Source organism: Arvicola amphibius, chromosome 10 (genome assembly GCF_903992535.2).
Source record: "Arvicola amphibius chromosome 10, mArvAmp1.2, whole genome shotgun sequence".
In the NCBI taxonomy this organism is placed as follows: domain Eukaryota; kingdom Metazoa; phylum Chordata; class Mammalia; order Rodentia; family Cricetidae; genus Arvicola; species Arvicola amphibius.
In genome coordinates, this window is record NC_052056.1 from 88187056 (window position 1) to 88331234 (window position 144179).

General features: G+C 42.0%; 1 protein-coding gene across 2 annotated transcripts; it reads left to right on the forward strand.

The window, feature by feature from the left end:
* The first annotated feature begins 1937 nt into the window (after positions 1–1937).
* Positions 1938–66960, forward strand: Tpst1 (tyrosylprotein sulfotransferase 1). Of its 2 annotated transcripts, XM_038345274.2 has the most exons (8): positions 1938–2143; positions 3003–3085; positions 4935–5007; positions 31251–32199; positions 45810–46008; positions 61064–61114; positions 65759–65802; positions 66444–66960. In XM_038345274.2, the coding sequence occupies exons 4-7, from the start codon at positions 31355–31357 to the stop codon at positions 65774–65776; spliced, it is 1113 nt and encodes a 370-aa protein (XP_038201202.1). In that variant the 5' UTR covers positions 1938–2143; positions 3003–3085; positions 4935–5007; positions 31251–31354; the 3' UTR covers positions 65777–65802; positions 66444–66960. The 2 variants fall into 2 exon arrangements, with proteins under 2 accessions (XP_038201202.1, XP_038201201.1); XM_038345273.2 differs by lacking the exons at positions 1938–2143; positions 3003–3085; positions 4935–5007 and adding an exon at positions 10558–10742.
* The last annotated feature ends 77219 nt before the right edge of the window (positions 66961–144179 follow it).

Below are 144179 nucleotides of genomic sequence, written 5' to 3' on the forward strand. Positions count from 1 at the left end.
TCCCGGTCTTTCTAGAAGCTCTAGTCTGTGAGATGATCTGTGTCTGACATACTGAAGATGTGATAAGCACAAAAATGGAAGTCAGGTGTGGTGGGGCAGGCTTGTAACCCAGCACTTGGAAAAGTGGAGCAGGATTGTCAAGCGTCCAAGGCCAGCCTAGGCCATAGGTCTGTGAGTTCCAGACCAGCCTCCACTATAGGCTGTATGAGACACACCTCCCCCGCCCCGTCTTTCTCTCTCTCTCTCTCTCTCTCTCTCTCTCTCTCTCTCTCTCTCTCTCACACACACACACACACACACACACCACACATTCCTAATGGTTTATGAATATATTATTTTATTTGGCAATGCTGTGGGCATCACTATCCTTATTAAGGTAATCCTGGACTGTATAAGAAGCTGGTCAAGCCTGAGACTTTGAGTAAACCAGCAAGCACTATTCCTCCATAGTCCCTGCCTCTGGGTCACTGCCTCCAAGTCCCTGCCTCCAGGTTCCTGTGCTGCCCACAGTGGGCTGGGCCCTCTTGCATCAGGTAACAGACAGTCCCCCAGCGACTTAGCCACTGGCTAATCTGACTTAGCCAATTTCTCAATTGAGGCTCTCCTATCAGATGACTGTAGGCTGTGTCTCATAGACCACAATACCTAAAAGAAACTATGTATTGAAGGAAAGGGCAAATTTGGAGCTTGCAATTCTAGGGTGCTTCATTCCATATCTATCTGTCCTCATGTGTTTGAGGAAGATGTCATGGTAGTGGAAGCATGTGAAGGAACTGTTCACGTTCCAGCAGACCAGGATGTTGGCAGAGGTTTCTGTCACGCCTGGTCCCACAGCCATTCAGTCACAACAAAACACACAGAGGTCTACAGTAATCATAAACTGGTTGGCCTATTAGCTCAGGCTTCTTATTAACTCTTATAACTTACATTAGCCCATAATTCTTGTCTGTGTTAGGCACGTGGCTTACTACCTTCTATTAGTGAGGCAGTCTCATCTTGCTCCCTCTGGGTCACGACTGCAGACTGAATCTTCTTCTTCCCAGAATTCTCCTGTTCTCATTGTCCCACCTCTACTTCCTGCCTGGTTACCCCGCCTATATTTCCTGCATGCTACTGGTCAATCAGCATTTTATTAAACAAGTACAAGAAACAAATCTTCACAGGGTAAAACCATTTGCCCCACAGCACCAGGAAGCAGAGAGAGAAGGGCAGAAGCCAAAGCTGAGTCCTGTCTTCAGAGGCACACCTCTGAGGGACTGGAGAGCAGTGCAGCCAAGAGGGACCTGAATTTGATCCCCAGAATCCCTGTGTTAAAAAGCCATCATAAAAAAAAGTCATGCATGGGCTGAAGAGATAGTTCCGTGGTTCAGAGTACCTGCTCCTATTCCAGAGGACCTGACAGTTTGGTTTCCAGCACCCATGTTAGGCGGCCACACAACCTTAATATTTAACTGACACCTCTGACATGAGGGTAGCCTGCACACACACACACACACACACACACACACACACACACAAATAAATAAATCTTTAGCTGGGTGTAGTGCACATACCTTTAGTGCCAGATAAACGTGAGTTCCAGGTCAAGCAGGGCTACAGAGTGAGATCTTCTCTCTCTCTCTCTCTCTCTCTCTCTCTCTCTCTCTCAAAAAGAAAAAGAAGAAAGGAAAGGAAAGGAAGGAAGGAAGGAAAGAGAGAAAGAGAAGAAATGTCACCTTTAGGTTGTGCTTGTCAAATGGCACCCTAGGAAATTAATAGACCTTCTGTCTAGCCTACAGTGACTTGACTCATGGCCAACTCGTCCAGGTTTGTTTGTGTCCTGTGGGCTTCATGCCCACTTCCCTCCCCCATTCCACACTGACCATCAACCCAAGGCCTGGAGCAACAACACAGCAAATATTTGCAGGAGCTGAGCAAACCGGCTGGGGGTGGGGGGGATGTGGAGGAGGCCACACCAGACCCAGAAGCCTACCACCCACCCTGGCCAATCAGCATTTTATTAAACAAGTACAAGAAACAAATCTTGTCGGGAAATGATGCTGCCCTTCTGTCTCTGGCATATTTACCCCGTGGGACCATCAGAGACCAGTAGAGGGCGAAGAGGGACTTGTTGGGCCCCGGTCCTAGCCATGAAGGCAGAAAGGTAAGCCTCACTGATGCCTGCTCCAGTGAGACCCTGCTCGGCATGCAGTCTGTCCGTGGTGCTAGGCATAGATTTCTGCTCTAGTTACTCTCCCTTTCCTGCCCAACCTGGCACTGGATCTTGGTCACCTCACCTCCTGAACACTGGCCAGCTCTGCTTTCCTTGAATGGCCGGGCAGAGAATCCACAGCAGTCGGACTAGAATATTTCCGTGGACTCGAAGTAGCTCTTAACTTGTTACAAAGGCCCATGGGGACATAATACTGGAGACGCTCAGCAGATTCTGCCTTCGCCAAAGATGCGTAAAGGCGGAGTCCCTCAGCTGGGACAAATAACGACCATGCCTTCTCACCGGAAGAGAGCGGACATGGTCCCAGAGTAAGAGAGACGAGATAATAATTCAGGAAAAATATTATGTGAGAATGTTGTTTGTTAGATAATAGAATCAAATTAATGCTAGATTCCTTACCTTTTTTTTTCAGATATGGTTTTACTGTGTAGCCCAGGCTAGTCCAGGACCCTTCAGCTTCAGCCTCTTTCCTGCTGGGTTTGCAAGCATGCACCAACATGACTATTTTAAATTTCTTTCATTTCGTCATTATATAAGAGAATGCGCAGCGGCTGGAGAGATGGCTCGGCTATTAAGAGCAAATACCGCTTCTCCAGAGGACCCGAGTTCAGTTCCCAGCATCCACAATGGGCAGCTACAACCATCTGTAACTCCAGCTCCATAGATTCAACTATGTTTTATGGCCTCTGTGGGCACTACGCTGGCATGGCAGACGCAGACACACACTTGAAAATTAAAAAAAATAAACATATAGACAAAATGTGTTTTAAAAGAGTGCTCTTATTGCTAGGTGATACTGATGATGTCTCTGGGGAAAAAGAACAGAAGACCGTCCGAAGTTTACCCTCAAATGGATCAGTAGTGGTAATGATGGTGAGGTCCATCTGTCCATCTACGTGCCTGTCATCTGTCAGTCATCTACCTATCATCTGTCTATCTAGACATCCATCCGTCATCTATCCATTTATCTACCATCAATGTACCTGTCCATCTATCATCAGTCATCCATCTATGTTGGGGGAAGGGTCGCTTGTTCCTCCTGGCCGCCTAGTCATGAAATAACCACTCAGAAAACCATATTATTTGCAATACTGTTTGGCCAATAGCTTATGCATATTTTTTTCCTTTATTTTATTTTATTTTTTATTTTTTGGTTTTTCGAGACAGGGTTTCTCTGCAGCTTTTTTAGAGCCTGTCTTGGAACTAGCTCTTGTAGACCAGGCTGGCCTCGAACTCACAGAGATCCGCCTGCCTCTGCCTCCCGAGTGCTGGGATTAAAGGCGTGCGCCACCACCGCCCGGCTTAGCTTACGCATATTTCTGGCTAAACTCATATCCTAAACTAACCCGTCTCTATTCTTCTGTATATCACCACGGGGCTGTGGCTTACCAGCTAAAGTTCCCAGCGTCTGTCTCAGACAGCGGATCCATGACTTCTCCTAACTCTGCCTTCCTCCTCCCATGCTGCAGGCCAATCCAGTTTTCTTTATTCATTAACCAAATAAAACCAACACATAGACAGAAGAACCTCCCACGCCACATCTATCATACATTGCCTAGCTGTCTGCCTGTCAGCCATCTCTCTTCTATATTCAGCAAATATGATAATTATTCACACCTACTGCTCCAACAGCTTGTTCCCTGCTAAAGAGTAAGCACCGTGGAGTTAATGTCACATTGGTTACTTCTCACCATTTATTTAATGCTTACTATGTTTTCTAAATAAAGGGCTTGGCTGTTTTCTTTTTCATTTTTGTTTTTTGAAGCAAGGGCACAGCATGTAGCTCAGGCTAGCCTTCCATTCCTGATCCACCTGTCTCTCACTGTGAATGTAAGCCCATTGCACCCAGTCTTTATTTTTTTTTAAGGATGTGTAAATGTATATAAAAATTTGAACACTCACGAAGCACGTGAACCGAGTAACTGCATCCCACTAGAGGGACAATCTCACTGCCATGGCAGCGGGGCTGACCTGTGTCCCTGTCTCACTGCATGGCAGCGGGGCTGACCTGTTGTCTCCATCTCTGAAGGCTAATGCAGGAGAATCAAGAGCTCAAAACTATCTTTAGTAATATAGTAAGTTTGAGGCTAGCCCGGGACACGTGAAACTCTGTCTGAAAACAAAAGAAAACAAATTAAACAAAAGCAAACGTAAAAGTAAAATGAGCAAAGCCAGGTGTCTTAGCTCATCCCTACAATCCTAGCAATCAGGAAGCCGAGGCAGGAGGTTTGCCACAAGTTACAGGACTATATAATGAAAACGAAACAAAAGAAAACAACCAACCAACCAAACAAACAAACAAAAAACTCCAAGTAAATCTAGAGGATGCTTGAAGTTTTCAGCCTGAGGCTTTGTTGTAATCTCATCCTGGTCTGCCTTCCCGTCCAGGCAGTAAGCATTTCCTGTCTGTGGGGTCTGTAGAGCATGTGATGGCGTCTCCTGGGGCGTAGGACGTCCCATTGGCTGGTTCTAGCCTGGGCATGTGGCCCTCGTTCCCTGGCATGAGTTACTCGAAGTGGTATTTTTGGAAGGTGCAGCGTTCGGCAGCCGTTTGGAAAATGCCTGCTCATAGGTTGGGCTGGCTTTTAAGATGCTGATGTGGCCGAAGGGCCTGACCTGGCCAGGGCTCTGGGATCTAGAGGTGGGAAAAAGCGAGGAGGTGCGCTCATTTTTCTCTTTTTCCTTGAAACTGTATCACTCGTTTCTTTTTGCCTCCACTCAGCCTATGCCACAAGCTTCCAATGGACGGTGAGGGGTCTCCTGCTGCCGTCCTGCCTCTTTGATGCTATCTGCAGGTAAGCAAGCGCTTTCTTGTCCCAAATTAGCCAAGGCTGTTGGATCCCTTTACGGGATGCAAGTTTACCCCTCAGTTGGTACATCACAGCCCTCGGCACTGATGCCCTCACCTAGAGTCTCCCTTCGTTTCCCTGGCAGGACCCTACCGCTCTCCCGTTTCTTCCCCGTGCTACAGAGCTGTCATTCATTCATTCCTTTCTCACCCGCGCATCCACACCCCCCCCCCCCATCCAAGTAGTGGCAGGTCAGAGTGGAAGGTTGGACAGACAACCATCTTTGCCACATCATTTCTGTGTCCTTCTCAGCCCTCTTTGTTGCCACAGTCCCCCTCATGGCCATGTCTATGTGCACCTCTGAGTCGTGTGTGTCCCCCCCCCCCCTCGTCTCCGAGGACCATTTCCACATGTAAGCCCTTTGCTGCAGCCTTCCCATCCCTAGGTTCTCGGCGACTCGGTTTTTCACTTCTGAGCTCCCCACCTCCACCTCTGCCCCACTATACATCCCTTTGCCAGGCCAGATCCTGGAACGACGATATAACAGGAGCCCTGTAGGTTTTTAGGTTTGTTTTGTTTTCAGTACTGGGAATGGAACCCAGGCATTGAGTGAGCTGGACAAGGCCTGTACTGCTGAAGTTCCTCACTGGAGATTCTAGGCAGGGGCTCTACCACTGAGCCACACCCCAACCTCTCACTGGGGGATTCTAGGAAGAGCTAGTGCCCCCAGCCCCTTATGGAGTGCAAGTAAAGCTCTCTTTGTGGCTTTTATATTTTGAGGCAAGGGCTCATCAAGTTACCCAGGCTACCTTTGAACTCACATTAGAACCCCAGGCTGGCCTTGAATCTTCACTCCTCATGCCTTAGCCTCTGGAGTAACTGGGATTACAGAACCGTGCCACCATGCTTCGACATTTTTGTCTCTTTCAAAAGCAATGCCATTAACCAACCATGAGTGCTTGGGGTCTACGGTGTCTTTTTATCCATACTAAAAACACTGCCGTAGCAAGATGTGATGTCCTTAGCCTCAGCTAGACCTTCTCTCCGACAAAGAAGGTACACAGCTACTTACCTGAATGGGACATGCTTCTTGCTCAGGTACCAGCAAACACCTCTTCTCACTTCTGAGACTGTAGGTACTGCTGGGGCTATTCCCCGAAACAGACAGGAGTGATGCCTTCTGAGCTCCTTGTTGTTCAAGGGCACCTGTAGCCTGTGGTCTCTGGGGATAGTTTAGGAGTCTGCTCTTGTCCCCTGGAAGAGATGAGGCTGGAGCAGGAAAATAGATACACAGGCAGGATGACAAACATATTCAGGGCATTAGCTTTTTTTTTTTATTCTTTAATTTAGTGTAGTATACACTCTTGACCACTGAGCCAGTTCTCCAGTCTAAGAATATTTATAGTCAAGATGAGTCTTGGTTGATTCAGCTACTTAGGAAGCTGAGGTAGAAGGATCACAAATTCAAGGCCAACTGGGCTAGCCACACATAGTGGTACACACTTAAACCCAGAACTGAGGAGGGTGACGTAGGAGGAGGTAAGAGCTGGGACATCTTTGGTCATACATCAAGTTCCTGGCCAGCCGGGGCTACATGGGACCGTGACTGGTTTGTTGTTGCTTATTTTGTATTTTGTGTTTTGTTTTTGTACTGGGGATGGAACCCAGGGCCTTGTACACACTAGGCAAGTTCTTTACCACTGAGCTATGTCCCTAGCCTGAGATCCTGTCTCAAAACAGAAATCAAACAACCAAAATGGCTAGCTTGCAGGGTGCTGAGATTGCACAGTAGGTGAGGGTGTTTGTTGCTAAGTTTGGCTTCCTGAAGTTTGATCCCTGGGACCTTCATGATAGATAGAAGGAAAGAATCAACTTTTGAAAGTTGTCTTCTGACCTTTATGTGTGAGCCATGGTATGTGTGAATCCCTTTGCCACACAAATAATGCAATAAAAATCTTCTAAGATTATTTAAAAAATTTAATTGTATGTGTGTATGTCTTGCATATGAAGGTAAGTATGCATGCATGAATGCGGTGCCCACAGAAGCCAGAGGCATTGGATTCCTTGGATCTGGCGTTATAGGTAGTTGTGAGCTTCCTGATGTGGATGCTAGGAGTTGAACTTGGAGTCTTCTGCAAGAGCAGCGTGTGCTCTTAATCCCTGAGGCATCTTTCCCGCCCAGCAATAACAAAAGGATTCATAGGTAAAGATGCTGACTGCCAGGCTGGACAACCTGAGTTCATTCCCTAGGAACCACGGGGTGGAAGGAGAGAGAACCAGCTTCCACAAGTTGTTGTCTGACCCCATAAGTATGGCATAGCACTTGTGTATACACACACACACACACACCACATGCACACACAAGCTCGCTTGCACACACACATACACACAAAGTAAAATGTAAAATTTTAACAAATTTAAAGGCCATCTTGGGCAAATTAGTGATACTTATCTCAAATTTTACAAGGAGGGATGAGGGGGCCCGGGATTATACCTCAGTGATAGAGCACTTACCCAGCAAGCAGAGATGCCAGATTCCAAGAGAAGTGTGTCATAGGGCTAGATGCTTCTATATGCTTCAACAGCGGGTTTTCTAGGTAAGGCTTGTTGTCTTTTAAAAAAAGAGCCAGAAATGGTGGCAAATGTCTTTAATCTCAGCGCTCAGGAGGCAGAAGTAGGCTGACTTCAAACTTGCTGTATAGCCAAGATTGTTCTAAATCCCTACAATTTTGACTCGACCTCCTCAGGGCTGCGTGTAGAGAAGACTCAGCTCAGGAACAGGAATAAGAAGATGTCAGTGTTGGGTGGGCAAGATGGCTCAGTGACCAATGAAGACTGACAAGCTGAGTTTGAATCCTAGGGCCCATGTGGTGAAAAGAGTTCCCCAGGAGCTCCACAGGTTCACTGGGGCATTCACATGCTCACACACACACCTGCACAGACCTCCCAATAGATACATTTAAATTTTTATTTATTATTGTGTATGGGGCATAAGTGGTGCGTGCGTGTGTGTGTGTGCGTGTGTGTGTATGTGTGTGTTTCTGTGTGTGTGTATGTGTGCACACACGTTTAGAGGTCAGAGGACTACTTTGTGAAGTTGGTCCTCTGCTTCCATCAGTGTTCTGGGGGTCGAACTAAGATTGCCCGGCTTATACAGCAAGCACCTTTACTCATCGACTCTTCAGTTATTTAAAAAATTTCAATTATGATTGTTACTGTTGTTGTTATTATTTGTGCATGTGTGTAGGCATGCTTGTGCCATCGTGTGTCTGGGTAGGTTGAGGACAACTCGTGAAAGCTGGTTCTTTCTCCTTCCCTGCGGGGTCTCGGGATGGAGCTCACGTTGTCAGGCCTGCACAGCAAGCACTTTTGCCCACTGAGCCGTCTTGCTGACCCTGTGTATCAATTCTTATTTTTTTTATGATTGACCATTATCTTGTTCATGTTTTGATTGCTATGAATCAGTTGATGAACATCGTGGTTGGTTTTAGCTTTTAAATCCACTTATCTCATTTATCTGTGTGTACATGTATGTTTCTCTCTGTGTATGTGAACACACATGCGGGCGCCTGTGGAGGCCAAACAGAGTGTCGGATCCTCTAGAGCTGGAGTTACAGGCGGTCATGAGTTGTTTGACATGAGTGCTGGAAACCAAACGCTGATCCTTAGGAAGACATAGCAATCAGAATCATTGACCCAACTTGTTTTTGAATCAGGGTCTCATGTAGCCTTAGGGTGCCTCAAACTGGCTTATGTAGCTAAGGCTAGCCTTAAATTTTTACTCTCCTTTCTCTACCTCCCAAGTGTAGGGAGTATATGAGTATAGCCATGAGCCACAGAGACCCACATTGTGCCCCCCTTTTCTTTTCTTTTTTTTTTTTGAAGCAGGGTCTCTCTATGTGCTTGGAACTCTATATAGTCCTGAACTCCTGATTCTTCTGCCTTAGCCTCCAAGCACACATCCATCTTGAATTTTACTTTTGTGTGCGGGGGGGGGTGCGGGGGGGGGGGGTAATATTATAACTGATGTTCCCACAAACATTCATGGCTCCCTCTTTTAGTCTTCTCAATAAATTTCTAAGATTGGACATCATTCTCTAAGTGACATTTGCTCCGAGGATGATGACAGGAATTTTGGATTTGGCATCTCGGTCCTTGAGCCCAAGCTCTCTCCTGTCCACATCAGTAGAGTTGAAATCGCGGCTTTGGTAAAACCTGGCCTCAGCGTGCATGGGGATTGTAAGCAGGAATGGCTGGTTTTCAGTTCTGAAATGCAGCCTTCTCTTCTCATTTCTCTTCCCTTTCCACAGCGTCCTTCTTTTGTGTAATGATTTGCTTATCACCTTTTATTTATTTACGTATTTATTTATAGCTCAGACTGGCCTCGGACACAGTACCGTAGACAAGGCTGACCCTGAACTCCCTGTCTTCCTGTCTCTGCCTCCCTAGTGCTGCGGTGACAGGCATGCGTCACCATTTCTAGCTTCTATGGAGCTCGAGAGGCAGCTCAGGGCTTTCTGCACACAGAGCAAGCATTCGAGCATCTGAGCTCCATCTCCAACCTTCCTGTTTGAAAAAAAATTTAACTCTGAGACAGATCTTGCTATGCAGCCCCTGCTGGTCTGGAATAACACCCTGCCTTGGCCTCTTAAGTCTTGGGGCAATAGGTGTGCACCACTTTGCCTGGCTTCTGGGCAGGGAGCAAAGGGAGGTTAGGATAAGATCTCGTTCTGTAATATACGCTTTTGGGCTGGAAATCGCTTTGTATCCCAGACTGGCTTCAAACTCCTCTGGCAATCCTGCCTCAGCCTTCTGAGATATTACAGATACGGGCCATCACAGCGCCTTTCATTTATAGGCTTTATCTGTCTCCAGACAGGATCTCACGCTGTCCAGGATGGCCTCAAACTCCCTGTGCAGCTGAGAATCGTCTCGCCTCCACCACCTCAGTATTGGGATTAGAGGCATGGCACCACCATTTCCAGGTTATGCAGTGCTGGGGATGGAACCCAGGGCTTCACTCTGGGCAAGCACTCTACCCACTGAGCTCCTATCCTCAGCCCTCATTTATACTTTTCTGTGGTGTGGAATATTGTGCAAATTGTGTGTGCTTAACTGCTGTGTCAAGCGATGGCCAGGCAGGGAGGGGGCCAGGCAGGGAGGAAGCCTTGCTAGGAACGCTCTTTTGTGTGTCTCTGCCTGGGTTTCAGGGATGTTGGTGTTCTTGGACATCCAGTGAGGGCTCTTGGCCCTGGCCTGGCTCCCCTCCAGTTAGGCCACCGGCTCCGTTGCTCTAGCAACGCTCTTCCCCTGCAGGTAGCGGCGGGGGAGCACCCCCCTCCCCTCGCCGTGCTCGCCAAACGCTGGGCCCGGATGTCAGACCCCACCCACCTCTCAGCGACTGCCCCACCGGCTCTCTCCCAAACCCCGCCTCCCCCCGGAACCGACAAATCAGAGCGGCAGACACATCGCGCGGCCGGAGTCGGGGTAGCCAATGGCGGCGGGCGTGAGATCCTGCGGCCACGCGGCGGCGGGCGGCAGGCGCTGGAGGCGGCGACAGCGGTCAGTCGCTGCTGAGGCGGCCGCGGGTGCGCTTCTCGGCGGGGCCGGGCAGGGCCGTCGCCTGGCGGTGAAGAAGCGCTCCCGGGGAGGGCGCCATGGCCACCAGCTAGGGCGGCGGGAGAAACGGCCGAAGCCCAAGATGCCGGAGCGGCGCCACGGCTGCGCCTCCGCCATCGTAGGTAAGCGCGGCGCCGCGCTCCGGGCGCCGAGCCCCGGACGCCTCCATCCTTCATCCCGCCTGCCCCTTCCCCCATCGCCCCGGCTGGCCGCCCGTCGCGTCCCGCAGCCTTTGCCCAGAAGTCCCAGGCGTTGCTGCCGCCGCCGCATCCGCCCGGCAGGCATCCTGACGCCTCACCTGCGTATGCTCCCTCGGCATCCCTAGCCTGACAGAGACCGTTATCCCGGTTTTTGAGACAACCCCCCTCCCTCTTTTATGAGACATCGCACTTTGTAGCCCAGGCTGGCGTTGAACTCAGTCATTACCCCTTGATGACTTCTAACTCAATTCATGGTGCAGCCCACATTGTCTTCGACCTCATTGCGTGTAGCTTAGGTTGGCTTCAAACTTAACTGTGTAGCTCAGGCTGACCTCGGAATCGCCGTTTAGCCCAGGCTGGCCACCGGCTCATCATGTGGATCAGGCTTGATGGCAGTCTTTCTGCCTCCATCTTCTAAGTCCTGGGATGGCAAGCACGAGCCACCGTGAGTCCTCCTTTCCATGGCAGTTGCTGGTTCCGCTTCCTGGGAAATCATACCTGGAGACCCTTCATTTCTCTCCTCTGCTCAAGTCTTCTGACTTTGTCAATCTCCAGATCTTGCCTTTTCTTCCGCTCGACGCTCAACCCTCGACCCTTCAGACACTTCCCACGATTCTAACGCCAGTTCCTTTCCCCCTTTCTTTTTTGATTTAAGATGTATGCATGTTTTGTCTGCATGTATGTATGTGCACCGCGTATGTGCCTGGTGCCTCAAGAGGCCAGAAGAGGGCGTCGAGTGCCCGGGAGTTGGAGTTATGGATGCTTGTGAGGCACCATGTGGGTACTGGGAACTGAACTGTCACCCTCTGCAAGAGCAACAAGTGCTGGAACCCCCTGAGCAATGGCTCTAGTTAGCCCTCTCCCCGCTTGAGTTAGGACCTCAAACTGGTTCTAGGTTGCCCAGAACAGACTGTGTAACCTTGAACTCAAAATAATCCTGCTTCTGCCTCCCACTTGTTGGAATGACAGGCGTGAACCACAGTGGGCAACTGAGATCTATGCTTTAAACACTGCTGGGGACAAGCAGATGGCTCAGGGGGTACAGGCTCTTGCTGCCAAACCTGACCACCCAAGTTAGAGCCTCAGAGCCCAAAACATGGCAGGAGAGACCTGGCTTCTGCAAGCTGTCCTCTGACCTCCACAGCAGCCCCCCATACCCTAATAAATAAACGATGTAAAAATAAGTATGATAATTTGTCCTTAGTTAAGTTGTACCCATTATGTGTAAAGTGCTCATGGATGGTGACTCACACGGTAGGCCTAGCACATGGAAGGTAGGCCCAGCTTTGCTGAGAGTACTTGAAGATCCTTTGACACCCCCCGCCCCCACTCTCTCTCAGAATAGAAGAAGTTGGTGGATATTAGGACTCTTAAGGGCTTGCCATTTTTGCCTGTTGTTTGTGCTTATTTGATTCTGATCTATCCTTTTATCTCAGGAAGGGGGTCTTCATCCCTATAGTGAATCAACCTGTCACTGCCTTCTGAGTGCTGGAATTAAAGGTGTGTGCCACCTTGCCCAGAGTATTTGTGGTTTTCTTTTCCTCCTTTCTTTTTTGTTTTTGTTTTTTGAGACAGGTTTTTCTGTAGCTTTGGTGCCTGTCCTGGAACTGGCTCTTGTAGACCAGGCTGGCCTTGAACTAACAAGAGATCTGCCTGCCTCTGCCTCCCGAGTCCTGGGATTAAAGGCGTGAGCCACCACTGCCCGACTATTCATGGTTTTCAAAGATGTTTATTCAGTCTCCATTTCTGGTGAACATCAGTTTTCATCTTTGCTGGATGACTCTTCCTCTCTCCCTCTTCTCTCTACCTGTGGTCTCTAAGCATATGCATGTGTGCGCGCGCGCGCGCGCGCACACACACACACACACACACACACACACACACACACACACACACACACACACACATATTTCTCCTTAGAAATCTTAGAACCAGGGAGTCGTAGCTAGTGATGGCTCGGGAGTGAAGTGTTTGTACTAGTCTTGATACGGACCTAAGTTCAGTTCCCAGAACCCATATTGGGCAGTTCACAATGGCTCACAGGATGTGGTGCCCTCTCCTGCATTCTGGGGCATCTGCACCCACATGCAAGTACCCACACGCATGCACACATATATGCACAAAATTAAAATTAAATCTTTAAAGATGCATTTATTTATATATGTACTGTGTGTATGAGTGTTTGCACATGTGTATGTGTTGGGGTTTCTTGTGCCAGTATATATACAGAGGCCAGAAGAGGGCATCTCTGGTCTTTATGGCTGTACAGCAAGCACCCTTTTTTTAAAAAAAATATTTTTTATAATTTATTTATTATTGTTTTGTGTGCATTGGTGTTTTGCCTGCAGGTATTGTCCATTCAAGGGGGTCAGATCCCCTAGAATGGAGTAACAGACAGTTGTGAGCTGCCATGTGGTTTCTGGAAACTGAGCCCAGGTCTTCTGGAAGAGCAGTCAGTGCTCTTAACCTCTAAACCATCTCTCCAGCCCCCAGCAAGCACTCTAAACAGTGGAACTGTTTCTTCAGCCTCCAAAAGGAGTCTTGACCCTTTACCTGAAGACTGATATGGGAGACAGCAGGATGGATCGGGGGATTCCAAGTGTAATCAAGGAAAAGAAAGGGGCTGGGTTATATCTTTTTGTGTATCTAGTTTATAGAAAAGCTTTCCTCCTCCTCCTCCTTTTTGTTTTTTGACACAGGGCTTCTCTGTTTAGCCGTGGCTGCCCTGGAACTCACTCTTTAGACCAGGCTGGCCCCAAACTCAGAGATCCTCCTGCCTCTACCTCCCAAGTGCAGAGATTGAAAGTGTGTGCCACCACCACCCCTGCTTATAGAAGACTTTTCAATTTGCCTCCCTTTCTGGATATTTGTGTGAGTGTGGATACACATGTGTTCGGTACTCACCTTCTACCTTGTTTTGTCTAAGGCTAGGTCTCATCCAATTCTCCACCATGTATGTCAGGCCGGCCGGCCGGCAAGCTTCCAGAGATCCTTTGTCTCCACCTTGCTGTAGGAACATTGACGTTATAGGCACACACTACTGTGTCTGGTTTTGTATGGGTTCTGGGGATCCGAGCTAAGGTCCTCATGGTTGTGTGCAAGCACTTTACCCCACTGAACCATTTCCCTAGCCGTCATGCCTCCCCTCTCTCTCTCTCTCTCTCTCTCTCTCTCTCTCTCTCTCTCTCTCTCTCTCTCTAAAATAGAATCTCATTCTCAACTCAAGCAGGTTCAGAGTTTGCTACAGTCTTCCTGCCTCAGGGTCCTGAGTGCTAAGATTACAAATATGAGCCACCACACTGGGTTATCTTATGCTTAATGTCTACTACGTTTATATATCTTTTTCCTCTTTCTCAGCCCTAAGGGTAGGGCTTTGAAATCAAGATGGACTTCCACTTCTATATCCTCTACGCTAGCAGGTCACATCAGTGGCCATTGAGAATAGATTTAAAATAAGATTTATTGTATTTTTAATAGTGTGTGAGTGTATAGGTTTGATGTGGGAGTCCCCTCTCTGTACTGTGATTACCATTAATGAATAAAGAAACTGCTTTGGACCTATAGCAAGGCAGAACTTAGGTAGGCAGGGAAAGCTAGGCTGGATGCTGGGAGAAAGAAAGGTGGAATCAGAGAGATGCCATGGAGCCACTGCCAGAGTCAGACATGCTGAAACTTTACTAGTAAGCCACTGTCATGAGGCAATACACAGATTAATGGAGATGGGTTAAATTAATATATAAGAGTTAGCTAATAAGAAGCTAGAGCTAGTGGGCCAAGAAGTGATTTAAATAATACAGTTTCTGTGTGATTATTTCGGGACTAAGTGGCCGGGAACCAACAAGTGGCCTCCTGCTACATAGGTTTGGGCACATGAGTGTTAAGGCCAGAAGAGGACGTCAGATCCCCCGAAGCTGGAGTTACAGGTGGTTATGAGCTTCCTTACGGCTGGTAATCAAGCTTGGGTCCTCTGCAAGATCAGCAACCTCTGAGCCTTCTCTCCACCTTGGAGGATCTGTTCTGAAAAGGGTTTCCTGATACTGGTAGTGCTGTGGAAGATGAGTTAGACAGAGACCAGGCTGTCTTCATGGAGGTCACCAAAGTGCCAGGTGCAGGGGCTGAGGCCAGTGAAGCTGAGGGATAGATTTGAGGATGGAGAGTTTGGGGGACTTGGCATTTCAGGGTCTTGTGCATGCTAAGCAAGCACGCTGCCACTGATCTGATTTACATACCAAGCCCTAAGACTACTTCTCCACTTGGGGCTTTGGTAACTGCCCTAATGGTGTTTCTGTTCATCCTGTTAGGAAATACCAGAAAAGGAACAGGTTTCGAAGGGAAAGCGAGCGACCCAGTGCCGTATCTGTTACAGAGCTCACTCTGTTTGCTGAGAGTCAGCCTTCTTTCTTCTGTAAGCAGTCCCTGGACACTTATTTGTAAGCCTTTGGTGAATTTTCAGGGTGCTGAGAAAGCTGGTGGTAACCAGTTTGTCAGGGTTCTTGTTACTTCCATGCAAAGCAGACTTTGGAAGGCCGTACTCCAGCATCCTAGAAGTGCTTGTGTGTGCGTGCGTGCGCGTGTGTGTGTGTGTGTGTGTGTGTGTGTGTGTGTGTGTTGACACTCCTTTTGACCACTGTGCCTTAGTCCACATCTCCTATTTGCACAGCACAGCAGGTCAGGCAGCTGAGAGACATTCGCATGCATTTGGGGGGCTTTTCTAAGCTCTTTGAATATCTCATTCCCCAAGTCTTTAGTCTTGATTGCTCCAGTTGTGGTTGCTGTTGCCTGAAGCCGTGGCACTAACTCGTTGTCTCTGATTATTTTTAGCAAATGGTTTGGGGATGTGACTGTCCATACGAAGGGAGCTCCGATTCCACTCAGCACTGTTTTGCTGGGAGCTCTAGCTCTGTTCTGCCCCAGCCGGTGGCTACTGGTGTTCCAAAGATGGCTATGAGGCTGGTGGTTTTCAAGGTTTCCTCAGAGCTGGGGGAAGGGGGTGAGGCCAGTTACAGTGCCATAGAGCTCACTGCTTGCTGAGCGTGGGGCTTCTCTCTTGTATAAACATTCCTTGAATTTTTGTAAGCCTTTGGTGAATTTTCAGAGTTCTAAGAAAGCTGATGTTGGGGATTTTGTTGGTGTGCCTGTACTCCCATTAACAGCAGACTTTGGAAGGTCCTAGGACTGCTTCCTACTTCCTGCCTCTCCTTCTGCTTATGAAGAGGAAGGGGTTTGAGCATTAGGTTTTAACACATTTGTTTAGGTCACTGGTAACTCTGAAATGCTACAGATCTGTTTTTCTGTTTCTGTTTTGTGCTGTTATTTCTGTTCACTGGGAGTCAGCTGACTGTTTAATAGTCCCTCAGTATGTGTTTCTGCTCTCATGCCCTTCCCCACCAAAGTGGGCTGTTATGGGTCCTCTGCTCTAGTGCCATTTCCTCTGTCCTGCCCTTCCTCAGCCTGTCGTCCTAGCTCTTCCCTAAACTTCTCAGACATCTGTTCGTACCTCCCATTTGACCATCATGGCACGCAGAAGATCTCTTGTCTTCTTCCCCACCAGCTCTTTGTAGGCAGATGGTGAGTCATGTTTGTTTATGTGCTCTGTGTGTTTGACTGAAATGTAGGAGTCAGATTTCATGGAAAAACAGTCCATGTTTAAGATATTGTTACTCTGGATTGCGTTTTAATTATTCAGTACCGGATTGAAGGATGTTTCCTACCCTAGAGATTTTATACAGGCCGCTGTCATGAAGTCCTCAGAAAGGTGCAAGAAGATAAAGTAATAATAAGGCTTTTGCATGTTGCTCATAAACATTGTAATTATAGTGGTTTCTGGTGAGCAATTCCATGTCTGTCTTCTCAAAAAGAAGACGGCAGAATTTCTTCTATGAGTAACTAGGTTGGTGGCAGTAATTTCCCACAACAGAAGTGGAGAACCGATGTATGTGGGATAGTGACTGGGATAAACTACATTGGGGCTGGAGAGATGACTCATGGTTATGTGCACATGCACCGTTCTGTTGCTGTAAAGAGACACCCTGACCAAGAGCATTTAGTTAGGGGCTGGCTTACAGTTTCAGAGGTTTGATCCATCTTCATCATGGCAGGGAGCAAGGCGGCATGCAAGCAGATGATGGAATCATAGCTGAGAGCCACATCATAATCTATAGGCAGAGAGAGACTCTCAGGGCTTGGCATGCACTTGAAGCCTCAGAGCCCATTCCCATTGACACACTTCCTCCAACAAGGCCACTCCTCCTTTCAAATAGTGCCACTCCCAGGTAACTGAAGCATTCAAATATGATCCTATGGGGGCCATTCTTATTCAAACCCTCACACTGCTTTGCAGAGGACCTGGGTTTGGTTTCTAGCACTCACATCAGGCAGCTCACAAACTTCCTGTAACCTCACATTCAGGGATTTGGTATTGTCTTCTGGTTTCTGAAAACACTTATGCGTATGAAGTACACATAAACTTAACGCAGGCACATAGCACATAAATGTGCATAACAAATCCTAGCTGGGTGCAGTAGATACTCCTTTACTCTCAAGACTCAGAAAGCTGAGGCAGGTGGATCTCTGTGAGTTCTAGGTCAGCCACGGTTACATCGTAAGACCTTGTCTTAAAAAACAAAACAAAATCACAAACAAGAGAGGGTTTCTCTAAGTAGCTCTGACTGTCCTGGAACTTGCTCTGTAAACCAGGCTGGCCTCGAATTTACAGAGATTCACCTGCCTCTGCCTCCCCAGTGCTGGAATTGAAGGTATGCGCCACCACCGCCTAGCAACAACAAAAAAATCCTACCCCCCCAAAAAAAAATGAAACAGGAAAGGCACTTGTATGTGCACTTCCTATTCTCCATATAGATCCGTTACCTCAAGGCCAGACCTAGTTCTCCAGCCTTAGACTTATGCAGGTGCAATCTGTGGAGAGGCAAAACCTGTGAGGAATGCATGCTTTCCACCTGTGAAAGTGAAGCGTGCGTGCATGGTTTAGATTTTTCTCTCATCATTCTAAGTGTATTTGAGATGGTTCTTCCAGAGAAAATACGAACTGTTTGCTTATGGAAGACAACTTTAGAAAATCTTAAATCTGCTTTGTTTCTCTAACAGTGCACACATAGCTTTTGCTCCTGTCATCCCTAGTGTCTGGGAAGCACCGTAATACAAAGTCAGACCTAGCTGGCTTCTGGCTTCACCAGCAGTTTGCCAAGTAGACTCATGAAGAAAATCATCCTTCTGAGCCTCAGTTTCTTCACATCTAAAATTATTCTTAGAAATGTTCCTATAATTTGGTGCTCCCTTCCAATTCCACAGTGCATGAACTTGGTTTTTTTTTTTTTTTTTTTTTGCATCAAGCATAAGTGATCAAAATAAAGGTAAGATTCTGTCTTATATATTAGTGGGAGTGTGAGTTGATACAAGCAGAAGTAATAGACAAATAGATAAAGAGCAGATTAGGGGCTCGAGAGATGACTCAGTGCATAAGTGAGTGTTCCTGTTGCTCTTCCAGATGACCCAGGTTCAATTCTCAGTACTCACATGGTGGCTCACAACCATCCCTGTCTCCCGTTCTTGCATACCTAATGCCCTCTTCTGGCCCTCACAGACATGGGGCATGCATGTCGTGCCTAGACATTCGTGCAGGCAAACGTCATGTACAATTAAAAAATTGGTTCCAAGGCCTGGGGCAATGACACAGTGCATAAAACACTTTCCACACAGTATGAGGTTTAGAGTTCAGACTCCCGGAACCTGTGTATAAACCAGGAAATATGGCAACCGTCTGTTTTTCCAGCACTTGGGAGCCAGAAACAAGATCCCAGGAGTGAGCTGGTTGGCTAGACAAGCCAAAGTCTATAAAAGATCCCACTTCAATTAACAAAGTGGAGGGTGATTAAGACTTTGAGTCCTAATCATGCTCAAGCACACACACGCATGCCTGCATTCCACAGACATGCACATGCAAAAGAAACCAAAGCAGTGGCGGCTCAAAGGAAAAGAAAGAGAAGGTAAACTTTGTGTTTCTAGCCTTTCTAAGGGTGGTGAAATTATAACGTTAAGCTTGGAAGAAAGGACCAGTAGTCTAACCTTAGGAAGCTGTTAGCTGCCTCGAGTGTTGGTGAGGACGTCTGATGTGACCACTCTGTGCTGTAATGAATAGCCAATATGCGTATACTACAGTATGCTGTAGTCTGTGGAGTAACCAGAGGGTGAAGTGTTGGCAGCATCTCCCAGGAAATCAGAACAGACTCTAGTTACAGCCATCACCAGCACCACTAACTTCTCAGCAGTCGAAACTAATGCATTCAGTATAAATTTGTTCCAGTTTTGGAGGCTTGAGAGATGGCTCAGTGGTTAAACGCATATAGGATCTAAGTTCAGTTCCAGCACTCACGTCAGGCGGTTCACAGTCGCCTGTCACCCCAGCTCTAGGGGATCTCCAGGTGCTCTTCTCACCTCTGTGGACACTGTACTTACGTGCACACACAATCTCATATTTAAAAATAACAAAATAAGAAGTCCTGCTTTCAAGGAGCTCAAAGTTGATTGGAAAAGCAGACAAATTAACCATCTAATGTAATGGAGAGACGTGGTAGATGTTAGTACCATGGCGCTGAGGAGGCCATTGAAGTTTAAAGGATGCGTAGGGGTTATGTATAGATGTGGTACCTTGTACAAGCACCTCACAGATGTTTCAGTTGGCATGGGCAGCACTGGGTGAGAGAAGGGGAGACCAGAGCTGCTGGTGAGAGGAGTTAGAGACCAAGGCAGATGAAGGCTGGGGCTGGATCCCAGAGAGGCCTTACGTTTTGGTTGTGGGTGACTTTCTGAGAGGAACTGCCCACCGAAGGTTTTAAGCAGGGGAAGGGAATGGTGAGTGTATTTTCACCCTGGGATAGTGAATGAACGGAGTAAAGAAAGTTGAGGCTCAGGCAACAGGCTGTGGATAAGTTGTTTATATTTTTATCTTGTGTGCACACATGCCACAGTGCAAATGTATAGAAGTCAGAGGACAACCTGAGGGAATTGCGTCTTTCCCTCCTTGGGATTGAGTTCAGGTTGACAGGCTTGGTGCCAAGTGTCTTTGCCCACTGAGCTGTCTTGCTGCTCCTTCTGTGAATCTATAGTTATTTTGTTGATTAGAAGAAATAAAGAAGGCCAGGCAGTGGTTGGGCACACTTTTCATTCCAGCACTCAGGAGGCAGGCGGATCTCTGAGAGTGAGCTCCAGGCCAGCCAGGGCTGCACAGAGAAGCCTGTCTCCAGAAGATAGTGAACTAACAACGAAAGAGGGCTGGAGAGATGGCGCAGCAGTTGAGAGCTGGCTGCTGCTCCAGAGGACCTGGTTTAATTCCTAGCGCCCACGTGGTGGCTCACAACCATTTGTAAGCCTGGTCCCAAGGGGTCCAACATTTTCTTCTGGCCTCCATGGGCATCAGGCCATGGGTGGTTCAGAGACACACCCATACACACAAAATACGTCACTTAAAGATGATTTTGTTTCTGTTTACTTGTAGTTCTTTGTTTTATTTTGGTTATTTTGTTAAATATTTCTTTGTTTCAGATGAATCTATAGTAGTTTAGAGAAGCCTTAGGGAACACTTTGCTTCATATTTACCCATGGGTTCCTGGTTTTATCCTCACCTACTGTTCATGTATCCACAGCATACTGGATGATGATGGGTTTTCACCAAGATTGCAGTCTGCTGGAGTAAACTAACCACTTACAGTGGTCTGTCTGAGTGAACATAAGATGTTTTTACCCAGTCGTTTGAGGTTGCAGAAAGGGGAAGTGGTTGATTTGGGGCTGGAGGATGGGAAAAAGAGTACCCAGACACAGCGGCCCTCCCTGAGGAGATGTGTGAAGGAAGGGGAACAGCTCAGGAGGCGAGCACAGGCAGTTGTCAACAAGCTGGCGCTGGTGTGAGTAGTCCTGAGGTGAAGGTGGGGGACAAGGGCCAGCGTGTGTGGGCGCCTTGGCAGCTAATCTTTAGAAGGGAGAGCCTTGCAGGTGTGCTGTTTCCTCTGCTCCCTGCACCTTCCTTCCATAATTCCACTCTGATTGCCGTGAAAGGGTTTGTCACTGCTCGTGTTCTGTGAATGAGTAAACTGTGACTCAGTGCTTTATCTCATGCTAGGGACTCAGACGGAGCTCAGCTCCCCTCTCCTGTGACCACCTGGCTGTGAGACCAACTCGGCGCCCTCTTCTCCTTTCCTTTGTCTGGATTAGTTCTACAAAGTTGCTGGGAAGGCATAAGCTTATTTGAGTGGCCAAATGGAAATAAACTGTTGGATCAGCTCTCCCTTGTGTGTGTGTGTTTGCGCACGCATATGTGTTGATTGCCATGGGTTATAGCTGACTGTTAGACTTGAGTTGAAGAATCCAAAAGAGGACTGTGTCAACAAAATAACCTGCGTGTGTGCGCACATGTGTGTGCACGCGCGCCATGGTGCACTTGTGGAGAACAGAGGACAACTTTCTGGAGTAGATTCTATCACCTTTACACTGGATCTGGAGACAGAGCTCAGGTATCAGGCTTGCATCACTGGGGGCAAAATGGATCGTTACATTGAGCCAGCAGTGATCCTTGCTGAGTTTCAGCAGGTCAGCTCACTAGTTTCTTCCTCCACTCACCTACCCTCCAGAGTTCTTTTGTTTGTTTGTCTTGTTTTTTCCAACACAGGGTTTCTCTTTGTAGACCTGGCTGTCCTGGAACTCACTTTGTAGACCAGGCTGGCCTCAAACTCAGATCCACCTGCCTCTGCCTCCCAAGTGCTGGGATTAAAGGTGTGCGCCATCACCACCTGATGCCTCCAGTGTTCCTTAACACAACTCCCAGACATTATTTTATTTAACTTGAACTTTCAAAACTGCTTGGGCTTTTAGCTTGTATTTTCCCCGCCGTGAAGTGTATCCTGGATGTTAGGGGCAGTTCTTAATGCCTGGCCAGCTCTCATTCCTCATGACCATAGCATGGCTTATTGAGGTGTGCTGCCTCCAGTCAGGTCCATCCTTGGAGTTCTTTGTCTGGGGTTGAGGCCTCCTGAGCTTTCCTTCTTCCATGTCAGCGTATCTGTAGGTGTCACCCTTGTTCACACCATGGTTGGGCATCCGTGTCGGTGCAGCCGCATGGTGTAGCTTCTCTCGCGTTCCTAGGAGGAAACCTCACAGCAGCTTCCTGCCCTCTGGTCTTACAGTGTTCCTGCTCCTCTTCCACACTTACTCCATGAGCCTTAGCTTTAGGAGTTGTGTTGAAGACGGGAGATGTATTCATTTTTATGTCATGCATATGGGTGTTTTGCCTGCATGTATGACATGTGTATCATATGAGTGCCTCATGCTCACTGGAGCCAGAAGAGGGGGTCAGTTCCCTTGGAACTGTAGTTATAGACAGTTATGAGCTGTCGTGTTCTGGGACTTGAACCCAGGTCCCATGGTATAATTTGATTTCTAATTGATCTTAATAATAAAAACCCAGAGTCAGATATTAGGGGCTGAAAGTTGAAAGATCACAGCAGAGCAGCCAGCTACTAGCTCTTACTTCTACGGATCCTCGGACCAAATGGGTATCCTGTCTCTACAAGTCCCCAGACTGAGTGCCATCTCTATGAAACCTCAGACTGAATCCTGAGCTCCTGACTTCTCCTGCCTTATATTCCTCTCTCCACCCAGCCATATCACTTCTTGTCCCCACCTCCCAAGTGTTGGGATTAAAGGTGTGAGCCACCACTGCTTGGTTCTGTTTCTCTTTTAGGCTGATTCAGTCTCGCGTAGCCCAGGGTGGCCTTGAACTCAGAGAGATCTGTCTGCCCAAGTGCTGGGATTAAAGGTATGTGCCACCACTGCCTGACCTCTATGGCTAGCTCTGTACTCTGATCTTCAGGCAAACTTCATCTGTTACAGCACAAACAAAATATCACTACACTCTAGAAGAGTAGTCAGTGTTCTTAACTGCTGAGCCATTCCTGCCCCCTACCCCCAATCAACAAAAAAACTACAGAATCCATAGCAGGGCCAGCAAGATGGGTCAGTGGAGACACTTGACACCAAGCCTGTCAACCTGAGTTTAAGCCCAAGAAAGGAAAGAAGCAACTCCCTCAAGCTGGCCTCTGATTTCTCCACATGCACAGTGTGACATTTTAATTTCACTAATTTATTATGTGTATATGTATATAGGAGAGGTAGTGGACTTGTGCCATGGCGTGTGTGTGGAGCATAGAGGATAGCTTGCAGGAGTTTGTTCTTCTATTTTAATGTGAGTGTGGAGAATTGAATGTAGATCATCAGATGTGGCAGCAAGCACCTTTACTCATGAACTCACCTTGCTGGCCAGTCATTACTGGTTTTATTTTATTTATTTAATTCATTTTGCTTGTCTGTTTGTTTGTTTATGTATTTATTTATTTGTTTGTTTATGTATGTATTTATTTATTTATCTATTTGAGATAGGGTCTCAAATATGGCCTTGACTGGCCTGGAGGTTGCCATAAGGCGCGAACCCAGAGAGACACAGTTGCCTTGGCCTCCTGAGTGCTGTGATTAACTGTGTCCCCCACCACATCTGGCAGTGCTGTTTTTAATATTTATCTATTCTATGAGTTTGGTGTCTTGCCTGTTTCTGTGCCTGTGCACCACATCCATGCAGTGCCCACGGAGGGCAGAAGAGGAGTCGGATTCCCTGTGCCTGGAGTTCCACACAGTTGTGAGCCACCATGTGGGGGCTGGAATCAGACCTGGTTCCTCTGGAAGAGCAGCCAGTGCTGTTCACCTCCGAGCCATCTATCTCTCCAGCTCAGTGCTAAGTACTTTGGAAATTTTGCGGAGATTTTGGGGAGTGAGGGTAGAATGCTTGCCTAGCATGGACAGCCTTTTCCTTCTCTCCAGGACTGATCATAAGCAGTGAAAGAGGAAGAAAGGCAAAGAGAAGCTCTCTGGCCTTCCGAAGGAGCCAGTGTCCTGTGGACCAGTTCTGGTCAGAGCGTTAAGTTATGTTTTACAGCGTGTCAGTTCTTTTGTCTTCCTCTTGAAGCTAAAAATGAAACTAAGCATTGTCAGGTCTGTTCTGGTTATATTTAGCCTTATCTCTGCAAAGGCCCCAGCTGAGAAAACACTGCTGCTACTTTTTTGAAAAGAAATGATGCAACATTTAAGGTGCTGGGAAGAGGCCTCTCTCTTATCACACGGATGTCCATCTGCACTTGCATGCATACACTGGTAGGATGTGTACGGAAATGGTCAGGCCAGCCTTTACTGTGCTTTTTTCTTTTCTCTTTTTTTGACTGACTTAGCCTTTCACAATTTCATATATATAATATATAGTATATATAAAATATACGAATATAACATATTCATATAATATATAGTATATATAAAATATACGAATATAACATTCATATATTATATAGTATATATAAAATATACGAATATAACATATTCAAATATAATATATGTAGTATATGTGAAATATTTGCAAATAATATATTCACATATATAAAATATTTCATTATACCCTCCCATTATACTCTCTTAGTTCCTTCTCCCACTGGACTCTTTCTTCCCAACAAGTCCTCCTACTTCAATGTCTTCTAAAAAGATTTATTTTTATTATTTTAATTATGTATATGGGGGCAATATGTGAATGTGTATGCAAGTGTCCACAGAGGTCAAAGCTATTAAGATTCCCCCTGGAGCTGGGCTTACAGCCAGTTGTAAGCTGTCCTCAGAAAGAACAGTATGTGCCCTTTGTTTGCTTGCTTGTTTGTTTGTTGAGACAGGGTTTCTCTGTGTATTCCTGACTGCTCTGGAACTTGCTCTGTAGACCAGGCTGGCCTCAAACTTACAGAGATCCTCCTGCCTCTGCTTCCTGAGTGCTAGAATTAAAGGTGTGCACCACCACTGCAGGCCAGTATGTGCTCTTAATCACTGAGCTGTCTCTCCAGTTCCTGCCATGTCATTTTTTTCTTTTTAGGGTGTGTGTGTGTGTGTGTGTGTATCTGTGTGTATCTGTGTGTGTGTATCTGTGTGTGTATATCTGTGTGTATCTGTGTGTGTGTGTATATCTGTGTGTGTGTGTGTATCTGTGTGTGTGTGTATACGTGTGTGTGTGTATATCTGTGTGTGTGTGTATCTGTGTGTGTGTATCTGTGTAGGCCTGGATTCAATGGTGTCTTCCTCAATCTCTCTCCACTTTATTGAGGCAAGGTCTCTCACTAATTTGGCGAGTCTTAACTGGCCAGCTTGCCTTGGGGAATCCCTGTGTCTGTTTCCCAAGTGCTAAGATCACAGGCAGCTACCATGCCCGCCCAACTTTTTATGTGGGCTCTAGGCTCCGGCTCTCACACTTGCCTGGTGAGGGCTTTAGCCACTGAACCATATCCCCGGCCCCATGCTTTCTTAAAGGGCTACTTGCCAAAGCTTTGAGAGGAATAACATCAGGGTGTGAGTAGGGCCCTCATGCTTGACACTGTCTCCTAGCTAGAGAACGTTGCTGCCAGATGGGTCCTTTTGGAAGCTCACTGGAGATGACTACATATGATGAGCGCTGTCTTTCTTTCCACTACGCCTGCTGTGGTGGAGGTGGAGCATAGACAAAGTCTTTGGGCTTTAGGGATTGAACATCTTTTGGAATAAATATAATATGTAAGATAAAATGCAAAAGGACATTCGAAGATTTGGTGAGACCTAGGGAAGTGCTGAGAAGAACATACTGCCTGAGCCTCAGCTTGGTCGGTTGTGAAGCGGGGTGAGCCCAAGGCCCCTTGTAGCAGAGCTGCACGCTGGACCTGTGGTCTTCCAGTTTGAGAAACATCCAAAGAGAAAGTCAAACTTCATAAGTTAGTAAAAATAAGGAGAATGTTTTGCAGGCACGAAAGACCCTATCTTGGATTGTTTTGGTATTTTTGTCTGGCTAACGTGCCCAAGTGTTCCTTCTGTCCTTAGCTGGAGCATCCATTTGGTGACCGTGAGGGCCTGTTAAGTGTGCAAAAGTCACATGTAGGGTCACAAAGATCTATGTTCTGAGACATATTCTGGTAGTATCAGTATACTCAGGCTTGGTAGTTGAGATGGTAGTTGAGATGTTTAGTGGGAAATTGGTAATGGTATAAGATACTGTAGGCATCAGCCATGTTAACCTTTTCTTTTTTTGAGCTAGAGTCTCTAGGTCAGGTTGGCCTCCAAATCCATATGTAGCTAAGGATGGCCTTGAAGTCCTCATCTTCCTGCCTTAGCTTTTAAGTACTGGGACGGCAGCCATGGCCATCTTGTTTATTTTATTTTTTCTTTTTGATTTTTTGAGACGGTTTAGCCCTGGCTCTCCTGGAACTCTGTCTGTAGACCAGGCTGGCCTTGAACTCAAGAGAGAGATTCACTCTGCCTCTGAGTGCTGGCATTAAAGGCATGCGACACCATGGCCAGCTCACCTTGTTAATTTTTGGTAAGCATCTACTTTTTATTTTTGATTTTAGAAGGGTAGCTAGTTGTTTGTTTTTGTTTTACAACTGAGTAGATTTCCCCCCCCCCCCCCCCCCCCCCCCCCCCGCCCGCTCATGGGGATAGAAGCCAAGGCATTATGCATGCCGGGCAAACACTACCACTGAGTCACACCCCTGCCTTCAGTTGACTTTCCTTGCTGCTAAGGTAACTTTGAGTCATCTGTCATCTATTGAGTCCCGACAGTTGTCAAAAGTTAGCAAGTTAAATATAATTTCAAATATGAATAGTGTACGTTTTTATCAGAAAGCCTTGCTCGATTAGAATAATTCTGTATAGTTTTACTTCTCTGCTTTCCTGTAACATGCTCAGAAAGCCCTGAAGCAAACGGAGCACGTTAGGAAGACACTCCTGTGACAACCCAAAGATAAAGCAACCATTGTTAAAGCCCTGAAAGTTAGCTCTGCTCTGTTTCACTGACTTGAGTGTGCTTTGTCCAGATCTCAATCCATTTGGCAAATTTCATTGAAGGATTTGTGAACTAGACTTGAGAACTTTCCTAGGATCATTTCTCCGTTGGCATCAGTAACACTTGTCGTTCACTTCGTCCACTGCCACTGGACCCCCACCGCTGAGTGCTGTTTGGTCAGTTCACTTCCTTGTTTTCCATGGAAATATCACAGTTCCCCTCAAATTTCCCTTCATTAAAAAGAAAAAACGGGAGCTTGGGAGACGGCTCAGTGGTTATGCTCCTGCATAACATGGATTCTGCTCCTGCACCCCTGTCAGGCAGATGTCACAATTTCCTGCAGCTCTAGTTCCAGAGCATCCAGCACCCTCATCTAGACTCCTCCAGCACCTGCGTACACACACACACACACACACACACACACACACACACACACACACACGTGTACCTTAGCATAGATTCTGAGGGTGGAAATGTGCTAGTGTTTTCAAGGCAAGCATTTTGCTCCTTGAAATATCTCTCCAGCCCTCTGTCTTTAAACAGTTCCCCTTGAATGCCCTGTCATGGCACATGAATCCTGGGTCACGGTCTCTTGCTATTTCCAAATAAACTCATTGCTCTGGACAGTCTCTGTTTCTGTTAGTCATTTTAGGTCGGCATCATTCCAGTAGCTTTGTAGTTCTGAAACTTCAAAGTGGGAGTCCTTCAGCTTTATTCTTTGTCAAGGTTGTTTTGGCTAGAATGAAATCTTATGAACCTAAGTCTGATCAAGTGCCTCTTGCTTACAATCAGTCACATTTAATGACTCTGCACAATCATCAACCTGACTCGCACTGTAAGGTTTGGAGTCCAGCCCCGCCTGCTTTTGTCTCTTCATCTGCCCCCTTGTTTCCTGCCTTGTAACTACACTGGCCTTTTCTCCTTGACAGTGTTCGAATGCCTTCTCAACATGGGTTCTTGAGCTCGGCGTGCCCTTCACTTCACGCTACCTCTCTCCTACTCATTCTTCAAATCGTAGCCTAAGTGCCACTTTGAAAGAAAGACTGGTGGCTGGAGAGATGGCTCAGTGGTTAAGAGCACTGCCTGCTCTTCCAGAGGTCCTGAGTTCAATTCCCAACCACCACATGGGGACTTACAACCATTGACTCACAACCATCTATAATGAGATTAGATGCCTTCTTTTGGCCTGCACACATGCACTGCAGATAGAATACTGTATATATAATAAGACACTGTATACTTAATAAGTAAGTTATTTTTTTAAAAGGAAAGACTGATTTGAGGGAAGGCTTTAGTAATGTACTTGACTAGCAAGCACAAGGATGTGAATTTGACCCCCAGAATCCATGTAAAAAAACGCCGAGTGTGGTGGTGCTTGCTAGTAATCCCAGTGCTGGGAAGGTAGAGACAGGTTGAGCCTTGGGGTTCACTTCACTGGCTTGCCAGTGTGACAAGTGGTAAGTTCCAGGCCAAGAGAAATCCCTGTCTCAGGAGGTGGCTGGTGCTTCTGAGGATAACACCAAGGTTGACCTCTGACTTCTATATACAGACACTCACATACATCACACACACACACACACACACACACACACACACATGCACACATGCACACATGCACGCACACACGAGGACGAACATTGAGTTGAGATGTCTGGCACCAGCTGGTTATTTGGCCCTTTGGTTCTTTGTTTGTTTAATGTGCAGTGGTGTTTGACATGCATGTCTGTGTGAGGGAGTCAAATCTACTTGAGTTACAGAGAGTTGTGAGCTGCCATGCAGGTGCTGGGAATTGAACTCACGACCTCTGGAAGAGCAGGCAGTGCTCTTAACCTCTGAGCCATCTCTCCAGCCCCCTTCTTATATTTTTTGATGTCCTGCTGAGTTATTTCCTGTATGCTTAAAATTGTCATGCTGTGTGTCATCCTTGGGCCTTTTGTCATTTGGGTGAAGCAGACCCTCAGCTCTATAGAATGCCCCCCTTCTAGTTTGGGACGGTCACCATTATCCTTATAATATAGTTCTAATTTCATCAATCAGAACGTTGTTGTTCCAGGGTTGACTCTTACTGTTTTCTGTTGGTCTTCTTGCCATTTTTTCCCCTTCCCATATACTCCCTTTTAAATTAAATCCTGGGATAACATCTTAATAGTGCCTTCCATATAATGGCTACTATTTTGTATTAAGACTTTTTAATGCTGTATTGCTACCAGTTGTCTTAATTAATGCTTTTTATTTGTAGTATTTTTTAAATTAAGTCAATCTTTCTTTTAATCTCAACGTATTTTTCAGGGTTCTTTTTTTTAAAATATTTGTTTATTTATTATGTATACAATATTCTGTCTGTGTGTATGCCTGAAGGCCAGAAGAGGGCACCAGACCTCATTACAGATGGTTGTGAGCCACCATGTGGTTGCTGGGAATTGAACTCAGGACCTTTGGAAGAGCAGGCAATGCTCTTAACCTCTGAGCCATCTCTCCAGCCCCCTTTTCAGGGTTCTTGACTGAAGTTGTGTGCAATGCCTGACAGAATACTAGGCACTCCACTACATCAAATGGATTAATAAATGAATAAACGAAAGCCAGATCTTGGTTGGTATAGCTCACTGAGACCATTAAACCATTTTTAGTTATGTATTCATTTTTAGAAAACAGCTGTGTTGAGGTGTGATTTGTGTGTCATAGTACTCCCCATTGTTAGCGTTCACGCCAGTGACTTTATTAGATTAAAGTTGGGCAACCGTGACAACAGAACAGTCAGGAATTTCATCTGCTGGACAAAGTCCACACTGCCTGTTGGCAGTTAAATTCTTGCTTCTGCGGACTGTTCTCTCTGTAAGCTTGTCCATGTAGATACACTGTATACTGTGTGCGGGTGTTTGATTAGTGTGGGCTTAGACCTCTGAGTTATTAAGCTCTTCCACCTGTACATCTGGCCTGGAGCCAGGGAGCTGTCAAGTTCAGGCTGCTTGTACATCTACGTCTTCCTCTTGCGTTCCCTTCCTTTCCTTTTTCTTTTTCTGTTTCCCTTTCCCCTTTCTTCTTTAGTCTTTTTCAGATGGTATCTACTAGTCCAGTCTGACCTAGAGCTCAGTATATAGCCCAGGCTAGCACCAAACTCCTGGCATTTTACCTGCCTCAAATTTCTAAGTCTTAGGATTATAAATCTGAGCCATACAGACTTCTCCATTCCTGACTTCTTTGTGCCTATGTTGCTCAGCCCGTGCCATAGCCTCAGCCGTCTAGAGTTGCTCACTTTGTTCAGCTTGACAGTGCACTTGAGAACGTGTCTTGTTCACCACCTCAGATTAGCAAGCTCCCCTCCACTTAAGAGCAAAAGCTACCAGTGCCAACTGTCTGCTGTCCTGCTGCCCATGTGACCTACTGAGCTGGGGGATGGCAGAGGTACAGACTCGCTGTTCTGACCCGCTTTTATAGTGTTCAGTTGTAAATGTTCTTAGGTTGTTTTAGTCCTTTGATTTCCAGAGCACTGAAAGGCCCAGTTGTTAATCAAGCTATAATTGGCGAGGGGAAGGGGGATTGGCTGCGTTGTCACTGGGCCAGAACTGGAAGTCCTGACTCTCAGAATATATTCTCCTCCTCCTTTTCTAAGATTTTTTAAATTTTTTATTTTATGTGTGTGGGTATTTTGTCTACGTGTGTGTGTGTCTGTCTGTATGTATATATCACATGTGCCTGGCACCTATGGAAGCCGGGAAAGGCCATCAGATCCCCTGAAACTGGAGTCATAGATGATTATTAGCCACCATGTGGGTGCTAGGAATTGGACCCATGTTCTCTGCAAGAGCAGCAAGATGGCTCAGCCGTCTCCCCAGCCTAGAATGTATTTTTTCTCTAGTATATTCAATCATTTCTCCACATAGATTTTTTTATTACTGTTTTACTTAGCATCCTGCTGAAAAACAGAGCCAGTAGGGTATGTTTAGAGAACACGGACACACACACACACACACACACACACACTGACACACATACACTCACACTCATACTCTCTGGGGGTAGGGAGGATGGAAGAACTAGAAAACTGATATATGTGTGTGTGTGTGTGTGTGCGTGTGTGCAAAGCAATTTGAATACAAGTGAAATGTATTAAATATTTGCTAAATTTGATGTTAAAAATGGTTTTGTTTTTCTGTTGTGAGCCAGGTGCATAGCTTCATGTTTGTTAAATAAAAAAAAACTGTTTCTAATTATAAGCATTTTTGTTTGTTTGAGGGGATGGGGCGCTCTTCTAGAGGGTCTTCTTGGTAGGCCAGCACTCTGCCGTCAAGCTGTATTCCCAGCAGCCTTTTATTTTGAGACAGACTTACGAAGTTGCCCACGCTGTCCTCAAATGTAGACTGGCCTTAATACAGTCCGCTGGTCTCAGCCTCCTGTACCATGTTGCTCACTGTTTGCTCACATCTGTGGGTCTTATGTTCTTAGGAGAGTCAAGCATCCAGATCGCTTCTGCTGCTTTCTGGCTAGAACCATTGCTGACTGGTACAATCATAATGTAATCTTTGTTTTTCTACCAGATGCTGACCATCTTTCTGAAGTAAAATCTCCATGGCCTGAACATTTCTTGACAAAAATAATTTTGAGTAAAATATATATTTAAAAAGAAGATAACCACATCAAGATGGTGGGAAAGCTGAAGCAGAACCTACTTTTGGCATGTCTGGTGATTAGCTCTGTGACAGTGTTTTACTTGGGCCGGCATGCCATGGAGTGCCATCACCGAATAGAGGAACGTAGCCAGCCAGCTAGACTGGAGAACCCCAAGACGACTGTGCGAACTGGCCAGGACACCAAAGCCAACAAAACATTCACCTATCACAAAGATATGCCTTTAATATTTATCGGAGGTGTGCCCCGGAGTGGAACGACGCTCATGAGGGCTATGCTGGATGCACATCCTGACATCCGCTGTGGAGAGGAAACCCGGGTCATCCCTCGAATCCTTGCCCTGAAGCAGATGTGGTCCCGGTCCAGTAAAGAGAAGATCCGCCTGGATGAGGCTGGCGTCACCGATGAAGTGCTGGATTCTGCCATGCAAGCCTTCCTTCTGGAGGTCATTGTGAAACACGGGGAGCCAGCGCCTTATTTATGTAACAAAGATCCTTTTGCTCTGAAATCCTTGACTTACCTTGCTAGGTTATTTCCCAATGCCAAATTTCTCCTGATGGTCCGAGATGGCCGGGCATCAGTGCATTCGATGATTTCTCGAAAAGTAACCATAGCAGGCTTTGACCTGAACAGCTACAGGGACTGCTTGACCAAGTGGAATCGGGCCATAGAAACCATGTACAACCAGTGTGTGGAGGTTGGCTATAAAAAGTGCATGTTGATCCACTATGAACAGCTTGTCTTACACCCTGAACGGTGGATGAGAACGCTCTTGAAGTTCCTCCATATTCCATGGAACCATTCAGTTTTGCACCATGAGGAAATGATCGGGAAAGCTGGGGGAGTGTCTCTGTCAAAGTGAGTACATGCAGTGTTTCTTCTTCTTTCTGACCCTGTATTCAAATGATAAAGATGTAGAAGTGTGCCATTCACTTAGGCCACCCCCAACCCCCCACCTCCCTACCCCCTACCCCCACGCCCCCACCCCCAGACACAGAGACAAGCTTCTGTGAGTTCAAGGCCAACCAGGTCTGTGAAGTGTTGCAGACCAACCAGTCAGGGCCACAGAGACCCTGTCTCAAGAAAAAAAGAGAAAAGATATACAGTGTATGTTTGTGTGTGTTTTCCATTGGTGAGGTTTCTTTTGTTTGTTCGCTACCAGTTTATTTTCTATCCTCCCGTTTTTATGCACACTGTTTATTCATACATATAGTGATTTGTTTGATTCGTCCAAACCCAAGTTACATGCAGTGAAAAGCTGTTGTCACCGACCTCAGGATGCAGTGACCACCATCCACATTCAGTGGCTTCTGATTCTTAGGCATTTTTGCAAGTAAGAATAATTGGCTATTTTGTAGCTTGTATCATCTACCAAGTGAGTTCAAAACATTTAGATTTTTTTATTCTTTCTCTTTTTTCTTTTTCTTCTTTCTTTTTTCTTTCCTTCCCTCCTCGTCCTCGTCCTCCTCCTCCTCCTCTTCCTCCTCCTCCTCTTCCTCTTCCTCTTCTTTCTTCTTTCTTCTTCTTGTTTCAGACTCACTTGTTAGCTGAGAATGACTTTGACCTCTGGTCCTCCAGCCCCTGCCATCTGGGATTTTAAGTGTACCCACCAGGCCCAGGTCATGCAGTGCTGGGGAAAGGGAGGTTAGGCAAACCCTGTGCTGAGTCACATCACCAAGCTGAATTTAGAAAATGTCACAGGGATGGATAAGGACATCATTATCTCCTTCAGGTAGGAGTTTGATCAACCACAGAAAGAACAAGGCTAGACTCCAGAGCTTGCCCCTGGTGGGCTCTTGTATTTTTCCAAGGGACTGAACCACATTCCTTGCTTCTTTGGGTATGTGTTTTTACAAAAGGCTAGACAATCTCCAAAATTTGGGCACCTAGTTCATATAAGAAGGTTGTTAGTTCAGTATGTGTAGAACAGGGATTGTAGCATTGGTGAGATGTCAGTGTCTGCTTTTTTCCTCCTGAACTAGCTGTCCTAGCACTCATTACCTGTTGGTGACGTTTATTCCTACAGTGAGGTCATGTGAATAGAAGTTGCTGTTACATTCAGGAGAGTAGGGGCTGGAGAGATGGCTCAGCGGTTAAGCGCACTGACTGCTCTTCCAGAGGACCCCAGTTCAAGTCCCAGTACCCACGTGGCAGCTCATGATTGCCTGAAACTCAAGTTCTGAGGAATCTGACACCCTTACACAGACAAACATGCAGGTGAAACACCAATGTACATAAAATACAAATAAATAAATTTTTGAAAAATTGAGGAGAGTAAATTGGTTATACTTAAATTTCACTTTTATTCCTATATATTCCCCTATAAAATTAAGATTAAAAAAAGCAGATCACATACTTCCAGTATACAGTGGTACAGAATATACATCCCGGCTCCACAGTGTAGGGAAGTGGGCACAGTGAGGAAATAATGGACCAAAGCAAGACCAAAAACCAGTTAGGCTAACCCCAAACTCTGTGTGCTCTCTTTTTTCTTTGTGTCTGTGTGTGTGTGTCTCTGTGTGTGTGTGTGTGTGTGTGTGTGTGCGCGCGCGCGCATGTATGCGTGTATGCACACACACGTATTTTCTGGTGATCTTAATATTTCATTCTGGAAGTTCATTTATCTTTAAAAAAAAGATTTGTTTTATTTGTGTGCTATGTGAGTGCAATACCAGTAGAAACCAGAAGAGGCTATCGGGTTGTCTGGAGTTGGAGTACCAGGGTTGTGAACTGCTCGACATAGGCGCTGTTGGCCAAGCTTGGGTCCTTCCCAAGAGCAGCAGGCACTCTGACTCTGACAACTCTCCAGCCACTTGTCCATCTTGTCTTCTGCAGCAAACTCCTTTACTAGTTAAAAACAATGCATGGTACTTACTTTTCAAATTTTGATTAGATGATGGGTGTGGTGGCATATATCTTGGATCTCAGAGCTCAGGAGACAGAGTTTGAGACCAGCATGACCTATATAGTGAGTTCCAGGCAAGCCATTTGACACCCTGCTTAGTTGAGATCCTTCCTCAAACAAAACAAAACCCCCCAAAAACCTATCAAAATTTTATTTGAGGTTTTTGTTGTTGTTGTTGTTGATGATGATGTCATAGCTTGGGTAACTATCTATGGAATAGCTTTTAAATGTGTTTCATAATCCTTGATTTATTTATGTTTTGTTTGATTATTTTTCTCATTACTCATTACGTATTTCTGCTTATTTGTGCGCCAGACATTGTGAATATTACTATTTTGGGTCTTGGATATTTTTGTACTTTCTATAAATACTCCAAAAGTATTGAGCTTTGTTCTGGAGTTCATTTAAATTACTTGGCCAGATTGGGTATTTAGAATTTTGTGTCTATGGTTTATTTGCTGAGTCAAAGAACTGCTTTATGCTTTCTATAAATAAGGCCTTCTTGAGTACTGTCTACTGGGGAGAGTTTCCCACCTGCTGGGTAGGAGCAGGCTCATAGAAGGGCTGGACAGAATTCCCTATGCATTGTTTTGCATGTTTTCCCCCTTATCACAGCCCCAGAATCACTCTGTCTCTGTTCTCAAAGCTCCAGCCACTTGCCTTTCGTTGTACTTTCTGTTCCATTTTTTAAAAAAGTGTCTGCTGACCCAGCCTTCATGGTGGGACATGTATCATGTAGCCCAGAGTGGCCTGAGCTCCCTATATAGTTTTATCAGTCAGGGCTCTCTAGAGTAACAAAACTTATAGAATGATTCTCTCTCTCTCTCTCTCTCTCTCTCTCTCTCTCTCTCTCTCTCTCTCTCTCTCTCTCTCTCTCTCTCTCTCTCTCTCTTCCTCCCTTCCTCCCTTCCTCCCTTCCTCCCTCCCTCCCTCCCCCCCTCTCTCTGTGTGTGTGTGTGTGTGTGTAAAGAGGATTTATTGGAATGGCTTACAGGCTGCAGTCAAGCTAACCCAACAATGGCTGGCCGTGAATGGAAAGTCCAAGACTCTAGTGGTTGCTCAGTCCACAAGACTGGATGTGTCGGCCTGTCTTTAGTATATGCTGGAGTTCCGAAGAAGGAGGTTCCAGTGCCAGTGAAGGAATGGGTGTGCTAGCTAGCAAGGCCAGGGCAAGCAGACAAAGAGCAAAAGCTTTCTTCTTCCATGTCCTTTGATAGGCTTCCAGCAGAAGGTATGACCCCAATTAAAGGCGGGTCTGTAACTGAGGTTTCTCTCCTGTCCACCAGTTCTCAAATAACCACTCTGAGACTTAATACTAGTTACTTAACTTAAAACTGTTTGGCCTGTTAGCTCAGCCTTATTATTAACCAACTCTTACAATTTAAATTAACCCATTTCTATTATTCTATATTTTACCATGAGACTTGTTGCTTTGTTACCTCACATCTTGCTTCCCCGACGGCTCTCTCACTTCTGCCTTCTTTCTTCCTTTCTCTCTGCTTGAATTTCCTGCCTGGCTCTATTCTGCCTGGCCATTGGCCAAATCAGCTCCTTTATTAACCAATGGTATTCATAGCATAAAGAAGGGCATCCCACACCATGAATCTTCCCACCTCAAGATCAAAGGTGTGTGTCTTCCTGCCTCAGAGGTTCAGACTAGAATTGGATTTACCCATTTCAAACCAAGCGAAAGGTCTCTCACAGGTGTGCCCTCCATTTCTGTATTGTAGTTCACTCCAAATGTAGTCAAGTTGACAACCAGAAGTAGCCGTCACAATAGTCAAGCATGGTCTTGAATTTCTGGCCCTCCTCTTATATTTCTGGACTGTGGGAACTTCAGGAGCATGCCAGCAGTCCCATCTCGTCTTCCTATTGTGCGTTAATATGTTCTGGTTTTTATAGTTGCAGCTCTCCTGTCCTGAGTGCACAATTTTCTGCTCTGTCTCTGTAACATGATTGTGTTACTTTTCAGTTTGTATTCCTAATGTGTAGAGGCTGAAGGAAACCTAAGGCTTTTGTTCTTTCAACAACTGTGTCTCAGCCATCTTGGCTGCTTGTGTGATAACAGCTTCTGGACTCCATGCAAGGGTCATGGTTACTGCCGTTTCATTGAAATCCAGTATCATTTATCACATTATTTGAGTGCAGACTTCTCTGTTACTGTTTTATCATAGGTTCACAACATTGTAAATTTGCATTAAGTTGATTTAATAGGAATTGAGGAAAAAGGCATCTTCAAATGGTTTTAAATGTTTTGCTGGGGACTGGAGTGATGGTTCAGTGGTTAGAGCACTTGCTGCTCTTTCAGAGAACCAAGTTCAGTTCCTGGACTCCGGGTGAATGATTCACAACTTCTCCAGTCGGGGGCTCTGATGCCCTCTTCCGCCTCCACTGACAGTTGCGCACATGAGGTGCACACATACAATCAAATAAATATCAGTACATCTTCAAAGTCAGACTGAAGTGAGGCTGGGAACTGGCTGTTCTTACTGACTCTCATGATGGCTTACAGCAGTATGTAATTCCAATTCCAGGGGGATCCTAAGCCCTTTTCTGGCCTCTGTACATATCAGGCACACACATGGTGCAATACATACATGCAGGCAAAACATTCATATACATACAATAAAAATAAATCAATCATAAAATGTTTTCTGGGGACCAGTGAGTTATCAGCAGATAAGGGTGCTTTCCATATCCACGGTGGAAGGAGAGAGCCAGTTCTCCCAAGTCCTCTGGCCTCCATGCTCTTCATTGTACGGTCACCTCTAAGAATGCATATGATAAAAATTGATCTTGAAAATGTTTCCTGGGCAAGTGAGATGAACCTGGCTAAAAGTCAGTCTTGTGTTCAAGGCTGATGACCCGAGTTTCAGTCTGATCCCGGGACCCAACTGGTAGAAGAAAACTGACTCCTTACATGTCCTCTGATCTTCATATGTGCAACACACACACATGTACACACATGTGTACACACACACGTGTACACACACACACGCTCACACGCAAAATAAACAAGTGATAATTAAAAAACAAAATATTTTGCTGTTTAGGGTGACATCAGAAAAAAGACGATGCAGGAAAGAACTGGGATTTTCCTCTTCCATGTGAGAAACACACACACACAGCCTACAGGAAAATAACCAAACCTGGGAGAACCAAGTTTTTTAGAAATCTAGAAATTACACAAAAGCTCAGAATATCTAGGGGGGGCGGAGAGATGGCTCAGCAGGTAAGAGCACTTGTTGCTCTTGCAGAGGAGCCCTGGGTTTGGTTCTCAGCTCTCTAAGCCTTTGATAACTGTCACTCTGGCTACAGAGAGTCCGACACTCGTCTGGCTGCAGCAACAGTGCATGACTGTAATGCACAGGCATACATGCAGGCAACACTCATACATGTAAAATAAACATCTATTAAAAACATCTCGGGGAGTACTTATTCATAAAATATCTGAATTTCATGGAAAGGGTGATACTTATGGGTTTTTTTTGTTTGTTTGTTTTAATTTTCCTTAGCCCTGACCATCATTCTGTCAGCTGGGCTGAATGGACAGCCTGAATTGGTACTTGTTTGCTTTTTTGGTAGTTCCTTGAAAAGCTTTCTCTATTCCTTTTGACCCAGAACTGGTTCGCCCCTGAAGCTGCTGAGAATATTGAGGGCCTGTTACCAGAAACATTTAGGGGTTTTGGCATGCTGCCTGAGGCAGTAGATAACAATGTGGACAAACTCCAGAAACCCTGAACATGCACAAGGACTCTGACGTGTTCCTGCCAGCGCAGACGGCCAAGGTCCTGGACTTGCGTGCATGCCTGGAGAGGACTTCTGGCTGGTCCCAAGGCTCCACAGAAACAGAAAACAAAAGCAAGGGCAGAGTTAGAAACTAGCTGCCTGAATGCTGTGCCCCAAACACACACAGAGCTCTTGTGGGGTTAGGCAGATAAAAAACTTTATCTAGTCAGGCAGTGGTGGAACAAGTCTTTAGTCTCAGCACTCAGGAGGCAGAGGCAGGCGATCTGAGTTCAAGGCCAACCTGGTCTACAGAGTGAGTTCCAGGACTGCCTGAGCTACACAGAGAAACCCTGTCTCAAAAAACAAACAGAAAGAAACTCTGGTTGTTGGCTAACCACCAGTTTGACACACACAGACTTCAGTGCCACACATCAAAAAAGAAACGCAGACTTTGTAGAGTCCATTCTGAAGAAAATTATACACTAAGCAACAACTAGGGCAAAGTGGAGTGTGTGCTCTTTGATGTGAGGTACGCCTATGTGCTGACGCCCATGCTCATGTGTATGTGTGTCTGTGGAGAAGTCACTGTGGGTGGTTTCTCAAGTGCAGTCACCGTGGTTCTGAGCCCCAGGGATCTGCCTGTCTCTCTTGCTCCAGCTCTAAGATTGTGAGCACGTGCAGTTTTACATAGGTTCTGAGGATCATACTCATCTCCACACTTGCAAGGCAAACGCTCCATGGATGCAGCCAGCTCCCAGGCCCTGAATAATTTATTTATTCATTTCTTTTTAAATTAACAACAAGCCAGGAGCAGGTAGATCTCTGTAATTTCAAGGTCAGCTTGGCCTGGTGATGGTGAGTTCCAGGACAGCCAGGTTTATAAAACCCTGTCTCAAACAACAACAAACAAAAAACCAAAAACATCAACCTAAATCCAATTATGAGCCTGTTGGTTTCCCTTGCTGCTTAGTTGGGTTTTTTGTTTTGTTTTGTTTTGTCTTGTTTTTGTCTGTTTAACCCAAGCCAGGGTCATTTTGGGAAGAGGGAGCTTTAGTTGAGAAAATGCCTCCCAGGGGCTCTGCAGAGATGGCTTACAGTTAAGAGCATTTACTGCTCTTGTAGAGCCTGATTCCATCCCCAGGCCCAACACAGTGCTTTACAACCATCTGCAGCTCCAGTTCCAGGGGATCTAACACCTTCTGATTTCCACAGCCCTCAACACATGTGGTGCACATACATGCACTCAGGCAAAACAGTGACACACACAGAATAAAATGAGTAAGTCTAAAAAATAAAGAGAAAACATTTGTGGGACTAATGATTGTTGTGGGCAGTACCGCCCTTGTGCAAGCCGTCCTTGGTTCTGTAAGAAAGCAGGCTGAGCAAGCCATGGAGAGAGCAGTTCAGTAATCAGTGGCCTCCCGTGGTCTCTGCTACAATTCATGCCTCCTCCAGGTCCCTGCCCTGTTTTAGTTCCTGCTCTGACTGCTCTCAGGGATGGACTGTGATTGGGATGTGTAAGCCAAATAAATCCTTTCCTCCCAAAGTTACTTTTGGTCACGGTGTCTTATCATAGCAACAGAAAGCAAATCAAGACAGTTCACATACGGGATTTTAGTTAGCATTTTAGCACTGGCCCCTTGTGTTACTCCTGAAGTCCAGAACAGGCTCTGCAGAATTGTAAGCAGTATTGAACCGCAGTGATTGTCCCTTCATGCTGGAGGGCCAAAGCCAAACATGCTAGTGAGGGAACATTTGAGAAATGGGATGCAGTGTTTTTACAACCACATTAGGTTGTTAAAAAAAAATGAAATCAGATTTGCTGTTTGCAAAGAATGCAGGGCTGGCTGGCCACACACCAAGATGTTGCTCCACAGAGAAAATAAGACGACCAGGGACGAACTGCAGTGCGGCTGCTTTGTCTCCACACAGAAGAATAAAGGCTGAGGCACGGCCCGCGTGTGGGGGAGCTGAAGAGTAGACCGCGGGAGGCTGTTTTCTCCTTATTCTTGCGTTGACTGTTCCTGTAAACTGAGACATGCCCTTTGTTTCTGAAGAATAGAAGCAGATTTCCCCAGTTTCTTCTGTTCAGTAGATGAGGAGAAATAATCAGATATAAAATATTTAAAGAAGTCATGAATATGCGTTTTTATTCATTTCATTCTAGAGACAATCACTGATTTTATAGGATGGATATTGAATTTAAACAGATTGATTAGCATCAAAGAAATTAAAGGTGAAGAGATGTCATATATAAGGTGATCATAACTAGATTATTTCCAGCCATTAGAGAACAGATAGTCCTAATGCTACATAAATCATGTTAGGTCATGAGAGAGGGAAGGATTGTGGCTGACACCTGTAATCCGAGCGCATGAGCTAGAGCTAGGAGGATCAGGAGTCAAGGCTGCCGGGGTCTGATATATGGAGAGTTGGAGGCTGGGTGACTGCTGGCTGTGATGAGTCAGCCTGACCAAAAGCAAGTTGGGGAGAAAGGGTGTATTTGGCTTACACTTCTACATTGCTGTTCAGCACCAAAGTCAGGATAGGAACTCAAACAAGGCAGGAACCTGGAGGCAGGAGCTGATGCAGAATCCATGGAGGAGTCTGCTTATGGTCTTGCTCCTCCTCATGGTTTGTATAGCCTGCTTTCTTATAGAGCCCAGGACCAACAGCCCAGGGATGGCACCACCCACAGTGGGCTGGGCCTTCCCCATCAATCACTAGTTTAGAAGGTGCCCTACGATCGATTTTATGGAGGCATTTTCTTAGTTAAGTTTCTCACCTCTCAAATGACTTCAGTTTGTATCAGATTAACATAAAACTACACAGGACAGACACCAATGGGGCTACTGAAGACCTTATCTCAAAAGCAAAGAAAAATCAGGGAAGGGGGTGGAAAAATGACTCAGTAATTATTAGGGAGTACTGCTTTTGCAGAGGACCCGAGTTTGACCCATGTCAAGGCAATTTGCAACCACCTGTAATTCCAATTCCAAGGACTGTATTATGTGTTGTTTTAATGTCAACTTTCCACAAGTTGGACTCACCTGAGTAGGGAACCTTACCCGAGGAACTCTCTTGTTGGCCCTGATTGATGTGGGAAGACCCACCCCACTGTAGGCGGCACCTTCTGGTGGGAGCCCAGATACAGGGACGGGGAGACTCTCGTTTGCTTGGCTTCCCTCCTGATGCTGGGTGGCTTTGCCCTTTGGTTGCTGCTGACTCCTTAGATGGTGGCAGAACCCAGCAGCTCTCCAGGAACCTTCTAGGCTTCTGGCACCTGATTGGGCAGTGAGGCAGCCTCCCAGGAGACTGAGTACTGGTTGTCATCCTCCCAGTGAGAGACAGCTATTGAGGCATTCATCCTCAAGGACCAAATAGGTCTGGAGAGATGACTCAGCAGTTAAGAACACTTGCGGCTTTTCCAGGGGACCTGGCTTTGACTGCTAGCACCTAAACTTCAGTTCCAGAGGATCCAGTGCCCTTCTCTAACTTGTGTACACGACCACACATGTGGGGCACAGACATGCATGCAGGAACGGACCCGTACAAATAATAACTAATTTTTTTCTTTATTTTTTTGAGACAGGATTTCTCTGATAAGCTCCGGCTGTCCTGGAATTCATTTTGTAGACCAGGCTGGCCTCAGATTCAGAGATCTGCCTTCCTCTGCCTCCCAGGTGCTGGGATTAAAGGCGTGTGCCACCACTGCCCAGCTGTAAGAAAAATTTTTAAATCTTTAAAAAATTGTCATTTCATGAAACCTTTATTTAGTCACAGTTCGCAGTGGAAATTGTGGGAAGGAGATATCAGATAAATTTTTTAAATGTCTGCCAGATGCTCAAACCAATGAAAGGAATTCAACTGTATATCAAGACTGTTAGGATATCATGACCAAATAACTTTTATTTTAGCAATGTCAACGTAATTTACTCAATCTGTGAATTAAAGAATAAAGACCCACCTGATTATATCGTTCAGTTCTGAGCTTTCTTGGTTAAAATTTATTTGTCTTGAGGAAGGAAGCGAGAAAACTTTAAATGTAACTATGACTTTTATTTCCTGCATTTTTATTGCACATCCTATTCCGTGCGAGGTAGTGTTCCCCACGATGGGCCTTAGCGCTAATGAGACGGACAAAGCAAAGCTTCCCCCCCCTCCTCGGACTCTTATTAGCACTGAGAAGCCATCCTATAAATACGTTGAAAGACAAGCGAAAGGTGTGTTTTGTGAGATGGTAATAAACACTGGATGACAAGCAATAAGGCAGGGAGATGGGTATTTGTGAGAAACGGCCGGAGGAATGTCAGAAAAAACCTGTGACATTTGAGTGGAGGTGTGCGGGATAAGTGGATGAAGCAGACAAACAAAGCAAGATAAAGGCTCTATATGAAGTAAGAAAACCGTGTGTTAGAGGCTTTAATGAAGAAGAGAAAGAAAGAAAGAGCAGAGATGAGAACAGGAGTTGTAATCTGCCTGGCTACATGTGATGCCCTGTCTCAAAAACCAAATGGTAATAACCTGACATGTCTTAATTACCTTTATCTGCAGGTTTTCCAAGTGCTCCATTCCTTTCTTTACCACACATTTACATTTTAAAACATTTTTATTTTATGGCTTTACATTATATGTCCATGTTTGTGTCTTGGTGAGTGTATGTCGCATGTGTGCTGGGACCCCTTGGAGGCCAGAAGAGGGCTTGGTGTGAGTGCTGGGCACTGAGCCCAGATACTCTGCAAGAGTAGGAAACACTCCTAACTGCTGAGCTGTCTACCACACATTGAAGGTTTTATTTTATTTGTTGAGAGAGGCGCACTGTGTAGCCTTGGCTGACCTGGAACTAGACCTAGCTAGCCTCAAACTTAACGGAGATTCACACTTCCTGAGTGCAGGGTATGTTTATTTTTATGTGTTTCTATGTCTCTGTGTGTGTGTACCATGTCTATTTGGGCCTGTGGAGAATAAGAAAGGTTGATGGAGCCCCTAGAGCAGAGTTTCGACCCCTTAGGGGTCAAATGACCCTTTCATGGGAGTTGCCTAAGATGACTGGAAAACACAGATATTTATGTTAAGATTCACAACAGGCTGGATCGATGGCTCAGCGTTTAAGAGCACTGGCTGCTCTTCCAGAGGTCCTGAGTTCAGTTCCCAGCATCATATTGTGGATCACAGCCATCTGTAGTGAGATCTGATGTCCTCTTCTGGCCTGCAGGGATACATGTAGACAGAGCACTCGTATACGTAAAAGTAAATAGATCTGCAAAAAGATTCATAACAGTAGCAAAATGAAGTAGTAATGAAAACAATGTATGTTGGGGGTCACCAGAACATGAGGACTGTATTAAAGGGTCGCAGCATCAGGAAGGCTAAGCACTGCCCTAGAGCCACGTGTTGCACTGGCTGGAGGAGTGCGGGTCTCCTGCAAGAGCAGCAGCAGGGTTACCTAGAGCCATCGCCAGCCATCTTTTTAACCATGTACTTTATTTTTGAAGGATACAGGCATAGTAGTCTGAAATGTTATTTGTGGCATGCTGATTCCCCCCACATTTTTCTCAGTTCTATACTCTATACCAGTTGGCAGCTGAACCTAGAGGCTTAGGCAGGCCCACAGTCTGAGTTGGCAATGTTATTCATCAGTGCGTGGTTCTCTTTCTTTTGTGATGTTAGCAGCTCTTGATCTTTGGTGCCTAGATTTATCAGTTTGCTCTATCTTGCATCTTTTCATAGTCTGATTTCTATTTCTCTTTCATATGTTAGTTATAAAATTTTATTATCCCACTGCTGGTTTGTTAGCCTTTGTTCATGATTCTTTGTGTGCACATGCCCACATGTGTAAACAATTATGTTATAAATATCATCTGTATGTAGCACATTTTTACTTTTAGGTTTATATATTTTGCTTTATGTGTATGAGTTCTGTCTGCGTGTATGTATGTTCACCATCTGTGCGTCTGGTGCCTGTGGAGGTCAGAATAGGGCGCCACCTGGAACTGGAGTCACAAATAGTTGTGAGTTGCCATGTGGGTGCTGGGAGGTGAATATTGCTCTTATGCAAGAATAAGTGCTCTTAACTACTAAGCCATCATTCCAGCCTCCAATATAACATGCTTTTAAAAAGATTTTATCTATGCATATGTGTGGGTCTTTGTGTACACTCATGTGCTCTGTGGTGCACACCCAGGCCAGAAGGGGATGTTAGATCATCTGGAGCTGGAGTGACAGGCAGTGGTGAGCCACCCAAAGTGGGTGCTAGGACCTGAACTTTGGTCCTCTTTAAGAGCAACAAGTGCTGTTAGCTTCTGAGCCGTGTCTCCAGTCCCATAGCACCTGAATTTTTGGTATAGGTACATTTAAAAATATTTTAGCTGGGCGGTGGTGGTGCATGCCTTTAATCCCAGCACTTGGGAAGCAGAGGCATGTGGATCTCTGTGAGTTTGAGGCCAGCCTAGTCTACAAGAGCTAGTTCCAGGACAGGCCCCAAAGCTTCACAGAGAAACCTTGTCTTGAAAAACAAAGCAAAAACAAACAACCCCCCCCAAAAGTATGTTTGTTAGAATTATTAAAATTACATGTATTTATTTATGTGTGTGTCTGTGTATATACACATGACACTGTGTATATATGGAACTCAGAGGACAACTTGTAGAAGTTAGTAGGTTCTGGGGATAGAGCGCAAGTCACCAGGTTTGGTGACAAGTGCCTTTTACTGACTTAGCTATCTTCCCGGTCCTGTGCATATTGAAACCATCTTTCACAAAGATAAAACCTGAAATTTTTCTAATATTACTCTTTAAAAATATGGCTACTGGTGGCATTTCATGGCTTTGGTTTCTTGACTTCTGTTCTTCCTCTTTGCATGTTCACTCCAACACGGATGCTTCGATATGGAGGACTCGAGATCTGGTAGTAGTTGCTGCACACTGATTCAGCTGCGGCTTGACAGACAGCCTGACTGTGGACAGCTTTATTATTGGGGGCTGAGCAGAGGCTGGACTCTCATGACCGATTGGGTGCTGGCTGGTTCATGTTGGCTAGGTTTTTTTGTTTTGGTTTGTTTTGGTTTGGTTTTTTGTTTGTTTGTCTGTTTTCGAGACAAGGTTTCTCTGTGGCTTTGGTGCCTGTCCTGGAACTAGCTGTTGTAGACCAGGCTGGCCTTGAACTCACAGAGATCCTCCTGCCACTGCCTCCCAAGTGCTGGGATTAAAGGCGTGCGCCACCACCTCCCGGCTGGGCTGTGGGTTTTGAATCACACCAGTGTGTCAAATACTGTGTTTTAAGGTTCCAGGGAGACGGAGAGTGCCAGAGTGGTAACTGAAATCCCTAGTACATGTCAAGACCACATGTTGCCTGCTTTCTAAGACTGGAGGAGACACTTGTCTGCTGCCCATTCTTTTACATTTTTATTATGTTTATTATCTGTGTGTGTGTTAAAGAGAGTGTGTATGTGAGTGAGTGGACATGGGCACATCGTTTGGCTCAGCGGGGAGAGAGAGAATAAATAGTGATACACTTTATGAGTCAGAAGACAAGTTTTGAGAGTTAGTTGTCTTCTGTTAAGTGCTTTTAAACCCACTGAGCCATCTCACCAGCTCTGACAAAGAATTTAAAGCTATCAAATAGAATTTACAATTGTTTAACTCTTTTCTCTTTGTGAGATGAGTGTCCCATGGAGTCAGGCTGACCTCTGACTTGCTTTTACACACTGGAATCCTCTGGGCCTCCTGACCCTCCTGCTCTGCTCTTGCAGAGCTGAGGTTATAGGCGGATGCCACCATGGTTTGTTTTGTTTAGATTTTTGGTAAGGAATTGTTCATGTTTTTTTTTTTTTCAGAGTGGAAAGATCAACAGACCAAGTCATCAAGCCTGTCAACATGGGGGCTCTATCAAAGTGGGTTGGGAAGATACCCCCAGATGTTCTACAAGACATGGCAGTAATTGCACCCATGCTTTCTAAACTTGGATATGATCCACATGCCAATCCTCCTAACTACGGAAAACCTGACCCCAAGATCCTTGAAAACACCAGAAGGGTAAGTGAGATTCTCAAAGTAACTAAGGAAACTAGACATGGAATTTGGCTTTGAGTAGATTTTTCTTGCTTCATTTCTTACTTTTTATGACCAGAAAATTATTCCAAATTACCATTGTTCTAACTTGCTGAATGCTTTATCATCAGAGGTCTGCAGTGTCAGCAAAACCCTTTTTTCAAAGAGCTATGGGGACAGTTCAGTCATGTGCTCTGCTCAGCTTGAAGGATGTTGTCCTGTGACTCCCATTTGCATGGTGACATTTGTTCCCATAGCTGATTACCCCAAATTTGCACAAACAACAGAATTATTGCTGGCTTTACTTCTGGTTCCTTTTTCTTTCCTTACATGTAAGGAACACTTTATTTCTAAGGCTTTGTTTAGATGAGGTGTGATTTCTTGACCCCTGAGGGCAGATGTCATACTATCCCTGTGTTGAAAGTTTCGGGAGGGCTGGGGAGATGGCTCAGTCCTTAAAGCTTGTTGCTCAGATGTCAGTCCCCAGAACCCACAGAAAAGCTGGCATGATGTCCACCTCCATACACATGTGGACATCCACTCTCCCCAATATATATAAGCACTACACATAATAAAACTAGATACAGTTTATCATGGAGAGATGTTCAGAGCACTGGCTGTTCTTGGAGAGGACCTGGGTTCAGTTCCCAGCACCCACATGACAGCTCACAACTGCCTATAACTTTATTTCCAGGGGATCAGATGCCCTTTTTTGGCCTCTAAGGGCACTGTATACATGTAGTGCACTACATACATGCAGGCTAAACATTTAAACACGTACAATAAAAATAAACAATAAACAGGGTTGCAGCTTTACTGAATGTTGTTTCAGACAGCTAAAAACTTAAAGAACTAACTAACATGAATAAATACATTAGTAGTAAAGTCTGGTTTCAAATCAGAATTTTGCATATCTGCTAAAAGTTTTTGTTGGGTAAGATAAACATAACATTTAAACTTTTTTTGACATCTGTGTTGGGGACAGGATTAGACAGAGTCTCCTGTGGCTCAGGCTGGCCTTTAACTCACTAGATAGAAGAGGAGCTGGGTACTGAACTCGGGTTCTATATTTTAGGGTTTTTATCAACGTTAGATTAATAAAGGTGAAATTAAACCAGTCAAAGTGTCTGAGATTTTTTTTTTAGTTGCTTGACATATGTTGCTGAACACACATGTATATTCTAGAAATTATTGAAAACCAATATAATGAGCCGGGTGGTGGTGGCGCATGCCTTTAATCCCAGCACTCGGGAGGCAGAGGCAGGCGGATCTCTGTGAGTTTGAGCCTGGTCTACAAGAGCTAGTTCCAGGACAGGCTCTATAAAAGCTACAGAGAAACCCTGTCTCGAAAAACCAAAAAAAAAAAAAAAAAGAAAGAAAGAAAGAAAGAAAGAAAGAAAGAAAGAAAGAAAACCAATATAATGGAAGCAATTTGTTTTAGATTTTTGCTAATTTTTTTTTCTCTCATGGTTTATTTTTTTATATTTAAAAATTTCCATCTCCTCCCCTCCTCCTCCCCCCTCCCTCCCCTCCTCCTCCCCCTTCCCTCCTCTCCTTCTCCCCCTTCCCTCCCCTCCCCTCCACCCATACCTCCCCTCCCTCCTTCTCAAGGCCAAGGAGCCATCAGGGTTCCCTACTCTATGCTAAGACCAAGGTCCTCCCAACTCCCCCCAGGTCCAGGAAGGTGATCGACCAAGCTGAGAAGGCTCCCACAGAGCCCGTCCATGCAGAAGAGTCAGAGCCCAGCGCCATTGTCCTTTGCTTCTCAGTCAGCCCCCGCTGTTGGCCACATTCAGAGAGACGGGTTTGGTCGCATGATCCATCAGTCCCATTCCAACTGGAGTTGGTGATCTCCCATTAGTTCTGTCCCACCGTCTCCATGAGTGAACGCACCCCTCTCGTTCCTGACTTTCTCCCTCATGTTCTCTCTCCTTCTGCTCCTCATCAGGACCTTGGGAGCTCAGTCCAGTGCTCCAATGTGGGGCTTAGTCATTTTCCCCATCTATCGCCAGATGGAGGTTCCCTCACGGTCCTGACTTTCTTTCTCATGTTCTCTCTCCTTCTGCTCCTCATCAGGACCTTGGGAGCTCAGTCCGGTGCTCCAATGTGGGGCTCTGTCATTTTCTTCATCTATCGCCAGGTGGAGGTTTTATGGTAATATGCAAGAAATTCATCAGTATGGCTATAGGAACTGGCCTTTTCAGGCTCCCTCTCCTCAGCTGCCCAAGGAATTAACTGGGGGCGTCTCCCTGGAAACCTGGGAACCCCTCTAGGGTCAAGTTCTTGACAACCCTCAGGTGGCTCCTTAAATTAAGATATATGCTTCCCTGCTCCCATATCCACCCTTCCTGTATCCCAAGCATCCCATTCCTCCGAGCTCCCCCCATTCTCCCCTTCACACTTTTCTCTCCCCATCTTCCCTTGGCCCAGTCTTGCCCAACCCTCAAGTTCCCAATTTTGCCTGGTGATCGTGTCTACTTCCAATATCCAGGTGGATTACTATATCTTTTTTTGGGAGTTCACCTTCTTATTATCTTCTCAAGGATCCCAAATTTATAGGCTCGATGTCCTTTAATTATGGCTAGAAACCGATTATGAGTGAGTACATCCCATGTTCATCTTTTTGGGTCTGGGTTACCTCACTCAGAATAGTGTTTTCTATTTCCATCCATTTGCCTGCAAAATTCAAGATGTCATTGTTTTTTTACCACTGAGTAGTATTCTAGCATGTATATATTCCACAGTTTCTTCATCCATTCTTCCACTGAAGGGCATCTAGGTTGTCTCCATGATCTAGCTATTACAAATAATGCTGCTATGAACATAGATGAGCATATGCTTTTGTAGTATGATTGGGCATCTCTTGGGTAGATTCCCAATAGTGGAATTGCTGGGTCCTGGGGTAGGTTGATCCCGAATTTCCTGAGAAATCGCCACACTGCTTTCCAAAGTGGTTGCACAAGTGTGCATTCCCACCAGCAATGGATGAGTGTACCCCTTACCCCACAACCTCTCCAGCAAAGGTTATTATTGGTGTTTTGGATTTTAGCCAATCTGACAGGTGTAAGATGATATCTCAAAGTTGTTTTGATTTGCATTTCCCTGATAGCTAGGGAGGTTGAGCATGACCTTAAGTGTCTTTTGGCCATTTGAACTTCTTCTGTTGAGAATTCTCTGTTCAGTTCAGCGCCCCATTTTTTAATTGGGTTAATTGGCATTTTACCGTCTAGTCTCTTGAGTTCCTTATATATTTTAGAGATCAGACCTTTGTCAGTTGCAGGGTTGGTGAAGATCTTTTCCCAGTCAGTAGGCTGCCTTTGTGTCTTAGTGACAATGTCCTTTGCTTTACAGAAGCTGCTCAACTTCAGGAGGTCCCATTTATTCAATGTTGCCCTTAATGTCTGTGCAGCTGGGGTTATGCTTAGGAAACGGTTCCCTGTGCCCATTTGTTGTAGAGTACTTCCCACTTTCTCCTCTATCAAGCTCAATGTGTTCAGATTAATATTGAGGTCTTTAATCCATTTGGACTTGAGTTTTGTGCATGGTGATAGATATGGATCTACTTTCATTCTTCTATAGGTTGACATCCAGTTATGCCAGCACCATTTGTTGAAGATGCCCTCTTTCTTCCATTGTGTACTTTTGGCTCCTTTATCAAAAATCAGGTGTTCGTAGGTTTGTGGTTTAAGATCCGGGTCTTCTATACGATTCCATTGGTCAACTTCTCTGTTTTTATGCCAATACCAAGCTGTTTTCAATACTGTAGCTCTGTAATAGAGTTTGAAGTCAGGGATGGTAATGCCTCCAGAAGTACCTTTATTGTATAAGATTTTTTTGGCTATCCTGGGTTTCTTGTTTTTCCATATAAAGTTGATTATTGTCCTCTCAATCTCTGTGAAGAATTTTAATGGGACCTTGATTGGGATTGCATTGAATCTATAGATTGCTTTTGGTAGAATTGCCATTTTTACTATGTTGATCCTCCCAATCCACGAGCAGGGGAGATCCTTCCATTTTCTGGTATCCTCTTCAATTTCTTTCTTCAAAGACTTAAAGTTCTTGTCAAATAAATCCTTCACTTCCTTGGTTAGAGATACTCCCAGATATCTTATGCTATTTGTGGCTATTGTGAAAGGTGATACTTCTCTGATTTCCCTCTCTGCTTCCTTATCCTTTGTGTATAGGAGGGCGACTGATTTTTTGGAGTTGATCTTGTAACCTGCCACGTTACTGAAGGAGTTTATCAGCTGTAGGAGTTCTTTGGTGGAGTTTTTGGGGTCGCTTATGTATACTATCATATCATCTGCAAATAATGAAAGTTTAACTTCTTCCTTTCCAAATTGAATTCCCTTGATTCCCTTATGTTGTCTTATTGCTATTGCTAGAACTTCAAGCACTATATTGAAGAGATAAGGAGAGAGTGGACAGCCTTGTCATGTTCCTGAATTTAGTGGGATAGCCTTGAGTTTCTCTCCGTTTAATTTGATGTTAGCTGTCGGCTTTCTGTAAATAGCTTTTATTATATTTAGGAATGACCCTTGTATCCCTAATCTCTCCAAGACCTTTATCATAAAAGGGTGCTGAATTTTGTCAAATGCTTTTTCAGCATCTAATGAGATGACCATATGGTTTTTTTCCTTCAGTTTATTTATATGATGGATTACATTGATAGATTTTCGTATGTTGAACCAGCCCTGCATCTCTGGGATGAAGCCTACTTGATCGTAATGGATAATTTTTCTAATGTGTTCTTGGATTCGGTTTGCCAGTATTTTATTGAGAATTTTTGCGTCAATGTTCATGAGTGAGATTGGCCTGTAATTCTCTTTCTTGGTTGAGTCTTTGTGTGGTTTAGGTATCAGGGTAACTGTAGCTTCATAGAAGGAATTTGGCAGTGACTCTTGTGTTTCTATATTATGAAATACCTTAAGGAGTATAGGTATTAGGTCTTCTTGGAAGTTCTGGTAGAATTCCGCATTGAAACCATCTGGTCCTGGGCTCTTTTTGGTAGGGAGGTTTCTGATAACAGTTTCTAATTCTTCGCGACTAACAGGACGATTTAGAGCATTTACCTGGTCCTGGTTTAACTTTGGTATATGGTATTTATCTAAAAAAACTGTCCATTTCTTTTACATTTTCCAATTTTGTGGCATACAGGCTTTTGTAGTAAGATCTAATGATTCTCTGAATTTCCTCTGTGTCTGTGGTTATGTCCCCCTTTTCATTTCTGATCTTATTAATTTGTGTGTTCTCCCTCTGCCGTTTGATTAGTTTTGCTAAGGGTTTGTCAATCTTGTTGATTTTCTCCAAGAACCAGCTTCTTGTTTCATTGATTCTTTGGATTGTTTTCTGTGTTTCTATTTTGTTGATTTCTGCCCTCAGTTTGATTATTTCCAGTCTTCTACTTCTCCTAGGTGAGTCTGCTTCTTTTTTTTCCAGAGCTTTCAGGTGTGCTGTTAAGTCACCAATGAGTGCTTTCTCCGTTTTCTTTAAATGGGCACTTAGTGTTATGAACTTTCCTCTTAGCACTGCTTTCATTGTGTCCCATAGGTTTGAGTATGTTGTGTCTTTGTTTTCATTAAATTCAAGAAAGACTTTAATTTCTTTCTTTATTTCTTCCTTGACCCAGGTGTGGATCAGTAGTTGACTGTTCAGTTTCCATGAGTTTGAGGGCTTTCTGGGGGTAGCATTGTTGTTGAATTCTAATTTTAATCCATGGTGATCCGATAAGACACAGGTGGTTACTAATATTTTTTTGTAACTGTGGAAGTTTGCTTTGTTACCAAGTATATGGTCAATTTTCGAAAAGGTTCCATGAGCCGCAGAGAAGAAGGTATATTCTTTCCTATTTGGGTGGAATGTTCAATAGATGTCTGTTAAGTCCATTTGGTTCATTACCTCCATTAAGTCTTTCAATTCTCTGTTAGGTTTCTGTCTGATTGACCTGTCCATTGGTGAGAGAGGAGTGTTGAAGTCTCCAACTATTAGTGTGTGTGGTTTGATGGCTGCCTTGAGTTCTAGAAGTGTTTCTTTTACATAAGTGGGAGCTTTTATATTAGGGGCATAGATATTCAGGATTGAGACTTCATTCTGATGGATTTTTCCTGTTATGAGTATAAAGTGTCCCTTTCCATCTCTTCTGATTGATTTTAGTTTGAAGTCAACTTTGTTGGAAATTAGTATGGCCACACCCGCTTGTTTCTTAGGGCCATTTGCTTGATAAACCTTTTCCCAACCCTTTACTCTGAGTAGGTGTCTGTCTTTGTGGTTGAGGTGTGTTTCTTGTAAACAGCAAAATGTTGGATCCTGTTTTCGTATCCAGTCTCTTAGCCTGTGCCTTTTTATAGGTGAATTGAGTCCATTGATATTAAGTGATATTAATGACCAGTGGTTGTTAACTTCGGTTATTTTTTTTTTGTAGTAGAGTTTGTGTGTTTCCCTTCTTCTAGTTGTGCTGGTGAAGGGTCGCTAGATGCCTGAGTTATTGTGGGCGTTGTTGGACTCCTTGGTTTGTGATTTTCCTTCTATTACTTTCTGCAAGGCTGGATTTGTGGCTGCGTATTGTTTAAATCTGTTTTTGTCCTGGAATATCTTGTTTTCTCCATCAATGGTGAATGCAAGCTTTGCTGGGTATAGTAGTCTAGGCTTGCATCCATGTTCCCTTAGTGTCTGTAGCACATCTATCCAAGCTCTTCTGGCTTTCATGGTTTCCATTGAGAAATCAGGTGTAATTCTGATAGGTTTCCCTTTATATGTTACTTGACCTTTTTCCTTTGCAGCTCTTAATATCTGTTCTTTATTCTGTATGTTTTGTGTTTTGATTATTATATGGCGTGGGGATGCTTTCTTTTGATCCAGTCTATTTGGTGTTCTGTAGGCTTCTTGTACCTTCATAGGAACATCCTTCTTTAGGTTGGGGAAGTTTTCTTCTATAATTTTGTTGAATATGTTTTCTGGACCTTTGAGTTGTAATTCTTCTCCTTCTTCTACCCCAATTATTCTTAGGTTTGGTCTTTTCATGGTGTCCCAGATTTCCTGAATGTTTTGTGTTAAGAATTTGTTAGATTTGTTTAGTTATTTAATCTGTGAATTTATTTCCTCTATAGTATCTTCAGAGTCCGAGATTCTTTCTTCCATCTCTTGTATTCGGTTGGAAATACTTGTCTCTGAAGTTTCTGTTCGTTTACTCAGAGTTTCCATTTCCAGTCGTCCCTCAGATTGTGTTTTCTTCAATACCTCCATTTCATTTATCAGGTCTTGTACTGTTTCCCTTACGTGTTTGATTGCTTTTTCTTGTTTTTCTTGTTTTTCTTGGGTATCTTTGAGAGATTTATTTATTTCGTCTACCTTTTTGTTTGTCATCTCCATTTCTTTATGGCAGTTTTTTACCTCCTGTTTAAGGTCCTCTATTATTTTCATAAAGTACTGTTTAAGGTCGGTTTCTTCTGTATCTTCTGGGGTAGGGTGTTCAATTCTTGTTGTTTCGGGATGTCTGGATTGTGGTGATGTCATGTTGCCTTTCATGGTGTTGGAGGAGCTCCTGCATTGGCGCCTGCCTATCTCTTCGTTCAAAAGGAGCCCGGAGGCGCTTGGTGTCCAGTTCAGATGGAATGTCAGTGCACAGGATCAGGGATTCCAGGCAGCCCAGGGTTGCCGCCCAGACAAAAGGGCCAAGGTGGGGGCAGGGCGGGATGGAATATCACACAGCGAACCTGGCAGCACAATCTGAAGGAGCCCGCACCCCTCCGCAGGAATCCTCAGACCTGCCTGGAGGCCAGAGTCTGACCCCTTTGGGTGGATGGCCTTAGAACAGGAGCAGGACACCTGAGAACACTAGGGAAAGCTTGGGAGAGACAGGGCCGGGAGAAACAGAGACAAGCCTGCAGAGGGAGCTGGGGGATGGGGGTCTGTGCTCTCTTCCAGGGCAGGTTGCCCCAGGGTCCGCTTTCACTCACCAGTTCAGATGGGATGTCAGTGCACAGGATCAGGGATTCCAGGCAGCCCCGATTTTTGCTAATTTTAATAGGTTTTACTGATTAATGTAATTGAACATTTTCAGTTTAATAGCTGTCTATATGTCTATATGTGGGTTTTTGTCTGTTTTGTTTTTTCTATTTCTTTTTTATTTCTTTTTTGTTTGTTTATTTATTACGTAGACAGTGTTCTGTCTGCATGTATCCGTGCAGGCCTGAAGTGGACACCAGACCTCATTACAGATGGTTGTGAGCCACCATGTGGTTGCTGGGAATTGAACTCAGGACCTTTGGAAGAGGAGGCAGTGCTCTTAACCTCTGAGCCATCTCTCCATCACCATGTTTTTGTTTTTTCAAGACAGGGTTTCTCTGTCTTGGAACTTGCTCTGTAGACCAGGCTGGCCTTGAGCTCAGAGATCCGCCTGCCTCTGCCTTCTGAGTGTTGGGATTAAAGATGTGTGCACCATCTGACTGTTGTGTTTTATGAGCTGCCTCTCATAAAGTTTCTGAAAGTTTTATTGTTTCATATATTGAAGTTTTGAACTGCAGTTTGCTAAACAGCAAGCCAGCATTGGTCTAGCCTCTCACTTCGCAGTCCCTGACAGTCTTTTTGTAATGGGCTGGTAACCGGTAGCTTTCTCCTGTGCACAAGACTGGAAGGGATTTCCATAAATTAAGACAGGTGTGTCAGTAATATTTCAAGGTTCCCAGAACAGTGTTCCATACAGTTTCACATGTGCAAGTTGTCTTGGCTAGATTATTTTTGGCTTTCTTGAGTGGTAGTTGGGAAGAATGCTGTGGTTTGAACCCATGTGATTCGAGAATGTGTTTTATGCCCACTGTGGCTTTTGAAGGGTTTCATAATGCATCCTGGGGGGTCGAGAATTGAGAAAGAAAAGATGAATTCCATTTCTGATCCCTTTGTAATAATGTATGCAATACTAACATGCTTAGATTTTTGTTTCTCATTTTTCTTTTACTGTGTGTATGGCATGCACGTGGAAGTCAGAGGACAACTCTGGAGAGGGTTCTCTCCGTCCACTTTTATGCAGGTCCCAAGAGTCACACTCAGCTTGCCAGACTGCCAGCCATTGGAACCTAGTGAGCCATCTTGCTAACCCCATCCTTGTCTTTTAATTTGAATTTCATTGTCTGTCTTACCAGTTAGCTGCATTGCAAACCGAATCCTGTGTATCTTCAAAACTTTTTTCTGTTTTGCTTTGTTTCTTGCCTTTGATGACTCAGATGCTGACAATGTGCAGCAGTTGTGAGCTGTATCACGATCATAGTGATACAAAGACATCTCTAGTGCAGAGTCTGGTGGCTGCCTGCCGCAGTCGTGCCTTTACTTGTGCTGGGGAGAGGGGAGGACGGGGTAGGAGAACAGTCACATTTTGACTGGGAATGTAGAAATCCCCATCTGCAGACCTAAAAATGCTGGTTTTCACAGAGTGTACGAAGCCCAGGAGTCATGATGTCTGAGTCAGCACATCTTAGGGATACATTGCCCAATTCTAAATCAAAATCGTGTGTGTTGAGGTTGCCCTGACTCACACAGTAAACTGGAAACGAGACACTAACGTATCCCATGCCCTCTCCCCACCACTCTCTAATCCCCAGATTGTGGCACACTCTTATAAATAATGCTCCCTGGGTCACATTTCAGCTTCTCCCTCTTCCATACTTTTTTAAAAACCTTTTTAGACCTAGGAATTTGTTTGAGAATATGACCAAATATACTCCCTTCCTCAGAAATATAGGCTTATGCATACATTGAATTTCAGTGAACACAGATTCAAGTATCCTGTTTGATAGTGTTCTTGTCAAGCTCATCCACACTCAAGGCTTTAATTATTGTTATTATAACCCATTTGCTGATGGCTGTCACTCTGGGGGTTTTCTGAGGAGACTTTGGCTGAGCTGATGGTTCATTGTTCCTAACTGCTACTTGGGTGCATGAAAGAACCTCGTATCCAGTGTGTAGAAAAACTTACTGTCTACACTTCTTGCTGGCTAGAGAGTTAGCTGCAACTGTTCCCGCCTGGAAGAAATGCAGACTAGGTAACAGGAGTGCAGCTGTGACAGCCTGCATGCTGCATACGTAGTCTGCCAGACAGAGAGCAGGTAGGAGTTGGTGCACACAGGAAGCCTGATGTTGTTTAAAGCCCTGGTTGCTAAACTTAAGAGTCAGGATGTTGTTTGTAGCATGTTTTACATGCAGATAAAGCATTTTGTTCACATAAATAATTTAAAAAGAAAAGCTATATAACAGCAATAATTGAAGAGGTCATGAATTTGGGAGGAGTAGGGGAGACATGGAAGGAGCTGGAGTGGGGAGAAGATGGGGTAAAGGTGTTGTAAATGTAGTGCTCGTGTAGGAAATCACCCAAAACAAAGATAAGTGTTTCTCCTTTTTTTTCTTTTTCTTTTTTTTTTTTTTTTTTTTTTTTTTTTTTGGTTTTTCGAGACAGGGTTTCTCTGTGTAACAGTTTTGGCCATCCTGGAACTCCCTTTGTAAACCAGATTGGCCTCGAACTCACTGTGATCCTCCTACCTCTGCTTCCCAAGTGCTGGGATTAAAGGCGTGCGCCACCACGGAAAGCAAAGAGCAGCTCCAAGTATGGATGGTGTAGCCAAGAGGAAGTCCTAGTTGGTGGGAAAGCAGGGGTCAGGGTGCAGAGGGCACAGTACAAGACGAGAGGGAACTTGCATTGAGTGAGTAGAGCAGGGATAAGGGCCTGAACCGTGCATCAGAAGCCACAGTTGACCCGTGGTGGGTGGAGAAAACCTACTACTGAACGTTGTTCTCTGACCCCCATACATACGGCATGGCACACCTGCACACACACACATGTGAACACAGCAACACACACAATTCATGAGATTATTTAAGAAAGAGAAACTGCAGCAGGTGAGACAAATAGTTGCCAGAGCCTGGAAGGTGCTGCTGCATGTTGAGGTGTAGCCAGCCAAAGCTACTTCTGCTTGTGTCTGTCTTCGTGCATAGCATGTTAGTTTGTCCAGCTCCTCACCTTAGGACCACCTAGCATTGTAGATCCCGTGGGAAAATTTTTGAGTGGGGGTCGGAGAGATGCCTCAGTAGTCAAGAGTGGCTGCTCCTCCTGCAGAGACCCTGCACACACACACACCCCAGCTCCGGTCCCGGAGACCTGTACCCTCCTTTGTCCTCTTAGGCTAGACTTCTTAGAACAAAATTTACTTTTAAATATTTGGGGATTTTGCTTTTGGTTTTTGATCCTGGTTTTAATTGTTCTGTGCTCAGAGAACATACATAGTATGGTTTCAATTCTTTAAATATGCTTAGAATTGCTCTGTGGCCAGTGTGTGGCCTCACGTTAATGCGAAAAAACTGTTCTGCAGTTGTGATATTCTGTAAATGCCATCATATTGTTTGGTCTGATAATTCTTAGTTGATTTATAAATTCGAGAAGCGTGCTGTGGTTGTGGCCTTTCTTCTTTCATTGTTCCCCGTGCTTCATGCATTTGGATCTGTGTCGCTAAGAGAATAACTAGAGAGAGCTTGAGGAATTAGCTCTTGCCGTGAGGTAGCCCAGAACTGATGTCTTTCCTAGGAGCTGGCCTTGTCTGATAAGAGCAGAGCCGCAGTGCGGTCTGTTTTCCTCGTCCTTCAGTTTTTAATCTGTGTCTTAATATTGAAAAGGACTTAAGTGGTGTGGTGGTAATGTAGTCTGACAGCTCCTTCGTGTTAGTGAGGTGTTGATTTCCTTATATGTATGGTAACTACTCATCTGGTTGGGCTGAATGAAGTCTGCCATCAACTGTTTGTTTCTAATTTTTGAACTGTATCTCTGTTCCTTTGTTTTCCTGGCTTCTTTGGATTAACCAAGTATTTTTTAGTATTTTGTTTTATCTGCTGTGGCAATTATCTCCTCATTTTAGCTGTGTTTGTGTTTGTCTTTTATGTTTGCTGTAGAACAAGGGCTGCAACTTTTCTGTAAGCAGACAGTTATTATATATTTTATGCATTGTGGACCACATGTTTTTCTTGATACAGATTTCTTCCCAGCATCTTTTCTCTTCAGCCAGATGCCTGCCTTGTTAGGGTTTACTAGCTGCTAATTCTCTTAGCTAAATGTTTTGCTTTGGGACTTTTAAAATTACATTTATTTATGTAATTTCAGTTTGGAGGAGGTCTGATACTCTCTTCTAGGCTTCATAGGTACTACATGAATGTCGTACACAGACATACATGCAAGCAAAGCACCCATAAACATACATTGAAAACAAACAAACTATACAGACCAGGTTTGCATTGAACTCACATATTCTCTTCTCTTTCTACCTCCTAAATTCTGGAATTAAAGACACTTGTCACCATCCTGGGCCTGAAAATCCAAGTCTTTCATATATTGGTACTGCTTACTGTGATAAGAAAGTTTCTATTTTATATGGACCATGTAGTCCCTATTAATCACTTTCTGACTCATCTGCATCCAACAGTTAGGGCACTGTAACCTTTCTTTTTGTATTAAAGATATGTTTAGAGTGGATTTTTGTGCTTCTGAGCTGATTAATGCATTTTCTTCACAATGGTGGGAAGCATTAACATCGTTCCCACTGCTCCCAGACAGGACAAGACTGTTGAACTTTCTAAGAACCCAGTCTGTGATGTGCACAGCTGCCAGAACACTTAGATGAGAACATGTAAACACGCATGTCACCAGCTGTTAGACAGCATTTCTGTTTTGGCGATAAGGAGTCTCTCTGAGTCACACAAGCCCAGAGGGACTGGAAATGTAAACTTCAAAACTAGCTCCTTCCTGTGTTGTCATTCCTGGCTAGAGTTGTGTTTTCTCTATGTGTGAAACTACTAAGTCATGATTCCCCAAGGGAAAGTAATAGAAACAATGAATTGTATTAATGATGAATAGCAGGCAAAGCATGTCCTGTTGGTGAGGGTCTATCAGGAACTGAGATTTAAAAGTAATCCAGTTCTGCACAAAATTATGCTTAAACTAATTCTGGCCGGAGACCTGTCTCTTCACTCGTCCCCGGACCCAAAGGAAGCACCAAATTCAAGTCCCTGTCCTTTCCTTCCTGTGTGTTTTCCCTATCCAAATGACTGGCTTCTTTGTGTCTGATTCCTTCAGCTAGTTGTGGGTTCAACCCCCTGATTCAAGGTAAACTTTACTTAACAGTCTCGGATATCATAGTGTGATCAAATATCCCGAAACAGAATCTAGTATCAAATTCCTGCTGTGTTTGTTTGTTATTCGCCATTTAGAGCATTTCTTTGTATGCTCAGAAGCTATCTGGTGACTAGTCAGTATCCATAGGTTCTTGTCACAGTAATTCTGAACTTGGCAGCTGTCAGACTGTGTGTGTGTGTGTGTGTGTGTGTGTGTGTGTATGTGTGTGTGAATTTTTGAGACAGGGTTTCTCTGTGTTGTCCTGGCAGAGGCAGACAGATCTCTGTGAGTTCGAGGCCAGCCTAGTCTACGCTGTCATGATTATGTGTTGAGATTCATCTATATCGTTAGTGGTATAACAATTTATATTATTTTCACTGTAGAGTATACAATATATGCATTGATTATGTTTAATAATTTATTATTATTATTATTTAGTGACCCTCAGGATTAAAACTGGGATATCATACACACTAGGATATTACAATACCAATGAGCCACACCCATTTTTAGACAGGGTGTCACTGTGTATCCCTGGCCAGCATATTTCTTGCTATATAGACTAAGCTGACCTCAAACTGAGGGAGCCACCTGCCTCTGCTTCCCAGATGCTGGGATTAATAGCATATGCCATCACATTCTGCCTATTTGGAATTTTTTTGAGACTGGGTGTCAAGTAGCCTGTGCTGGCCTTGAACTCACTGTGTAGCTGAGGCTGGCCTTAAACTTGAGATGCTCCTGCCTCCACCTCCCAACTGCTTGGATTGTCGATGCGCATCCCTGTGCCTGGTTTACTTACCCATTCTGAGTGTGTTGTTCCTCAGGACTGCTTTTTGTCGTACTGTATCTGGGAGTTAGGGTTTGCTATAGTGGATGCCCTTATGTCAAACTTTATTGTCCTAATTATAACTGCTTAATTAGTTTAGCACAAATTTGTGTGTGTGGGGGGGTGTTCGTGTATGCATACACACTGGATTAGTTACTTTTCAGTTGCTGTAACAAAACACCAGTACATAAGAGAAAGCAATTAATTGGGCTTAAGGTTTCAGAGGGCTAGAGTCCATCATGAAAGTCGGCATGATAGCAGCAGCAGGCGTGTTGGCACCGGAGTGCAGCTGAGAGAGCTCATTTCCCAGTCCATAAATAAGAAGCAGAGACAGCACTCTGGAAATGGTGTGAATTTTTTGAAATCTTAAAACCTGTCCTGGTGACGCGTCCTCCAACAAGGCCCCTTCCAAAACAGTTTCACCAACTGGGATGGGGGCGGAAAACCAAATATTCAAACTTAAGTGCATGGAACTGGGATGTAGCTGAGTTTGTAGAGTGCTCACCTCGTACACCTGGTGATTCCGTCCCAGGACTGTATAAACCAGGTACAGTGATGAAGGCCTGTAACCCCAGCACTGCCACAGTGGAGACAGGCAGGAGGGGGGGGGGGCTCAAGGTGATCCTCGGCTAAATAATGCATTTAAGGCCACTCTGGGATGGCCTTGTCTCAAAAGGAGAGATCTGTGAGCTTTAGGTAGATGTCACTGTAAGGATCAGCTAATATTTCTTAAATAGGCTTTTGGGGCAAAGTGAGGAAACTGCCATTGGCTCAAATCCAGGATTGTAGCTGGAGAACTGACGGACAACCAGGAAGAGCACACTCCTAACCAAGCTCTGGCACTTGATTGTGGTTCCTCCCCGACATGGCCTGCCCCTTCCCAGTCAGCCAGCCCAGGAGCACTGGGGCAGCTGCTGCCACGGAGTCTGAGTGAATTAGGTCTCACTGAGTTCTGTTTCCCTCACTGGCCCTGAACTGGCACTCTCATGAGTGAAGCGACAGCCCAGTGGCTGCGATGTGCACCGGGAGGCTCCTGTTTGCTTAACTCACTCCTGCTCTGTTCTTTCCAGGTCTATAAAGGAGAATTTCAGCTACCTGACTTTCTGAAAGAAAAACCCCAGGTACCGTACGTACACCACTTCCCCTTCCTCCTCTTTTCTGTAAGAGCTGGCTCTTCCACAAAGTAAGCTTTGGAAAAGACAATGAAGTTTAAAAAATGAAAACAAGAAAATAAAATCCAGGTATGCTGCTTTGTACCCGTAATGCCAGCCATCAGCTGAGAAGAGAGGATCAGCACAAATCCAAGGCAGCCTGGGCTACATAGTGCAGTTCCAGGCCAGCTCCCTTCTCAACGTGCCAACAAACAGATAAGTAAGGGAAGTAGAAAAAGACAGAGACCTGTGCTGGCGGTAGCGAGCAGCTGTGATTTGAGAGAGTTTAGGGTCTTCCGCAGCTAGGGAAATGCACACTCAGCCACATAAGATTTCACATGGGAATGGGGAGAATTTCTGAGCATCTATTTTGCATTAAGATGCAAAGTAATAATATAATAAATAATAATAATATATGCGGCCACCTTTGTTATTTTTATTATATTCATGTTTGGGGTGTTTTAGCTGTTCTCACATTGGAAACTAAAAGACTTATAATACATAATGCACACAGCAATTGGCTGTCAGCAAATGTGAGAGTTCAAAGCCTGTAATCCTTATGTTTTTAAAAATAAATGAATTATTTATTCATTAAAGGCGTGGTGGTGCACGCCTTTAATCCCAGCACTCAGAAGGCAGAGGCAGGCAGATCTCTGTGAGTTCAAGGCCAGCCTGGTCTACACAGTAAGTTCCAGATCATTCAGGCTACATAGTAGGACCCTGTCTCAAAAACAACAAAAAGAAATGAATCTATAATTACAACTGTAATGTTTCAACTCACATTCCATTTTTGTGTCCAGAGTTAGAGGAAAACTGAGAATATGATGGTGGTTGTGCCTGGAGTGTCACAGCGTGTCCTGTAGTCCCCGGTCACTTGTCTTAACAGCTGGGAGAAGAGACATCACTGTCTATCATTAGCCTTGATGTTCTGCACGGGCTGAGGCATCCTATCTCTAGGGTGCTGCTGTCCATACTGAACTCAGTTTCTGAAAGTGTTTCAGTTAGGATTGCCGGGGAAACACTGCCTTACGTGTCGCATGCAGCAAGCCTGGAGTAAATAGGCCTCCTCTGGAGCTCAATGACGCTGTCTCTCACCGGGAGTAAGGGCTGTGCCCGACCTGACCACTCTCAGTTCCCAGCCATCGTAATGATGTGTGGTACCAGAGGGTCTCAGAGTGCATTCAAGGCATATTCTTAGCAGTGTCTGGTTAACTCTTTCCTATTCCTTTCATGTATTCAACAGTTGTTGCTAGGGGTCTGCTAGGAGTGAGAAATTAGGATATGTCTGCAGGAGTTGGGAGAAACGGAGTCTTCTCAAGGAACTCAAGGACCTGATGCATGCATAGAGGGAGAGCAGGGCCAGGCCCAAAGTACGCATGACATCCCAGAGCCCTGGGTGGATTCCCGAAGAGACCATTACTCACAGTCTTGGAAATTGCCAGAAAGCAATCTAAGAGTCAGGATAAACTTGAAGAAACCAAGAAAGGGGATTTGAGAGCGAAACTGGCGACTTCCCTGTGCTTCAGCACACACCCAGTCAGCTCCAGAGGGAGAGCGGGTGGGTAGAAGCATGCAAGACAAAGTCCCCGAACTTAGAGGGGAAGCCGTCTCAGTCATAGAGACATGGCCATGAGTTTAAAGATTAATAGAGTGCAGGACAGTGGCACATACCTTTAATCTCGGCACTCAGGAGCCAGAGACTGGTGGATCTCTGAGTTTGAGTCCAGCCTGGTCTACAGAGTGCGTTCCAGGACAGCCAGGGATACTCGAGAAACTCTGTCTCCAGTGGGGAGGGGGAAATGATAAATTACACTCCAGAGTTGAGAATATTTGCTTATTAAAACTTACCGTAGCTGGATATAGTGGCACACGTCTGTTCCCCAGCACTGGGAAGATGGAAGCAGGAGGATAATATGTTCAAGGCCAGCCTGGGCTATAGAGCCAAACCCTGTGCTAAACAAGCAGAAACAACAAATAACACTAGAGTTGGTGCGGTGGCTCAGTGGGTATTGCCCCCACTGGTACTGCCCCCCAGCCTGTCAGCCCGAGTTTGATCCCCATAACCCACATAAAGGTGGAAGGATGAACTGACTCCTGACGTCCACATACATGCTGTGGTACGCACTTCCCCACAGAGCATTCACGCAAACACCCGTCTACACAAAGCTAAATAAGCAAACGAGGAATTTTTAAAAATGAATGCCAGAGTTGGGTATGGTGATACACCCCTGAACCCAGCATTTGGGGGACAGAGGCAGGTGGGTTTCTATGAGTTCAAGGCTGGCCTGGTCTATATACAGAGTTCTGGGCCAGCCAGTGGTACATAGTAAAACCTGTCTCAATATAGTAATCTAATATTAAACTTATAATTCTTATTCTTAAGTGTATGTTTGTTTTTCTTGTATGCATATCTGTGTACCTCATGCATGCCCAGTGCCCACAGAGGTCAGAAGAGGGTGTCAAAGCCCCTGGAACTGGAGTTAACAGTTTTTTGTGAGCCAGCCTGTGTGTGTTATGAGTCAAACCTGAGTTCTCTGGAAGAGCAACAAATGCCCTTAACCACTGAGACGTCTCTCCAACCCAATAATAAAATTGGTTTTTGTCTTTTGAGACAAGGTCTTTTTATTATGTAATGCTCGCTGTCCTGAACTCACTGTGTAGACCAGACTGACTTGGAACTCACAGAGATATGACTGCCTCTGCCTCCCAAGTGCTGGGATTAAAGCCATGCTCCACAATGCCCAACTCCAAAAATAAAATATCTAAGAACTATAAATAAATGGTAGAAAACAAGCCTTCAGGAGGATAGTATTTTTGAAAAACAACAGTAATTTGTAGAATATAGAGAAGTCTTGTAAGACAATAAGAAAAGCTTTTAAATGCCTTAAGAAGCACTCACTGAGGTGACTTTATTTCATCTTTCCTACAGACACATTTAGAACATGGAAGATTGTGGTTTCAGGGGTAGGTGCCTTATGTGTTTAAGATTACTGGCTGCTCTTGCAGAGGAGCTTTGTTCCCTTGCCAGCACTCATGCCGGGGGATCTGACACTCTCTTCTGGCCCCTTGGGGTATCACACTCACATGTATGTACTCTTACACAGGCAGAAAGACACACACACACACATACACATATGTTAAAAAATAGAAATCTTGAAAAAGTGTGCTATAGCAATGGATCAGCAGTTAAAGAACAGCTGCCCTCCCAGAGGACCCAGGTTCCGTTCCCAGCCTCCATGTGGCTGTAACTTTAGGTCCAGGGGATCTGATGCCTTCTTCTGGTTTCTTCGGGAACCAGGCATACACATGATGCGTAGACATACATGTAGGCAAAATACCCATACACATTAAATAAATAAGTAAAAATTGAAAAGAAAGATTATGGTTTAATTAAGAAATGGGTCCAAGTGTGGGCACATGCTTGTAGTATCAGTACTTGTGAATGAGGCAGAAGCATCAAATTCCAGATCATCTTCAGCTACACAGAGTGTTCAAGGCCCTGTGGGTCACACGAAACCCTGTCACAAAAAAGAAACAGAAACCTGATAAGCTCGGCCGCACATGCTGGTAATCCCAGAGTGAGGAGGCAGAGGCAGGGGGACCACTGCAAGTTCAGCCAGCCTGCTTCACATAGTGGAGTTCAAGGTCAGTCAGAAGTGAGGAGGGGTACAGGGGCTAGGTCTTGGAGGGCCCTGGAGACACTGCGTGTCCTGTCCCTGTAGACACTGCGTGTCCTGTCCCTGTAGAGTCAGAGCCCACACTCTCTCTGCTCGTTCATGTGCGAATAACCAAAAGCTCCAGCATTTGATTTGAGGCCAGGCTGACTGGAAGTTCTGAAAGTGAGCCCACCCTGTCATCTCGTGTCCCAGCACAGACTCATATGGGACTTGTGAGGAACAAAAGCATCCTTGTTACTCTGGAGATGCCAAGGATTTAGTCTGTCCCTGGAGTGTGGAAAAGGCCAGTCTAGTTTCTTTCCTTAGAACAGTTACAGGCGGAGTTTATCTAAAACTCTGAGCAGACTCTGTTAATGGGTCTGGGGTCGCTCAGAGGGACATTCACCATGACCATGAATATATTTTAGTAAGGAGAGGCTTTTTATTTAGGTAATGGCCCCCAATGTGAGAGCTCTCCCAAGGTGCAGTCCCCAGTCATATCAGCCCAAGATGTATAAAGGCAAACCTGTAAAGTTATATGTATTCTGTCTGTGTGAGGGCAGGGTCTTAATGTAACATATATGTCTTGCAGTTGTCCTAGTGATCTTTTTGAGCAGAGTAAGCAAGCTTAATTACAAAAGCAGAAACAGCAGTCAGTTTAATGACCTACTATTTTGCTAGAACAGCAGATTTAACAAGACCAGTCAATTTTAAGAATAGTCTTCAGTGTCTTGGGAAGGGGGAGTGGGCCGCTGGAGCACAGCCTTCACAGGCCACGGCCTGCGTGCTAGAGGCTTTTTTTTTCTCCCGTCTCTCAAGCATGGTAAGTTTAAACCTTAAATGTAATGTTAGCCGTCAGTCCTCTGAGGCATGGCTGCTGTGTTGGTGAGAGCAGTCGTACCTCTTCCGCTAACCAGCTGACTGCGGGACTTTAACATATCTATGGTTCCTTCCACAGACCAAGCAATTGGAGTAGCTGAGCCTGGAACTTCCCACAGTGAGGTGAGGCCCGCCGGGTGCTGTTGGGTGGGAGTCTCCACTTGAGCCGACAGAGACAGCTGTGTGTCCGGATAGCGAGCACAGCTCTGGCTTTAGGCAGCCTGGGTTGGCATTGGCTCTGGTACCTCCTGGCACCAAGCAGCTTAACTCCATGTCTGTTCCCTTATCTGTGAAAATGAAGGCGTGGAGTAAGTGTGGAGACGGTGTTTGGAAGGGGTCTTTAACGTTAGGAGGGACCGAGAGGCTGAGAGCCCAGTCACCTAGGGCTGACAGGGAGAGTGATCCCAGAGAGCCCATTCATTTCCTAAGGTCATGGCACATAATGAAAAGTCGGCACGGTGGCTTTGGATGTTGGACATTAGTGGTAGCTGCGGATGCAGGTGGCTGTTGCCACCATTAGAAAGCGTCTGTAGCAGCCCTGTGTCCTCTTGCTTTGTACTTTGAAGTTCTTTGCAGGCACCAGAAACAGCACAGATGGCCAAGTGTGGCCTCCATGTCCCTCAGAGGCGTGGTTGTCCGTCCTCCTGCCCCTGAACTGCAGGAGCCCACCCAGCCACTGGTGCAAACAGGGAAGCAGGCGGGGATGGTACTGGAAGGGCAGCTTTGATCTGTGCCCGTGACCACATGCTGTGTGTTTGCCCTAGGGATGACTGCTGCCTTTTCTACAGAAGGGAAATCTCTGGAACTGCTGTCTCCTGCGGGAAAAGTGCTTTGACCCAACCCATCGCTCCTGCTTACCTGCCAGCCTCCTGTCCCTAGGGAGGTGCCACAGCCGGCCTCCCTGAGTGATGGCTCTGGAGCCCAGTGACTCACACAGCCCTCGAGATGAGGAGCCCAGCAGGGACACGGTCCTGTCACAGCTCTTCTTGTCCTTCTCGTTCTTACCAGATTCCAGTCTTTAATTTCAAGAGAAGGAGAGTTTAAGGAAGGCATTTTGTTAACAAAATTGGCAGTCTCGTTCAGAATCAGTTGTCTGTACACGTTCCAGTGTTTTGTAGAACACTTGTGCCTGTTTAAATATATTGATGTGGATAATAGTAAATACCTTAATTATTTAAATAATTCATTGTATTGTTTCAGAGACGTTGGGAAATTACTGTATACATTTACAACCTAATGACTTTTGTATTTTATTTTTCAAAATAAAAACTTAAATGTGAAGCATTCGAGTGGTTTTGTTTGCAGTACTGTCATTCGGAGCACAAACCTTCTCAGGTGGTGCTACACCGGCTTCCTGCGGGCTGTGCTGTAGGTTCCCTCCCTCGCTTCCCTCCCCTGTGTGTGTGCATATGTGTAAGTATTTGGGGTGTGTGTGGATGTGCGTGTGTTTAAGATCAAAGAACTTACCGTTTCCAGGAAGCCGTTATTGTGGAACACAGAATAACAGCGGTAATAATAATCACACTTATTGATTATTATTATTGATTATATTCATGGTGCAGGCACGGAATGAGATGTTTTACGTATTATTCCATCTTCACTCTATCCCTGGTTTAGTCACGTACATTTACGTCACCAACCACAGCACTTTCAGCCAGAAACTTAAAGGTCATCTCTGCTTTGGTCCTCTTCTCTTTCTATCCATGCATGTACAAGGGGACAAGACCTTTGATCCTACCTTCATGTATTTATTGAAATTATCCGCTTGCCTACAGCTCCTCCGTCCCAGCCCTAATCAAAGAATTCACCCTGTCATCCTGACACCATTACAGTAGAGGATCGGAACCGTATCTCCAGACCCTCTCTGGCCCCATCCTCTCCACGTACAGCTTCACCGCCCCCTTGGGAATAGAGCACACACGCTGCTGTGATCCAGCCCTAGCCGGCTCTCTGCTCAATCCCACCATAGGCCTCTCTCCCTGGAATGTCGTCTTTCCCTCTGCTCCTGGCCTGGTAGCTACCTCCTTATCCTGAGGTCCCCGCAAGTCCTGTGTCCTCAGGAAGATTCTCCTAGCTCTTGTACTAAAACTAGTCACCTGCGGTGGTTACTTTTGCATTGCTGTGACCAAGATACTCGACAGAAACAGCTTCACGGGAGGAAAGGGTTCTTTTGGCTTATGGTCCATCCTGGAGAGAAGCTTGGAGAGTGGATGCTGAGATGTTGAGTCTGGTTGGCCAGGAAGCACGGTGGCAGGAGCCAGGCATGGGCATAGCCTTTAAAAGTGCACCCTGGAAGAAGGTAACGGCCAGACCACAGGACTACAGCAAGCTCCTCCTCACATTCCAGGCTCCTTACTGAGACACTGTCAGGGAGTCCCTGGCTAACAGGCTTCCATGTGACCAGATTTCTGACTAGGGGAAGTTAGCTAACACTAACGGGGTCTTGGTGACCACCCTACTTTCTACTTTCTGCCTCCTGCCTGTAATGGGAAAGCGTGGAGGATTATGTTGCTATCCTCAGAAAGTTAGAAGGGACCCCTGCTTCTGCCATGTAGGCCCTGACTTCTGCCTCCGGCTAGCTCAGCATGTTGTCTGTCTGTGGCAGCTGGGGCCTGAATTCTTTAGAGCTTTAGTGTTTTGTCTGTCTGTAGCTTTAATAATTCTTATCCTCAACAGTCCTTCTTACTGCTCATTTTAAACCCTTGTCGGAGCCAGGCTGTGGTGGTGCACGCCTTTAATCCCAGCCCTGGGGAGACAGGGAAAGGCGGATCTCTGTGAGTTCAAGACCAGCCCGGTCTATAAAGGTAGTTCAAGGACAGCCAGGACTGTTAACACAGAGAAACCCTCTCTTGAAAAATCAAACAAATAAAGAAACAAACAAACAAAAAACCCAAAAAACCAGAGAAAAAGCCCATGCCCAAGCCCTTCCATAGCCCTGCTGACGCGTTAAACCTCCATGGGGCTCCTGCAGAATGGAACCGCTTACATCTGGCCAAAAGTCCATGATGTGGCCTCTGTACCTCACTGACACCCCCACTGCACCCCTTCTTCAGAATGTCTTTTTTTCTGGCCTAAGTATATATTTCCTTTTCCATTTTCCTTTTTCGACCCACCCTCACCCAGGCAAGGTTTCTTAGTGTAGCCCTGGCTGTCCTGGAACTCGCTCTGTAGACCAGGCTGGCCTTGAACTCATAAAGATCTGTCTACCTCTGTTTGCTTAGTATTGGGATTAAACGTATGGGCCACAATCTCGTGGCTTCTTTTTTCTTATTTTGAGACAGGGTCTCATTCTGTAGGCCAGGCCAGTCTAACTATGTAGTCCCAGCTGGCCTGACGATTGTAGCAACCCTTCTGCCAGGATTATAGGCGTGAGCCACTACGCCTGGCTGTGGTCTAAGCATGTATTTCCTGAGCTCCACTAAGAAAGGCTTTTCTCTTCCCTATGACATCACAGATTCCTTCCAGCATCTCATTCAGACAGGATCTTTTGTTCTGCTTAGCCCAGGCTGACCTGGAATTCACTGAATATCCTAGGTAGTCTTCACCCTTGTGGCCATCTTTCTGCCTTATCCTACCAAGTGTCCTCAGTCATTTAATAAACATGTCTATGTTTGTGGAAGGTCAGTCTTTCATAAAAATCAAATGAAGCCCTACAGAGTGACTGGAAAGAGACTAGATGGAACCGAATAGAAGACCCGGATATCAATCCACACATCTTCCAACACCTGATCTTTGATAAAGAAGCAAAAAATATCAAATGGAAAAAAGAAAGCATATTTAACAAGTGGTGCTGGCATAACTGGATATCAACATGTAGAGGAATGAAAATAGACGCATATCTATCACCATGCACAAAACTGAAGTCCAAATGGATCAAAGTCCTCAACATAAAGCCAGCCACACTGAACCTCATAGAAGAGAAAGTGGGAAGTATACTTGAACGCATTGGCACAGGAGACCACTTCCTAAATATAACCCCAGCAGCACAGACACTGAGAGAAACAATTAATAATTAGGACCTCCTAAAACTTAAAAGCTTCTGTAAAGCAAAGGACACGGTCAACAAGACAAAACGGCAGCCTACAGAATGGGAAAAGATCTTCACTAACCCCACATCAGACAGAGGTCTGATCTCCAAAATATACAAAGAACTCAAGAAATTGGTCACCAAAAGATCACATCATCCAATAAAAAAAAAAAAAAAAAAGGAATACAGACCTAAACAGAGAACTCTCAACAGAGGAATCTAAAATGGCTGAAAGACACTTAAGGAAATGTTCAGCATCCTTATTCATCAGAGAAATGCAAATAAAAACAACTCTGAGATTCCATCTTACACCTGTAAGAATGGCCAATATCAAAAACATTGATAATAACTTATGCAGGAGAGGTTGTGGGGAAAAGGGAACACTTTTGCATTGCTGGTGGGAATGCAAGCTTCTACAACCCCTTTGGATGTCAGTGTGGCGATTTCTCAGAAAATTAGGAAACAACTTTCCTCAAGATCCAGTAATACCACTTTTCGGTATATATCCAAAGGATGCTCAATCATGCCACAAGGACATGTGTTCAACCATGTTCATAGCAGCTTTGTTTGTCATAGCCAGAACCTGGAAACAACCTAAATGCCCCTCGATTGAAGAATGGATAAGGAAAATGTGGTACATTTACACAATGCAGTACTCCACAGCAAAAATAAATAAATAAATAAATTAATTAATAAATAAATAACGACAGCTTGAATTTTGCAGGAAAATGGAAGGAACTAGAAAACATTATTTTGAGTGAGGTAACCCAAACACAGAAAGACAATTATCACATGTACTCACTAATAGGTGGTTTTTAAACATAAAGCAAAGAAAGCCAGCCTACAAACCACAATTCCAGAGAACTTAGACAACAGTACAGGCACTAAGAGAGACTCACATAGATCTAATCTACATGGGAAGTAGAAAGTAGAAAAAGACAAGATCTCCTGAGTAAACTGGGAGCATGGGGACCTTGGGGAGGATTAAAGGGGGGTGGGGACAGGGAGGGGAGCAGAGAAAAATGTAGAGTTCAATAAATATCAGTAAAATAAAAATAAAAAAAGAAAAGTGACCAGAGTAAAGCTGAAGAACACAGCGGATAGAGCCAAAATGTAGCAACTGGGAAGCTGAGGCAGGAGGATTATGATTACTGAGACCAACCAGGGATACATACTGAAGTAAGGCAATGAAGGGAAATATGTATGCTATAAAGTGAAAACTAGTAAGTAGGCTTGGTAATATATGACTAAAATTCAACCATGTGGGTGATAATACATGCCTGTAGTTCCATCTCAATAATACATGCCTGTAATTTCATCTCTTGATAATATATGTCTGCAATTCCTCCTTGGTAATACTAGCCTGAAATTCCACCTCTTGGTAATAGTGCATGCCTGTAATTCCATGTGGTGGGTGGTAATACATACCTGTAATTCAAGCTTCTGGGTGGAAAAACATACCTGTAATTCCATCTCTTATTAATACATGCGTGTAATTCCAACTCACGGGTTATAATACATGCCTGTAATTCCATCCTGTGGGTGGTAATACATGCCTACAATTCCATATCTTGGTAATCACACATGCCTGTAATTCCATCTCAGAAATACATAACTGTCATTTAATCTCTTAATAATACAAGCCTAAACTTCCATTTCTTGTTAATAATACATGCCTGAAATTCCATCTTGTGCATGGTAATATATGCCTGTAATTTCATCTGGTGGGAGGTAATACATAACTCTAATTCCATCTTGAAGGTTTGTAATACATGCCTGTAATTCCATATTTGGGTAATAATACATGATTCAAATTCCATCTTGTGGGTGGTAACACATGCCTGTGATTCCATATCTTGGTAATATCACATGCCTGTAATTAGGCTACATGGGTGGTAAAACAGGCCTATACCGCCATCTTGTGGTAATAACACAAATCTGTAATTGCATCTCTTAGGTGGTAATACATGCCTGTAATTCCATCAATTGGGTGGTAATACATGCAGGAAATTCCATTTTATGGGTGGTAATATTACTGTAATTCCATATTGGTAATAATGCCTATAATTCCATCCTTTGTAAGAATACATGCCTGTAATTCCAGCTCCTGATTTGTAATATATGTTTGTAATTCCATTTGTGGGTAGTAACACATGACTATAATTCCATCTCGTAGGTGGTAATACATAACCTATGATTCTATTTCATTGTTGGTAATACATGCCAGTAATTCCATATGGTGTGCAGTAATAAATGCCAGTAATTGCATCAATTGAGTGGTAATACATGCCTGTAATTCCGTCTGGTGGGTGGTATTAGGGACCGAAAATTCAATCTCGTTGATGGTAATACATGCCTGTAATTCATATGCTGTGCGTTAATATATGCCTATAATTTGATCTTGTTGGTGGCAATACATGCCTGTATTCCATATTGTGTGTGGTAACAGATGCCTATAATTCCATCAATTTGGTGATAATCAAACCTGGAATTCCATCGGGCGGGTGTTGACACATGCCTGTATTTCCATCTGGTAGGTAGTAAAACATGTTCATAACTCCATATAGTTGGGGGTAATGCATGCCTGTAATTCCATCTGTTGGGTGGTTATTCATACATGTAATTCCATATGGTGTGTGGTAATATTTGCCTGTAATTCCATCTGGTTGTTGGTAATACATGCCTGTAATTTAATCTTGTGGAAGGTAATACTTGCCTGTAATTCCATCTTGTTGGGGGTAATGTGGCCTGTACATCCATCTGGTGGTTAGTAAGACATGCCTGTAATTCCATGTGGTGGTAGTAATAAATGCCTGTAATTCTATTGTGTGGGTAGTAATACATACCTGTATTCCATATGGTGTGTGGTAATATAGTCCTGTACTTCCATAATTGAGTGATAATAAACCCTGTAATTGCATCAAATGGGTGATAATAAAGCCAGTAATTCCATCTCATTGGAGGTAATGCATGCCTGAGATTTCATATGGTATGTGGTAAAACATGCATGTAATTCTATCAATTGGGTAGTAATACATGACTGTAATTCCATCTAGTAGTTGGTGAAATGTGCCTGTAAATTCGATGTGGGGGTAGTAATACATGTCTGTAATTCCATCATGTTGGTAGTAATACATGCCTGTATTCCATATCGTGTGTGGTAAAAGATTCCTGTAATTCCATAATTGGGTGGTAATACATGCCTGTAATTCCATCATTTTGTGATAATACAGCCAGTAATTCCATCTGGCGGGTGGTAATGCATGCGTGTAATTCCATCTCGTTGTGGGTAACACAAGTGTGTAATTCCATCTGGTGGGTGGTAATACATGCCTGTAATTCCATCTCATTGGTTGAAATGCATTGCCTGTAATTCCATCTCATTAGTGGTAATACCTGCGTGTAATTCCATCAACTGGGTGATAATAAAGACTGTAATTCATCTGATGGGTGGTAATACATGCCTTAATTCCATCTGGTTGGTGGGGATACATGCCTGTAATTCCAAGTGATTGGTGGTAATACCTGCCTGTAATTCCATATAATGGGTGTAGTACATGCATGTAATTATATTTCATTGGTGGTAATACATACCAGTAATTCCAACTAGTGGGTGGTAATACATGCCTGTAATTCCATCTTGTGGCTAGTATACATGCCTGTAATTCCCCAATTACGTGATAATAAAACCTGTAATTCCATCTGGTGAGTAATAATGCATGCGTGTAATTCCATCGCATTGGGGGTATTGCATGCCTGTAATTCCATCTGGTGGTTGGTGAGACATGCCTGTAATTCCATGTGGTAGTAGTAATACATACCTGTAATTCTATCATGGGGGTAGAATATATGCCTGTATTCCATATGGTGTGTTGTAATAGATGCCTGTAATTCCAAAATTGGGTGGTAATACGTGTCTGTAATTCCATCAATTTGGGAATAATACAGCCTGTAATTCCATCTGCCAGGTGGTAATGCATGCCTGTAATTCCATCTCTTTGTGGGTAACACATGCGTGTAATTCCATCTGGTGGGTGGTAATACTTACCTGTAATTCCTTCTCATTGGTGGTAATACATGCCTGTAATTCCATCTAGTGAGTGGTAATACATACCTATAATTATATTTTCTTTCTGGTCATACATACCAGTATTTCCAACTGGTGAGTGGTAATACATGCCTGTAATTCCATCGAGTGGGTGTTAATACATGCCTGTAATTCCATCTGGTGCTTGATAGTACATGCCTGTAATTCCATCTCATTGGTGGCAATAACTGTAATTCCATCAATTGGGTTATAATAAAGACCTGTAATTCCATCCTTTGGGTGGTAATACATGCCTGTAATTACATCCAGTGGGTGTTGATACATGTCTGCAATTCCATCTTGTGGGTGGTGATACATACCTGTAATTTATCTCATTGGTAATACATGCCTGTAACTCCATCTGTTAGGTAGTAATACATGCTTGTAATTCCATCTCGTTAGGGGTATTGCATGCCTGTAATTTTTATCTGTTGGTTGGTTATTGGTGCCTGTAATTCTAGCATGTGGGAGGTTATACTTGCCTGTAATTCCATCTGGTGGGTAGTAATACATGCCTGAAATCCCATCTGATTAGTGGTAATACATGCCAGTAATTCCAAGTGGTCACTGATAATACATGCCTGTAATTCCATCTGTGGGTAGTATACATGCCTGTAATTCCCTCAGTTGCGTGATAATAAAGTGTTTAATTCCATCTGGTGGGTAATAATGCATGCCTATAATTCCATCTCGTTGGGGGTATTGCATGCCTGTAATTCCATCTGGTGGTTAGTGAGACATGCCTGTAATTCCATGTGTTTCTAGTAATACATGCCTGTATTCCATAATTGGGTGCTAATACATGCTTGTAATTCCATCCTTTGAGTTTCTCTACATTCCTGTAATTCCTTCATTTGGGTGATAATAAAGCCTGTAATTCAATCTAGTGGGTGGTAATGGATACCTGTAATTTCATCTGGTGCTTGGTAATACATGCCTGTAATTCCATCCCATTAGTGGTAATACATGGCTGTAATCCATCAATTGGGTGATAATAAAGCCTGTAACTCCATCTAGTGGGTGGTAATGCATACCTGTAATTCAATCTGGTGCTCGGTAATACATGCCTATAATTCCGTCTCATTAGTGGTAATACATGCCTGTAATACATTAATTGGGTGATAATAAAGACTGTAATTCCATCTGATGGGTGGTAATACATGCCAGTTATTCCAAGTTCTCGGTTGTATTACGTGCTTTTAATTCTTTCTTGTGGGAGGTAATACTTGCCTGTAATTCCGTCTGGTAGGTGGAAATACATGCCTGTAATTCCATGTGATTGGTGGTAATACATGCCTGTAAATCCAAGTGGTCGCTGGTAATACATGCCTGTAATTCCATCTTGTGGCTAGTATATATGCCTGTTATTCCCTCAGTTGCGTGATAATAAAGCCTGTAATTCCATCTGGTGGGTAATAATGCATGCCTGTAATTCCATCTCATTGAGGGTATTGCATGCCTGTAATTCCATCTGGTGGTTGGTGAGACATGCCTGTAATTCCATGTTGTGGTACTAATACATACCTGTAATCCATCGTGTGGGTAAAATATATGCCTGTATTCCATATGGTGTATTGTAATAGATGCCTGTAATTCCACAATTGGGTGGTAATACATGCCTGTAATTCCATCAATTTGGTGATAATACAGCCTGTAATTCCATCTGTTAGGGAGTAAAACATGTTTGTAATTCCATCTCGTTGGGGTTATTGCATGCCTGTAATTTTATCTGTTGGGTGGTTATTCATGCCTGCAATTCTATATGGTGTGTGGTAATACTTGGCTGTAATTCCATCTGGTTTGTGGTAATACATGCCTGTAATTCCATCTAGTGGGCTGTAATACATGTGTGTAATTCTATTTCATTGGTGGTAATATATTCCTGTAATTCCAAGTTGTCGGTGGTAATTCATGCCTGTAATTCCATCTTGTGGGTAGTATAGATGCCTGTAATTCCCTCAATTGCGTGATAATAAAGCCTATAATTCCATCTGGTGGGTAATAATGCATGCCTGTAATTCCATCTCGTTGTGGGTACTGCATGCCTATCATTACATCTGGTGGTTGGTGAGATATGCCTGTAATTCCATCTCATTGGTGGTAACACCTGCGTGTAATTCCATCAACAGGGTGATATTATTAAAAACTGTAATTCCATCTGATGGGTGGTAATACATGCCCGTAATTCCATCTGATGGGTGGTATTACATGCCTGTAATTCTATCTTGTGGAGGGAAATACTTGCCTGTAATTCCATCTGGAGGGTTGTAATACATCCATGTAATTATATTTCATTGGTGGTAATACATGTTAGTAAATCCAGGTTGTCAGTGGTAATACATGCCTGTAATTCCATCTAGTGTGTAGTAATGCATACACATAATTTTATTTTTTTGTGGTCATACATGCCAGTATTTCAAACTGGTGAGTGGTAATATATGCCTGTAATTCCATCTGATTGGTGGTAATACATGCCTTTAATTCCATATAATTGGTCATAATACATACCTTAATTCCATAATGGGTTGTAATACATGAGTATAATTATATTTCATTGGTGGTAATACATGCCTGTAATTCCAAGTCGGTCGGTGGTAATACATGCCTGTAATTCAATTTTGTGGTGAGTATAGATGCCTGAAATCCCCAATTGCGTGATAATAAAGCCTGTAATTCCATGTGGTGGGTAATAATGCATGCCTGTTATTCCATCTCATTGGGGGTACTGCATGCCTATAATTCTATCTGGTTGTTCGTGAGACATGCCTGTAATTCCAAGTGGTGGTAGTAATCCATGTCTGTAATTCCATCGTGTGGGTAGAATATATGCCTGTATTCCATATGGTGTGTTGTAATATGCCTGTAATTCCATAATTGGGTGGTAGTACATGCCAGTAATTCCATCAATTTGGTAATAATACAAACTGTAATTCCATCTGGTGGGTGGTAATACATGCCTGTAATTCCATCTCATTGGGGGTACTGCATGCCTATAATTCTATCTGGTTGTTCGTGAGACATGCCTGTAATTCCAAGTGGTGGTAGTAATACATACCAGTAATTCCATCGTGTGGATAGAATATATGCCTGTATTCCATATGGTTTGTTGTATTAGATGCCTGTAATTCCATAATTGGGTGGTAATACGTGCCTGTAATCCCATGAATTTTGTGATCATACGGCCTGAAATTCCATTTGGTGGGTGGTAATGCATGCCTTTAATTCCATCTCGTTGTGGGTAACACATACATGTAATTTCATCTGGTCGGGGGTAATACAACACCTGTAATTCCTTCTCATTGGTGGTAATACCTTCCCTTAATTCCATAAATTGGGTGACAATAAAGACTATAATTCCACCTGGTGGGTGGAAATACATGCCTGTAATTCCATCGAGTGGGTTTTGATACATGCCTGTAATTCCATCTCGTTGGTGGTAATACTTGCCTGATATTCCATGTTAGGTAGTCAAACATTCTTGTAATTCCACCTCATTGTGGATATTGCATGCCTGTAATTATTCGTGCCTGTAATTCTAGCTTGAGAGAGGTAATACTTGCCTGTAATTCCATCTGGTAGGTGGTAATACATGCCTGTAATTCCATGTGATTGATGGTGATACATGCCTGTAAATCCATTTGATTGGTGGCAATACATGCCTGTAATTCCATCTGATTGGTGGTCATACATGCCGGTAATTCCATACAATGGGTGTAGTACATGCATGTAATTATATTTCATTGGCGGTAATACATACCAGTAATTCCTTCTGGTGGGTGGTAATACATGCCTGTAATTCCATCTTGTGGGTAGTATAGATGCCTGTAATTCCCCAATTGCGTGATAATAAAGCCTGTAATTCTATCCGGTGGGTAATAATTCATGCGTGTAATTCCATCTCGTTGGGGGTATTGCATGCCTGTAATTCCATCTGGTGGTTGGTGAGACATGCCTATAATTCCATGTGGTGGTACTAATACATACCTGTAATTCCATCGTGTGGGTAGAATATATACCTGTATTCCATATGGTGTGTTGTAATAGATGCCTGTAATTCCACAATTGGATGGTAATACGTGCTTGTAATTCCATCAATTTGACGATAATACAGCCTGTAATTCCATCTGGTGGGTGGTAATGCATGCCTGTAATTCCATCTCTTTGTGGGTAACACATGCGTGTAATTTCATCTGGTCGGTGGTAATACAACCACTGTAATTCCTTCTCATTGGTGGTAATACATGCCTGTAATTCCATCTAGTGAGTGGTAATACATACCTATAATTATATTTTCTTTCTGGTCATACATGCCAGTATTTCCAACTGGTGAGTAGTAATACATGCCTGTAATTCCATCGAGTGGGTGTTGATACATGTCTGTAATTCCATCCCATTGGTGTTGATACATGCCTGTAATTCATATCTGTTAGGTAGTAAAACATGCTTGTATTTCCATCTCGTTGGGGGTATTGCATGCCTGTAATTTGATCTGTTGGGTGGTCATTCGTACTTGTAATTCTATATGGTATGGTGCAATACTTGACTGTAATTCCGTCTTGTTTGTGGTAATACATGCCTGTAATGCCATCCGATTGGTGGTATTACATGCCAAAAATTCCAAGGGGTTGGTGGTAATACATGCCTGTAATTCCATCTTGTAAGTAGTATACATGCCTGAAATTCCGTCAATTGCGTGATAATAAAGCGTGTAATTCCATCTGGTGGGTAATATTCATGCCTGTAATTTCATCTTGTTGGGGGTATTGCATGCCTGTAATTCCATCTGGTGGTGAGTGAGTCATGCCTGTAAGTCCATGTGTTTCTTGTAATACATGCCTGTATTCCATATTGGGTGGTAATACATGCTTGTAATTCCATCCTTTGAGTTTCTCTACATTCCTGTAATTCCATCATTTGGGTGATAATAAAGCCTGTAATTCCATCTAATGCGTGGTAATGCATACCTGTAATTCCATCTGGCGATTGGTAATACATGCCTGTAATTCCATCTCATTAGTGGTAATACATGTCTGTAATCCATCAATTGGGTGATAATAAAGACTGTAATTCCATCTGGTGGGTGGTAAAAGATGCCTGTAATTCCATCCTTTTGAGTTGTATTACATGTCTGTAATTCCTTCTCATTGGTGATAATACATGCCTATAATTCCATCTGGTGCTTGGGAATACATGCCTGTAATTCCATCCCATTGGTGGTAATACCTGCGTGTAATTCCGTCAATTGCGTGATAATAAAGACTGTAATTCCATCTGATGGGTGGTAATAGATGCCTGAAATTCCATCGAGTCGGTGGTATTCCATGCCTGTAATTCTATCTTGTGGGAATTAATACTTGCCTGTAATTCCATCTGGTGGGTGGTAATACATGCCTGTAACTCCATCTGATTGGTGGTAATACATGCCTTTAATTCCATCTAATTGGTCATAATACATGCAGTAATTCCAAAATAGGTTGTAATAAATGCGTGGAATTATATTTTTTTGGTGGTAATACATGCCCGTAATTGAAAGAGCTCGGTGGTAATACATGCCTGTAATTCCATCTTGTGGGTAGTATACGTGCCTGTAATTCCCCTCAATTGCGTGATAATAAAGCATGTAATTCATGTGGTGGGTAATAATGCATGCCTGTAATTCCATAATTGGGGAGTAATACATGCCTGGAATCCCATCAATTTGGTGATAATACAGCCTCAAATTCCATCTCGTTGGGGGTATTGCATGCTTATAATTCCATCTGGTGGTTAGTGAGACATGCCTGTAATTCCATCTTTTGGTATTAAAACATGACAGGACTCCATAACTGGGTGGTAATACATGCTTGTAATTCCATCCTTTGAGTTTCTCTGCATTCCTGTAATTCCATCATTTGGGTGATAATAACGCCTATAATTCCATCTAGTGGGTGGTAATGCATACCTGTAATTCCATCTGGCGTTTGGTAATACATGCCTGTAATTCTATCTCATTAGTGGTAATACATGCCTGTAATCCATCAATTGGATGATAATAAAGACTGTAATTCCATCTGGTGGGTGGTAAAACATGCCTGTAATTCCATCGTTTTGAGTTGTAATACATGTCTGTAACTCCATCTCATTGGTGATAATACATGCCTATAATTCCATCTGGTGCTTGGTAATACATGCCTGTAATCCCATCAATTTGGTGATAATACAGCCTGTAATTCCATTTGCTGGGTGGTAATGCATGCCTTTAATTCCATCTCGTTGTGGGTAACACATGCATGTAATTTCATCTGGTTGGGGGTAATACCACACCTGTAATTCCTTCTCATTGGTGGTAATACCTTCCCTTAATTCCATAAATTGGGTGACAATAAAGACTATAATTCCACCTGGTGGGTGGAAATACATGCCTGTAATTCCATCGAGTGGGTTTTGATACATGCCTGTAATTCCATCTCGTTGGTGGTAATACTTGCCTGATATTCCATGTGAGGTAGTCAAACATTCTTGTAATTCCGTCTCATTGTGGGGATTGCATGCCTGTAATTATTCGTGCCTGTAATTCTAGCTTGAGAGAGGTAATACTTGCCTGTAATTCCATCTGGTAGTTGGTAATACATGCCTGTAATTCCATGTGATTGATGGTGATACATGCCTGTAAATCCATTTGATTGGTGGCAATACATGCCTGTAATTCCATCTGATTGTTGGTCATACATGCCTGTAATTCCATATAATGGGTGTAGTACATGCATGTAATTACATTTCATTGGCGGTAATACATACCAGTAATTCCTTCTTGTGGGTAGTATAGATGCCTGTAATTCCTCAATTGCGTGATAATAAAGCCTGTAATTCCATCCGGTGGGTAATAATTCATGCGTGTAATTCCATCTCGTTGGGGGTATTGCATGCCTGTAATTCCATCTGGTGGTTGGTGAGACATGCCTGTAATTCCATGTGGTGGTACTAATACATACCTGTAATTCCATCGTGTGGGTAGAATATATACCTGTATTCCATATGGTGTGTTGTAATAGATGCCTGTAATTCCACAATTGGGTGGTAATACGTGCTTGTAATTCCATCAATTTGACGATAATACAGCCTGTAATTCCATCTGGTGGGTGGTAATGCATGCCTGTAATTCCATCTCTTTGTGGGTAACACATGCGTGTAATTTCATTTGGTCGGTGGTAATACAATGCCTGTAATTCCTTCTCATTGGTGGTAATATATGCCTGTAATTCGATCTAGTGAGTAATACATACCTATAATTATATTTTCTTTCTGGTCATACATACCAGTATTTCCAACTGGTGAGTAGTAATACATGCCTGTAATTCCATCGAGTGGGTGTTGATACATGTCTGTAATTATATCCCATTGGTGTTGATACATGCCTGTAATTCCATCTGTTAGGTAGTAAAACATGCTTGTATTTCCATCTCTTTGGGGGTGTTGCATGCCTGTAATTTAATCTGTTGGGTGGTTATTCGTACTTATAATTCTATATGGTGTGGTGTAATGCTTGGCTGTAATTCCATCTTGTTTGTGGTAATACATGCCTGTAATTCCATCTTGTGGTTAGTATACATGCCTGAAATTCCCTCAATTGCGTGATTATAAAGCGTGTAATTCCATCTGGTGGGTAATATGCATGCCTGTAATTCCATCTCGTTGGGGGTATTGCGTGCCTGTAATTCCATCTGGTGGTTAGTGAGTCATGGCTGTAAGTCCACGTGTGTCTAGTAATACATGCCTGTATTCCATAATTGGGTGGTAATACATGCTTGTAATTCCATCCTTTTGAGTTTCTCTACATTCCTGTAATTCCATCATTTGGGTGATAATAAAGCCTGTAATTCCATCTAATGGGTGGTAATGCATATATGTAATTCCATCTGGTGATTGGTAATACATGCCTGTAATTCCATCTCATTAGTGGTAATACATGGCTGCAATCCATCAATTGGGTGATAATAAAGACTGTAATTCCATCTGGTGGGTGGTAAAACATGCCTGTAATTCCATCCTTTTGAGTTGTATTACATGTCTGTAATTCCTTCTCATTGGTGATAATACATGCCTATAATTCCATCTGGTGCTTGGGAATACATGCCTGTAATTCCATCCCATTGGTGGTAATACCTGCGTGTAATTCCATCAATTCCGTGATAATAAAGACTGTAATTCCATCTGATGGGTGGTAATAGATGCCTGAAATTCCATCGAGTGGGTGGTATTCCATGCCTGTAATTCTATCTTGTGGGAATTAATATTTGCCTGTAATTTCATCTGGTGGGTGGTAATACATGCCTGTAACTCCATCTGATTGTTGGTAATACATGCCTTTAATTCCATCTAATTGGTCATAATACATGCAGTAATTCCAAAGTAGGTTGTAATAAATGCGTGGAATTTTATTTTTTTGGTGGTAATACATGCCCGTAATTGAAAGAGCTCGGTGGTAATACATGCCTGTAATTCCATATAATGGGTGTAGTACATGCATGTAATTATATTTCATTGGCGGTAATACATACCAGTAATTCCTTCTGGTGGGTGGTAATATATGCCTGTAATTCCTTCTTGTGGGTAGTATAGATGCCTGTAATTCCCCAATTGCGTGAAAATAAAGCCTGTAATTCCATCCGGTGGGTAATAATTCATGCGTGTAATTCCATCTCGTTGGGGGTATTGCATGCCTGTAATTCCATCTGGTGGTTGGTGAGACATGCCTGTAATTCCATGTGGTGGTACTAATACATACCTGTAATTCCATCGTGTGGGTAGAATATATACCTGTATTCCATATGGTGTGTTGTAATAGATGCCTGTAATTCCACAATTGGGTGGTAATACGTGCTTGTAATTCCATCAATTTGACGATAATACAGCCTGTAATTCCATCTGGTGGGTGGTAATGCATGCCTGTAATTCCATCTCTTTGTGGGTAACACATGCGTGTAATTTCATCTGGTCGGTGGTAATACAACCCCTGTAATTCCTTCTCATTGGTGGTAATACATGCCTGTAATTCCATCTAGTGAGTGGTAATACATACCTATAATTATATTTTCTTTCTGGTCATACATGCCAGTATTTCCAACTGGTGAGTAGTAATACATGCCTGTAATTCCATCGAGTGGGTGTTGATACATGTCTGTAATTCCATCCCATTGGTGTTGATACATGCCTGTAATTCCATCTGTTAAGTACTAAAACATGCTTGTATTTCCATCTCTTTGGGGGTATTGTTTGCCTGTAATTTAATCTGTTGGGTGGTTATTCGTACTTGTAATTCTATATGGTGTGGTGTAATACTTGGCTGTAATTCCATCTTGTTTGTGGTAATCCATGCCTGTAATTCCATCTTGTGGGTAGTATACATGCCTGAAATTCCCTCAATTGCGTGATAATAAAGCGTGTAATTCCATCTGGTGGGAAATATGCATGCCTGTAATTCCATCTCGTTGGGGGTATTGCGTGCCTGTAATTCGATCTGGTGGTTAGTGAGTCATGCCTGTAAGTCCATGTGTTTCGAGTAATACATGCCTGTATTTCATAATTGGGTGGTAATACAGGCTTGTAATTCCATCCTTTGAGTTTCTCTGCATTCCTGTAATTCCATCATTAGGTTGATAATAAAGCCCGTAATTCCATCTAATGGGTGGTAATGCATACCTGTAATTCCATCTGGTTATTGGTAATACATGCCTGTAATTCCATCTCATTAGTGGTAATACATGGCTGCAATCCATCAATTGGTTGATAATAAAGACTGTAATTCCATCTGGTGGGTGGTAAAACATGCCTGTAATTCCATCCTTTTGAGTTGTATTACATGTCTGTAATTCCTTCTCATTGGTGATAATACATGCCTATAATTCCATCTGGTGCTTGGGAATACATGCCTGTAATTCCATCCCATTGGTGGTAATACCTGCGTGTAATTCCATCAATTCCGTGATAATAAAGACTGTAATTCCATCTGATGGGTGGTAATAGATGCCTGAAATTCCATCGAGTCGGTGGTATTCCATGCCTGTAATTCTATCTTGTGGGAATTAATACTTGCCTGTAATTCCATCTGGTAGTTGGTAATACATGCCTGTAACTCCATCTGATTGGTGGTAATACATGCCTTTAATTCCATCTAAGTGGTCATAATACATGCAGTAATTCCAAAGTAGGTTGTAATAAATGTGTGGAATTATATTTTATTGGTGGTAATACATGCCCGTAATTGAAAGAGCTCGGTTGTAATACATGCCTGTAATTCCATCCTGTGGGTAGTATACGTGCCTGTAATTCCCTCAATTGCGTGATAATAAAGCATGTAATTCCATGTGGTGGGTAATAATGCATGCCTGTAATTCCATAATTGGGGAGTAATACATGCCTGTAATCCCATCAATTTGGTGATAATACAGCCTCGAATTCCATCTCGTTGGGGGTATTGCATGCTTATAATTCCATCTGGTGGTTAGTGAGACATGCCTGTAATTCCATCTTTTGGTAGTAATACATGACTGGACTCCATAACTGGGTGGTAATACATGCTTGTAATTCCATCCTTTGAGTTTCTCTACATTCCTGTAATTCCATCATTTGGGTGATAATAAAGCCTATAATTCCATCTAGTGGGTGGTAATGCATACCTGTAATTCCATGTGGCGTTTGGTAATACATGCCTGTAATTCCATCTCATTAGTGGTAATACATGCCTGTAATCCATCAATTGGATGATAATAAAGACTGTAATTCCATCTGGTGGGTGGTAAAACCTGCCTGTAATTCCATCCTTTTGAGTTGTAATACATGTCTGTAACTCCATCTCATTGGTGATAATACATGCCTATAATTCCATCTGGTGCTTGGTAATACATGCCTGTAATCCCATCAATTTGGTGATAATACAGCCTGTAATTCCATTTGCTGGGTGCTAATGCATGCCTTTAATTCCATCTCGTTGTGGGTAACACATGCATGTAATTTCATCTGGTCGGGGGTAATACAACACCTGTAATTCCTTCTCATTGGTGGTAATACCTTCCCTTATTCGATAAATTGGGTGACAATAAAGACTATAATTCCACCAGGTGGGTGGAAATACATGCCTGTAATTCCATCGAGTGGGTTTTGATACATGCCTGTAATTCCATCTGCTTGGTGGTAATACTTGCCTGATATTCCATGTTAGGTAGTCAAACATTCTTGTAATTCCATCTCATTGTGGGTATTGGATGCCTGTAATTATTCGTGCCTGTAATTCTAGCTTGAGAGAGGTAATACTTGCCTGTAATTCCATCTGGTAGGTGGTAATACATGCCTGTAATTCCATGTGATTGATGGTGATACATGCCTGTAAATCCATTTGATTGGTGGCAATACATACCTGTAATTCCATCTGATTGTTGGTCATACATGCCTGTAATTCCATATAATGCGTGTAGTACATGCATGTAATTATATTTCATTGGCGGTAATACATACCAGTAATTCCTTCTGGTGGGTGGTAATACTTGCCTGTAATTCCTTCTTGTGGGTAGTATAGATGCCTGTAATTCCCCAATTGCGTGATAAGAAAGCCTGTAATTCCTTCCGGTGGGTAATAATTCATGCGTGTAATTCCATCTCGTTGGGAGTATTGTATGCCTGTAATTCCATCTGGTGGTTGGTGAGACATGCCAGTAATTCCATGTGGTGGTACTAATACATACCTGTAATTCCATCGTGTTTGTAGAATATATCCCTGCATTCCATATGGTGTGTTGTAATAGATGCCTGTAATTCCACAATTGGGTGGTAATACGTGCTTGTAATTCCATCAATTTGACGATAATACAGCCTGTAATTCCATCTGGTGGGTGGTAATGCATGCCTGTAATTCCATCTCTTTGTGGGTAACACATGCGTGTAATTTCATCTGGTCGGTGGTAATACAACCCCTGTAATTCCTTCTCATTGGTGGTAATACATGCCTGTAATTCCATCTAGTGAGTGGTAATACATACCTATAATTATATTTTCTTTCTGGTCATACATGCCAGTATTTCCAACTGGTGAGTAGTAATACATGCCTGTAATTCCATCGAGTGGTTGTTGATACATGTCTGTAATTCCATCCCATTGGTGTTAATACATGCCTGTAATTCCATCTGCTAGGTAGTAAAACATGCTTGTATTTCCATTTCTTTGGGGGTATTGCATGCCCGTAATTTAATCTGTTGGGTGGTTATTCGTACTTGTAATTCTATATGGTGTGGTGTAATACTTGGCTGTAATTCCATCTTGTTTGTGGTAATCCATGCCTGTAATGCCATCTGATTGGTGGTAATACATGCCAGTAATTCCAAGTTTTTGGTGGTAATACATGCCTGTAATTCCATCTTGTGGGTAGTATACATGCCTGAAATTCCCTCACTTGCGTGATAATAAAGCGTGTAATTCCATCTGGTGGGTAATATGCATGCCTGTAATTCCATCTCGTTGGGGGTATTGCGAACCTGTAATTACATCTGGTGGTTAGTGAGTCATGCCTGTAAGTCCATGTTTTTCTAGTAATACATGCCTGTATTCCATAATTGGGTGGTAATACATGCCTGTAATTCCATCCTTAGAGTTTCTCTACATTCCTGTAATTCCATCATTTGGGTGATAATAAAGCCTATAATTCCATCTAGTGGGTGGTAATGCATACCTGTAATTCCATGTGGTGTTTGGTAATACATGCCTGTAATTCCATCTCATTAGTGGTAATACATGGCTGCAATCCATCAATTGGGTGATAATAAAGACTGTAATTCCATCTGGTGGGTGGTAAAACATGCCTGTAATTCCATCCTTTTGAGTTGTATTACATGTCTGTAATTCCTTCTCATTGGTGATAATACATGCCTATAATTCCATCTGGTGCTTGGGAATACATGCCTGTAATTCCATCCCATTGCTGGTAATACCTGCGTGTAATTCCATCAATTGCGTGATAAGAAAGACTGTAATTCCATCTGATGGGTGGTAATAGATGCCTGAAATTCCATCGAGTCGGTGGTATTCCATGCCTGTAATTCTATCTTGTGGGAATTAATACTTGCCTGTAATTCCATCTGGTGGGTGGTAATACATGCCTGTAACTCCATCTGATTGGTGGTAATACATGCCTTTAATTCCATCTAAGTGGTCATAATACATGCAGTAATTCCATCTTTTGGTAGTAATACATGACTGGACTCCATAACTGGGTGGTAATACATGCTTGTAATTCCATCCTTTGAGTTTCTCTACATTCCTGTAATTCCATCATTTGGGTGATAATAAAGCCTATAATTCCATCTAGTGGGTGGTAATGCATACCTGTAATTCCATCTGGTGTTTGGTAATACATGCCTGTAATTCCATCTCATTAGTGGTAATACATGCCTGTAATCCATCAATTGGATGATAATAAAGACTGTAATTAAATCTGGTGGGTGTTAAAACATGCCTGTAATTCCATCCTTTTGAGTTGCAATACATGTCTGTAATTCCATCTCATTGGTGATAATACATGCCTATAATTCCATCTTGTGCTTGGTAATACATGCCTGTAATCCCATCAATTTGGTGATAATACAGCCTGTAATTCCATTTGCTGGGTGGTAATGCATGCCTTTAATTCCATCTCGTTGTGGGTAACACATGCATGTAATTTCATCTGGTCGGGGGTAATACAACACCTGTAATTCCTTCTCATTGGTGGTAATACCTTCCCTTATTCGATAAATTGGGTGACAATAAAGACTATAATTCCACCTGGTGGGTGGAAATACATGCCTGTAATTCCATCGAGTGGGTTTTGATGCATGCCTGTAATTCCATCTGCTTGGTGGTAATACTTGACTGATATTCCATGTTAGGTAGTCAAACATTCTTGTAATTCCATCTCATTGTGGGTATTGGATGCCTGTAATTATTCGTGCCTGTAATTCTAGCTTGAGAGAGGTAATACTTGCCTGTAATTCTATCTGGTAGGTGGTAATACATGCCTGTAATTCCATGTGATTGATGGTGATACATGCCTGTAAATCCATTTTATTGGAGGCAATACATACCTGTAATTCCATCTGATTGTTGGTCATACATGCCTGTAATTCCATATAATGGGTGTAGTACATGCATGTAATTATATTTCATTGGTGGTAATACATACCAGTAATTCCTTCTGGTGGGTGGTAACACTTGCCTGTAATTCCTTCTTGTGGGTAGTATAGATGCCTGTAATTCCCCAATTGCGTGATAAGAAAGCCTGTAATTCCATCCGGTGGGTAATATTTCATGCGTGTAATTCCATCTCGTTGGGGGTATTGCATGCCTGTAATTCCATCTGGTGGTTGGTGAGACATGCCTGTAATTCCATGTGGTGATACTAATACATACCTGTAATTCCATCGTGTGGGTAGAATATATGGTGTATTGTAATAGATGCCTGTAATTCCACAATTTGTTGGTAATACGTGCTTGTAATTCCATCAATTTGACGATAATACAGCCTGTAATTCCATCTGGTGGGTGGTAATGCATGCCTGTAATTCCATCTCTTTGTGGGTAACACATGCGTGTAATTTCATCTGGTCGGTGGTAATACCACCCCTGTAATTCCTTCTCATTGGTGGTAATACATGCCTGTAATTCCATCTAGTGAGTGGTAATACATACCTATAATTATATTTTCTTTCTGGTCATACATGCCAGTATTTCCAACTGGTGAGTAGTAATACATGCCTGTAATTCCATCGAGTGGGTGTTGATACATGTCTGTAATTCCATCCCATTGGTGTTGATACATGCCTGTAATTCCATTTGTTAGGTACTAAAACATGCTTGTAATTCCATCTCGTTGCGGGTATTGCATGCCTGTAATTTAATCTGTTGGGTGGTTATTCGTTCTTGTAATTCTATATGGTGTGGTGTAATACTTGGCTGTAATTCCATCTTGTTTGTGGTAATCCATGCCTGTAATGCCATCTGATTGGTGGTAATACATGCCAGTAATTCCAAGTGGTTGGTGGTAATACATGCCTGTAATTCCATCTTGTGGGTAGTATACATGCCTGAAATTCCCTCAATTGCGTGATAATAAAGCGGGTAATTCCATCTGGTGGGTAATATGCATGCCTGTAATTCCATCTCGTTGGGGGTATTGCGTGCCTGTAATTCCATCTGGTGGTTAGTGAGTCATGGCTGTAAGTCCACGTGTTTCTAGTAATACATGCCTGTATTCCATAATTGGGTGGTAATACATGCTTGTAATTCCATCCTTTGAGTTTCTCTACATTCCTGTAATTCCATCATTTGGGTGATAATAAAGCCTGTAATTCCATCTAATGGGTGGTAATGCATATATGTAATTCCATCTGGCGATTGGTAATACATGCCTGTAATTCCATCTCATTAGTGGTAATACATGGCTGCAATCCATCAATTGGGTGATAATAAAGACTGTAATTCCATCTGGTGGTTGGTAAAACATGCCTGTAATTCCATCCTTTTGAGTTGTAATACATGTCTGTAATTCCTTCTCATTGGTGATAATACATGCCTATAATTCCATCTGGTGCTTGGGAATACATGCCTGTAATTCCATCCCATTGGTGGTAATACCTGCGTGTAATTCCATCAATTCCGTGATAATAAAGACTGTAATTCCATCTGATGGGTGTTAATAGATGCCTGAAATTCCATCGAGTGGGTGGTATTCCATGCCTGTAATTCTATCTTGTGGGAATTAATATTTGCCTGTAATTCCATCTGGTGGGTGGTAATGCATGCCTGTAATTCCATCTCTTTGTGGGTAACACATGCATGTAATTTCATCTGGTCGTTGGTAATTCAACCCCTGTAATTCCTTCTCATTGGTGGTAATACATGCCTGTAATTCCATCTAGTGAGTGGTAATACATACCTATAATTATATTTTCTTTCTGGTCATACATGCCAGTATTTCCAACTGGTGAGTAGTAATACATGCCTGTAATTCCATCGAGTGGGTGTTGATACATGTCTGTAATTCCATCCCATTGGTGTTAATACATGCCTGTAATTCCATCTGTTAGGTAGTAAAACATGCTTGTATTTCCATCTCTTTGGGGGTATTGCATGCCTGTAATTTAATCTGTTGGGTGGTTATTCGTCCTTGTAATTCTATATGGTGTGGTGTAATACTTGGCTGTAATTCCACCTTGTTTGTGGTAATACATGCCTGTAATTCCAGCTTGTGGGTACTATACTGCCTGAAATTCCCTCAATTGCGTGATAATAAAGCGTGTAATTCCATCTGGTGGGTAATATGCATGCCTGTAATTCCATCTCGTTGGGGAATTGCGTGCCTGTAATTCCATCTGGTGGTTAGTGAGTCATGCCTGTAAGTCCATGTGTTTCTAGTAATACAAGCCTGTATTCCATAATTGGGTGGTAATACAGGCTTGTAATCCCATCCTTTGAGTTTCTCTACCTTCCTGTAATTCCAACATTTGTTTGATAATAAAGCCTGTAATTCCATCTAATGGGTGGTAATGCATACCTGTAATTCCATCTGGCGATTGGTAATACATGCCTGTAATTCCATCTCATTAGTGGTAATACATGGCTGCAATCCATCAATTGGGTGATAATAAAGACTGTAATTCCATCTGGTGGGTGGTAAAACATGCCTGTAATTCCATCCTTTTGAGTTGTATTACATGTCTGTAATTCCTTCTCATTGGTGATAATACATGCCTATAATTCCATCTGGTGCTTGGGAATACATGCCTGTAATTCCATCCCATTGGTGGTAATACCTGCGTGTAATTCCATCAATTGCGTGATAATAAAGACTGTAATTCCATCTGATAGGTGGTAATAGATGCCTGAAATTTCATCGAGTGTGTGGTATTCCATGCCTGTAATTCTATCTTGTGGGAATTAATACTTGCCTGTAATTCCATCTGGTGGTTGGTAATACATGCCTGTAACTCCATCTGATTGGTGGTAATACATGCCTTTAATTCCATCTAATTGGTCATAATACATGCAGTAATTCCAAAGTAGGTTGTAATAAATGCGTGGAATTATATTTTTTTGGTGGTAATACATGCCCGTAATTGAAAGAGCTCGGTGGTAATACATGCCTGTAATTCCATCTTGTGGGTAGTATACGTGCCTGTAATTCCCTCAATTGCGTGATAATAAAGCATGTAATTCCATGTGGTGGGTAATAATGCATGCCTGTAATTCCATAATTGGGTAGTAATACATGCCTGGAATCCCATCAATTTGGTGATAATACAGCCTCAAATTCCATCTCGTTGGGGGTATTGCATGCTTATAATTCCATCTGGTGGTTAGTGAGACATGCCTGTAATTCCATCTTTTGGTATTAAAACATGACAGGACTCCATAACTGGGTGGTAATACATGCTTGTAATTCCATCCTTTGAGTTTCTCTGCATTCCTGTAATTCCATCATTTGGGTGATAATAAAGCCTATAATTCCATCTAGTGGGTGGTAATGCATACCTGTAATTCCATCTGGCGTTTGGTAATACATGCCTGTAATTCCATCTCATTAGTGGTAATACATGCCTGTAATCCATCAATTGGATGATAATAAAGACTGTAATTCCATCTGGTGGGTGGTAAAACATGCCTGTAATTCCATCCTTTTGAGTTGTAATACATGTCTGTAACTCCATCTCATTGGTGATAATATATGCCTATAATTCCATCTGGTGCTTGGTAATACATGCCTATAATCCCATCAATTTGGTGATAATACAGCCTGTAATTCCATTTGCTGGGTGGTAATGCATGCCTTTAATTCCATCTCGTTGTGGGTAACACATGCATGTAATTTCATCTGGTCGGGGGTAATACCACACCTGTAATTCCTTTTCATTGGTGGTAATACCTTCCCTTAATTCCATCAATTGGATGACAATAAAGACTATAATTCCACCTGGTGGGTGGAAATACATGCCTGTAATTCCATCGAGTGGGTTTTGATACATGCCGGTAATTCCATCTGGTTGGTGGTAATACTTGCCTGATATTCCATATTAGGTAGTCAAACATACTTGTAATTATATCTCATTGTGGGTATTGCATGCCTGTAATTATCCGTGCCTGTAATTCTAGCTTGAGAGACGTAATACTTGCCTGTAATTCCATCTGGTAGGTGGTAATACATGCCTATAATTCCATGTGATTGATGGTGATACATGCCTGTAAATCCATTTGATTGGTGGCAATACATGCCTGCAATTCCATCTGATTGGTGGCAATACATGCCTGTAATTCAATATAATGCGTGTAGTACATGCATGTAATTATATTTCATTGGCGGTAATACATACCAGTAATTCCTTCTGGTGGGTGGTAATACTTGCCTGTAATTCCTTCTTGTGGGTAGTATAGATGCCTGTAATTCCCCAATTGCGTGATAAGAAAGCCTGTAATTCCTTCCGGTGGGTAATAATTCATGCGTGTAATTCCATCTTGTTGGGGGTATTGCATGCCTGTAATTCCATGAGGTGGTTGGTGAGACATGCCTATAATTCCAGGTGGTGATACTAATACATACCTGTAATTCCATCGTGTGGGTAGAATATATACCTGTATTCCATATGGTGTGTTGTAATAGATGCCTGTAATTCCACAATTGGTTGGTAATACGTGCTTGTAATTCCATCAATTTGACGATAATACAGCCTGTAATTCCATCTGGTAGATGGTAATGCATGCCTGTAATTCCATCTCTTTGTGGGTAACACATGCGTGTAATTTCATCTGGTCGGTGGTAATACAACGCCTGTAATTCCTTCTCATTGGTGGTAATACATGCCTGTAATTCCATCTAGTGAGTGGTAATACATACCTATAATTAATTTTCTTTCTGGTCATACATGCCAGTATTTCCAACTGGTGAGTAGTAATACATGCCTGTAATTCCATCGAGTGGTTGTTGATACATGTCTGTAATTCCATCCCATTGGTGTTAATACATGCCTGTAATTCCATCTGTTAGGTAGTAAAACATGCTTGTATTTCCATCTCTTTGGGGGTATTGCATGCCTGTAATTTAATCTGTTGGGTGGTTATTCGTACTTGTAATTCTATATGGTGTGGTGTAATACTTGGCTGTAATTCCATCTTGTTTGTGGTAATACATGCCTGTAATACCATCTGATTGGTGGCAATACATGCCAGTAATTCCAAGTGGTTGGTGGTAATACATGCCTCTAATTCCATCTTGTGGTTAGTATTCATGCCTGAAATTCCCTCAATTGCGTGATAATAAAGTGTGTAATTCCATCTGGTGGGTAATATGCATGCCTGTATTTCCATCTTGTGGTTAGTGAGTCATGCCTGTAATTCCATGTGTTTCTAGTAATAAATGCCTGTATTCCATAATTGGGTGGTAATAAATGCCTGTAATTCCATCCTTTTGAGTTGTATTACATGTCTGTAATTCCTTCTCATTGGTGATAATACATGCCTATAATTCCATCTGGTGCTTGGGAATACATGCCTGTAATTCCATCCCATTGGTGGTAATACCTGCGTGTAATTCCATCAATTGCGTGATAATAAAGACTGTAATTCCATCTGATAGGTGGTAATAGATGCCTGAAATTTCATCGAGTGTGTGGTATTCCATGCCTGTAATTCTATCTTGTGGGAATTAATACTTGCCTGTAATTCCATCTGGTGGTTGGTAATACATGCCTGTAACTCCATCTGATTGGTGGTAATACATGCCTTTAATTCCATATAATTGGTCATAATACATGCAGTAATTCCAAAGTAGGTTGTAATAAATGCGTGGAATTATATTTTTTTGGTGGTAATACATGCCCGTAATTGAAAGAGCTCAGTGGTAATACATGCCTGTAATTCCATCTTGTGGGTAGTATACGTGCCTGTAATTCCCTCAATTGCGTGATAATAAAGCATGTAATTCCATGTGGTGGGTAATAATGCATGCCTGTAATTCCATAATTGGGTAGTAATACATGCCTGTAATCCCATCAATTTGGTGATAATACAGCCTCAAATTCCATCTCGTTGGGGGTATTGCATGCTTATAATTCCATCTGGTGGTTAGTGAGACATGCCTGTAATTCCATCTTTTGGTAGTAATACATGACTGGACTCCATAACTGGGTGGTAATACATGCTTGTAATTCCATCCTTTGAGTTTCTCTACATTCCTGTAATTCCATCATTTGGGTGATAATAAAGCCTATAATTCCATCTAGTGGGTGGTAATGCATACCTGTAATTCCATCTGGCGTTTGGTAATACATGCCTGTAATTCCATCTCATTAGTGGTAATACATGCCTGTAATCCATCAATTGGATGATAATAAAGACTGTAATTCCATCTGGTGGGTGGTAAAACATGCCTGTAATTCCATCCTTTTGAGTTGTAATACATGTCTGTAACTCCATCTCATTGGTGATAATATATGCCTATAATTCCATCTGGTGCTTGGTAATACATGCTTATAATCCCATCAATTTGGTGATAATACAGCCTGTAATTCCATTTGCTGGGTGGTAATGCATGCCTTTAATTCCATCTCGTTGTGGGTAACACATGCATGTAATTTCATCTGGTCGGGGGTAATACCACACCTGTAATTCCTTTTCATTGGTGGTAATACCTTCCCTTAATTCCATCAATTGGATGACAATAAAGACTATAATTCCACCTGGTGGGTGGAAATACATGCCTGTAATTCCATCGAGTGGGTTTTGATACATGCCGGTAATTCCATCTGGTTGGTGGTAATACTTGCCTGATATTCCATATTAGGTAGTCAAACATACTTGTAATTATATCTCATTGTGGGTATTGCATGCCTGTAATTATCCGTGCCTGTAATTCTAGCTTGAGAGACGTAATACTTGCCTGTAATTCCATCTGGTAGGTGGTAATACATGCCTATAATTCCATGTGATTGATGGTGATACATGCCTGTAAATCCATTTGATTGGTGGCAATACATGCCTGCAATTCCATCTGATTGGTGGCAATACATGCCTGTAATTCAATATAATGCGTGTAGTACATGCATGTAATTATATTTCATTGGCGGTAATACATACCAGTAATTCCTTCTGGTGGGTGGTAATACTTGCCTGTAATTCCTTCTTGTGGGTAGTATAGATGCCTGTAATTCCCCAATTGCGTGATAAGAAAGCCTGTAATTCCTTCCGGTGGGTAATAATTCATGCGTGTAATTCCATCTTGTTGGGGGTATTGCATGCCTGTAATTCCATGAGGTGGTTGGTGAGACATGCCTATAATTCCAGGTGGTGATACTAATACATACCTGTAATTCCATCGTGTGGGTAGAATATATACCTGTATTCCATATGGTGTGTTGTAATAGATGCCTGTAATTCCACAATTGGTTGGTAATACGTGCTTGTAATTCCATCAATTTGACGATAATACAGCCTGTAATTCCATCTGGTAGATGGTAATGCATGCCTGTAATTCCATCTCTTTGTGGGTAACACATGCGTGTAATTTCATCTGGTCGGTGGTAATACAACGCCTGTAATTCCTTCTCATTGGTGGTAATACATGCCTGTAATTCCATCTAGTGAGTGGTAATACATACCTATAATTAATTTTCTTTCTGGTCATACATGCCAGTATTTCCAACTGGTGAGTAGTAATACATGCCTGTAATTCCATCGAGTGGTTGTTGATACATGTCTGTAATTCCATCCCATTGGTGTTAATACATGCCTGTAATTCCATCTGTTAGGTAGTAAAACATGCTTGTATTTCCATCTCTTTGGGGGTATTGCATGCCTGTAATTTAATCTGTTGGGTGGTTATTCGTACTTGTAATTCTATATGGTGTGGTGTAATACTTGGCTGTAATTCCATCTTGTTTGTGGTAATACATGCCTGTAATACCATCTGATTGGTGGCAATACATGCCAGTAATTCCAAGTGGTTGGTGGTAATACATGCCTCTAATTCCATCTTGTGGTTAGTATTCATGCCTGAAATTCCCTCAATTGCGTGATAATAAAGTGTGTAATTCCATCTGGTGGGTAATATGCATGCCTGTATTTCCATCTTGTGGTTAGTGAGTCATGCCTGTAATTCCATGTGTTTCTAGTAATAAATGCCTGTATTCCATAATTGGGTGGTAATAAATGCCTGTAATTCCATCCTTTTGAGTTGTATTACATGTCTGTAATTCCTTCTCATTGGTGATAATACATGCCTATAATTCCATCTGGTGCTTGGGAATACATGCCTGTAATTCCATCCCATTGGTGGTAATACCTGCGTGTAATTCCATCAATTGCGTGATAATAAAGACTGTAATTCCATCTGATAGGTGGTAATAGATGCCTGAAATTTCATCGAGTGTGTGGTATTCCATGCCTGTAATTCTATCTTGTGGGAATTAATACTTGCCTGTAATTCCATCTGGTGGTTGGTAATACATGCCTGTAACTCCATCTGATTGGTGGTAATACATGCCTTTAATTCCATATAATTGGTCATAATACATGCAGTAATTCCAAAGTAGGTTGTAATAAATGCGTGGAATTATATTTTTTTGGTGGTAATACATGCCCGTAATTGAAAGAGCTCGGTGGTAATACATGCCTGTAATTCCATCTTGTGGGTAGTATACGTGCCTGTAATTCCCTCAATTGCGTGATAATAAAGCATGTAATTCCATGTGGTGGGTAATAATGCATGCCTGTAATTCCATAATTGGGTAGTAATACATGCCTGTAATCCCATCAATTTGGTGATAATACAGCCTCAAATTCCATCTCGTTGGGGGTATTGCATGCTTATAATTCCATCTGGTGGTTAGTGAGACATGCCTGTAATTCCATCTTTTGGTAGTAATACATGACTGGACTCCATAACTGGGTGGTAATACATGCTTGTAATTCCATCCTTTGAGTTTCTCTACATTCCTGTAATTCCATCATTTGGGTGATAATAAAGCCTATAATTCCATCTAGTGGGTGGTAATGCATACCTGTAATTCCATCTGGCGTTTGGTAATACATGCCTGTAATTCCATCTCATTAGTGGTAATACATGCCTGTAATCCATCAATTGGATGATAATAAAGACTGTAATTCCATCTGGTGGGTGGTAAAACATGCCTGTAATTCCATCCTTTTGAGTTGTAATACATGTCTGTAACTCCATCTCATTGGTGATAATATATGCCTATAATTCCATCTGGTGCTTGGTAATACATGCCTATAATCCCATCAATTTGGTGATAATACAGCCTGTAATTCCATTTGCTGGGTGGTAATGCATGCCTTTAATTCCATCTCGTTGTGGGTAACACATGCATGTAATTTCATCTGGTCGGGGGTAATACCACACCTGTAATTCCTTTTCATTGGTGGTAATACCTTCCCTTAATTCCATCAATTGGATGACAATAAAGACTATAATTCCACCTGGTGGGTGGAAATACATGCCTGTAATTCCATCGAGTGGGTTTTGATACATGCCGGTAATTCCATCTGGTTGGTGGTAATACTTGCCTGATATTCCATATTAGGTAGTCAAACATACTTGTAATTATATCTCATTGTGGGTATTGCATGCCTGTAATTATCCGTGCCTGTAATTCTAGCTTGAGAGACGTAATACTTGCCTGTAATTCCATCTGGTAGGTGGTAATACATGCCTATAATTCCATGTGATTGATGGTGATACATGCCTGTAAATCCATTTGATTGGTGGCAATACATGCCTGCAATTCCATCTGATTGGTGGCAATACATGCCTGTAATTCAATATAATGCGTGTAGTACATGCATGTAATTATATTTCATTGGCGGTAATACATACCAGTAATTCCTTCTGGTGGGTGGTAATACTTGCCTGTAATTCCTTCTTGTGGGTAGTATAGATGCCTGTAATTCCCCAATTGCGTGATAAGAAAGCCTGTAATTCCTTCCGGTGGGTAATAATTCATGCGTGTAATTCCATCTTGTTGGGGGTATTGCATGCCTGTAATTCCATGAGGTGGTTGGTGAGACATGCCTATAATTCCAGGTGGTGATACTAATACATATCTGTAATTCCATCGTGTGGGTAGAATATATACCTGTATTCCATATGGTGTGTTGTAATAGATGCCTGTAATTCCACAATTGGGTGGTAATACGTGCTTGTAATTCCATCAATTTGACGATAATACAGCCTGTAATTCCATCTGGTAGATGGTAATGCATGCCTGTAATTCCATCTCTTTGTGGGTAACACATGCGTGTAATTTCATCTGGTCGGTGGTAATACAACGCCTGTAATTCCTTCTCATTGGTGGTAATACATGCCTGTAATTCCATCTAGTGAGTGGTAATACATACCTATAATTAATTTTCTTTCTGGTCATACATGCCAGTATTTCCAACTGGTGAGTAGTAATACATGCCTGTAATTCCATCGAGTGGTTGTTGATACATGTCTGTAATTCCATCCCATTGGTGTTAATACATGCCTGTAATTCCATCTGTTAGGTAGTAAAACATGCTTGTATTTCCATCTCTTTGGGGGTATTGCATGCCTGTAATTTAATCTGTTGGGTGGTTATTCGTACTTGTAATTCTATATGGTGTGGTGTAATACTTGGCTGTAATTCCATCTTGTTTGTGGTAATACATGCCTGTAATACCATCTGATTGGTGGCAATACATGCCAGTAATTCCAAGTGGTTGGTGGTAATACATGCCTCTAATTCCATCTTGTGGTTAGTATTCATGCCTGAAATTCCCTCAATTGCGTGATAATAAAGTGTGTAATTCCATCTGGTGGGTAATATGCATGCCTGTATTTCCATCTTGTGGTTAGTGAGTCATGCCTGTAATTCCATGTGTTTCTAGTAATAAATGCCTGTATTCCATAATTGGGTGGTAATAAATGCCTGTAATTCCATCCTTTTGAGTTGTATTACATGTCTGTAATTCCTTCTCATTGGTGATAATACATGCCTATAATTCCATCTGGTGCTTGGGAATACATGCCTGTAATTCCATCCCATTGGTGGTAATACCTGCGTGTAATTCCATCAATTGCGTGATAATAAAGACTGTAATTCCATCTGATAGGTGGTAATAGATGCCTGAAATTTCATCGAGTGTGTGGTATTCCATGCCTGTAATTCTATCTTGTGGGAATTAATACTTGCCTGTAATTCCATCTGGTGGTTGGTAATACATGCCTGTAACTCCATCTGATTGGTGGTAATACATGCCTTTAATTCCATATAATTGGTCATAATACATGCAGTAATTCCAAAGTAGGTTGTAATAAATGCGTGGAATTATATTTTTTTGGTGGTAATACATGCCCGTAATTGAAAGAGCTCAGTGGTAATACATGCCTGTAATTCCATCTTGTGGGTAGTATACGTGCCTGTAATTCCCTCAATTGCGTGATAATAAAGCATGTAATTCCATGTGGTGGGTAATAATGCATGCCTGTAATTCCATAATTGGGTAGTAATACATGCCTGTAATCCCATCAATTTGGTGATAATACAGCCTCAAATTCCATCTCGTTGGGGGTATTGCATGCTTATAATTCCATCTGGTGGTTAGTGAGACATGCCTGTAATTCCATCTTTTGGTAGTAATACATGACTGGACTCCATAACTGGGTGGTAATACATGCTTGTAATTCCATCCTTTGAGTTTCTCTACATTCCTGTAATTCCATCATTTGGGTGATAATAAAGCCTATAATTCCATCTAGTGGGTGGTAATGCATACCTGTAATTCCATCTGGCGTTTGGTAATACATGCCTGTAATTCCATCTCATTAGTGGTAATACATGCCTGTAATCCATCAATTGGATGATAATAAAGACTGTAATTCCATCTGGTGGGTGGTAAAACATGCCTGTAATTCCATCCTTTTGAGTTGTAATACATGTCTGTAACTCCATCTCATTGGTGATAATATATGCCTATAATTCCATCTGGTGCTTGGTAATACATGCTTATAATCCCATCAATTTGGTGATAATACAGCCTGTAATTCCATTTGCTGGGTGGTAATGCATGCCTTTAATTCCATCTCGTTGTGGGTAACACATGCATGTAATTTCATCTGGTCGGGGGTAATACCACACCTGTAATTCCTTTTCATTGGTGGTAATACCTTCCCTTAATTCCATCAATTGGATGACAATAAAGACTATAATTCCACCTGGTGGGTGGAAATACATGCCTGTAATTCCATCGAGTGGGTTTTGATACATGCCGGTAATTCCATCTGGTTGGTGGTAATACTTGCCTGATATTCCATATTAGGTAGTCAAACATACTTGTAATTATATCTCATTGTGGGTATTGCATGCCTGTAATTATCCGTGCCTGTAATTCTAGCTTGAGAGACGTAATACTTGCCTGTAATTCCATCTGGTAGGTGGTAATACATGCCTATAATTCCATGTGATTGATGGTGATACATGCCTGTAAATCCATTTGATTGGTGGCAATACATGCCTGCAATTCCATCTGATTGGTGGCAATACATGCCTGTAATTCAATATAATGCGTGTAGTACATGCATGTAATTATATTTCATTGGCGGTAATACATACCAGTAATTCCTTCTGGTGGGTGGTAATACTTGCCTGTAATTCCTTCTTGTGGGTAGTATAGATGCCTGTAATTCCCCAATTGCGTGATAAGAAAGCCTGTAATTCCTTCCGGTGGGTAATAATTCATGCGTGTAATTCCATCTTGTTGGGGGTATTGCATGCCTGTAATTCCATGAGGTGGTTGGTGAGACATGCCTATAATTCCAGGTGGTGATACTAATACATACCTGTAATTCCATCGTGTGGGTAGAATATATACCTGTATTCCATATGGTGTGTTGTAATAGATGCCTGTAATTCCACAATTGGTTGGTAATACGTGCTTGTAATTCCATCAATTTGACGATAATACAGCCTGTAATTCCATCTGGTAGATGGTAATGCATGCCTGTAATTCCATCTCTTTGTGGGTAACACATGCGTGTAATTTCATCTGGTCGGTGGTAATACAACGCCTGTAATTCCTTCTCATTGGTGGTAATACATGCCTGTAATTCCATCTAGTGAGTGGTAATACATACCTATAATTAATTTTCTTTCTGGTCATACATGCCAGTATTTCCAACTGGTGAGTAGTAATACATGCCTGTAATTCCATCGAGTGGTTGTTGATACATGTCTGTAATTCCATCCCATTGGTGTTAATACATGCCTGTAATTCCATCTGTTAGGTAGTAAAACATGCTTGTATTTCCATCTCTTTGGGGGTATTGCATGCCTGTAATTTAATCTGTTGGGTGGTTATTCGTACTTGTAATTCTATATGGTGTGGTGTAATACTTGGCTGTAATTCCATCTTGTTTGTGGTAATACATGCCTGTAATACCATCTGATTGGTGGCAATACATGCCAGTAATTCCAAGTGGTTGGTGGTAATACATGCCTCTAATTCCATCTTGTGGTTAGTATTCATGCCTGAAATTCCCTCAATTGCGTGATAATAAAGTGTGTAATTCCATCTGGTGGGTAATATGCATGCCTGTATTTCCATCTTGTGGTTAGTGAGTCATGCCTGTAATTCCATGTGTTTCTAGTAATAAATGCCTGTATTCCATAATTGGGTGGTAATAAATGCCTGTAATTCCATCCTTTTGAGTTGTATTACATGTCTGTAATTCCTTCTCATTGGTGATAATACATGCCTATAATTCCATCTGGTGCTTGGGAATACATGCCTGTAATTCCATCCCATTGGTGGTAATACCTGCGTGTAATTCCATCAATTGCGTGATAATAAAGACTGTAATTCCATCTGATAGGTGGTAATAGATGCCTGAAATTTCATCGAGTGTGTGGTATTCCATGCCTGTAATTCTATCTTGTGGGAATTAATACTTGCCTGTAATTCCATCTGGTGGTTGGTAATACATGCCTGTAACTCCATCTGATTGGTGGTAATACATGCCTTTAATTCCATATAATTGGTCATAATACATGCAGTAATTCCAAAGTAGGTTGTAATAAATGCGTGGAATTATATTTTTTTGGTGGTAATACATGCCCGTAATTGAAAGAGCTCGGTGGTAATACATGCCTGTAATTCCATCTTGTGGGTAGTATACGTGCCTGTAATTCCCTCAATTGCGTGATAATAAAGCATGTAATTCCATGTGGTGGGTAATAATGCATGCCTGTAATTCCATAATTGGGTAGTAATACATGCCTGTAATCCCATCAATTTGGTGATAATACAGCCTCAAATTCCATCTCGTTGGGGGTATTGCATGCTTATAATTCCATCTGGTGGTTAGTGAGACATGCCTGTAATTCCATCTTTTGGTAGTAATACATGACTGGACTCCATAACTGGGTGGTAATACATGCTTGTAATTCCATCCTTTGAGTTTCTCTACATTCCTGTAATTCCATCATTTGGGTGATAATAAAGCCTATAATTCCATCTAGTGGGTGGTAATGCATACCTGTAATTCCATCTGGCGTTTGGTAATACATGCCTGTAATTCCATCTCATTAGTGGTAATACATGCCTGTAATCCATCAATTGGATGATAATAAAGACTGTAATTCCATCTGGTGGGTGGTAAAACATGCCTGTAATTCCATCCTTTTGAGTTGTAATACATGTCTGTAACTCCATCTCATTGGTGATAATATATGCCTATAATTCCATCTGGTGCTTGGTAATACATGCCTATAATCCCATCAATTTGGTGATAATACAGCCTGTAATTCCATTTGCTGGGTGGTAATGCATGCCTTTAATTCCATCTCGTTGTGGGTAACACATGCATGTAATTTCATCTGGTCGGGGGTAATACCACACCTGTAATTCCTTTTCATTGGTGGTAATACCTTCCCTTAATTCCATCAATTGGATGACAATAAAGACTATAATTCCACCTGGTGGGTGGAAATACATGCCTGTAATTCCATCGAGTGGGTTTTGATACATGCCGGTAATTCCATCTGGTTGGTGGTAATACTTGCCTGATATTCCATATTAGGTAGTCAAACATACTTGTAATTATATCTCATTGTGGGTATTGCATGCCTGTAATTATCCGTGCCTGTAATTCTAGCTTGAGAGACGTAATACTTGCCTGTAATTCCATCTGGTAGGTGGTAATACATGCCTATAATTCCATGTGATTGATGGTGATACATGCCTGTAAATCCATTTGATTGGTGGCAATACATGCCTGCAATTCCATCTGATTGGTGGCAATACATGCCTGTAATTCAATATAATGCGTGTAGTACATGCATGTAATTATATTTCATTGGCGGTAATACATACCAGTAATTCCTTCTGGTGGGTGGTAATACTTGCCTGTAATTCCTTCTTGTGGGTAGTATAGATGCCTGTAATTCCCCAATTGCGTGATAAGAAAGCCTGTAATTCCTTCCGGTGGGTAATAATTCATGCGTGTAATTCCATCTTGTTGGGGGTATTGCATGCCTGTAATTCCATGAGGTGGTTGGTGAGACATGCCTATAATTCCAGGTGGTGATACTAATACATATCTGTAATTCCATCGTGTGGGTAGAATATATACCTGTATTCCATATGGTGTGTTGTAATAGATGCCTGTAATTCCACAATTGGGTGGTAATACGTGCTTGTAATTCCATCAATTTGACGATAATACAGCCTGTAATTCCATCTGGTAGATGGTAATGCATGCCTGTAATTCCATCTCTTTGTGGGTAACACATGCGTGTAATTTCATCTGGTCGGTGGTAATACAACGCCTGTAATTCCTTCTCATTGGTGGTAATACATGCCTGTAATTCCATCTAGTGAGTGGTAATACATACCTATAATTAATTTTCTTTCTGGTCATACATGCCAGTATTTCCAACTGGTGAGTAGTAATACATGCCTGTAATTCCATCGAGTGGTTGTTGATACATGTCTGTAATTCCATCCCATTGGTGTTAATACATGCCTGTAATTCCATCTGTTAGGTAGTAAAACATGCTTGTATTTCCATCTCTTTGGGGGTATTGCATGCCTGTAATTTAATCTGTTGGGTGGTTATTCGTACTTGTAATTCTATATGGTGTGGTGTAATACTTGGCTGTAATTCCATCTTGTTTGTGGTAATACATGCCTGTAATACCATCTGATTGGTGGCAATACATGCCAGTAATTCCAAGTGGTTGGTGGTAATACATGCCTCTAATTCCATCTTGTGGTTAGTATTCATGCCTGAAATTCCCTCAATTGCGTGATAATAAAGTGTGTAATTCCATCTGGTGGGTAATATGCATGCCTGTATTTCCATCTTGTGGTTAGTGAGTCATGCCTGTAATTCCATGTGTTTCTAGTAATAAATGCCTGTATTCCATAATTGGGTGGTAATAAATGCTTGTAATTCCATCCTTTGAATTTCTCCACATTCCTGTAATTCCATCATTTGGGTGATAATAAAGTCTGTAATTCCATCTGATGGGTGGTAATGCATACCTGTAATTCCATCTGGCGATTGGTAATACATGCCTGTAATTCCAACTTATTAGTGGTAATACATGGCTGCAATCCATCAATTGGGTGATAATAAAGACTGTAATTCCATCTGGTGGGTGGTAAAACATGCCTGTAATTTCATCCTTTTGAGTTGTATTACATGTCTGTAGTTCCTTCTCATTGGTGATAATACATGCCTATAATTCCATCTGGTGCTTGGGAATATATGCCTATAATTCCATCCCATTGGTGGTAATACCTGCGTGTAATTCCATCAATTGCATGATAATAAAGACTGTAATTCCATCTGATGGGTGGTAATAGATGCCTGAAATTCCATCGAGTGGGTGGTATTCCATGCCTGTAATTCTATCTTGGGGGAATTAATACTTGCCTGTAATTCCATCTGGTGGGTGGTAATACATGCCTGTAACTCCATCTGATTGGTTGTAATACATGCCTTTAATTCCATCTAATTGGTCATAATACATGCAGTAATTCCAAAGTAGGTTGTAATAAATGCGTGGAATTATATTTTTTTGGTGGTAATACATGCCCGTAATTGAAAGAGCTCGGTGGTAATACATGCCTGTAATTCCATCTTGTGGGTAGTATACGTGCCTGTAATTCCCTCAATTGCGTGATAATAAAGCATGTAATTCCATGTGGTGGGTAATAATGCATGCCTGTAATTCCATAATTGGGGAGTAATACATGCCTGGAATCCCATCAATTTGGTGATAATACAGCCTCAAATTCCATCTCGTTGGGGGTATTGCATGCTTATAATTCCATCTGGTGGTTAGTGAGACATGCCTGTAATTCCATCTTTTGGTAGTAATACATGACTGGACTCCATTACTGGGTGGTAATACATGCTTGTAATTCCATCCTTTGAGTTTCTCTACATTCCTGTAATTCCATCATTTGGGTGATAATAAAGCCTGTAATTCCATCTAATGGGTGGTAATGCATACCTGTAATTCCATCTGGCGTTTGGTAATACGTGCCTGTAATTCCATCTCATTAGTGGTAATACATGCCTGTAATCCATCAATTGGATGATAATAAAGACTGTAATTCCATCTGGTGGGTGGTAAAACATGCCTATAATTCCATCTGGTGCTTGGTAATACATGCCTGTAATCCCATCAATTTGGTGATAATACAGCCTGTAATTCCATTTGGTGGTTGGTAATGCATGCCTGTAATTCCATCCCATTGGAGGTAATACCTGCGTGTAATTCCATCAATTGCGTGATAATAAAGACTGTAATTCCATTTGATGGGTGGTAATACATGCCTGTAATTCCATCTCATTGGTGGTCATACCTGCGTGTAATTCCATCAATTGTGTGATAATAAAGACTGTAATTCCATCTGGTGGGTGGTAATACATGCCTGTAATTCCATCGAGTGGGTGTTGATACATTACTGTATTTCCATCTGGTTGGTGGTGATGCATGCCTGTAATTTATCTCATTGGTGGTAATACTTCCATATGTTAGGTAGTAAAACATGCTTGTAATTCCATCTCGTTGTGGGTATTGCATGCCTGTACTTATTCGTGCCTATACTTGTAGCTTTTGGGAAGAAATACTTGCCCGTAATTCCATCTGGAGGTGGTAATACATGCCTGTAATTCCATGTGATTGGTGATAACACATGCCTGTAAAGCCATCTAGTAAGTGGTAATACATACCTATATTTATATTTTCTTTCTAGTCATACATGCCAGTATTTCCAACTGGTGAATGGTAATACATGCCTGTAATTCCATCGAGTGGGTGTTGATAAATGTCTTGTGGCTAGTATACATGCCTGTAATTTCATGATTGCATGATAATAAAGCCTGTAATTCCATGTGGTGGGTAATAATGCATGCCTGTTATTCCATCTCATTGGGGTACTGCATGCCTATATTCTATCTGGTTGTTCGTGAGACATGCCTGTAATTCCAAGTGGTGGTAGTAATCCATGCCTGTCATTTCATCGTGTGGGTAGAATATATGCCTGTATTCCACATGGGGTGTTGTAACAGATGCCTGTAATTCCATAATTGGGTGGTAGTACATGCCAGTTATTCCATCAATTTGGTAATAATACAAACTGTAATTCCATCTGGTGGGTGGTAATACAAGCCTGTAATTCCATCTCACTGTGGGTACTGCATGCCTATCTTTCCATCTGGTGGTTGGTGAGTCATGCCTGTAATTGCAAGTTGTGGTAGTAATACATACCAGTAATTCCATCGTGTGGGTAGAATATATGCCTGTATTCCATATGGTTTGTTGTATTAGATGCCTGTAATTCCATAATTGGGTGGTAATACGTGCCTGTAATCCCATCAATTTTGTGATCATACGGCCTGAAATTCCATTTGGTGGGTGGTAATACATGCCTTTAATTCCATCTCGTTGTGGGTAACAAATGCATGTAATTTCATCTGGTGGGGGGTAATACAACACCTGTAATACCTTCTAATTGATGGTAATACCTTCCCTTAATTCCATAAATTGGGTGATAATAAAGACTATAATTCCACCTGGTGGGTGGAAATACATGCCTGTAATTCCATCGAGTGGGTTTTGATACATGCCTGTAATTCCATCTGATGGGTGGTAATACTTGCCTGATATTCCATGTTAGGTAGTCAAACATTCTTGTAATTCCATCTCATTGTGGGTATTGCATGCCTGTAATTATTCGTGCCTGTAATTCTAGCTTGAGAGAGGTAATACATGCCTGTAATTCCATGTGATTGATGGTGATACATGCCTGTAAATCCATTTGATTGGTGGAAATACATGCCTGTAATTCCATCTGATTGGTGGTCATACATGCCTGTAATTCCATATAATGGGTGTAGTACATGCATGTAATTATATTTCATTGGCGGTAATACATACCATTAATTCCTTCTGGTGGGTGGTAATACATGCCTGTAATTCCAGCTTGTGGGTAGTATAGATGCCTGTAATTCCCCAATTGCGTGATAAGAAAGCCTGTAATTCCATCCGGTGGGTAATAATTCATGCGTGTAATTCCATCTCGTTGGGGGTATTACATGCCTGTAATTCCATCTGGTTGTTGGTGAGACATGCCTGTAATTCCAGGTGGTGGTACTAATACATACCTGTAATTCCATCGTGTGGGTAGAATATATACCTGTATTCCATATGGTGTGTTGTAATAGATGCCTGTAATTCCACAATTGGTTGGTAATACGTGCTTGTAATTCCATCAATTTGACGATAATACAGCCTGTAATTCCATCTGGTGGGTGGTAATGCATGCCTGTAATTCCATCTCTTTGTGGGTAACACATGCGTGTAATTTCATTTGGTCGGTGGTAATACAACGCCTGTAATTCCTTCTCATTGGTGGTAATACATGCCTGTAATTCCATCTAGTGAGTGGTAATACATACCTATAATTATATTTTCTTTCTGGTCATACATGCCAGTATTTCCAACTGGTGAGTAGTAATACATGCCTGTAATTCCATCGAGTGGGTGTTGATACATGTCTGTAATTCCATCCCATTGGTGTTGATACATGCCTGTAATTCCATCTGTTAGGTAGTAAAACATGCTTGTAATTCCATCTCGTTGGGGGTATTGCATGCCTGTAATTTGATCTGTTGGGTGGTTATTCGTACTCGTAATTCTATACGGTGTGGTATAGTTCTTGGCTGTAATTCCATCTTGTTTGTGGTAATACATGCCTGTAATGTCATCTGATTGGTGGTAATACACGCCAATAATTCGAAGTGGTTGGAGGAAATACATGCCTGTAATTCCATCTTGTGGTTAGTATACATGCCTGAAATTCCCTCAATTGCGTGATAATAAAGCGTGTAATTCCATCTGCTGGGTAATATGCATGCCTGTATTTCCATCTTGTGGTTAGTGAGTCATGCCTGTAATTCCATGTGTTTCTAGTAATAAATGCCTGTATTCCATAATTGGGTGTGTAATTCCATCTGTTGGGTAAAATGCATGCCTGTAATTCCATCTCGTTGAGGGTATTGGGTGCCTGTAATTCCATCTGGTGGTTAGTGAGTCATGCCTGTACGTCCATGTGTTTCTAGTAATAAATGACTGTATTCCATAATTGGGTGGTAATACATGCTTGTAATTCCTTCCTTTGAGTTTCTCTACATTCCTGTAATTCCATCATTTGGGTGATAATAAAGCCTGTAATTCCATCTAATGGGTGGTAATGCATACCTGTAATTCCATCTGGCGATTGGTAATACATGCCTGTAATTCCATCTCATTAGTGGTAATACATGCCTGTAATCCATCAATTGGATGATAATAAAGACTGTAATTCCATCTGGTGGGTGGTAAAACATGCCTGCAATTCCATCCTTTTGAGTTGTAATACGTGACTGTAATTCCATCTCATTGGTTATAATACATGCCTATAATTCCATCTTGTGCTTGGTAATACATGCCTGTAATCCTACCAATTTGGTGATAATACAGCCTGAAATTCCATTTGGTGGGTGGTAATGCATGCCTTTAATTCCATCTCGTTGTGGGTAACACATGCATGTAATTTCATCTGGTCGGGGGTAATACAACACCTGTAATTCCTTCTCATTGGTGGTAATACCTTCCCTTAATTCCATCAATTGGGTGACAATAAAGAATATAATTCCACCTGGTGTGTGGTAATACATGCCTGTAATTCCATCGAGTGGGTGTTGATAAGTTCCTGTATTTCCATCTGGTTGGTTTTGATACATGCCTGTAATTTATCTCATTGGTGGTAATACTTGCCTGATGTTCCATCTGTTAGGTAGTAAAACATGCTTGTAATTCCATCTCGTTGTGGGTATTGCATGCCTGTACTTATTTGTGCCTGTCCTTCTAGCTTGTGGGAAGTAATACATGCCTTTAATTCCATCTGGTAGGTGGTAATACATGCCTGTAATTCCATGTGATTGGTGGTAACACATGCCTGTAAAGCCATCTAGTAAGTGGTAATACATACCTATAATTATATTTTCTTTCTGGTCATACATGCCAGTATTTCCAACTTGTGAGTGGTAATACATGCCTGTAATTCCATCGAGTTGGTAGAATATATGCCTGTATTCCACATGGTGTGTTGTAACAGATGCCTGTAATTCCATAATTGGGTGGTAATACGTGCCTCTGATCCCATCAAATTTGTGATCATACGGCCTGAAATTCCATTTGGTGGGTGGTAATGCATGCGTTTAATTCCATCTCGTTGTGGGTAACACATGCATGTAATTTCATCTGGTCGGGGGTAATACAACACCTGTAATTCCTTCTCATTGGTGGTAATACCTTCCCTTAATTCCATAAATTGGGTGGCAATAAAGACTATAATTCCACCTGGTGGGTGTAAATACATGCCTGTAATTCCATCGAGTGGGTTTTGATACATGCCTGTAATTCCATCTTGTTGGTGGTAATACTTGCCTGATATTCCATGTTAGGTAGTCAAACATTCTTGTAATTCCATCTCATTGTGGGTATTGCATGCCTTTAATTATTCGTGCCTGTAATTCTAGCTTGAGAGTGGTAATACTTGCCTGTAATTCCATCTGGTAGGTGGTAATACATGCCTGTAATTCCATGTGATTGATGGTGATACATGCCTGTAAATCCATTTGATTGGTGGCAATACATGCCTGTAATTCCATCTGATTGGTGGTCATACATGGGTGTAATTCCATATAATGGGTGTGGTACATGCATGTAATCATATTTCATTGGCGATAATACATACCAGTAATTCCTTCTGGTGGGTGGTAATACATGCCTGTAATTCCATCCTGTGTTTGGTATAGATGCCTGTAATTCCCCAATTGCGTGATAATAAAGCCTGTAATTCCATCCGGTGGGTAATAATTCATGCGTGTAATTCCATCTCGTTGGGGGTATTGAATGCCTGTAATTCCATCTGGTGGTTGGTGAGACATGCCTGTAATTCCATGTGGTGGTACTAATACATACCTGTAATTCCATCGTGTGGGTAGAATATATACCTGTATTCCATATGGTGTGTTGTAATAGATGCCTGTAATTCCACAATTGGGTGGTAATACGTGCTTGTAATTCCATCAATTTGACAATAATACAGCCTGTAATTCCATCTGGTGGGTGGTAATGCATGCCTGTAATTCCATCTCTTTGTGGGTAACACATGCGTGTAATTTCATTTGGTCGGTGGTAATACAACGCCTGTAATTCCTTCTCATTGGTGGTAATACATGCCTGTAATTCCATCTAGTGAGTGGTAATACATACCTATAATTATATTTTCTTTCTGGTCATACATGCCAGTATTTCCAACTGGTGAGTAGTAATACATGCCTGTAATTCCATCGAGTGGGTGTTGATACATGTCTGTAATTCCATCCCATTGGTGTTAATACATGCCTGTAATTCCATCTGTTAGGTACTAAAACATGCTTGTAATTCCATCTCGTTGCGGGTATTGCATGCCTGTAATTTGACCTGTTTGGTGGTTATTCGTACTTGTAATTCTATACGGTGTGGTGTAATACTTGGCTGTAATTCCATCTTGTGTCTGGTAATACATGCCTGTAAAGCCATCTGATTGGTGGTAATACATGCCAGTAATTCCAAGTGGTTGGTGGTAATACATGCCTGTAATTCCATCTTCTGGGTAGTATATATGCCTGAAATTCCCTCAGTTGCGTGATAATAAAGTGTGTAATTCCATCTGATGGGTGGTAATAGATGCCTGTAATTCCATCAAGTCGGTGGTATTCCATGCCTGTAATTCTATCTTGTGGGAATTAATACTTGCCTGTAATTCCATCTGGTGGGTGGTAATACATGCCTGTAACTCCATCTGATTGGTGGTAATACATGCCTTTAATTCCATCTAATTGGTCACAATACATGCAGTAATTCCAAAGTAGGTTGTAATAAATGCGTGGAAATATATTTTTTTGGTGGTAATACATGCCCGTAATTGAAAGAGCTCGGTGGTAATACATGCCTGTAATTCCATCTTGTGGGTAGTATACATGCCTGTAATTCCCTCAATTGCGTGATAATAAAGCATGTAATTCCATGTGGTGGGTAATAATGCATGCCTGTAATTCCATAATTGGGGAGTAATACATGCCTGGAATCCCATCAATTTGGTGATAATACAGCCTCAAATTCCATCTCGTTGGGGGGTATTGCATGCTTATAATTCCATCTGGTGGTTAGTGAGACATGCCTGTAATTCCATCTTTTGGTAGTAATACATGACTGGACTCCATAACTGGGTGGTAATACATGCTTGTAATTCCATCCTTTGAGTTTCTCTACATTCCTGTAATTCCATCATTTGGGTGATAATAAAGCCTATAATTCCATCTAGTGGGTGGTAATGCATACCTGTAATTCCATCTGGTGTTTGGTAATACATGCCTGTAATTCCATCTCATTAGTGGTAATACATGCCTGTAATCCATCAATTGGATGATAATAAAGACTGTAATTCCATCTGGTGGGTCGTAAAACATGCTTGTAATTCCATCCTTTTGAGTTGTAATACATGTCTGTAACTCCATCTCATTGGTGATAATACATGCCTATAATTCCATCTGGTGCTTAGTAATACATGCCTGTAATCCCATCAATTTGGTGATAATACAGCCTGTAATTCCATTTGCTGGGTGGTAATGCATGCCTTTAATTCCATCTCGTTTTGGGTAACCCATGCATGTAATTTCATCTGGTCGGGGGTAATACAACACCTGTAATTCCTTCTCATTGGTGGTAATACCTTCCCTTAATTCCATCAATTGGGTGATAATAAAGACTATAATTCCACCTGGTGGGTGGAAATACATGCCTGTAATTCCATCGAGTGGGTTTTGATACATGCCGGTAATTCCATCTGCTTGGTGGTAATACTTGCCTGATATTCCATGTGAGGTAGTCAAACATTCTTGTAATTCCATCTCATTGTGGGTATTGCATGCCTGTAATTATCCGTGCCTGTAATTCTAGCTTGAGAGAGGTAATACTTGCCTTTAATTCCATCTGGCAGGTGGTAATACATGCCTGTAAATCCATTTGATTGATGGTGATACATGCCTGTAAATCCATTTGATTGGTGGCAATACATGGGTGTAATTCCATATAATGGGTGTGGTACATGCATGTAATCATATTTCATTGGCGATAATACATACCAGTAATTCCTTCTGGTGGGTGGTAATACATGCCTGTAATTCCATCCTGTGTTTGGTATAGATGCCTGTAATTCCCCAATTGCTTGATAATAAAGCCTGTAATTCCATCCGGTGGGTAATAATTCATGCGTGTAATTCCATCTCGTTGGGGGTATTGCATGCCTGTAATTCCATCTGGTGGTTGGTGAGACATGCCTGTAATTCCATGTGGTGGTACTAATACATACCTGTAATTCCATCGTGTGGGTAGAATATATACCTGTATTCCATATGGTGTGTTGTAATAGATGCCTGTAATTCCACAATTGGGTGGTAATACGTGCTTGTAATTCCATCAATTTGACGATAATACAGCCTGTAATTCCATCTGGTGGGTGGTAATGCATGCCTGTAATTCCATCTCTTTGTGGGTAACACATGCATGTAATTTCATCTGGTCGTTGGTAATTCAACCCCTGTAATTCCTTCTCATTGGTGGTAATACATGCCTGTAATTCCATCTAGTGAGTGGTAATACATACCTATAATTATATTTTCTTTCTGGTCATACATGCCAGTATTTCCAACTGGTGAGTAGTAATACATGCCTGTAATTCCATCGAGTGGGTGTTGATACATGTCTGTAATTTTATCCCATTGGTGTTAATACATGCCTGTAATTCCATCTGTTAGGTAGTAAAACATGCTTGTATTTCCATCTCTTTGGGGGTATTGCATGCCTGTAATTTAATCTGTTGGGTGGTTATTCGTCCTTGTAATTCTATATGGTGTGGTGTAATACTTGGCTGTAATTCCACCTTGTTTGTGGTAATACATGCCTGTAATTCCAGCTTGTGGGTACTATACTGCCTGAAATTCCCTCAATTGCGTGATAATAAAGCGTGTAATTCCATCTGGTGGGTAATATGCATGCCTGTAATTCCATCTCGTTGGGGAATTGCGTGCCTGTAATTCCATCTGGTGGTTAGTGAGTCATGCCTGTAAGTCCATGTGTTTCTAGTAATACAAGCCTGTATTCCATAATTGGGTGGTAATACAGGCTTGTAATCCCATCCTTTGAGTTTCTCTACCTTCCTGTAATTCCAACATTTGTTTGATAATAAAGCCTGTAATTCCATCTAATGGGTGGTAATGCATACCTGTAATTCCATCTGGCGATTGGTAATACATGCCTGTAATTCCATCTCATTAGTGGTAATACATGGCTGCAATCCATCAATTGGGTGATAATAAAGACTGTAATTCCATCTGGTGGGTGGTAAAACATGCCTGTAATTCCATCCTTTTGAGTTGTATTACATGTCTGTAATTCCTTCTCATTGGTGATAATACATGCCTATAATTCCATCTGGTGCTTGGGAATACATGCCTGTAATTCCATCCCATTGGTGGTAATACCTGCGTGTAATTCCATCAATTGCGTGATAATAAAGACTGTAATTCCATCTGATAGGTGGTAATAGATGCCTGAAATTTCATCGAGTGTGTGGTATTCCATGCCTGTAATTCTATCTTGTGGGAATTAATACTTGCCTGTAATTCCATCTGGTGGTTGGTAATACATGCCTGTAACTCCATCTGATTGGTGGTAATACATGCCTTTAATTCCATCTAATTGGTCATAATACATGCAGTAATTCCAAAGTAGGTTGTAATAAATGCGTGGAATTATATTTTTTTGGTGGTAATACATGCCCGTAATTGAAAGAGCTCGGTGGTAATACATGCCTGTAATTCCATCTTGTGGGTAGTATACGTGCCTGTAATTCCCTCAATTGCGTGATAATAAAGCATGTAATTCCATGTGGTGGGTAATAATGCATGCCTGTAATTCCATAATTGGGTAGTAATACATGCCTGTAATCCCATCAATTTGGTGATAATACAGCCTCAAATTCCATCTCGTTGGGGGTATTGCATGCTTATAATTCCATCTGGTGGTTAGTGAGACATGCCTGTAATTCCATCTTTTGGTAGTAATACATGACTGGACTCCATTACTGGGTGGTAATACATGCTTGTAATTCCATCCTTTGAGTTTCTCTACATTCCTGTAATTCCATCATTTTGGTGATAATAAAGCCTATAATTCCATCTAGTGGGTGGTAATGCATACCTGTAATTCCATCTGGCGTTTGGTAATACATGCCTGTAATTCCATCTCATTAGTGGTAATACATGCCTGTAATCCATCAATTGGATGATAATAAAGACTGTAATTCCATCTGGTGGGTGGTAAAACATGCCTGTAATTCCATCCTTTTGAGTTGTAATACATGTCTGTAACTCCATCTCATTGGTGATAATATATGCCTATAATTCCATCTGGTGCTTGGTAATACATGCCTATAATCCCATCAATTTGGTGATAATACAGCCTGTAATTCCATTTGCTGGGTGGTAATGCATGCCTTTAATTCCATCTCGTTGTGGGTAACACATGCATGTAATTTCATCTGGTCGGGGGTAATACCACACCTGTAATTCCTTTTCATTGGTGGTAATACCTTCCCTTAATTCCATCAATTGGATGACAATAAAGACTATAATTCCACCTGGTGGGTGGAAATACATGCCTGTAATTCCATCGAGTGGGTTTTGATACATGCCGGTAATTCCATCTGGTTGGTGGTAATACTTGCCTGATATTCCATATTAGGTAGTCAAACATACTTGTAATTATATCTCATTGTGGGTATTGCATGCCTGTAATTATCCGTGCCTGTAATTCTAGCTTGAGAGACGTAATACTTGCCTGTAATTCCATCTGGTAGGTGGTAATACATGCCTATAATTCCATGTGATTGATGGTGATACATGCCTGTAAATCCATTTGATTGGTGGCAATACATGCCTGCAATTCCATCTGATTGGTGGCAATACATGCCTGTAATTCAATATAATGCGTGTAGTACATGCATGTAATTATATTTCATTGGCGGTAATACATACCAGTAATTCCTTCTGGTGGGTGGTAATACTTGCCTGTAATTCCTTCTTGTGGGTAGTATAGATGCCTGTAATTCCCCAATTGCGTGATAAGAAAGCCTGTAATTCCTTCCGGTGGGTAATAATTCATGCGTGTAATTCCATCTTGTTGGGGGTATTGCATGCCTGTAATTCCATGAGGTGGTTGGTGAGACATGCCTATAATTCCAGGTGGTGATACTAATACATACCTGTAATTCCATCGTGTGGGTAGAATATATACCTGTATTCCATATGGTGTGTTGTAATAGATGCCTGTAATTCCACAATTGGTTGGTAATACGTGCTTGTAATTCCATCAATTTGACGATAATACAGCCTGTAATTCCATCTGGTAGATGGTAATGCATGCCTGTAATTCCATCTCTTTGTGGGTAACACATGCGTGTAATTTCATCTGGTCGGTGGTAATACAACGCCTGTAATTCCTTCTCATTGGTGGTAATACATGCCTGTAATTCCATCTAGTGAGTGGTAATACATACCTATAATTAATTTTCTTTCTGGTCATACATGCCAGTATTTCCAACTGGTGAGTAGTAATACATGCCTGTAATTCCATCGAGTGGTTGTTGATACATGTCTGTAATTCCATCCCATTGGTGTTAATACATGCCTGTAATTCCATCTGTTAGGTAGTAAAACATGCTTGTATTTCCATCTCTTTGGGGGTATTGCATGCCTGTAATTTAATCTGTTGGGTGGTTATTCGTACTTGTAATTCTATATGGTGTGGTGTAATACTTGGCTGTAATTCCATCTTGTTTGTGGTAATACATGCCTGTAATACCATCTGATTGGTGGCAATACATGCCAGTAATTCCAAGTGGTTGGTGGTAATACATGCCTCTAATTCCATCTTGTGGTTAGTATTCATGCCTGAAATTCCCTCAATTGCGTGATAATAAAGTGTGTAATTCCATCTGGTGGGTAATATGCATGCCTGTATTTCCATCTTGTGGTTAGTGAGTCATGCCTGTAATTCCATGTGTTTCTAGTAATAAATGCCTGTATTCCATAATTGGGTGGTAATAAATGCTTGTAATTCCATCCTTTGAATTTCTCCACATTCCTGTAATTCCATCATTTGGGTGATAATAATGTCTGTAATTCCATCTGATGGGTGGTAATGCATACCTGTAATTCCATCTGGCGATTGGTAATACATGCCTGTAATTCCAACTTATTAGTGGTAATACATGGCTGCAATCCATCAATTGGGTGATAATAAAGACTGTAATTCCATCTGGTGGGTGGTAAAACATGCCTGTAATTTCATCCTTTTGAGTTGTATTACATGTCTGTAGTTCCTTTTCATTGGTGATAATACATGCCTATAATTCCATCTGGTGCTTGGGAATATATGCCTGTAATTGCATCCCATTGGTGGTAATACCTGCGTGTAATTCCATCAATTGCATGATAATAAAGACTGTAATTCCATCTGATGGGTGGTAATAGATGCCTGAAATTCCATCGAGTGGGTGGTATTCCATGCCTGTAATTCTATCTTGTGGGAATTAATACTTGCCTGTAATTCCATCTGGTGGGTGGTAATACATGCCTGTAACTCCATCTGATTGGTTGTAATACATGCCTTTAATTCCATCTAATTGGTCATAATACATGCAGTAATTCCAAAGTAGGTTGTAATAAATGCATGGAATTATATTTTTTTGGTGGTAATACATGCCCGTAATTGAAAGAGCTCAGTGGTAATACATGCCTGTAATTCCATCTTGTGGGTAGTATACGTGCCTGTAATTCCCTCAATTGCGTGATAATAAAGCATGTAATTCCATGTGGTGGGTAATAATGCATGCCTGTAATTCCATAATTGGGGAGTAATACATGCCTGGAATCCCATCATTTTGGTGATAATACAGCCTCAAATTCCATCTCGTTGGGGGTATTGCATGCTTATAATTCCATCTGGTGGTTAGTGAGACATGCCTGTAATTCCATCTTTTGGTAGTAATACATGACTGGACTCCATTACTGGGTGGTAATACATGCTTGTAATTCCATCCTTTGAGTTTCTCTACATTCCTGTAATTCCATCATTTGGGTGATAATAAAGTCTGTAATTCCATCTGATGGGTGGTAATGCATACCTGTAATTCCATCTGGCGATTGGTAATACATGCCTGTAATTCCAACTTATTAGTGGTAATACATGGCTGCAATCCATCAATTGGGTGATAATAAAGACTGTAATTCCATCTGGTGGGTGGTAAAACATGCCTGTAATTTCATCCTTTTGAGTTGTATTACATGTCTGTAGTTCCTTTTCATTGGTGATAATACATGCCTATAATTCCATCTGGTGCTTGGGAATATATGCCTGTAATTGCATCCCATTGGTGGTAATACCTGCGTGTAATTCCATCAATTGCATGATAATAAAGACTGTAATTCCATCTGATGGGTGGTAATAGATGCCTGAATTTCCATCGAGTGGGTGGTATTCCATGCCTGTAATTCTATCTTGTGGGAATTAATACTTGCCTGTAATTCCATCTGGTGGGTGGTAATACATGCCTGTAACTCCATCTGATTGGTTGTAATACATGCCTTTAATTCCATCTAATTGGTCATAATACATGCAGTAATTCCAAAGTAGGTTGTAATAAATGCATGGAATTATATTTTTTTGGTGGTAATACATGCCCGTAATTGAAAGAGCTCGGTGGTAATACATGCCTGTAATTCCATCTTGTGGGTAGTATACGTGCCTGTAATTCCCTCAATTGCGTGATAATAAAGCATGTAATTCCATGTGGTGGGTAATAATGCATGCCTGTAATTCCATAATTGGGGAGTAATACATGCCTGGAATCCCATCATTTTGGTGATAATACAGCCTCAAATTCCATCTCGTTGGGGGTATTGCATGCTTATAATTCCATCTGGTGGTTAGTGAGACATGCCTGTAATTCCATCTTTTGGTAGTAATACATGACTGGACTCCATTACTGGGTGGTAATACATGCTTGTAATTCCATCCTTTGAGTTTCTCTACATTCCTGTAATTCCATCATTTGGGTGATAATAAAGCCTGTAATTCCATCTAATGGGTGGTAATGCATACCTGTAATTCCATCTGGCGTTTGGTAATACATGCCTGTAATTCCATCTCATTAGTGGTAATACATGCCTGTAATCCATCAATTGGATGATAATAAAGACTGCAATTCCATCTGGTGGGTGGTAAAACATGCCTATAATTCCATCTGGTGCTTGGTAATACATGCCTGTAATCCCATCAATTTGGTGATAATACAGCCTGTAATTCCATTTGGTGGTTGGTAATGCATGCCTGTAATTCCATCCCATTGGAGGTAATACCTGCGTGTAATTCCATCAATTGCGTGATAATAAAGACTGTAATTCCATTTGATGGGTGGTAATACATGCCTGTAATTCCATCTCATTGGTGGTCATACCTGCGTGTAATTCCACCAATTGTGTGACAATAAAGACTGTAATTCCATCTGGTGGGTGGTAATACATGCCTGTAATTCCATCGAGTGGGTGTTGATACATTACTGTATTTCCATCTGGTTGGTGGTGATGCATGCCTGTAATTTATCTCATTGGTGGTAATACTTCCATATGTTAGGTAGTAAAACATGCTTGTAATTCCATCTCGTTGTGGGTATTGCATGCCTGTACTTATTCGTGCCTATACTTGTAGCTTGTGGGAAGAAATACTTGCCCGTAATTCCATCTGGAGGTGGTAATACATGCCTGTAATTCCATGTGATTGGTGATAACACATGCCTGTAAAGCCATCTAGTAAGTGGTAATACATACCTATATTTATATTTTCTTTCTGGTCATACATGCCAGTATTTCCAACTGGTGAATGGTAATACATGCCTGTAATTCCATCGAGTGGGTGTTGATAAATGTCTTGTGGCTAGTATACATGCCTGTAATTTCATGATTGCATGATAATAAAGCCTGTAATTCCATGTGGTGGGTAATAATGCATGCCTGTTATTCCATCTCATTGGGGTACTGCATGCCTATATTCTATCTGGTTGTTCGTGAGACATGCCTGTAATTCCAAGTGGTGGTAGTAATCCATGCCTGTCATTTCATCGTGTGGGTAGAATATATGCCTGTATTCCACATGGGGTGTTGTAACAGATGCCTGTAATTCCATAATTGGGTGGTAGTACATGCCAGTTATTCCATCAATTTGGTAATAATACAAACTGTAATTCCATCTGGTGGGTGGTAATACAAGCCTGTAATTCCATCTCACTGTGGGTACTGCATGCCTATCTTTCCATCTGGTGGTTGGTGAGTCATGCCTGTAATTGCAAGTTGTGGTAGTAATACATACCAGTAATTCCATCGTGTGGGTAGAATATATGCCTGTATTCCATATGGTTTGTTGTATTAGATGCCTGTAATTCCATAATTGGGTGGTAATACGTGCCTGTAATCCCATCAATTTTGTGATCATACGGCCTGAAATTCCATTTGGTGGGTGGTAATACATGCCTTTAATTCCATCTCGTTGTGGGTAACAAATGCATGTAATTTCATCTGGTGGGGGGTAATACAACACCTGTAATACCTTCTAATTGATGGTAACACCTTCCCTTAATTCCATAAATTGGGTGATAATAAAGACTATAATTCCACCTGGTGGGTGGAAATACATGCCTGTAATTCCATCGAGTGGGTTTTGATACATGCCTGTAATTCCATCTGATGGGTGGTAATACTTGCCTGATATTCCATGTTAGGTAGTCAAACATTCTTGTAATTCCATCTCATTGTGGGTATTGCATGCCTGTAATTATTCGTGCCTGTAATTCTAGCTTGAGAGAGGTAATACATGCCTGTAATTCCATGTGATTGATGGTGATACATGCCTGTAAATCCATTTGATTGGTGGAAATACATGCCTGTAATTCCATCTGATTGGTGGTCATACATGCCTGTAATTCCATATACTGGGTGTAGTACATGCATGTAATTATATTTCATTGGCGGTAATACATACCAGTAATTCCTTCTGGTGGGTGGTAATACATGCCTGTAATTCCAGCTTGTGGGTAGTATAGATGCCTGTAATTCCCCAATTGCGTGATAATAAAGCCTGTAATTCCATCCGGTGGGTAATAATTCATGCGTGTAATTCCATCTCGTTGGGGGTATTACATGCCTGTAATTCCATCTGGTTGTTGGTGAGACATGCCTATAATTCCAGGTGGTGATACTAATACATACCTGTAATTCCATCGTGTGGGTAGAATATATACCTGTATTCCATATAGTGTGTTGTAATAGATGCCTGTAATTCCACAATTGGGTGGTAATACGTGCTTGTAATTCCATCAATTTGACGATAATACAGCCTGTAATTCCATCTGGTGGGTGGTAATGCATGCCTGTAATTCCATCTCTTTGTGGGTAACACATGCGTGTAATTTCATTTGGTCTTGGTAATACAACGCCTGTAATTCCTTCTCATTGGTGGTAATACATGCCTGTAATTCCATCTAGTGAGTGGTAATACATACCTATAATTATATTTTCTTTCTGGTCATACATGCCAGTATTTCAAACTGGTGAGTAGTAATACATGCCTGTAATTCCATCGAGTGGGTGTTGATACATGTCTGTAATTCCATCCCATTGGTGTTGATACATGCCTGTAATTCCATCTGTTAGGTAGTAAAACATGCTTGTAATTCCATCTCGTTGGGGGTATTGCATGCCTGTAATTTGATCTGTTGGGTGGTTATTCGTACTCGTAATTCTATACGGTGTGGTATAATTCTTGGCTGTAATTCCATCTTGTTTGTGGTAATACATGCCTGTAATGTCATCTGATTGGTGGTAATACACGCCAATAATTCGAAGTGGTTGGAGGAAATACATGCCTGTAATTCCATCTTGTGGGTAGTATACATGCCTGAAATTCCCTCAATTGCGTGATAATAAAGCGTGTAATTCCATCTGCTGGGTAATATGCATGCCTGTATTTCCATCTTGTGGTTAGTGAGTCATGCCTGTAATTCCATGTGTTTCTAGTAATAAATGCCTGTATTCCATAATTGGGTGTGTAATTCCATCTGTTGGGTAATATGCATGCCTGTAATTCCATCTCGTTGAGGGTATTGGGTGCCTGTAATTCCATCTGGTGGTTAGTGAGTCATGCCTGTACGTCCATGTGTTTCTAGTAATAAATGACTGTATTCCATAATTGGGTGGTAATACATGCTTGTAATTCCATCCTTTGAGTTTCTCTACATTCCTGTAATTCCATCATTTGGGTGATAATAAAGCCTGTAATTCCATCTAATGGGTGGTAATGCATACCTGTAATTCCATCTGGCGATTGGTAATACATGCCTGTAATTCCATCTCATTAGTGGTAATACATGCCTGTAATCCATCAATTGGATGATAATAAAGACTGTAATTCCATCTGGTGGGTGGTAAAACATGCCTGTAATTCCATCCTTTTGAGTTGTAATACGTGACTGTAATTCCATCTCATTGGTTATAATACATGCCTATAATTCCATCTTGTGCTTGGTAATACATGCCTGTAATCCTACCAATTTGGTGATAATACAGCCTGAAATTCCATTTGGTGGGTGGTAATGCATGCCTTTAATTCCATCTCGTTGTGGGTAACACATGCATGTAATTTCATCTGGTCGGGGGTAATACAACACCTGTAATTCCTTCTCATTGGTGGTAATACCTTCCCTTAATTCCATCAATTGGGTGACAATAAAGAATATAATTCCACCTGGTGTGTGGTAATACATGCCTGTAATTCCATCGAGTGGGTGTTGATAAGTTCCTGTATTTCCATCTGGTTGGTTTTGATACATGCCTGTAATTTATCTCATTGGTGGTAATACTTGCCTGATGTTCCATCTGTTAGGTAGTAAAACATGCTTGTAATTCCATCTCGTTGTGGGTATTGCATGCCTGTACTTATTTGTGCCTGTCCTTCTAGCTTGTGGGAAGTAATACATGCCTTTAATTCCATCTGGTAGGTGGTAATACATGCCTGTAATTCCATGTGATTGGTGGTAACACATGCCTGTAAAGCCATCTAGTAAGTGGTAATACATACCTATAATTATATTTTCTTTCTGGTCATACATGCCAGTATTTCCAACTTGTGAGTGGTAATACATGCCTGTAATTCCATCGAGTTGGTAGAATATATGCCTGTATTCCACATGGTGTGTTGTAACAGATGCCTGTAATTCCATAATTGGGTGGTAATACGTGCCTGTGATCCCATCAAATTTGTGATCATACGGCCTGAAATTCCATTTGGTGGGTGGTAATGCATGCGTTTAATTCCATCTCGTTGTGGGTAACACATGCATGTAATTTCATCTGGTCGGGGGTAATACAACACCTGTAATTCCTTCTCATTGGTGGTAATACCTTCCCTTAATTCCATAAATTGGGTGGCAATAAAGACTATAATTCCACCTGGTGGGTGGAAATACATGCCTGTAATTCCATCGAGTGGGTTTTGATACATGCCTGTAATTCCATCTTGTTGGTGGTAATACTTGCCTGATATTCCATGTTAGGTAGTCAAACATTCTTGTAATTCCATCTCATTGTGGGTATTGCATGCCTTTAATTATTCGTGCCTGTAATTCTAGCTTGAGAGTGGTAATACTTGCCTGTAATTCCATCTGGTAGGTGGTAATACATGCCTGTAATTCCATGTGATTGATGGTGATACATGCCTGTAAATCCATTTGATTGGTGGCAATACATGCCTGTAATTCCATCTGATTGGTGGTCATACATGGGTGTAATTCCATATAATGGGTGTGGTACATGCATGTAATCATATTTCATTGGCGATAATACATACCAGTAATTCCTTCTGGTGGGTGGTAATACATGCCTGTAATTCCATCCTGTGTGTAGTATAGATGCCTGTAATTCCCCAATTGCGTGATAAGAAAGCCTGTAATTCCATCCGGTGGGTAATAATTCATGCGTGTAATTCCATCACGTTGGGGGTATTGCATGCCTGTAATTCCATCTGGTGGTTGGTGAGACATGCCTGTAATTCCATGTGGTGGTACTAATACATACCTGTAATTCCATCGTGTGGGTAGAATATATACCTGTATTCCATATAGTGTGTTGTAATAGATGCCTGTAATTCCACAATTGGGTGGTAATACGTGCTTGTAATTCCATCAATTTGACAATAATACAGCCTGTAATTCCATCTGGTGGGTGGTAATGCATGCCTGTAATTCCATCTCTTTGTGGGTAACACATGCGTGTAATTTCATCTGGTCGGTGGTAATACAACCCCTGTAATTCCTTCTCATTGGTGGTAATACATGCCTGTAATTCCATCTAGTGAGTGGTAATACATACCTATAATTATATTTTCTTTCTGGTCATACATGCCAGTATTTCCAACTGGTGAGTAGTAATACATGCCTGTAATTCCATCGAGTGGGTGTTGATACATGTCTGTAATTCCATCCCATTGGTGTTAATACATGCCTGTAATTCCATCTGTTAGGTACTAAAACATGCTTGTAATTCCATCTCGTTGCGGGTATTGCATGCCTGTAATTTGACCTGTTTGGTGGTTATTCGTACTTGTAATTCTATACGGTGTGGTGTAATACTTGGCTGTAATTCCATCTTGTTTCTGGTAATACATGCCTGTAAAGCCATCTGATTGGTGGTAATACATGCCAGTAATTCCAAGTGGTTGGTGGTAATACATGCCTGTAATTCCATCTTCTGGGTAGTATATATGCCTGAAATTCCCTCAGTTGCGTGATAATAAAGTGTGTAATTCCATCTGATGGGTGGTAATAGATGCCTGTAATTCCATCAAGTCGGTGGTATTCCATGCCTGTAATTCTATCTTGTGGGAATTAATACTTGCCTGTAATTCCATCTGGTGGGTGGTAATACATGCCTGTAACTCCATCTGATTGGTGGTAATACATGCCTTTAATTCCATCTAATTGGTCACAATACATGCAGTAATTCCAAAGTAGGTTGTAATAAATGCGTGGAATTATATTTTTTTGGTGGTAATACATGCCCGTAATTGAAAGAGCTCGGTGGTAATACATGCCTGTAATTCCATCTTGTGGGTAGTATACATGCCTGTAATTCCCTCAATTGCGTGATAATAAAGCATGTAATTCCATGTGGTGGGTAATAATGCATGCCTGTAATTCCATAATTGGGGAGTAATACATGCCTGGAATCCCATCAATTTGGTGATAATACAGCCTCAAATTCCATCTCGTCTGGGGGTATTGCATGCTTATAATTCCATCTGGTGGTTAGTGAGACATGCCTGTAATTCCATCCTGTGTGTAGTATAGATGCCTGTAATTCCCCAATTGCGTGATAAGAAAGCCTGTAATTCCATCCGGTGGGTAATAATTCATGCGTGTAATTCCATCTCGTTGGGGGTATTGCATGCCTGTAATTCCATCTGGTGGTTGGTGAGACATGCCTGTAATTCCATGTGGTGGTACTAATACATACCTGTAATTCCATCGTGTGGGTAGAATATATACCTGTATTCCATATGGTGTGTTGTAATAGATGCCTGTAATTCCACAATTGGGTGGTAATACGTGCTTGTAATTCCATCAATTTGACAATAATACAGCCTGTAATTCCATCTGGTGGGTGGTAATGCATGCCTGTAATTCCATCTCTTTGTGGGTAACACATGCGTGTAATTTCATTTGGTCGGTGGTAATACAACCCCTGTAATTCCTTCTCATTGGTGGTAATACATGCCTGTAATTCCATCTAGTGAGTGGTAATACATACCTATAATTATATTTTCTTTCTGGTCATACATGCCAGTATTTCCAACTGGTGAGTAGTAATACATGCCTGTAATTCCATCGAGTGGGTGTTGATACATGTCTGTAATTCCATCCCATTGGTGTTAATACATGCCTGTAATTCCATCTGTTAGGTACTAAAACATGCTTGTAATTCCATCTCGTTGCGGGTATTGCATGCCTGTAATTTGACCTGTTTGGTGGTTATTCGTACTTGTAATTCTATACGGTGTGGTGTAATACTTGGCTGTAATTCCATCTTGTTTCTGGTAATACATGCCTGTAAAGCCATCTGATTGGTGGTAATACATGCCAGTAATTCCAAGTGGTTGGTGGTAATACATGCCTGTAATTCCAACTTCTGGGTAGTATATATGCCTGAAATTCCCTCAGTTGCGTGATAATAAAGTGTGTAATTCCATCTGATGGGTGGTAATAGATGCCTGTAATTCCATCAAGTCGGTGGTATTCCATGCCTGTAATTCTATCTTGTGGGAATTAATACTTGCCTGTAATTCCATCTGGTGGGTGGTAATACATGCCTGTAACTCCATCTGATTGGTGGTAATGCATGCCTTTAATTCCATCTAATTGGTCACAATACATGCAGTAATTCCAAAGTAGGTTGTAAGAAATGCGTGGAATTATATTTTTTTGGTGGTAATACATGCCCGTAATTGAAAGAGCTCGGTGGTAATACATGCCTGTAATTCCATCTTGTGGGTAGTATACATGCCTGTAATTCCCTCAATTGCGTGATAATAAAGCATGTAATTCCATGTGGTGGGTAATAATGCATGCCTGTAATTCCATAATTGGGGAGTAATACATGCCTGGAATCCCATCAATTTGGTGATAATACAGCCTCAAATTCCATCTCGTCTGGGGGTATTGCATGCTTATAATTCCATCTGGTGGTTAGTGAGACATGCCTGTAATTCCATCCTGTGTGTAGTATAGATGCCTGTAATTCCCCAATTGCGTGATAATAAAGCCTGTAATTCCATCCGGTGGGTAATAATTCATGCGTGTAATTCCATCTCGTTGGGGGTATTGCATGCCTGTAATTCCATCTGGTGGTTGGTGAGACATGCCTGTAATTCCATGTGGTGGTACTAATACATACCTGTAATTCCATCGTGTGGGTAGAATATATACCTGTATTCCATATGGTGTGTTGTAATAGATGCCTGTAATTCCACAATTGGGTGGTAATACGTGCTTGTAATTCCATCAATTTGACAATAATACAGCCTGTAATTCCATCTGGTGGGTGGTAATGCATGCCTGTAATTCCATCTCTTTGTGGGTAACACATGCGTGTAATTTCATTTGGTCGGTGGTAATACAACCCCTGTAATTCCTTCTCATTGGTGGTAATACATGCCTGTAATTCCATCTAGTGAGTGGTAATACATACCTATAATTATATTTTCTTTCTGGTCATACATGCCAGTATTTCCAACTGGTGAGTAGTAATACATGCCTGTAATTCCATCGAGTGGGTGTTGATACATGTCTGTAATTCCATCCCATTGGTGTTAATACATGCCTGTAATTCCATCTGTTAGGTACTAAAACATGCTTGTAATTCCATCTCGTTGCGGGTATTGCATGCCTGTAATTTGACCTGTTTGGTGGTTATTCGTACTTGTAATTCTATACGGTGTGGTGTAATACTTGGCTGTAATTCCATCTTGTTTCTGGTAATACATGCCTGTAAAGCCATCTGATTGGTGGTAATACATGCCAGTAATTCCAAGTGGTTGGTGGTAATACATGCCTGTAATTCCATCTTGTGGTTAGTATATATGCCTGAAATTCCCTCAGTTGCGTGATAATAAAGTGTGTAATTCCATGTGATGGGTGGTAATAGATGCCTGTAATTCCATCAAGTCGGTGGTATTCCATGCCTGTAATTCTATCTTGTGGGAATTAATACTTGCCTGTAATTCCATCTGGTGGGTGGTAATACATGCCTGTAACTCCATCTGATTGGTGGTAATACATGCCTTTAATTCCATCTAATTGGTCACAATACATGCAGTAATTCCAAAGTAGGTTGTAATAAATGCGTGGAATTATATTTTTTTGGTGGTAATACATGCCCGTAATTGAAAGAGCTCGGTGGTAATACATGCCTGTAATTCCATCTTGTGGGTAGTATACGTGCCTGTAATTCCCTCAATTGCGTGATAATAAAGCATGTAATTCCATGTGGTGGGTAATAATGCATGCCTGTAATTCCATAATTGGGGAGTAATACATGCCTGGAATCCCATCAATTTGGTGATAATACAGCCTCAAATTCCATCTCGTTGGGGGTATTGCATGCTTATAATTCCATCTGGTGGTTAGTGAGACATGCCTGTAATTCCATCTTTTGGTAGTAATACATGACTGGACTCCATAACTGGGTGGTAATACATGCTTGTAATTCCATCCTTTGAGTTTCTCTACATTCCTGTAATTCCATCATTTTGGTGATAATAAAGCCTATAATTCCATCTAGTGGGTGGTAATGCATACCTATAATTCCATCTGGCGTTTGGTAATACATGCCTGTAATTCCATCTCATTAGTGGTAATACATGCCTGTAATCCATCAATTGGATGATAATAAAGACTGTAATTCCATCTGGTGGGTGGTAAAACATGCCTGTAATTCCATCCTTTTGAGTTGTAATACATGTCTGTAATTCCATCTCATTGGTGATAATACATGCCTATAATTCCATCTGGTGCTTGGTAATACATGCCTGTAATCCCATCAATTTGGTGATAATACAGCCTGTAATTCCATTTGGTGGTTGGTAATGCATGCCTGTGATTCCATCTCGTTGTGGGTAACATATGCTGAAGGGGAAGCCTAGCCCAAAACCTTGTTTTGTAAGGCGTGTCCCCCTTGGTTTAAAGGCGTGTCCCCCTTGGTCTAAAGGCGTGTCCCTCTTAGGCGTGTCCCTCTTGGGCGTGTCCCCCTTAGGCTAATATTGACTTATAAAATCTTGCGGGCCTGCGGCCCGCTTTCTCTTTGTTTTCCTGCCCTCCTCGCTGGAACCTTGGATTTGTAAGTTCCCTTTCCTTTCCTTTATTAAAACTGAATTATATATATTAAAGCTTGTCTGGTGAATCATAACTGCCGATCAACCACGCACCTTCATTTGGCGTCCAACTCGGGCATTTGGGAGCCTTCAGCTCCAGTTCCCACACTGCGTGGCAAGGATTCGGCCTTGGGCTCTTGATTGCTTCAGAGCAGTTTCCCAGACTAGCCTGTCCCAGCCCCGCTTGTACGGAGCAAAGGACGTGTGTGTGACTCGGTTTGGCCGAGCGGTTATTGCCCTAGCGACCTACTGGCAGGGAACGGTCATTTCAGGTAAAATTTCTTTTGATTAAAAAAAAAAAAAAAAAAAAAAAATGTCTGACCATATCACCGTTGAAAGCTTCTGCAGTCTATTTAATTGTACTATGGTAGAAATATTACAGGATACATATGATATTCCCATAACTTGGATGTTTATAGGGCTTGCAATTTTTCTCGTATTTGGTTTCTCCCTTACATGGTTTGAAAATAGAAAAATGATAAAGTCCTTACAGAATGAAACCAGGATTCTTAGGTCAGAGGTTGAATGCTTAAGAAAGGGCACAACTGTTTTGAGTAACAACTTTAAGTCGGTCGAGGTATTTGCAAAAACAATTCAGACGGACACCAAGAAAGAGTTTGAAGGTCTCAAGGAAGGGAATAAGGCTTTGTCTGATATGACTCGGTCAAATGAGCAAAATTTAGAAAAACTACAGTCTGATATTAAGGAGAGACTCATTGCTGCAGAGGAGAGAACAGCTGATTTGGATCGTAAACTTCAGTCCCTGTCTGAAACATTATCAGAGAGAATTAAAACTGCTGAATGTGAAAATCGGACTTTGTCTAAAGGATATGACAGATTGGCTGACAGATTGTCAATACAAGAAGGCACAATTCAGGCCATGAAAATTCTATCCAAGGATGAGACACTAACTCTACTGGACAAACTTCATGTTTTGGAATCCTCCATGAAGGCCTTGGAGCATAATTCTGGACAGGAGATCCAGGCCTTACAGAAGGCAATAGTAAGCAGATTAGAAAAGATTGAGGAAATTATAGAACAGGAGCAAACGGTACAAAGGCGAAATTTAACTCCGTCAATGAGTAAAACTCTCCGGGATAATTTCCATAAAGTTCTACCTGCCTTTCCAATAGTAACGTCAGAAAAGGTGACTGGTTCCAAAAACCCTAAAGTCATCAAGGAATATACATGGGAACCCGTCCGTATGAATGATCTCAAAGAAATTAAACAAGCCATTATGAACTTTGGGCTACATTCGTCCTTTGTTAGAGAGATGCTCAAAACTTGGTCTATAAGCAATAAGGCAACGCCTCATGATTGGGTACAATTAGTATCAGCTGTTCTAGAGAGTGGGTCACAATTAAATTGGAAATGCATGTTCAGACAAGAGGCTAAACTTTTAGAACAGCAGGAAAGAGCAAAGGGAATTGAGATCTCCCTAGATCAAATTCTAGGTGAAGGACTTTTCTCCGATCCTCTGGAACAAGCGAATTATGATGAACACACCTTATCCATATGTACTACAGCAGCTTTAAAGGCTTGGGACAGGGTTCAAGACCCAGGACAGAGACTGGAATCATATATCAGAGTTAAACAGGGTCAGAGAGAACCCTTTAGTGATTTTTTACAAAGGCTAACTAAAGCTGTACAGATAGGGATATCTGACCCAGAAGCAAGACGTATAATAATTGAATCTTTGGCTTATGAGAATGCCAATGTGGAGTGTAAAAGGATCCTGGGGCCTTTAAAGATGAGATCAGCGCCCTTGGACGAATGGGTCTTACATACAATGAATGTTGAATCATTTGACTATGGCACTGAAGCATGGGTCGAAGAAGCAATTTCTAATGCAAAAAGGAGGCATCAAGTTACCAAATGTTTTAATTGTGGCAAGATGGGACATATTAAAAGGAATTGCAGACAACGGATTTTCAGAAATAATAATAATAATAATAACAATAATAATAATAACAATAATAATAATAATAATAATAATAATGCCTCTTCTAGAAATAACAGACGTAGGAGGACTCAGCCTTCAGGTATATGTAGGAGATGTGGAAAAGGCAGACACTGGACAAATGAGTGCAGGTCAACAAGAGATAGACAAGGCAACCTGTTGCCACTGGGAAACTCAATGGGGGGCCTCTCGCAGGCCCCCATGGCGAATGTGGTCCAGTCATTTCCAGTTACTGCCGAGAACATGCCTCGTCAAGAAAATTAGAAAGCCCCATGCCTGCTGTTAAAAGCAAAAATGGCCTGAAAGATGAGTTACGTGTATTTTGGCAGACTTTTATAAATGAACAAAGACCAAAGTTAAGAGTGTGTGTAAATGGCGTTTTTATTACTGGCCTACTGGACACAGGTGCGGATGTAAGTATCATTACTCCAGAATCTTGGCATCCGTATTGGCCTCTTCAGGATGTAAATGTTCAGTTCCTGGGAATTGGAACCCTATCTCAAGTAAGGCAGAGCACGAGATGGGTTGAATGCATAGGGCCAGAAGGACAAATAGGAAAATTAAGGCCATATGTAGCCAATATTGCAGTGAATTTATGGGGCCGTGACCTGTTGCAGCAATGGAATACCCAAATTAACATTCCTGCTGCTTCTAGAGCCTCTATCACCGAGGGAAATATTAAAAGATATTACAGAAGGCGGAAACCGGCTGTTCGGGCTGTACAAGAATGCAAAGCAATTGATGGCCCTTCAGAGATACGAACAGCACTGCCTCTAAAATGGTTGACTGAGAAACCAATATGGACAAAGCAATGGCCATTAGCTGAGGAAAAGTTGCAGGCTTTAGAACAGCTGGTACAAGAGCAATTAGATGCTCGACATATAGAAGAATCTACCAGCCCTTGGAATTCTCCTGTATTTGTTGTTAAGAAAAAATCTGGTAAGTGGAGAATGGTGACAGATCTCAGGGCTATCAATAAGGTTATTCAACCTATGGGCTCTCTGCAATCTGGAATTCCTCTGCCATCTTTATTACCAAAAGGATGGCCTCTCATAGTAATTGATTTAAAGGATTGTTTCTTCACTATACCTTTACAAGAAAAAGACAGAGAAAAGTTTGCCTTCACAGTGCCTACTTATAATAACTCTCAACCTACAAGGAGATACCAGTGGACCGTCCTCCCACAGGGCATGTTGAACTCTCCCACCCTGTGCCAATATTTTGTAAATCAACCATTGCAAATAATACGCAAGCAATTTCCCAACTCTATAATTTATTATTACATGGATGATATTCTGTTATCTGATTCAAACATGGCTACTTTAGAAAGACTGTTTGAAGAAGTAAAAATACTTTTACCTAAATGGGGATTGCAGATTGCTCCTGAAAAAATTCAGAGAGGAGATTCTGTTAATTATCTAGGTTATAAAATAGGTTTACAAAAAATTAAGACACAAAAAGCACAAATTAGGAGAGATCGGTTACGGACTCTCAATGACTTTCAAAGGTTGTTAGGAGACATTTCCAGCTTACGACCAGCTGTTGGCATAACACCTGATATGATAATTCATTTAAATAAAACCTTGGATGGTGAAAAAGACTTAAACAGTCCCAGAGAATTAACAGCTGAAGCAGAAAAGGAGCTGAGAATGATTGAAGAGAAATTACAAGAGACACATGTGGACAGGGTGAATCCAGAGCTCAGTTGTATTCTCGTCATATTGCCTTCCAAAATTTCTCCTACAGGAATTTTAATGCAGAGAGATGATATTATCTTAGAATGGATCTTTTTACCACATAAACCAAGTAAGAAAATAAAAACTTATGTGGAAAAAGTCTCTGAATTAATTATAAAAGGCAAATTGAGACTTCGTCAACTAGCAGGCATAGACCCAGCAGAAATTATAGTTCCTTTCACTGCTGATGAACTAAAAAAATTGTGGGAAGATAACGAACCATGGCAAAGAGCTTGCGCTAATTTTTTGGGAGAAATCAATAACAACTATCCGAAAAGCAAGAGGCTTAACTTTATAAAGAGAACTTCTTGGATTCTCCCCCGAATCATCCGTGATGCTCCAATAACTGGAGCACGTACATTTTATACTGATGCTAATAAATCAGGGAAAGCAGGTTACAAATCAGAAGATTTGAGTAAGGTGGAACAAAGCCCTTATGATTCTGTCCAGAAGGCAGAATTATATGCCATTCTTATGGTGGTAAGGGATTTTAAAGAACCGCTTAATATAGTTACTGATTCACAATATGCAGAAAGAGTAATCTTACATATTGAAACTGCTGAATTTATACCTGATGATACAGAACTAACCTCATTGTTTATCCAGGTACAAGACATGATCAGGAACAGGCTTTGCCCTATGTATATAACACACATCAGATCCCATACGGGTCTGCCAGGTCCTCTAGCAAAAGGTAATGCAGAAATTGATCAATTGTTGATTGGTAGTGTGCTGCAGGCCTCTGAATTTCATAAAAAACATCATGTCAATAGCAAAGGTTTGAAGAAAGAGTTTTCTATTACATGGCAACAAGCTAAGGAAATTGTAAAGAAATGCCCTACTTGCTCTTTTTATAACCAAACACCACTGCCTGCAGGGGCTAATCCAAAGGGCACTCAAAGGAATGAAATCTGGCAGATGGATGTGTTTCACTTTGCAGAATTTGGCAAATTAAAATATGTACACCACACCATTGACACTTATTCAGGTTTTCAATGGGCAACTGCTTTAAGCTCAGAAAAAGCTGATTCAGTAATCACTCATTTATTAGAAGTTATGGCCATCATGGGTATACCTACACAAATAAAGACGGATAATGGTCCAGCTTATGTTTCTAGGAAAATGAAACAGTTTTTTGCTTATTACAATATTAAGCATGTTACAGGTATACCATACAATCCTACAGGTCAAGCAGTCATAGAAAGATCAAATAGAACTATAAAGGACATGTTAAACAAACAGAAAGGGGTGGAAAATACCCCTAGAAATAGGTTACATAGTGCTTTATTAACCTTGAATTTTCTCAACGCTAATGAGAAGGGGACAACGGCTGCAGAAAGACATTGGATAATGGAAAAGTCTGCTGAATTAAATCAACCAGTTTATTTCAAGGATGTGCTGACCTCGCAGTGGAAGCCAGGAGATGTGCTGCGTTGGGGAAGGGGTTTTGCTCTTGTCTCCACAGGAGAGGAAAAATTGTGGATACCGTCAAAATTAATAAAGGTTCGGTTTGAAGAGAAGAAGCCCCTTGGAAAAGAAAAATAATTCATTCACAAGGATGATGATCATACTGATGGTAAGAAAAGCATATAGGTTGGGGGCAGGGTTCTTTTCTTATCTCCACAGGAAACCACTCATCTTCAAAGAACTTAAGGGACCCTGGATATTTAAATACTGATGCATGGACACTAGTTACAACCTAATATGGATCAACACAGAACCCGAATATGTTTAGTAAGTATAAAACATTTTTTTACATATATACTGTGCCTTTATTTATATGTATATAGAGCTGGTTTTGGAGTTGGACTATGGCTCAGTCCTTCTTCAATTCCAAGCCTGTTTATAAGAGATATCTCAGAGTTTCTGTCTCAGGTCAGGAGCCATGAAATGGGACAGAATAATAATAATAATAATAATAATAATAATGATAATGATGATGATGATGATGATGATACTTGATAAACTTTCTTTGCCTTTCCTCATATCTGTCTGTCTTTATTATACCTTCCATCGAATATATATGTCTGTATATGTCTTTGTAGATAATGTTTACCTTTCCTGTAACAAACAACAAATTTTCCTTCAGTAATCTTTGAAGTTTCCAGGATGAAGATGGGGCCCCACAACATCAATTTCACCTGGTTACTATGACGTCATGTTTTTTAATAGCGCTAAAATTAGACCTTTTTTTGGTTTTTTTTTTTTTGGTACCAACTACACAAGACAGTTTCAAATGGTGTACAATTTTGACAACACTCTGGCCGGACCTCCTCAAAACACTCAGAGGCTAGTTACAATTTCCTCGACAAAATGTTATTCTGGGAATTTTACCATCATTTGCTTTCATGGAACCCCCTGAGAAGAACGTCGCCCCCATGTCAGCTAGAAGCAATCTTAGAGGACGACGCCCCCTCTCCCAACAGAGTTTGCCCTCTGGTTTAGGGACATCATTTGGTAGATGGTATAGGGTTGAGGGGATGGGGGAGGTATTATATGGACTCAGGGGTGTTTAAAAAAAAAAAGGGGGGGGGATTACCTGGTTTGATGGGATGATTGGTATTTGTGAATTATTGTTATTAGAAAATTGCATTGGTGTTGATTCTTGTATATTGAACATTGTATGCGAGTATGCTTCTACCTCTATTGTATGAGAGTATGCTTCTACCTCTGTTTAAAACAATTGTTATATTGAGATATTTATCATATTGCAATGTACATTTCTACCTCTGATATTATTTGTATAATGACATTGTTTACGTTTGGGGATATTGTCCTCATTTATTGCACAGTTGTTTTTCAGGTTTTTTAGATACATAGAAATTATATTTAGTATAGATAGTATAATCTTCGACCTCTTTGAAGAGCTGTAGAACATGGCCTTTAATCTAACCTAGAGTTTGGTACTTATGAGACACAATCACTCCTGGCAACACCACTCTACTCCCGAGAGAATGTTGAGCACCAAAGACACTCCACTGGGAGCTTGTCTTCTTCTTGGCAGAAGTGGCCTTTAGGCAAAGAAAAAGCCCATACCTCGACCACTGACAGAGTTTCAGAGTATCCGTAAATGGATAAAAACAGGATTGTCTTATCTTGCCAAGACAGGGTTGGACAGTTCTACAAAAAGTTCCTTGCCTTTGAAAAATGTTATGTCAGTTGTGTTAGGCCTTAGCCAAAGTTGGTTGCCTCAACATTGCAAAACGAAACTTTGGGTGACTGCCCAGGTAGTTAGTTGTCTCTGTCATTTGTTGCACATTTTGGAAGTTTCTTGTTTGTACTTCCTGGTTGCTTAAGTAATATTACTTCCCTTCTCAGATCTTTGATGGGGTTGAAGATTAGATAATTGTAGTTACCCTCTACATTATTTAGACTCCTTGAAATAGAATGCTTAGTAAAACTTTTGTTATATGTTTCTTCTTAATATTGTTTGTAATTTTATATTTATTATTTGTTCCTATTGAATATAGTTGTATTTGGTTTGGTTCTGTCTTATTTAGACAAAAGGGGGAGATGAAGGGGAAGCCTAGCCCAAAACCTTGTTTTGTAAGGCGTGTCCCCCTTGGTTTAAAGGCGTGTCCCCCTTGGTCTAAAGGCGTGTCCCTCTTAGGCGTGTCCCTCTTGGGCGTGTCCCCCTTAGGCTAATATTGACTTATAAAATCTTGCGGGCCTGCGGCCCGCTTTCTCTTTGTTTTCCTGCCCTCCTCGCTGGAACCTTGGATTTGTAAGTTCCCTTTCCTTTCCTTTATTAAAACTGAATTATATATATTAAAGCTTGTCTGGTGAATCATAACTGCCGATCAACCACGCACCTTCAATATGCATGTAATTTCATCTGGTCGGGGGTAATACAACACCTGTAATTCCTTCTCATTGGTGGTAATACCTTCCCTTAATTCCATCAATTGGGTGATAATAAAGACTAATTCCATCAGGTGTGTGGTAATACATGCCTGTAATTCCATCTCATTGGTGGTCATACCTGTGTGTAATTCCATCAATTGTGTGATAATAAAGACTGTAATTCCATCTGGTGGGTGGTAATACATGCCTGTAATTCCATCGAGTGGGTGTTGATACATTCCTGTATTTCCATCTGGTTGGTGGTGATGCATGCCTGTAATTTATCTCATTGGTGGTAATACTTGCCTGATGTTCCATCTGTTAGGTAGTAAAACATGCTTGTAATTCCATCTCGTTGTGGGTATTGCATGCCTGTACTTATTCGTGCCTGTACTTCTAGCTTGTGGGAAGAAATACTTGCCCGTAATTCCATCTGGTAGGTGGTAATACATGCCTGTAATTCCATGTGATTGGTGATAACACATGCCTGTAAAGCCACCTAGTGAGTGGTAATACATACCTATAATTATATTTTCTTTCTGGTCATACATGCCAGTATTCCCAACTGGTGAGTGGTAATACATGCTTGTAATTCCATCGAGTGGGTGTTGATACATGTCTTGTGGCCAGTATACATGCCTGTATTTTCGTGATTGCATGATTATAAAGCCTGTAATTCCATGTGGTGGGTAATAATGCATGCCTGTAATTCCATCTCATTGGGGGTACTGCATGCCTATATTCTATCTGGTTGTTCGTGAGACATGCCTGTAATTCCAAGTGGTGGTAGTAATCCATGCCTGTCATTTCATCATGTGGGTAGAATATATGCCTGTATTCCACAAGGTGTGTTGTAACAGATGCCTGTAATTCCATAATTGGGTGGTAGTACATGCCAGTTATTCCATCAATTTGGTAATAATACAAACTGTAATTCCATCTGGTGGGTGGTAATACAAGCCTGTAATTCCATCTCACTGTGGGTACTGCATGCCTATAATTCCATCTGGTTGTTGGTGAGTCATGCCTGTAATTCCAAGTGGTGGTAGTAATACATACCAGTAATTCCATCGTGTGGATAGAATATATGCCTGTATTCCATATGGTTTGTTGTATTAGATGCCTGTAATTCCATAATTGGGTGGTAATACGTGCATGTAATCCCATCAATTTTGTGATCATACAGCCTGAAATTCCATTTGGTGGGTGGTAATGCATGCGTTTAATTCCATCTCGTTGTGGGTAACACATGCATGTAATTTCATCTGGTCGGTGGTAATACAACGCCTGTAATTCCTTCTCATTGGTGGTAATACATGCCTGTAATTCCATCTAGTGAGTGGTAATACATACCTATAATTATATTTTCTTTCTGGTCATACATGCCAGTATTTCCAACTGGTGAGTAGTAATACATGCCTGTAATTCCATCGAGTGGGTGTTGATACATGTCTGTAATTCCATCCCATTGGTGTTGATACATGCCTGTAATTCCATCTGTTAGGTAGTAAAACATGCTTGTAATTCCATCTCGTTGGGGGTATTGCACGCCTGTAATTTGATCTGTTGGGTGGTTATTCGTACTTGTAATTCCATACGGTGTGGTGTAATACTTGGCTGTAATTCCATCTTGTTTCTGGTACTACATGCCTGTAATGTCATCTGATTGGTGGTAATACATGCCAATAATTCCAAGTGGTTGGTGCTAATACATGCCTGTAATTCCATCTTGTGGGTAGTATACATGCCTGAAATTCCCTCAATTGCGTGATAATAAAGTGTGTAATTCCATCTGCTGGGTAATATGCATGCCTGTAATTCCATCTAGTTGGGGGTATTGGGTGCCTGCAATTCCATCTGGTGGTTAGTGAGTCATGCCTGTAAGTCCATGTGTTTCTAGTAATAAATGCCTGTATTCCATAATTGGGTGGTAATACATGCTTGTAATTCCATCCTTTGAGTTTCTCTACATTCCTGTAATTCCATCATTTGGGTGATAATAAAGCCTATAATTCCATCTAGTGGGTGGTAATGCATACCTGTAATTCCATGTGGCGTTTGGTAATACATGCCTGTAATTCCATCTCATTAGTGGTAATACATGTCTGTAATCCATCAATTGGGTGATAATAAAGACTGTAATTCCATCTGGTGGGTGGTAAAACATGCCTGTAATTCCATCCTTTTGAGTTGTATCACATGTCTGTAATTCCATCTCTTTGGTGATAATACATGCCTATAATTCCATCTGGTGCTTGGGAATACATGCCTGTAATTCCATCCCATTAGTGGTAATACCTGCGTGTAATTGCATCAATGGCGTGATAATAAAGACTGTAATTCCATCTGATGGGTGGTAATAGATGCCTGTAATTCCATCGAGTCGGTGGTATTCCATGCCTGTAATTCTATCTTGTGGGAATCAATACTTTTCTGTAATTCCATCTGGTGGGTGGTAATACATGCCTGTAACTCCATCTGATTGGTGGTAATACATGCCTTTAATGCCTTCTAATTGGTCATAATACATGCAGTAATTCCAAAGTAGGTTGTAATAAATGCATGGAATTATATTTTTTTGGTGGTAATACATGCCCGTAATTGAAAGAGCTCGGTGGTAATACATGCCTGTAATTCCATCTTGTGGGTAGTATACGTGCCTGTAATTCCCTCAATTGCGTGATAATAAAGCATGTAATTCCATGTGGTGGGTAATAATGCATGCCTGTAATTCCATAATTGGGGAGTAATACATGCCTGGAATCCCATCAATTTGGTGATAATACAGCCTCAAATTTCATCTCGTTGGGGGTATTGCATGCTTATAATTCCATCTGGTGGTTAGTGAGACATGCCTGTAATTCCATCTTTTGGTAGTAATACATGACTGGACTCCATAACTGGGTGGTAATAAATGCTTGTAATTCCATCCTTTGAGTTTCTCTAAATTCCTGTAATTCCATCATTTTGGTGATAATAAAGCCTATAATTCCATCTAGTGGGTGGTAATGCATACCTGTAATTCCATGTGGCGTTTGGTAATACATGCCTGTAATTCCATCTCATTAGTGGTAATACATGCCTGTAATGCATCAATTGGATGATAATAAAGACTGTAATTCCATCTGGTGGGTGGTAAAACATGCCTGTAATTCCATCCTTTTGAGTTGTAATACATGTCTGTAATTCCATCTCATTGGTGATAATACACGCCTATACTTCCATCTGGTGCTTGGTAATACATGCCTGTAATCCCATCAATTTGGTGATAATACAGCCTGTAATTCCATTTGGTGGGTGGTAATGCATGCCTTTAATTCCATCTCGTTGTGGGTAACACATGCATGTAATTTCTTCTGGTCGGTGGTAATACAACACCTGTAATTCCTTCTCATTGGTGGTAATACCTTCCCTTAATTCCATCAATTGTGTGATAATAAAGACTGTAATTCCATCTGGTGGGTGGTAATACATGCCTGTAATTCCATCGAGTGGGTGTTGATACATTCCTGTATTTCCATCTGGTTGGTGGTGATGCATGCCTGTAATTTATCTCATTGGTGGTAATACTTGCCTGATGTTCCATCTGTTAGGTAGTAAAACATGCTTGTAATTCCATCTCGTTGTGGGTATTGCACGCCTGTACTTATTCGTGCCTGTCCTTCTAGCTTGTGGGAAGTAATACCTGCCTTTAATTCCATCTGGTAGGTGGTAATACATGCCTGTAATTCCATGTGATTGGTGGTAACACATGCCTGTAAAGCCATCTAGTGAGTGGTAATACATACCTATAATTATATTTTCTTTCTGGTCAAACATGCAAGTATTTCGAACTGGTGAGTGGTAATACATGCCTGTAATTCCATCGAGTTGGTAGAATATATGCCTGTATTCCACATGGTGTGTTGTAACAGATGCCTGTAATTCCATAATTGTGTGGTAGTACATGCCAGTAATTCCATCAGTTTGGTAATAATACTAACTGTAATTCCATCTGGTGGGTGGTAATACATGCCTGTAATTCCATCTCATTGTGGGTACTGCATGCCTATAATTCCATCTGGTGGTTGGTGAGTCATGCCTGTAATTCCAAGTGGTGGTAGTAATACATACCAGTAATTCCATCGTGTGGGTAGAATATATGCCTGTATTCCATATGGTTTGTTGTATTAGATGCCCGTAATTCCATAATTGGGTGGTAATACGTGCCTGTGATCCCATCAATTTTGTGATCATACGGCCTGTAATTCCATTTGGTGGGTGGTAATGCATGCCTTTAATTCCATCTCGTTGTGGGTAACACATGCACATAATTTCATCTGGTCGGGGGTAATACAACACCTGTAATTCCTTCTCATTGGTGGTAATACCTTCCCTTAATTCCATAAATTGGGTGGCAATAAAGACTATAATTCCACCTGGTGTGTGGAAATACATGCCTGTAATTCCATCGAGTGGGTTTTGATACATGCGTGTAATTCCATCTTGTTGGTGGTAATACTTGCCTGATATTCCATGTTAGGTAGTCAAACAATTCTTGTAGTTCCATCTCATTGTGGGTATTGCATGCCTGTAATTATTCATGCTTGTAATTCTAGCTTGAGAGAGGTAATACTTGCCTGTAATTCCATCTGGTAGGTGGTAATACATGCCTGTAATTCCATGTGATTGATGGTGATACATTCCTGTAAATCCATCTGATTGGTGGCAATACATGCCTGTAATTCCATCTGATTGGTGGTCATACATGCCTGTAATTCCAATTAATGGGTGTAGTACATGCATGTAATTATATTTCATTGGCGGTAATACATACCAGTAATTCCTTCTGGTGTGTGGTAATACATGCCTGTAATTCCATCTTGTGGGTAGTATAGATGCCTGAAATTCCCCAATTGTGTGATAATAAAGCCTGTAATTCTATCCGGTGGGTAATAATTCATGTGTGTAATTCCATCTCGTTGGGGGTATTGCATGCCTGTAATTCCATCTGGTGGTTGGTGAGACATGCCTGTAATTCCAGGTGGTGGTACAAATACATACCTGTAATTCCGTCGTGTGGGTAGAATATATACCTGTATTCCATATGGTGTCTTGTAATAGATGCCTGTAATTCCACAATTGGGTGGTAATACGTGCTTGAAATTCCATCAATTTGACGATAATACAGCCTGTAATTCCATCTGGTGAGTGGTAATGCATGCCTGTAATTCCATCTGGTGGGTGGTAATGCATGCCTGTAATTCCATCTCTTTGTGGGTAACACATGCGTGTAATTTTATTTGGTTGGTGGTAATACAATGCCTGTAATTCCTTCTCATTGGTGGTAATACATGCCTGTAATTCCATCTAGTGAGTGGTAATACATACCTATAATTATATTTTCTTTCTGGTCATACATGCCAGTATTTCCAACTGGTGAGTAGTAATACATGCCTGTAATTCCATCGAGTGGGTGTTGATACATGTCTGTAATTCCATCCCATTGGTGTTGATACATGCCTGTAATTCCATCTGTTAGGTAGTAAAACATGCTTGTAATTCCATCTCGTTGCGGGTATTGCATGCCTGTAATTTGATCTGTTGGGTGGTTATTCGTACTTGTAATTCTAAACGGTGTGGTGTAATACTTGGCTGTAATTCCATCTTGTTTGTGGTAATACATGCCTGTAATCCATCAATTGGATGATAATAAAGACTGTAATTCCATCTGGTGGGTGGTAAAACATGCCTGTAATTCCATCCTTTTGAGTTGTATTACATGTCTGTAATTCCTTCTCATTGGTGATAATACATGCCTATAATTCCATCTGGTGCTTGGGAATACATGCCTGTAATTCCATCCCATTGGTGGTAATACCTGCGTGTAATTGCATCAATTGCGTGATAATAAAGAATGTAATTCCATCTGATGGGTGGTAATAGATGCCTGTAATTCCATCGAGTCGGTGGTATTCCATGCCTGTAATTCTATCTTGTGGGAATTAATACTTGCCTGTAATTCCATCTGGTGGGTGGTAATACATGCCTGTAACTCCATCTGATTGGTGGTAATACATGCCTTTAATTCCATCTAATTGGTCATAATACATGCAGTAATTCCAAAGTAGGTTGTAATAAATGCGTGGAATTATATTTTTTTGGTGGTAATACATGCCCGTAATTGAAAGAGCTCGGTGGTAATACATGCCTGTAATTCCATCTTGTGGGTAGTATACGTGCCTGTAATTCCCTCAATTGTGTGATAATAAAGCATGTAATTCTATGTGGTGGGTAACAATGCATGCCTGTAATTCCATAATTGGGTAGTAATACATGCCTGGAATCCCATCAATTTGGTGATAATACAGCCTCAAATTCCATCTCAATGGGCGTATTGCATGCTTATAATTCCATCTGGTGGTTAGTGAGACATGCCTGTAATTCCATCTTTTGGTAGTAATACATGACTGGACTCCATAACTGGGTGGTAATACATGCTTGTAATTCCATCCTTTGAGTTTCTCTACATTCCTGTAATTCCATCATTTTGGTGATAATAAAGCCTATAATTCCATCTAGTGGGTGGTAATGCATACTTGTAATTCCATCTGGCGTTTGGTAATACATGCCTGTAATTCCATCTCATTAGTGGTAATACATGAATGTAATCCATCAATTGGATGATAATAAAGACTGTAATTCCATCTGGTGGGTGGTAAAACATGCCTGTAATTCCATCCTTTTGAGTTGTAATACATGTCTGTAATTCCATCTCATTGGTGATAATACATGCCTATAATTCCATCTGATGCTTGGTAATACATGCCTGTAATCCCATCAATTTGGTGATAATACAGCCTGTAATTCCATTTGGTGGGTGGTAATGCATGCCTTTAATTCCATCTCGTTGTGGGTAACACATGCATGTAATTTCATCTGGTCGGGGGTAATACAACACCTGTAATTCCTTCTCATTGGTGGTAATACCTTCACTTAATTCCATCAATTGGGTGACAATAAAGACTATAATTCCACCTGGTGTGTGGAAATACATGCCTGTAATTCCATCGTGTGGGTTTTGATACATGCCTGTAATTCCATCTGCTTAGTGGTAATACTTGCCTGATATATTATGTTAGGTAGTTAAAAATTCTTGTAATTCCATCTCATTTTGGGTATTGCATGCCTTTAATTATTCGTGCCTGTAATTCTAGCTTGAGAGAGGTAATGATTGCCTGTAATTCCATCTGGTAGGTGGTAATACATGCCTGTAATTCCATGTGATTGATGGTGATACATGCCTGTAAATCCATTTGATTGGTGGCAATACATGCCTGTAAATCCATTTGATTGATGGCAATACATGCCTGTAATTCCATCTGAATGGTGGTCATACATGCCTGTAAATCCATATAATGGGTGTAGTACATGCATGTAATTATATTTCATTGGCGGTAATACATACCAGTAATTCCTTCTGGTGGGTGGTAATACATGCCTGTAATTCCTTCTTGTGGGTAGTATAGATGCCTGTAATTCCCCAATTGCATGATAATAAAGCCTGTAATTCCATCCGGTGGGTAATAATTCATGCGTGTAATTCCATCTTGTTGGGGGTATTGCATGCCTGTAATTCCATGAGGTGGTTGGTGAGACATGCCTGTAATTCCAGGTGGTGGTACTAATACATACCTGTAATTCCATCGTGTGGGTAGAATATATACCTGTATTCCACATGGTGTGTTGTAATAGATGCCTGTATTTCCACAAATGGTTGGTAATACATGCTTGTAATTCCATTTATTTGACGATAATACAGCCTGTAATTCCATCTGGTAGATGGTAATGCATGCCTGTAATTCCATCTCTTTGTGGGTAACACATGCGTGCAATTTCATCTGGTCGGTGGTAATACAACGCCTGTAATTCCTTCTCATTGGTGGTAATACATGCCTGTAATTCCATCTAGTGAGTGGTAATACATACCTATAATTATATTTTCTTTCTGGTCATACATGCCAGTATTTCCAACTGGTGAGTAGTAATACATGCCTGTAATTCCATCGAGTGGGTATTGATACATGTCTGTAATTCCATCCCATTGGTGTTAATACATGCCTGTAATTCCATCTGTTAG

What these genes read in the sequence shown, in the direction of transcription:
- Tpst1 (XM_038345274.2), top strand. Translation starts at nt 31,355, where the DNA reads ATGGTGGGAAAGCTGAAGCAGAACCTACTTTTGGCATGTCTGGTGATT. An exon ending in GGGGGAGTGTCTCTGTCAAA is followed by an intron (nt 32,200 to 45,809) that starts GTGAGTACATGC and finishes TTTTTTTTTCAG; the next exon opens with AGTGGAAAGATCAACAGACC. An exon ending in TCCTTGAAAACACCAGAAGG is followed by an intron (nt 46,009 to 61,063) that starts GTAAGTGAGATT and finishes TGTTCTTTCCAG; the next exon opens with GTCTATAAAGGAGAATTTCA.